The 121,896-nt window shown below is 40.6% G+C and overlaps 4 protein-coding genes across 7 annotated transcripts; 1 reads left to right on the top strand and 3 right to left on the bottom strand.

Moving 5' to 3' along the window:
- Positions 1 to 19,308: 19,308 nt before the first annotated feature.
- Positions 19,309 to 30,667, top strand: si:ch211-247j9.1 (uncharacterized). Its single transcript, XM_061788634.1, has 3 exons — positions 19,309 to 19,373; positions 25,356 to 26,168; positions 30,430 to 30,667. Exons 1-3 carry the CDS (start codon positions 19,309 to 19,311, stop codon positions 30,665 to 30,667), a joined length of 1,116 nt encoding a protein of 371 aa, XP_061644618.1.
- A 19-nt stretch (positions 30,668 to 30,686) lies between these two features.
- Positions 30,687 to 50,071, bottom strand: mapk9 (mitogen-activated protein kinase 9). The gene is made up of 12 exons (XM_061786792.1): positions 49,753 to 50,071; positions 42,153 to 42,299; positions 40,648 to 40,777; positions 40,268 to 40,326; positions 39,563 to 39,701; positions 39,063 to 39,228; positions 37,594 to 37,665; positions 36,030 to 36,212; positions 35,611 to 35,735; positions 35,448 to 35,511; positions 32,776 to 32,847; positions 30,687 to 32,707 (listed from the first exon to the last, which is right to left on the bottom strand). Exons 2-12 carry the CDS (start codon positions 42,266 to 42,268, stop codon positions 32,571 to 32,573), a joined length of 1,263 nt encoding a protein of 420 aa, XP_061642776.1. The 5' UTR covers positions 42,269 to 42,299; positions 49,753 to 50,071; the 3' UTR covers positions 30,687 to 32,570.
- Positions 50,072 to 50,208: 137 nt separating this feature from the next.
- gfpt2 (glutamine-fructose-6-phosphate transaminase 2) lies at positions 50,209 to 77,305 on the bottom strand. The gene is made up of 19 exons (XM_061786787.1): positions 77,053 to 77,305; positions 74,042 to 74,149; positions 70,591 to 70,698; positions 70,334 to 70,459; positions 69,744 to 69,802; positions 69,138 to 69,272; positions 67,096 to 67,157; positions 63,676 to 63,755; positions 61,068 to 61,179; positions 60,747 to 60,910; positions 58,424 to 58,519; positions 58,231 to 58,328; positions 58,013 to 58,133; positions 57,783 to 57,940; positions 57,570 to 57,684; positions 56,162 to 56,289; positions 54,948 to 55,115; positions 52,161 to 52,322; positions 50,209 to 51,934 (listed from the first exon to the last, which is right to left on the bottom strand). The coding sequence occupies exons 1-19, from the start codon at positions 77,288 to 77,290 to the stop codon at positions 51,890 to 51,892; spliced, it is 2,283 nt and encodes a 760-aa protein (XP_061642771.1). The 5' UTR covers positions 77,291 to 77,305; the 3' UTR covers positions 50,209 to 51,889.
- A 14,626-nt stretch (positions 77,306 to 91,931) lies between these two features.
- On the bottom strand, positions 91,932 to 109,782 carry kiaa1191 (KIAA1191 ortholog). 4 transcript variants are annotated; one of them, XM_061788060.1, is made up of 8 exons: positions 109,126 to 109,782; positions 108,209 to 108,345; positions 106,585 to 106,772; positions 105,058 to 105,166; positions 103,211 to 103,338; positions 96,457 to 96,608; positions 96,146 to 96,318; positions 91,932 to 92,884 (listed from the first exon to the last, which is right to left on the bottom strand). In XM_061788060.1, exons 2-8 carry the CDS (start codon positions 108,234 to 108,236, stop codon positions 92,679 to 92,681), a joined length of 984 nt encoding a protein of 327 aa, XP_061644044.1. In that variant the 5' UTR covers positions 108,237 to 108,345; positions 109,126 to 109,782; the 3' UTR covers positions 91,932 to 92,678. The 4 variants fall into 4 exon arrangements, with proteins under 4 accessions (XP_061644044.1, XP_061644047.1, XP_061644045.1 ...); XM_061788063.1 differs by having other exon boundaries at positions 109,302 to 109,782; XM_061788061.1 differs by having other exon boundaries at positions 109,326 to 109,782.
- Positions 109,783 to 121,896: the final 12,114 nt, after the last annotated feature.

Raw genomic sequence — 121,896 nt, 5'->3', positions numbered from 1 at the left:
AAGGATATGGTCTGTGAGTGCTTATTTGAGTGTAATAGATTGGCCCTAATTTAATCTAGTAGTCACTACATGTCTGAATGAGTAGGAGACTGGTGCCATTGCACTTTGAATGCAGCCAGATGGCCTGCACATTTTATGCCAACACTTCGAGCTGCATTTCTAACACAGCTTAAAACATACATTAGATTCACAAATGAGGAGCAAGATAATGTATGGCTATATTTAGTCTGGCATTCTGCTGAAAAAGAAAGAAAAAGGGGGATACATTTGTTTTTCAATAGTCTGCAGCTTCAGGCCTATGAGAGAAGATTTACTCTGTCAAAGAAAATAGATGTTAAAGACCATATGTTGCCTTTTTTGCACTGCGATGTCCACATGCGATGTTGACAGAAAAACCGCAAACACTGACCAGTACTTACTTTTTGACGCACACTATTCTGTGGAACAACACAAACTGGGCGTTCTCCGGACCCGACAACACAGAGCTGATAACGTTCCAAACAGTCCACAGGCCAAAGAGAAAGAGCACAGACACGTGATGGTAGGTCCTCAAACCCTGTGGTTACCCCAGCTGGTCATTTGTGAAAAGTTCATTTGATTCCAGAAGGGACAAGAGCAAGGTGGATGAGAAAGAAAAGAGTAACAGACGCAACAATATTGTCATTCTGTATGTATCAGGTCCGTCTGAGACACTAAGAATCATTCTCAACCAACACAACATTCCAGTACACTTCAAACCTGATAAAACCCTGAGACAAAGGCTGGCACACCGCAAAGAAAGGACACCACATACCCAGGAGAGCAATCTGGCGTACACTTGTGGTCAAATGCAGTGAGGAATGCACCGATACATACATTGGGGAAACCAAGGAACCATCAAGCAGACACGTCACAACACAGACGATGGGCAAACTCCTCAGGTCAAGACTCAGCTGTCTACCTGCACCTCCAAGAGAAACAGCACTCTTTTGATGACAAAAATGTGCATATTGACAGACAGAAGGTTTGAAAGAGGACTGAGAGAGTTCAAGTATGTGAAGGTGGAAAGACCATCCCTTAACAGAGGATGTGGCTTACAACACCACCTATCCCCCACATACAATTCCGTCCTTTCGTTCATGCCAAAGAAACTCAATAATTCTGCCTCTAACAAATAACACAAAAACACAGCCTCCTTGCCTGTAAGGCAGCTCCACTATCACTTTACAACTGAATGGAATATTAATGAGGGCGTTTCCACCGAGTGACTCTTGTGGAGGAACAGTGGCCTCTTTGCCTGGCATCCTAACTACTGCCCCTTTTTGCACTCCAAAAGAATGACACGATCCGTGGTTTTGGGGTGTGCCTCCAACTTGGAGCATAAACAGTGGAGTTTCTTCACACTAACTTAGGCTAAGGCGAAACATCTTCTAAAGCCTGCCGCACGCTGTGCGATGTGGTCGAGCCCGATTGGACCGAACCATCGCGTAAAAATAAGAGTTGCCGACGTGACCTCGCACTATGACCTATTGGATATATGGACGCCCTGAATTGCGAGCCTGTGTAGGCATTTGATGCTGTATAGCCAATATATTGTACTTTATTAGATTTCTTAAACCACAAAAAGAGCGGGTTGCTGAAGATAGTGGGCGTGGGCAGGAATAAAAGGGTGAGGGTGGATATTTTAAAGGAGTCTCGCTGACTGCATTCATTTGAATGTACCCCGCGAGATACGTGCCGTTTGTGTACATTTTGGTCACAAGCTTTCATTAAGATTTCATTGACAAGCACATTATACATTATATATATATATATATATATATATATATATATATAATTATAAATGTGTTGATGTAAAACACAATATTTGATGCTTTATATACGGCAATTATTTGGCTTGGGGCGGTGCTGCGGCCGTTTGGTGTCTCCGTAAACCTGGAAATGTATTTTCGGAGTGAGTGAAAGCTTAGATGCATTTTGATTGGCTGTAAGATGCGACGTTGTGCAAAATAGTGGCCACTCATGGAAACAGTTGCCAAACCACGCACACTGCGCGACAGTTCTCTCGGGTTTGGCCCGTTGTTCAGTGTGTGGCAGCCTTAAGAAAACCAGAACAGTCCAGTTGGGATCGATTCAGTGCCCTGAGATTGGTAAATGGACTCCACTTACAGTATCTAGCGCTTTATCTGCACTATCACAGTGCCCAAAGCGCTTTACAAAACCTCGCATTCACCCATTCACACACACACACACACATTCATACAGCAATGGGCGACTGCTGCCATGCAAGGTGCTGCCAGGCCCACTGGGTGCAAATTCGGGTTCAGTCTCTTGCCCAAGGACACTTCGACATGCAGACAGTTGAAGCCGGGATTCGAACCAGCTACCCTTCGGTCACTGGATGACCTCCTCTAAATGCTGAGGCACGACCGCCCTAACATGAAATAAGAATATTCACAGGCAGTGTACTCAAAGGAAACTAAACTTGCCTGATAATGTAACTTGCTCTCATTAGCCGGGTTTACATACTGACATTTTTGTCATTCCAATTGAAATCATTCCGATGGAAGATTTCCGGTGAACTGTTTACATGTGACATAATCTATTCTGATCTAATCATGGTCTGTTTTTGTTTAGATTATATTTAGTTTTGTCTTGTTTTCCTGTGTCCCATTTTGCAATGTTCCATGGTGGCTTCCTACCAGAGCTAGTCTGTGACAGAGATGTTTTTAACTACTTGTGACTTAAAGTTGTCGGTGCAATAAAAGTGTAAAAACAATCGCAACTGTGGCAAATAGATGACTGACCTCCATCACATGATGTTTACCTTGAGCTGTTGCATTTCACGTCTATAAAACGGCTGCTCCGATTAAATGGTCCACATGTACACACCCGATCGGAATAGATTATCTAAACATTTGACCAGAGATCTTCATTTGGTAGGATTTCAATCAGAATGAGATACAAGTCTGCATGTAAACCCTGCTAGTGCTTGTCAAAATCCGTGTAAAAAATTTGTGGATGGATGGCGCCCTTCTTGGACCATCTCAACACTTGTCAACGTTGTTGCAGGATGTTTGCACAGGAATTTTACGCTACCACTGCACCCAAAAATATAAAACAATACAACGATCTTTGACGATCAATTCTGATCTTAAAAAACTAGAAATGACATCATGTGAAAACCTCGCATACAGATCAGAAAACCTTACACACCAATAAACTTCTCACCCCCCCCAAAAAATCTCACACAAAAACTCTCAACTCACCAAAATACCTCTCACACATCCAAAAAACAACACACACAAAAAATCCCACACACTAAAAGATCTCAAACATATAAACACTCCAAAAACTCTTTCTCTGTGTAAGAACTTTATTTTGACTGTGAGTCAAAAAGGTCTTAAAAAAGAACACAAAAAAATATTTTTTGTCTCAGTATTTTTTTGTTCATGTTGTTTTTTTTTTTTTTTTAAATAGGGTTTCTGGTGAATACGAACACTTAAGTGTGAGAGGGTTTTTTGGTGAGTGTGTTTGGTTTTCTGATGTGTGTGTGTGTGTGTGAGGTTTTGTGGTGAGTGTGATAGGCTTTTGGGTGAATGTTATTATTTCTGTGAGAATAAAATGCTTTTTTTGTGTTTATGAGGTCAATTTTATTTTTGGCCTATATGTCATTGGCATAGACATTTCTTTTCACCTGTCATGCAACATTAACACTGAACGTCTGAGGAAACTGCAAAGTCTATGTGATTGTCACAGCGTGCTCATTGGAGTTTATTTGCACACACTGTTACTTACTTTCTAGAATGTTGATCGCTTTCCTCGTTGAATGTCGTCAGGTATACAAATGGTGTTCTCGCTGTGGTTGCAGCATCTCTGGCTGTGCGAACACAAAGCCTGAAGGAAGTAGCCTGTGAAAACAGCACGGATCAACCCTCTCTATCACAGCTCTACAGCTGCAGCAGACATTTCCCTTTTTTTCTGTTCTATCCACTTACTCTCACTTGCAGATGAACTGTCACTTCCCCTGATCATAGCCGTTCATTTCATTCTGTCTTCATTACAGATGCCTGGGAGGCATCGGGTTATGCTGTGTCAGAGGGAAATGTTCATTTCCAACATGCTCTGCTCTCTCTCCATGTGGTCCCGCATCCACTGGTGGATAACTAGCCCCTGTAGCCTTGTTCTCCGTCTCAATCACCCTAAGTGTGTAAATGCCTCCCGTTAACAAGCTTCTTGGATAGGTGGGGTTCCTCCCTAACAAAAATTGCCAGAAATATGAGGACTGTGAACGTGTTTCCATTGAACGTTATACCCCAACATTAGGCACACTTGGGCAATCAAATGACTATCAAGTGTATCAACTGCAGCTACACAAGGTTACCGTGCTGAAGCCTGCCTCTTCCAACCATGCCGGCATCAGAGAAGTGTTCTTGAGCATGAAGAGCTCTTACCCCTCAAGCAAACTGAACTTTTCGGGCCCTATTTTTGTGAACGGCGATACGTTTTGTGCGTTGTGATCCGCACCTGTGCACTAGAGGCAGGTGAGACCAGTGTTGGTAATGTCGTAGACGAGCGCAAGCCGGCGGATCTGAGGGCGGGCGGGCTGTACCTCTGTGGGAGTGTTAACAGCCGACTTCAGTCATCACCAATCAAAGCGGCTCCTCTCATTCCCTTTAAATGTGCCGCAACTGACAGTCTCAACGGAGACATGGATTCTTTGTGTGGAAGAGGACAATCTGTGCATTGGTGGAGCATTGTTACTGCTCTAGCCATTGTGTGGCAACATACAATGTCACTATCTGTTTGCCTGTGCCCCAATCAAATGCACCAAAATAGACCAGTAGTCTAGCTTGCCCCTGGACTTTGACGTGGTCTGAGCAGGTGTAAGTTTAGATTGACTTTCTGCCACCAATTTGTCACTCCATCAGGCACATCTTCAAGGACACTGCGCGGGAATGCCCAGCTTGGCGCAGACCGGTCTGCCAAATTGCCAAACACGTGCAGCGAGCCTTGCACTTGCATGAAAATCAGGATCGCCATCATTTGGGTCCCGTCACAGATGTGCTAGCTGTCTACGAAAATAGAGCCCTTTGTGTCAAGTAAAATAAATACTTAAACAAATACTTTGCAGTGATATCAAACAGTACTACATCATCTTGAGCGGGGGTTCAATTATCAAATTTATGGTTTACTCAATACATCTCTGCCTGTGTCAATCAAAACTAACCATTATTTAATTTGTAAAGGCAGAATTTGTGACGCAGTGTATGTACCAGAATTGGATATTATTAGCACGCAGTTATACCTAATGTTGCGTCCACTGTGTATGTCGATCATGTTGACAAATCACAGAAATCAGACAAAGGGACGATACGAAGCGGCTTCCACTCCATACAATCAATAGTGTGATCCTCAAGTTCTCAGTTTCCCAAGTTAAACGTCGTAAACCACACTCAAACTGAAGAGACCCCAAGATCTGGCCCTCCACATCATTTTATGCGGACCGTGAAAGTTTCCCTCAATTTTTTCTTGACTTGAGTTCAAAACCAGCCATATGATAATAACCAAAGGCAAGGCCAATTATGTAACAAAACTGGACGATTCTGGGTTTCCCCACACTGAACATGTTAGGTAAGGGACAAAAAAAGTGTAACTGCTTTGCGCTGTAGCCGCACGGCTAGTCTGTAAACAAATACAGGGAAGCTCAGCTTCTGACTAGACTTTTATTTATTTCCTGTACAAATAAAACTTCAAGTGGCATTTAATGAGCCTCTCTGAGGCTCTTCAGTTGCGGCCCAAGCAATAATAAATCCCATCGATGGTGTTTTTATAGCCCAATAGTTCACACTGTTCAAACTTACTATTGAATTGTTTACATTATTCATTTACTAAAAAAGAAGAAAAACTATTAATGTTACACTTTCCTAAAAAGAAAACATTAACGCTATTAATCCTTCAATTTAAATGACATAGTGTTACGATTGACACAAAATAAAGTTTGTTTTGCATTTTATTGTCTTATGTTACTAAATGTGAACCAACCGAACCATGAACTTAAAATCAAGGTACGCACTGAACTGAGATTTTTGGCATATGGTTACACCCCCATGTGGTTTCATTGGCCCCCTGAGGGCAATGGTAAATACGATGTGGCCCGCGATGAAAACAGGTTTGAAACACCTTTCTTAAAAGGTATCACCAAATATTGCTTCCTATGGCATGTACAATGCATTGTACTGTAGCTGGCACTGGCGAGTATTTCACACAAAATGTAAAGTTTATTTTGTACAAGTACTTAGCACTGAGTCAGTTACCCTGCTCCATGGAGACATGCTCACACTGCCCTGCCCAAGTGTTCTTATTCTTGGCATATAAATGAGACACGGCTTGGAACTGCCTCACTTGTCCACCATCGAAAGCTTTTAAGCTTGTGCTTGAATATCAATACAGCTGACATTTCTACAGGCCTTCCAATATTAAATCACAATCCAGCAACATTAGCATTATAATAGTTCTCAGCAGGGGAGGCAGCTTTTATCAGAGAACCTGTGTGACAGTCAGCCCACATGCAAAAAGCTGACACATGCAAATAAATAACCTCTAGTCATCAAGCACTCCGTCACATGGAATTTCACAGACATTAAATGTTTGTTTGAAGTGTTAGAGAAAGTGTTTGTAATCTAGTGTTGGGTGGATATAATATAGTAATTTATTGAGTACACTAATGCACTGTAATAGCTGCACAATAACTTAAGGTTTTGGTTGTATTTCATCCCAATCTTATGAATACCCATGCATGCACCCCAAATGATTCGGTTTTCAGATGCTACAATAAGAAAGTAGAGCACTAAATTACATCAATTTAAAATTTATATGCCTTCTTAGTTATACTGGTAAGTGAAGCTACTTAGTATAAATGGGCTGTTATTATCATCGTGCACCTAACTCACTTCATTTTACTCAAGAGAAAATACATGCTATTGACACATGGACTGAGTAAAAAAATGAATAAAAAATGTGTCCCTCTTAAGCACCATGGACAGTGGTAATGGATTCATGATTCCCTCTTTCGCCTCAAACTCTTGTATCTATTTGTAAACAAGACTATGCCAAGACAAAAGCATCTCCTCATCCAGTGTGCGCTCCAGGCTACCAGGAAATGGTATGAGCGTACTGTATAAAAAGTATGTGGCGATAGTACTGTTATGCAGAATACAGCGCATTAGGGATGTGATTGTTGTGATGCATGTTGCTCTGCAAAGAGGACATAAGGAGGTTGAAGGCTGCTCAGAAGGAATGAGGAAGGATTGCACGTGGGCGTACGGAAGGATCTGTGTATTAGGCGCATGTTCTAATGAGCATTCAGTAAGATTTTATAAGCAAAATAACACATTGTCATACAAAAGTGGGGTGGGGGTGCTTAAAGTTTTATGGATGTATTTTTAGGGAAAATATGCTTTTACTGGGTAAGAAGCGTAAGGATAAGTCGTCATACAGCACGTGAAGGCCCATTCAGTTACTGCTGTACTTACTGATTTTCATTTGATTATTGTATATTTATGGCTGGATAGATTGGCCTACATATATTTTCTGTAACAATGACTTTACTACAGCCTTAGCAGACAATGGGAGGAAAAGTATGTGAACCCTTTGGAATTTGTGAACTCTTTTAATAATTGGTTGACCCTCCTTTGGCAGCAATAACCTCAATCAAACGTTTCCTGTAGTTGAAGACCAGGATGAATTTTAGACTACTTCTCTTCATAAGACTGTTGCAGTTCACAAAGATTCCTGGAATGTCTGGTGTGAGTAGCTCTCTTGGGCTGAGGTCCGGACTTTATATATAAAGTTGTACAAAGCCAGCATTACCACGTTACTGGTAACATTTTATTGTTCAGTGACTCTCCGTACTGTGTTTTTATGTCTCAAAAGTATTTTTTGTCAAATGGCTGTCTGTTGTCGTAATAGAGCGGCTCCAACTAGCGGAGACAAACTTTGCCCGCAAATGCCCTCAATGGTACTGTCACTGTCATGACCATTGAAAAAGGTTTAACTATTTTTAAAAATCCTGTAACGTTAAGACAGATTCTACTTCCATTCTATTTCCATCCATCCATCCATCCATCTTCTTCCACTTATCCGAGGTTGGGTCGTGGGGGACCCTTTCTGCTAGCTTCTGTAGCTGGGGATCGGACCGCCAAGGTCCCCGCCTTCAGTCTCCACCCAGCGCACACTGCACCCGACCCCTTTGGTCCTTCCCACAGGGGGACCCACATTGCGTCTTCGGGCTGTGCCTGGCCAGGCCCGACTGGTGCAGCCTCAGCCAACAAGCGCTTGCCATCGAGCCCCACCCACGGTGACCCTCGTTCGGGCAAGGGAAAACAAAGCTCCAATACTGCTCATCTTCATAGGGGGTCTTTGAGCCGTGCTTAGTTTGGTCCCTCACCAAGGACCTGTTTGTCCTGTGTGACCCTACTAGGGGGACAAATCCCCTGACAACTTAGCTCCTAGGATCATTGGGACACTCAAACCCCTCCGCCACGATAAGGTGATGGTTCAACGGGGGCACTTCTGTTATTTCCTTCAGAGAAAATTGCTTACCGAAGTGTTGTCAAGGGTTAGACATGATGTTAATGATTGATAATTAATGTGAAGTAAAAGATTCAGTCCAGGGGAGGTAAAAAACATTGTATTTGAAGACTGACTCTTCTTTTCCGGTTTAGTGTCATTTGACAGTAAAAGAAAATTGTATCAATCCCCAAATTGATGACCAATAGAGGCCAACAGAAATTTAATGAGATGATAGACCACCAGAGTGACTACATAAGATTTAGCATCAGTCTACAGTACCCACAAATTAATGATTAAATTAATGTCTCTTGAAAAGAAATAGCCCTTACTGGACTGAAAGACATGGCAAAAGTACAGTAGGTCACAGTATATTTCACATACTGTATTGCAGGGGTGTCAATCTCTTTAGTTTGCGGACCACAGTCACCCCGATTTGATCGCAAGTGGGCCAGACCACTACATCAGTAGCCTTATAAGCTATAAATAATGAAGTTTTTTTAATTTTATTTTTTTTTTCCATTTTTTGGGTGCATGCGTGGTAGGGTAATTGAAGTGAATGTGTGGTTGTTTGTTTATATGTGCCCTGCGATTGGCTGGCGACCAGTTCAGGGTGTACCCCGCCTCGTGCCCGAAGATAGCTGGGATAGGCTCCAGCATGCTCGCGACCCTAGTGAGGATAAGAGGTACAGAAAATGGATGGATGGATGGATAATTACAATTACATTTGGGAAAATATTCAGTCATTGATTTTTATCTTGTTGCAAATCGTATGAGCAATCTCAAATGTCATTATGAATCAGTCTTTTCATTTACCCATGCAACTTACAGATCACAGTAGATCTATGAACTGTATGTACCTTTTATGAAACAACTTATTTAGAAATCATTTTAAATGGACAATTTCCACATTCATTTGGAAATCTTGAAAAGCGCCACTAACTCATCACATCTTACAAAATAAGGTGGGAACTTTTTAGAATGAAAGTGCAGTTATCTGCCTTGTAAATGTATACAGGCACATTGACAGAGTGAAAAAAATAAAGACAAAATAAATGTATTAGCTGTCTATTTAGGACACGCATATCCACAGTAAGTGCAAAATAGAAAGCTACATTATCTGCGTATTTAATAGTCAGCCGGCAGCTTGCCATACAAAGCTGAAAACACAAACAATGAATTTATATGAAGTTAGGATTAGTCTGCACAATTAGCAACCCCTCTCCTAACTATTAGCATGGATCAAACTAGCTTGTACACTATATGTCACTAAAGAAGTGACTTTCAGCTGTTCCCTGTCAGGGGTCGTCGCCGCAGCGAGTCACTTGCATGATTTTTCTGACGTACCCCAACCGTTTTAAACCAGCCTTAAATAAAACCATGTCCTAGTTAACGTCACAAAATCGTTTTCACTGCACATGTGCAATTACTGAAAAAATAATACATGATATGCTACACATACAGGCATTGCTTCACATTAAGATGTTTTCTCTCTCTCAGCTTCGTGCATATCACAGCACTTCTGGTTCTAGAATGCTTGTGCCAAAATCAGTTTCAAAATAAGGCTGTATGTATAACTGAACTAACCGATGGGCCGGTTCTAGCCCGCAGGGAGTACGTTTGACACCACTGCTGTATTGTATTCTATTTCTTCTTTATTGAATACTAACTCATTTCTCTTTTTGCATTAGCCCACGATCCATGCATTGTTACCTCTCTTAATGTCATTCTGCCTCTCTGAAAATCCTTTTAACAGAGCAACAACCTTTTCCTCTGAACCTCCAGGCCTCGCGCTGGTGCAGTTAATGGATGGTTGAGAAATGACTAGCAGCAGTGTGTGGATGAAGGAGGGAGGAAAAGTGGCCTGCGTGGGCTTTTCTTTTGCGCAAAAAAAAAAAAAAAAGAAAAGAAATGAGCAAAATCACATCACAGCCCTCTAGAAAAGCGCTGGGCACGTCTTCATCATTCACACTTCGGGAAAAGCTCTTGAAATTACTTTTTGGGCACCATGGATGGTTGTTCAATAGAAATTCAAGCTGTTTAAAATGAATGGCTTACTTTAAAGCAAAATAAATGTAGTCAGTCAAGAGCTTTACATCAGTGTCCTCTTTGGTTTAACCTTTTCTATTGCTGGTGGTAAATTACTAAATACTTTATTTATGAGCTCCATCTCTTTGTCCTCCCATGCACCTCCTCTTTTCTCTCATCCTTTGTCCACTCCACTCTATGGCCACGAAGGAGCTGGCTTCTTGCCTCCTTGCCTGTCTGGAGTTTGATTTAATGGTCAAACAATGACTACGCAGCTCAGCTTTAACTGCCGTCTGAGCAGGGTAGGAAGTCTCCGCAATCTTCCTAATTGATTTCTCCAGTCAGAATAAGATCCCAGGGAATAGTGTGGATGTGCGAGACGGGGTGTTGGCTTTCGTTAATGAGGCTTCTTATGATACAGGGAAAGCAATTAACAGGATTTCTTTTCAGAATGAGATGAAGCATCAGACAGCTATGAGTAAGGGGAAACAAAATAAATGTATTACATGCTGTTCCTGAAATGTTCATTATTAATATTTAATCTCATATATAATTACGTATGTGTATTTACCGTATATTTTCAACTAAGAGTGTACATCAGATTCACGGTATGAAAATCAGAAAGTCAGTCAATATTATTTCTGTTCGATACCAAATAATAACCAACCAACAACTGAATTCATATGAACTCAAAAAGGTGATGAAATCCAAGTTTAACATCTTGGAGTGCTCAATATTTAAGAAAAATATGTTTTCCAAAAAAATTGAAATGTGTCCACTATTTAGTTGCCAAGCAGCAACATTTCTTGAGTGCTCGTGGTTGTGTCAGGTACAAGCTTTGAAGACATTGTAAACTGTTTCATTTGTTCCGTGATCACGCTTGTAACTCAAACACTTATTTCAAATCTTCCTTATCCATTGAAATGGAATTAATCCGTTCCAGGCTCCCCTCAAAACCTAACAAAAATTATTGTAGTCAGTCAGTTTTTAAATCAGATAAGTAGCACTCTATAATATTGTACTTTATACAAACATACAGTAAGAACATGAATTAATTAAATAGAATGTAAACAATTCAGTAGTTTATGCTTTATTTAATTCATGATGAATTAATTGCGGCTCCTTCTGGGGTGTGTGACCTGCTCACTGGGGGTGGAGAATAATAGTTATGCAGACACAAACAAGTTTTACAACTACTATGCCTAAGAAAGCTGCAGTATTATTTCTCATTTTTCGCAGTGGGTTTAGAATATTTGTCAGTCAGTAGTGTTATATTGTCGGTCTACATGTGTTGAGGCCCCATTTGTGTTCAAATATCCATTGCAGAAAGGGTGATAAGACACCGATGCAATTCGTTAGCTCATAAATGACCTTTTGCATTGTTTGTTAGCATTAAGCTAGCTGACTTTCGTATGAGGCAGTTATGTGTTTTTTTTTTAAATACGCAATGTGTAATTCTGTTTGTCTTGTGTTGAGTTTGACAATTAACTTCAACTAGGAGTGAATTTAAACAGCTTGAAGCCTTATTTTGAGAGGTTTGTTCACTATGTGCCAAACTGCTGCTTGTTGTGAAGTGAGTTGAGTGAGTTGCCACCATACAGCAATCGTATCTCAAAATTTTTGTTTGCAAGGCAAAGCAAAAATTGTCCGAACAGCAGCTCGTATCTCGAAAAACGTGTAAGTCGGGTCACTCATATCTGGCACAACTGTTTGAACATAATTGCTGAATGCACATGAAAAGACTGAGAACTATGTAGTACTGAATTGTGGAGACAACATTAAAGTGTATTTTACCATTTCTGTGTTTCTGATTTTTTGGGCTGCCCAGTGACATGGCTGGGCAATTTGCATAAAGCCCCCCTCCCCCACTATATAAAAATTATGTGATAAAGTGACAAAATATGTTTGCCATGTTTATTGCTTTAAGTGGAAAACGTTTGCTTATAGGCGACTAATACATTTGACTAACTTGTAAATGTGAGGGGGAGAAAATTGCATTCTGCTGCAGACTAAACGGAATAAGGTTGATTCTCAGGTAGGCCAGTATCTTCTGGCTCAGAATTGGACTCTGGCTCTGGTGGCTCAAACATGTAGGGACGTGTAGGCAAAAGGAAGTTGCTGAACAAAAGTAGCATCAATTTTCCAGGTCATAGTAGTGCTATTATTTTTTTCATCATTTAAGTTTGGCAGGGTTGTTAAAAACACCCTTCTCTGCGGTGTGCCAAATATACAGGTAGTGTACAAGACAGAATTACCATTGCTAAACAGGGACTTTAAATGTGGTACAAGGAAGAGATAGAGATTCCCAAAATAAAAGCGCCAGATCCAAATAAATTCTACATTATCATTACAGTTAATCTAGTTGGAAAATGGGAACTGTGAGGTGATCATGAAAAGATGAATGACCTGGTATGTACCATTTGGAATGTAACAAAACTGCAGTATCTAAATCCCATTTGTGGAGTACAGTGGTGATACAGTACATGAGAAGAGACTGTAAAAATGTGAGCACCCTCAAGCTATTGTTCCATTTTTACTCTGCAGTGTTATCCCATTCTTTTGTCATCTTTTTTAATTTCCACACTCAAAGTGCAAATGGAGAGATTCTAAAACCGTCCTCCTTTGTAGAAAGAAGCAAATGGATATCCCACCTTTCATCTCAGAAGCAAATAGAAAAAGATAGCTCATTTGTTCTGCCTGACAGGTTTCCTGATAGGAAGCAAATCTCAGTGAAGACGACAGGGGAGCGAGGAGGAGGAGACGAAGCAGAGAGTGACAAGTCGCGTGCGAGGGCGGGAGATAAAGACGCAGCGGTGAAGACATGGAAAGCATTACGTTCCATAATTTGATGCTATGCGGCTATGCTGTAAGCTTGAATGAGCCCGTTTCTTCTCACTGTGAGAGGACATTTAAAGAGTATCTGATGATACTTCAGCAGCGACAAAGCACACACACGCCACCAATTACAGCTTCACTTTCTGGTCTACTTTTTCCATTTATGCTTGGATACGTCCAGCAGAAGGCTTGATGTTGCTCAGGGAATATATGATAGGTGGATTTTTTTATTATATACAGTTGTACCTTGAGATAAGCGTGACCCGACATGAATTTTTTTGAGAATTTTTGCTTTGACTTGCGAGCGCAAACTTGATGGTGGAAGGAAACTCAATTGAAGTCACTTCACAATGAGCACCACTTTAACAAATGGTGAACATTTCATCAAAAAGACACGTTTCAAGCTGTTTAATGCCACTTCTAGTTGAAGTTTATTGTCAAACTAAGCATAAAATAAAGAGAATCTATGTAAAACAACCACAGCTTTGTCTTAGGAAAGTCCGCTAGATTATCCGCTAAATAATAATAACTATCCCAGGGGACAGGGGAGTAAAGAACGGATTATTGGCATTTTCAATGGGGAAAGATGATTTGAGATAAGAGTGTTTGACTAAAGAGCATGGACACGGAAAATATTCAACTCGTATCTTAAGGCACCACTATATTTATGGTGCACCACAAAACACTTCCTTATGGAGAAGCCAGATGGGGTTGCAAACAATTTACACAGTGAATCTTTTGATATTTTCATTTGTAGCCCGGGTTTCTGCAGTTCTAATCAATGATTTTTATAGAGCGCAAGAGTGTGTGTGCATGTGTGTACCTGGAGGTGTGCAGAAGAAGGCAACTGAGTATGTGATCATCAGTCGTCCCACTGAGATATACACGGTTGTGAAATAGAGGCAGAATATGCCTCCAGCTTTTCTTAGAATTACCTTCACCCGGCTTCATCTCTGCTTTCCAGGATCTCTTTTGTAACTACAGCAACAGTGAAGCAGGCTGCTAAAATAGCAAAGCATCAGATTTAAATGCAGGCCATCACACATAGCTCAACTGTAACCGTGGATAACATATTTGGAAAAAGGAATGGACAGTATTTTTGTTTCCTGACAAGTTTCGCTCCTTGGAATGAATTGTGACATTTTGATGACCAGTTTTCTCGGACTCATATGACCACATAAACTGTCATCCAATGCCTTCAAATATTTGTTTTCTGCCCAGGTATATTATTTGCTCTTACACATAAATTCTGTCTGTTAGCTTGTTGAAATAACTATTAACATTCATATTTATACAATATAACATTAATACTGTATACCTTGTCATCCTTTAATTGGTGGATGTCGCTGCCAGGTATGTTTGGCATACCCTGCGATTGGCTGGCGAGCAGTCCAAGGTGCATTTCCCTCTCGCTCAAAGTCAGCTGCGGTAGCAACCCAAATGAGATATAGAAAATTGATGGATGGATTGAATGTTTTGCGTTTTTAGGCCATGTAGCAATGATGTCACTACGAGTGTTGGAAAATGCATGGACTGAAGACAGTTTTTTTTCATAGTTTCGCATGGACATGCGTTACTTTTACTCACACACAATTTTTTTCTTCATGTGCCTTTAGGCACCATACTTTAAAGAATGTATAGATGTCAATGGTCCATATTTCACTAACAAGTCGATTTTATGTATTTTTTGCTCCAGAAAATGAATCTGGCAGTCATTTCCAATAAAAATCAATTTTGGAGTAGTTGGTAAATAACTAATTGCCCCTTTTTCATGGTCATCATATTGTACGTGCTTTCCTGCACCTAGGGTCACAGTTCTGCTTTAAGGTTGTCAAACTAGTCAAACTTGGCCATTGTTGATTAGCGTATTTATTGAAGACAGCGCCCCACTGAAATGGACCCAACTTTTGCACAAATTTACAGACAAATGAAAGTTCCAGAGATTTTAGCACTCCTGTGGAAAAAAACTCTCTTGGGGCCCGTGCCATGTGCATTCTTCAAATTGAACAAATTGAAAATATTATTCATGTCTGTCATAGGCATGTAAATGTAAATGTTTCCACATCTCACTCTATCTTTTTGCTTAACGAGCTGCGGACAAGCATAAAAGCTTGTGCCTATTTTCTGTCTTCCCCAAAACACACTCAGGAGCGTGACGCTTTTTGGGAGGTGCCCTCCACTCCAGAGAGCGCTGCGGCTGGCTGCAGATGCACAGACTGCTGCCTGAAGCCAACTATGTTACTCTCACTCTTAAAAGCCCAAAATGTTACATTGTGTACTATAAATCTAAGCTATTGCTGTTCCATTTGGGAAAATCTTTGTACCCTGGGATTATTTGGTCGCTTTATGATCTTTAAAAATTAAGAAATTGATCACATGATAGGATCGGGACAGCTATAAATTACACTACAGTAAACTGTACATTTGTATGAAAACCACCTCAAGGCCATATCTTTAGCACAATTAAATGAAAAACAGTAAGATAGCGGTAACTGAGTGTGTGTGCCGTGTGACGTCTTATTAATTGGCAGCTGTGCAAACACATTTTGCATTTGGTACCTGGGCCTTCAGTAGGGACTTACTCGACTTAATATCACCACTATCACATCATAATTATAGAAACCATTAATACTTAACAAAAGCCCAATATTACAGCATGCAAATGTGCCACGTACATCATCTGGAGCAGTTCAGAATCAATATTTCCCTAATAACATCACAAAAACATACAACAGTGAAATAAAATTCATCATAACCAAAGATGCTGAATTGCTGATTGCGAAATATATTCATTTGTGCAGATCTCTATCAATATATATTGCAAGTTAAACTTGGCTTTCTCTGACCGACCAATCAGAGGACAGAAAAATGCTGACATCAGCGGCCCAGCTGTCTCGCCCTGTCAGGGCAATCCATCCATCCATCCATCCATCCATCCATCCATCCATTCTCAACATCGCTTATCCTGTTCAGGGTCACGGGTGTCTGGGCAATTTGAAATGAAATTAATTAAATAATCAGAATCCTTGATAATGCACACGGCAACACAGAGTCTGCAATCTGATTAGACAAAAAACAATCCAGCATCCACATGTACAGGTAGCAGTGCAGCCAAGAGAAATGCTAAAAAATGGAGAGAATAGATTGTTGTTTTGGATACAATCCAAATATTAGAATTTAGGTTGCAACTGTAGGTCAGTGCTTTTGATAGTGTTTCAACCAGCGGGAAAAGGCCTTACTTTCCCTGACAGCTGACCACTGATTGGCTAAATGGTCGCCTTTAGTTCTCTCTGTTCAATCCATTGCTTTCTCCTGAAAGAACATTTGGGAGCGGCAGTTTCTATGTGGGCTAGCTTTGCGAAAAAACAACAACTAAAACAGCCAGCATAGTTCCTGTCCATTTACCATGTAAGCAGCCCAAACAGTCTGTTCTCAGAGGGCGATAGGAGCCTGGCAGCACCACCACCACCCACCCACCCACCCACTCACCCACCCACCCACACACACACACACACACACAACAAACTCAGAATGTTTTCTCCATTTTCTGTTAAATCCCTGTCAATAAAAAGTGTGCACCGGTCTCATTGATGTGCTCCCCTGTTTTAATAATCCACAGTTACCGTGAGCTCATCAGTACACACATCTCTGTTCTGCTCTCACTGTCTGTACTCTTGTATAAATAAATATGAGCTACGGCTTCGCTGGGCTTATAAATAGAAAGACGCCAGAGGTAAAACCTGTGCGCTGCATTTAATCAGGTCTAGGCTAACCCGGAACAATAGACTGTATGCACTCATGCGCCGCAGCCTCAGCCTACAAACACGAGCCAGGCATAAGGTGCATTAGTCACTTTGCATGAAGGGATGTTAGCTGTCATTCTCGCGTGTGCAAACCATATCAACGCTGACCCCCACATGAGCTGTTCCCCTCATGCTATTGGCGACCCAGAGACGGCTAATGAGACGTGTGTTCTGTGCAAACTGGACCTGGTTCAAATGTGTGCCCATCACACACACACACAAGCACACACACACACACACACACACACAAGCACACACGCAGACCACATCCACGCACGCACACACATTCGGCAAGCAAACAAGGTGTGTCCAGACTTGAAGGGCGAAGGTGGTACATTCCGTTTGACTCACACAGAATGTGCACTGCATCTGGGACACAAAAGAGTACAGAAATACTAATCGTCACAAACACATCCATCCATCCACCCGTTTTCTGAGCCGCTTATCCTCACAAGGGTCGCGGGAGTGCTGGAGCCTATCCCAGCTATCATCGGGCAGGAGGCGGGGTACACCCTGAACTGGTTGCCAGCCAATCGCAGGGCACATACAAATAAACAACCATTCGCACTCACATTCCCACCTACGGGCAATTTAGAGTATTAGCCGTAATTAATACATTTTCCTTCCACCTTCATTTGTGTATTCTCCAGCATTGTGTTATTTTATAACTTTTCTTCTGTATACTTGTTGCCTTACGTGGGCTCATCGGTATGGAGGAGGTACCCTTACTGAGATCTCCCACAATTCCTCTTACTTCCAGCCAGCCTTTCTCTCTGTTCTCCCTCGCTATCACACCTCCTCCATATCAGTCCGTGGGTCCCTTCCAACAACCTTCAGCTGCACATCCTTGTTCTAACACCCACACACACAGTAAATGCAAAGCAACATCAAACACCACTTTTCAAAGAAACCCCTGGAGGAGAACTCCAAAGAATTCCTGAATAAATCATCAGCATTTCTTCCCATCATTCAGCCAGTGTGATGTTTGTTTTCTACGCTCTTCTGTCGCATTAGCTCCTTCTAAACCATGAGTGTTCCTGAAACTTCTGTTAGATTAGATAAACTTATATGTTAAATATAATATTAAACTAAAGGGAGAGTTTGCAGTTTTCAAAATAAACACTTTTTGTCATATATGTTAAAACTGTCTTATGACCTGATAGTAGAAGCTTATTAAAATCATCGTTTGAAAAACCTAACCCGCTCTGGCCCCATCCAATGCCCCTAATTTAATTCAAATTGTTATTTGACAACTGGGCATGGCGCAACAAGAATAGCCAATCCACTACTGTAGAGACAGGAAGCATGACCGAAAGAGATTATTATTTCTCATGCGCTCCAATTTACTGAAGATGCCATACACAGTGCCTCGCTGAGAGACACCGCAGACCCTTGGAAGCAGACTATTATAGTTCATTGGATGAATTATTTAGCTGTGGTTATCAACTAAGTTCAAAATAAAGAATTGGACAGCCCTTGAACAGCCATCTTTTTTGTTCAGCTGATAGGTCAAGCAGAAAGGAGGATCTATGCCGGAACAGTTTTGCTTTTGAGGCTGCCGCTGTGGTTTCTTAGTATTTGAATGGATATCAGAAGAATCAGAGTCGACCAGTCGAACAGAAAATGGTTTCTAGAGGGGAGTGAGAAAAGAAGACAACAACCTACAAAGCACAGCGCAAGCTGTAACCAAGATGAGGAAAGTAAATAATTATATAAAGAGAACAATGACACATTAGATATGAGTGTTGTATGGTGCAGTAGTGCTACACCCTGTGAGAGAAGGACAGGACAAGACAGGACAGGAGGGCAAGCATGCAGGACAAGCGTCATGAACCTGGCTGTACAAATGAAGTGTGGTGGGAGTGGCTATGTAAATTATAAACGTCTATTGTACACCAGAGGGAGGCAAAGCAGCACAATTACAAGCCAACTCACACAGGACATGGCAATAGTCCAAGATTCGTATGATTCAAATCCAAAAATGTTGATACGGTGATCGCTTTTTCAGGGCCATTTGAATCCCAATTTGAATCACCATCGATTTGTACAGAGCCCTAGTAAAGATATATAACAATGTCGCAGATGTCTGAATATGGACGGCTGCATATTTGGCTGCAAGCGCCAGCGCCAACGTCACTGTTCTCATGGGATGGTCAGGTAAGTTGATCACCCCTCTTGTATTCTTTTAATTGATTGCACATTCCAAAAAAATACAACATCAAACCGATGAAATTTCTTATTTAGCAATACTTTTGGCATGCGCTGCATGGTAATGTTGCGCGCTAGCGGCCTACCGAAGTGCACTCTGAGGCAGCCAGTTTAGTGAGCGGGGGGGGGGTGTTTCTTTGGGCAGAGACGTGAGCGAGCGGAGGTGGGGATTGACGGTAGCGCTACAGTCAAATCTTTGCTAGCAGTTTAGAAACTGTAAACTCACCCTTTAAAAGCCTTTTTGGGGGCATTTGTTACTTTTCTATTATTCACATACGTAACTATATACATTTACTGATGATATACTTTCTAGCGCATAATTTTCTTTGACAATTTTTCTTTGCCACTATTTCTTCTCCTGCCAAAAATCTGAACACTTTCCAAACGTCTCAGCTTAAAGGGAACCCCAGAACAGAACATCTGTTACTCTGGTGCGAGGGCTGCGTACTTACAAAATGGCGGTGACATATGTGTGGCTCTTGCCTCACATAGAGGCAGGTTGGTTGCTAGGTTTTTGCTTCATAGTGCTCTCAGTCAAAGAAATTGTTCCCATGGTAACTTTGCCTCGTGATATAATAACTGTGATGCTCCGATGAGTAAAAAACACACGAGTAATATTAGAAGTGTAAAATTAATCAAGTGATCATATAATAATGAACAATGATGTGAGCATGGACCCATGACGAAGGATGTGTCATAACTACATGCATGCATACATTGTGCAGGGAGAGGCTGTTAAATAAAGGCAACCTAATCTGATTTAGCATGGCAGAAACATGTCCTACCCACAGATGAATCCCACAGATCTCCAGTGTGCTGTTCCTCATCCTCCCATTGTGAGCATCTGTCTGTCTGTCTCTCCAATCATCCATGCTGACAACAAAAGGAACCTCAGAAATAGACACTTGTTTAAAATGGCTGAGCAAGCCATAAATAGATGCTTCATGATGCAAATAAAGCTGCATCGTAAAGTACGTCAGATGCTAAAACTGGTAAAAAAAAATCAAAAATTCAAAAAAAAAAAATCCTTCTTTGCGAGGATGAATATAATGGATCATTTGAGATTAAATGTTCTTAGCCAATGTGTTAAAAGATTTCTGGTTTAAAAGAAAATCCTCTTTAAAGTTCATTCTATGTATCACACGAGCATAATTCAATGGTTTAACTCAAATTGAGGAATCTTGTAATCCAACATGTATCAGAGCTCAGAAATGTAAGTTAAAAGTCAATTCTTTTGACCATCACAGGTCAACCAAAGGCATGTCATTTTTTGTTGTGTTTTAATTTAGGCAGCACAGTGGACGATTGGTTAGCACATCTGTCTCACAGTTCTGAGGACCCAGGTTCAAATCTGGCTTCACCTGTGTGGAGTTTGCATGTTCTCTACGTGCCTGGGTGGGTTTTCTCCTGGTACTCCGGTTTCCTCCCACATCCCCAAAACATGCATGGTAGGTTAATTGAAGACTCTGAATTGCCTGTAGGTGTGAATGTGAGTGCGAATGGTTGTTTATTTATGTGCCCTGCGATTGGCTGGCGACCAGTTCAGGGTGCACCCCGCCTCTCGTCCAGAGTCAGCTGGTATAGGCTCCAGCACAGCCGCGACCCTCGTGAGGATAGGCGGTATGGAAAATGGATGGATGGACGTTTTAATTGAGAAGACAATTTCAGGGGGAAAAGGAACTTATTTTTTCTTGTGATTTAGTTAGATTCGGTACAAAATCTATCAGCATGTATATATTATGGATTACTTACTACTTAAATCTTTGTCTTTTTAGTCAAGTAATGAATGCTAGGAAAATAAAATGTACTAGCACTTTTGATTATTAGATCGAAGTCAGATACTTTGGCATAAAAGCCATATTCACATAAACACATCAATTCAGCACAACCAACAAAGCACGGCTGCACATATTACATATGCCAGAAACCGCTACTGACAGTGAAAACGCCACAAAATCATCCCGATATCGCCTCCATTCCCCAACAACACAGGCAACAGAATCAAAGGCCAGTGCACTCCTTCTTGAAACCACACACACACACACACACAATCCCATTACCGTTATTGCTCAATTGCCACCACTGAGCAGCACAAAGAGATGTGACCTGTGTGTTGCCCCTAGAAGCATCCCCTGATAAATCGTATGAGATACACCACTTCAAGCCCATCCACCTTTATTATTTGGGGTTTCCGTGTCACCAAGGGGTCTGTCATCATAGCTACAAACAATTATGCAGACATACAGGAAGTGGAGAAAGGCCAGAATGATGAGAGCTTTTGGAGATAACGACATCTCTGCGTGAGTGGCGCACCAGCTCTGAAAAGTGACAAGGTCAAAAGGTGAGGAAAGGTAAAGGTCATAAGGTTGTTTGCCATTTTTTTTCTGGAACATCACATAGTAGAGGAACAGTTAAAGTAAATGCCATGTTATATTTGTTCTGTTGCACTTTGAACAGTCCAGGATGAGGTTGATCAGGGCGTGGACCTCTAAATATCATTCAGTGACTCTGCTCTATATGGAAGCGTCCTGACTCCCAACATTGATTGGTTTTATGTATTCACTATCTCGGCTACTCGCAGTAAGATGTTTTCAGACCTTATTCATCTGCTTAAAAAGAATGCACACAGTTGCTAAATGGACAGTTAATAATCCATTCAGTGGCCCATTCGACCATACCATCTGTTTTTATGCAAATTGAGCAACATTAAATGTGTGATCTGTACATAAATGTGCAATAGTCAACACTGCACACAACTGTACTAGTTGTAACCCATGCTAGCACGGGGCGAACATGAAGGTTCCATTTGGGAAGGAGTTCCGACCCCAAATTTCAGAATTGTGAGGCAGACGTGCTAACCGCTACTTCACTGAGCTGCCCTTTTGTATACAGCGTGAGACAAAAGTATGTTCACTTAAAATGTGTTCGGTCTACAACTTTACATACTTTTACTTTTAGACGGAACACTTTTGAAATTGGAAGGAGTGATAGAAGGAAGAATAGAGAGAAGGAAGAAAGGATGAAAAGGATAAGGAAAGAAGGAAGGAAAAAGGACGAGTGAAGGAAGGTGCTTACTCCCCCTTCTAGGGTCAACACAAACACATAGACACAATCTCACACCCCGACTTGAAACCCTAACACTGGCCACGAAGCCCTAATTTGAAACCTTAAACCTTGTTTAAAACCCTAAACCTGGCTTGAACCAATGGTAGAAACCCAAACTTGAAACCGTACTTTGAAACGCTGAACCTCCATGAAACTCTAACCCTTGCTTGATACTCAAATTTAAGCTTTTACACAAATGATGGGAATATGCGCCGACAAAAAAAAATTATGCCAGTGTGGGACTTTAGAGACCTGGTGTGACACTCCAAAAAGACAGGCTAGTTATTGTACATAAAAACGTGTGTTCTAAATTTATTTATGAACAATAAAACGTCACCTCCAAGGAAAAAAAAAAAACGAATCAATCTAACTTTAGCTGAGTGGTTATGGAGTCTTCTTTGGAAGGGAACCTGGCAGAGGCGTTATAAAACTCTGCACCGCCACCTTGTGGACCAGAGATTCAATGGCACAATGCACGATGGGGCAGTTCTGGAACTGACACGATTCCAATTGTATTATCCAGCAAATACCTGAAGATGAATACACTGCCTACCAAATGATTATGCAAATGATATTTTTCTCTGCTTTTCCTAAATAGTCGACGCAAATGACAGTCAGCATAATTTTGAATTCGTCAACTGTTACATCCTAATTGGAATGTTTTTGAACACACCTCCTAGTATCTATTTTTTGACAAATAAAAAAAACTTGAAGACCTATTAAACTGATCCCCAAAAAAATGACTTGTAAATTTGACATACCTGGCGTGGAGCAGCCAAAACAGTCCCGATTGCCGCTGCTGCGCTACGCACCATGCACACAGAAAGAACTCTGCTGCCCAAATAACCATTTTGTGTGTGTGTGTGTGTGTGTGTGTGTGTGTGTGTGTGTGTGTGTGTGTGTGTGTGTGTGTGTGTGTATATATATATATATATATATATATATATATATATATATATATATATATATATATATTTTTTTTTTTTTTTTTTTTTTTTTTTTTTTTTTTTTCAGGTTATGAAATGGCAGACTGCACGCTGTACCGATAGATGCAAAATTATGCCGAATCGCCATAGCTAAAATGAGGGCGCTAAATACTTAAACAGTGGGGCGGGCCGACTCCTGGTGTTTCCTGGTTGCGTCATCGTGCATCTGTTTTAGCCCCCGCCCCCCCAGAAGTGCTAAGTTCTGTGCAAAGTTGTTCTGTCTCTGCATGTTTTCAGCACTTACCTTCAAACGTATTTAATGTAATTAGAATTTTTTTTATGAAAATTAGTTTACTGTGCCTTTAAAATGCACTGTTCCAAATTATTACACACAACAAATTTTAAAAACATTTGATTAAATTAGCTTTTGATTTCAGTAAATGACCTTTCCAAAGCTGCAAATTAAATAAAATAAAAATTAAATAATATGACTATTTCAGTTCTTTAAACTCTATAAAATGTCTTTAAACTCTGCTGTGCATAATAATTTGGAACAGTGCATTTTAAGTTTTTATTTTTTCCCCAAAAATACTGTCATCATTGGGAGGTTTGTTCAGAAATGTTCCAATTATGCTCTGTTGATAACTTCAAAATCACGCTGACTGTCATTTGTGTCGACTATTTAGGAAAATCGAAGAAAAATATTATTTGCATCATAATTTGGAATGCAGTGTACGTATGGAAAACCCCAATTCCATTGTAAAGAAATTAGAATATTACATAATCAAAAAGGTTTTAAATGTAGATGTTTGGTACGAATTGACCTTCTGCAAAGTATTTTCCCGTGATTAATTAATGTATATGAATTGCACTTTTTGAACTGAACAGGAAATAACTTTTCTGATATTAATATTGAGATGTACCTGTATATAAAATTACTGTTAAATATAAAGCTTGTATTTTGTTAAATTAACACATTCACTGCCATTGACGGCTTTAGAAGTCAAATATCCATGTTACCTGGGAAGGCTGGCAGTGAATGAGTTAATGGTGGCTGTAGTTTGCTGTGGTGCTTCTAAGAAAAAAAGGCAAACAAACCAATACAAACAGAAAAAAATATGTCCACTTTTCCATAATTTAAGATATCATTAAAGTCATTAAATTAATCCATCCATCCATCCATTTTCCATACCACTTATCCTCACTAGGGTCATGGGCCCGCTGGAGCCTATCCCAGCTGACACTGGGGGAGATGAGGGGTACTGGTCGCCAGCCAAACGCAGGGCACATAGAAACAAACAACCATTCACACTCACACCTACGGGCAATTTAGAGTCTTCAATCATCCCACAATGCATGTTTTTGGGATGTAGGAGGAAACTGGAATACCCGGAGAAAACCCACACAGGCACGGGGAGAACATGCAACTCCACACAGGCGAGGCCGGATTTGAACCCGGGTCCTCAGAACTGTGAGGCAGATGGCAGACTTCATTTTTAAAGATAATACTTTTAAAAATCAACATTTTGATTGTATGAAACTGGTTAACAAGAAAACGTCTCTATCTATTGTTGAAAATTCAAATAAATTACGGGGTACATTTAAGTGTTTGATATACATACAGTGAACACAGCCACTGTCTATTTCTGAAATCTCAGTTGTGCATGAGTGTCTTCAGGCATGGCTCTTCACTCACTAAGAAGTTGTACTCAAATACAGCTGATATGAGTCATGCACGGTGTGTGGTTACACCCCTAGTACAACAATCTGATGTCCCTTCTGCAAGCAGTGTCAAAGAGTAGGAGGGCTCCGACACCTTCACCCTCTCTTTCTTGACCCCATCAGCAGGAAGACTCCATAACATAGCCACAAGGCTTAACTTATGTTATGTTAATCCAAGGCTCAAATCTCATGTATCAGTACGACAACTGCCCACCTTTTACCCAGCAAGGGAGGGACAGGGAAAGGGAGAGTCAAGTTGTGCACCTCGCTGTAACCAGACCCCTGGCCTCTGCAGCCCTCGGACTGTTCTGGCCCCGGTTGTGGCTGAGGTTCCCATATGGGTCAGTGAAGGAAGAGTGCCTGGCGGCAGGCCAGATCACTCCTGCTATGGTTGGAGAGGAGGTTTGGGAGTACTGGTGCATGATCCAGGAATAAACAGAGCGAGAGGAGGAGAGAAGGGGGACGAGCAGGGGGGATACTGGCGAGAAAAATCTCAACTGTACTACAGCCCCAGCCCGACACCAAGCATAGAACATCGGAGCACTCTGTCGTTTTATGATAACCTTCCTGGACCTGAAACCCTTGACCGCATCGAAGACGTCTTTGAGATGGAATCAAGCTTCAGAGAGCATTTCCAGGAAAACATGCGGGCTCCTGAGATGGTCGGGGGTGAAGCGAGCGACCTTTGGTCAGAAAGTGGTTTAGACAACCAGAGCCAAGATATTGGGCATCAGCAGGAGTCTGTAGCCTGTGGATTGGTATACGGGGACCAGATGCTGCAGCTCCAACAGTCAGACTCACCTCAGCGACATCGCCGGAATCCATGGGCCCAAAGTGAGGTCCAGCAACCAGAGCAGACTCATTGGACTCCTAAGGTGCCTCCTCCTCTACCACTCGCTGACCCCTCTGCCAGTGCACTTCGTAGCCTTCTCACCAACCTCCAGCAGGAAATCGTCAGACAACATAAAGTGTATGAGGCCCGGATTGTCAGGTAATTTGCAATCATTCTTTCAATAAATGCCCAAATCGAAATGTCAACACATTTCCACCAAGTGTAGGATTGGTGCATTTCCTGAGAATTACATTTAAAGTGTGTAAGGGTCCAGTCAACTGTGTCTTACAGGTCACCCCGCATCGTGTCCTACAAACTATTCAACTCCTTAAGTCCAGAATTTCCATTACAAAGCGTGGGAAAAACATTACATTAAAACAGGCGTGGGAAAAGTATGGTCCAAGGGACACTTACCGCCCACTCGGTTCTTTGATGCAGCCCAATGACCATATACAGTAATGGGACAAATATATATTAGCCCACCCTTGTTTCTTCATTTCTTTGGACAAATATAATGGTGACAACAAAAAAATCTCCTAAGAGTTTAACTTGAGAGCTGATATGTAGCCATTTTCCATAGTTTTCTTGATAACCAAACTCACTGGGAAAACAATTGAGCTTAAGCATGTCAAACAGGACAAAGTATTATGGAATGAGCTGCATTTTTGTAGTGGTCCTTGTATTCTTCAGGGAATGAACTCAACATGAATATTTTCCCTTTGTTTTAATGTGAGGCTATACAAGTACACGAGGAAAGTGTTTATATTTAAGGTCATTTATTAAAATGATTTTACAAAGCAACTTCAGATTTCTCAAGAAGAATTGGTTTCAGTTTATCACCGACTATACATGTGTCCATAACAACTGATCACAGTGATTGTATTTTAAAAACCAGAACAACTTTAAAGATGCACCTAGGAGGCCCAAAAAGTATTTTCGCATGCACAAAAAAAAGAAAATCACAATTTATGTAAAATAAGGCTCTGAAATCATGAAAAAATAAGGCCCGCTCTCGAACTGCAGGACCGTGTGGGCAAGGTCTGCTGAAAGCGCCGGAGACAGCCCTTCACCTGTCAATCAAATACATTCGCTCGTACGCTGCGTGCTCAAGTGTCTCATCTGCTTGCTGAATAACGTGTGTCGCTGTGGTTATGGTTAATAAACAGTTAACCTTCTATGTGTCTTATGTGGGGAGACCCACACACAAGCACTCAGAGCGATGAACCCGCTGCAGTTGCGCAAGCAGAATAATTTGTTACACAAACAAGACTTGGTAATGTTGCAGTAACGGATTCTAAATAAATCGGCACCACTTTTCTCACTAAATATACTTCCAAAGGTGCTATTGACCTGAAAATTTCACCATATGTTGGGAACAACCCAAGTAATCCATACAGACAAAGAAAGTAGAACAATAAGATCAGAAATTAAGTTGTGTGTAAACATGTGAAATGATACAGGGAAAAAGTTCTGACAACTAAGGTTTCAGAAACCGTTAGAATCTTTCTGATTACGCAAACCGTTGCAGAGTTATGGAAATTCAAAGTGCAAATGCGTAAATGTGTAGTCAATGACACATTCAGTGTTAGGTTAATATTTTCAAGACCTTTGTTGGATGAAAGTCTGTGGTGGGTTACATATGGAAATAACACATGGCACAAGCAGGGTGTGCTAAATTAAGAGGCCATGCTGCTGCTGACCTTGTCCCAACACATACCTTTTTACTAATATAGATGGAGCACGACTCGGCAAAAGGTCAGCCGACAGCAGGGACTAAACACCAAAAGAACGAACAGAGATGAATGAGCCCCCACCCCCATGGTGAATCCTCCAAATAATGTTACAACTTTGACATCATGTGCCGCCCACATTTAATGTCATCGGTGAAACAGCTTGGAAATTCAGCATCACCCTTCTGTCTAGTACGGATAGGGTTGCCACCTTTCAGAAATGAAAATAAGGGAGGCCCCACCACGGCATCCCAGGACCCCTGTGGGATCGGGCGCCCATGGCAGTGTTATTAAGTTGATCAGTATTTGTCTGCTACTTGTCTTATGACTGAAAAGTCAAGACTTTATTTATAATGATCTTGTCACTGAACACAAATTATAAACTTTTTGACAGAGAATACAGAGATAGATTTATATTTATTTGTTAGCTGTTAATCCATGAGTAACTTGTACCGAAATGGATTTATTTGCTAATACTACTGTATATTATATAGATGATCATTATATTCTAAAACCTCATCGTATAAAATCAATCAAACGACAATAGGTTGCTAAAATGAGCTGTTTCCACACACTGACTTCTTGTGGCGAAAGGACAAACAGATAGGAATCAGAATCAATCACAAAATAACGTGTCATAGCAAGGGTTGAGCATCGTTTGAATTTGAGCGATTCTGATCCCGATTCCGTTTCCTCATGATTCCGGTTCCAAATGATTCTCGATTACGAATATTTTAGGGGGGATGGGTCAAAAAAATGTGCATTGTTTAAATAAAGGGTTTCGAAATTATGAACATCCATTTTCTAAGCATCCCGCAGCACAGACTAAAATGAAGATTTCACTCGGGGTTCTTCATAACCAGTATCAATATGCATCCATCCATTTTCAACACCGCTTAGCCTGGTTAGGGTCACGGGGCGCTGGAGCCTATCCCAGCTGACTTCGGGCCTTAATATTTATTGTTTCAGCTAAAAGTTACATATAGCATTGTTAAAATAGTTATTTGGGACTGTTTTATCACGTCAAATGGTTTACATGTCCAAGTTTAAACTTGACCTCCTGTTTTAAGCATGTAGCCTTTTATTTTGAAGGGTACACGCCGGAAGTCAGCATTTTGGGCCGAAAAGTAACTTCACACGACACCAGTGAATTTTGAAAACGAAAGTAAACCTAGAAGAGAAGAAAAAGAGTAATGAATGGACCCAAATGCTATAAAACATTGATTCCTTCACCTAACCACCGATGAGGAACAAGGTTAGTGTTTGTGATACTGTGAGATGTTTTTGTGAATTTTGTCCCAATTCATTGTGCTGTAAGTTGCTAGTTTGACCTTTGGTGAAGTTTTAGCTCAATGTTAAGCTTCCCCCCCCCTTTGGTGAAAATAATGACTGATCCCCGTTAGCTTGTGTCGGAGCAGTTTGCTCCTCTTCCTGGGCTCTACATAAAATAAACAGTAAAATAATAGTACAGCACATAATATTCCAATACACACATTACTCCACATGACTCAATGATACAGTATTTACTCCAAATACATGATACAGAGTCAAACAAGTAAAGAACATTAACACAAAAGATACAGTAGGATCTCAAATACTGTTAAAATAAAAAAACATATATATATTTTAATCCTCAAGCAACACCTCTCAGATGAAAAGAGTATCAAGTGGATATCACAAAACCAAATAGCAATCATGTCAAAGTCGCAACCCGGGGGCCACATTCACACACATTTTATGTGGCTTTTGAAAGCAAGTCATTTCCGTCAACTTCCATGATTCTTGCTAAAATCTGTACCAAAATTTAACGTCATAATATTTACTAAATAATAATAATGAGATTTTGCAAGCATTTTTGTTGTTGTTACCAAACCCCTTTTTACAGTAATGTGAACAATAGTTGAACAAACTATTATCCTTGACTTCTGATTTAAAAAGTAGTTATCCATCATTTTGTGTGCGTATATATAACTATGATCAGGCGATGAAACATTCATATGGTTTCTCTGGAAGGAAACCGTACTATGTGGCCCACGATAAAACGGAGTTTGACGCCACTGGTCTAGTACAATGATTCCCAACCACTGTGCCGTGGTAGCTCAAACCGTGAGAGATCACCATGCGTGCTGTGGGAAATTCATTCATAGGTCCGAAAATTATTATTGACAAATGTTTTTTTTGGAGTAAATCACCATCGTCATCTATCTATTCCAGTCTGTACAGTGACAGGCAGAACAATTAAATGCTCATCCAGTGAATGGCAGAATTAAGGTCAAATTAACCAGTGTATCTGCTTTTTGCCATTCATATCAGAGAATGGAAGCTTTGTGTTCAGGTAGAGGCCAAGATTTCACACACAGTAAATCTGTGCGTAAATTGAGACAAGGTCATCATTATATCAGTTTATATACTCTTGCTAATGTGCATTAATTGTCCGTCTGCCTGTTTAGTCCTGTTTTGAATTATTGTGTCTTTTTTAGTGCTGATTGCCAAGTCAAAGACTTGTTTTGCTACCTGTTTTATTTGGCGAATAAAGTGATTCTGAAAAGTAATTTCCCACATAGACTGAGGACTGGCAAAAAAAATGCTATCATACCATAACAAACCAAAGCAACCATCAGACAACTGACCTGAGCGTTTTCTTGTCTTTGATCGTGTCTTGTCCTTCTGATGCACGTCTTTACTTTCAGTCTAGAGGAGCGAAACAAGGAGCTGCAGGCGGAGGTGGTTCTGTTGAAAACAAACCTGTCACGGCAGCGTCACTGGTACCAAGTTGTGCAAGCAAAGACCACAGAGTCCGAAAGAGCGCGGACTGCTGCGGAGCTACGCAACTCGGCACTGCAGAAAGACATGGAGCAGTTCTTCGACACCTTTGGTGATCTCAACAATGAAGCAAAGAAAACAGAAAACATCATCAGGAGATTTTGAGAAAGTATACAGTATACAGCACTGTGTAACTGTTTATGAAGAATAAGAACACAATAAGATGTTGTATAGCACATACAGTAGTTTATCTGTCTCTAGACAGAATGCTCCCTTTCCTCTTTTGGGAAGGGTTTCCATGATGTACAGTTAGTTCTTCATGAATAATCTAAAATATACAGAAATGAAACCTAATCATGATCCACAATTGTATGAGCTGCGCTAGCTGAACACGTTATCATGAGAATATAGTTGAAAATCAAAAGGGATTTCACACTCCACCTGCATGGACATTTTCAGTGGTAATTAGGGTTAGGGAATATAAATTTCATAACATTCATTCACAAAATTATTTTTTTCCCTCCTGGTATTTACAGCTTGTGTGAAATCCTTCTAAATTCTCCTGAGAACATGTTCCTGAATGATACTGCAATCAATGCGATTAAACAGGACAAGTAAAATAATGTGCACAGGTGTTCAGAATCGAAGAACACATGATAAATACAAAAAATGTGGAAAAAGTCAATCAAGGCATGGATGAGTGAAAGAAAGGTTGGACTTTGAAAAAGAATAATGTAGTGCAGCATCGCTGAGTCCAGTTGTGTGTAATGCTTCAAAGTCCATATCAAAGGTTTGCCTCCTTGTCTTGTGCCAGGCTTCAGGATTTACTCCACATTTACATCTTCATTCATCACCATGTACTTTTGTTGTTAAACTACATCTTCCAATCACTTCCCACATGAGAAGCCAACTGTGAACTTTACAGTGATGATGTTAGAGGGTGCTACAGAGTAACATTTTAATAGCATGCCAATGAAATGCCCAAAAAAAAAAAACATCTTTCTGTGCATCTTTCAGAACCCAAATCATTAGGCAAGAAATTTACAGGATTTGTCTTCTGAACAAAATGTAATAGCTTAACTGCATCTTCATGCAACATTACTTTGTTTTGTTGGTTCTGTTCATGGGTGATGTTGTCCTGGAATGGTTTTGTAATGGCGTCGAATGTGCGCTGGATGATTCATATATTTGTGAATAGGTGATCGGATGGCCCATAAAGTGCAACATTTTGGAAGAAAGGGAAAAACAAAAAACAAACGCTCTTTACATCCCCTCCAAGTTCACGAGATAATGTTTCTGTTTGATGTCCACAATGATATTGTCTAGAAGAGTATCGTATGTAAAATGTTGGGTGATTACAATAATATACATATCCACAGGCACAAAAAGTCTTCAAAAACACTATTTGCAATGAATGGCTCTACAACCACGTGTGCGCATCTTTACATACAGTATATTACAAGGCGGAATAAAACAATGCAACCACAGCTTTGCCATGCTGTCAGGAGTAAATTCTCTCGACAACTCAGTTCAAATGAATGAATGCACTTTGCAGAGTGCACCAGGAGGAGATTACAAGCCAGCTAAGAATCGAGGGATCAATCTTTGGCTGAGTTGATCACTGTATAAATATTGAGTTTAAGCTTTTTTTTTTCTCCCCCCCCCCCCGTTTTGCTGAAACATGCACGAGAGTACCTGTGGTCTACATTTGCTTCACTTCTGCATTAAGTTGATGACAGAAAATTTCTTGTTTCAACATAATATCTGCTACAAAAATAAAACTATTAAAATACAACAATATCGAACAAACCACAACAGCCCGACATGACGTGCTCCTGGTAAATTAATGCATGCATCATCCACCAAGTTAGAAAGGTAACGAGTCGCATAGCACAAACTTTGACCTCTAAGCAGCGCTCCAAAAATGGTTTGGAAGTGAAGATGATAAAGAAGATCCACAATTTAAAAGAAATGGGGGGGGGGGGGGGGGGGCAGATTCGATTTGAATGAGAAAAGATCTTAAGATTGTGAAGATGAGGGGCGGTAAACAGAGAAAGACACATTGCGTTCACTGACTCTCGTCCAGTGGCCCCGTCAGTGTGTCGATGCTGCTGCTGTCTGTGTCCGAGGCCACTGTGTGCTCCGTAGACATAGATGAGATGTCATTGGCCGAGGACGACTGCGATGCTGAACTGGATACCACATCTGAGATGTGACACATTGATGGAATGAGTATACACACCTTGAAATGAACAGTATACACATGAACATACCTGAGCAATCCTCTTTCATCACACCGTTCTTGTTCCTTTCCTCCCAGTCGATCACCTCTTCATAAATTAGCTCTGAGGACGAAGAGAAAATGTTTGTCTGCACAATTCAAAACTGGAGCCCCTGCAACAGGACAATGATTCAAAACACAGAACCAAACCAATAAAGGAATGGCTTCAGAAGAAAATACTGTATGTTCTATAGTACACAGGAATATACTATAAATACTGTAGTAGTTTATATATGTGTGTGTGTATATCCATCCATCCATTTTCTGAGCCGCTTCTCCTCACTAGGGTCGCGGGCATGCTGGAGCCTATCCCAGCTGTCATCAGGCAGGAGGCGGGGTACACCCTGAACTGGTTGCCAGCCAATCGCAGGGCACCTAGGAACAAACAACCATTCACACTCACAGTCATGCCTACGGGTAATTTAGAGTCTCCAATTCATGCATGTTTTTGGGATGTGGGAGGAAACCGGAGTACCCGGAGAAAACCCACACAGGCACGGGGAGAACATGCAAACTCCACACAGGCGGGGCCGGGGATTGAACCCGGGTCCTCAGAACTGTGAGGCTGACGCTCTAACCTGTCGGCCACTGTGCCGCCTGTGTGTGTATATATATATATATATATATATATATATATATACATATACATATATATACATATACATATATATATATATATACATATATATATATATATATATATATACACATATATATACATATACATATATACACATATATATACATATACATATATATATATATATACATATACATATATATATACACATATACATATATATATATATACACATATACATATATATATACATATATATATACATATATATATATATATATATACATATATATATATATATATATATATATACATATATATATATATACATATATATATATACATATATATATATATATATATATATAGTTCTGAGGACCCGGGTTCAATCCCCGGTCCCGCCTGTGTGGAGTTTGCATGTTCTCCCCGTGCCTGCGTGGGTTTTCTCCGGGCACTCCGGTTTCCTCCCACATCCCAAAAACATGCATTAATTGGAGACTCTAAATTGCCTGTAGGTGTGAGTGTGAATGGTTGTTTGTTTGTATGTGCCCTGCGATTGGCTGGCAAACAGTTCAGGGTGTACCCCGCCTCTTGCCCGATGACAGCTGGGATAGGCTCCAGCACACCCGCGACCCTAGTGAGGAGAAGCGGCTCAAAATGGATATATATATATATATATATATATATATATATATATATAGTATAGTATCGTATCGTATCGTATATATACACTATATTGCCAAAAAGTATTCGCTCACCTGCCTTGACTGAGATATGAATTTAAGTGACATCTTATTCTTAATCCATAGGGTTTAATATGACATTGGCTCACCCTCTCCAGTTATAACAGCTTAAACTCTTCTGGGAAGGTTTTCCACAAGGTATAGGAGTGTGTTTATGGTAATTTATGACAATTTTTCCAGAAGTACATTTGTGAGGTTACACACTGATATTGGACAAGAATTCCTGGCTCTCAGTCGCCGCTCTAATTCATCCAAAACTGTTCCATAGGGTTTAGGTCAGCATTGTGCAGACCAGTCAAGTTCATCCACATCAAACTCTCTCATCTGTGTCTTTATGTACCTTGATTTGTGCACTGATGCCCAGTCATGCTCTACTCTGATACAAGAAAGCGTAAACCCTCCAACAGGGTGTGCATGTGTGCGTGATTTATGGCATCTTCTTACATTGATTGCCTTTGTGCATTAAGAACATAACTCTTGTTATGATGATAATTATTATTATAAGCAGAAGCAGTAGCATCAGGGGTGAAGGTCACTATTAGAGGGGTTATTGAGGGACTGGGTGACCCCATGGTGGCAGTGAGGAGGTGGTGCTGGTCTTGGAGAACAGGAAGATCTGGTGGTCTTATTGGGGGAGAAGGAAGAGAATGGAACAGGAAGCAGTAATAACCAGACCGGTAGAGATGCCGTGTGTAAGGCTGCCATACTCGGTAGGCAATTGTATTATGCATACAGTGTATACAGCAAAACTTATGAGACCTAAAATCATGGTCAGCGCTCATTGGTTAGTATTCGGGGCTTTGTGGCAAGGGAGGAAGAACAAAAACAAATTCAGTCTTTGGTTGTGTGCACAGGGGGGGATCTCCATCTAAATTCCCAGGCTGAATTTTGGACCCAGTACATCCCTGCTCGTGAGTAACTTCTGATTTAGTCTTCTTCAGATTCATTCATTCATCATCTTCCATACCGCTTATCCTCACTGAGGTCGCAGGCGTGCTGGAGCCCATCCCAGTGGACTCCGGACGGGAGACGGGGTACACCCCGAACTGTTCGCCAGCCACTTGCAGGGCACATAAACAAACAACCATTCACACTCACATTCACACCTACGAGCAATTTAGAGTCTTCAATTAACCTACCATGCATGTTTTTGGAACGTGGGAGGAAAACGGAGAAAACCCACACAGCCACAGGGAGAACATGAAAACTCCACACAGGCGAGGCCGGATTTTAGCCTTGCTCCTTAGAACTGTGAGGCAGATGTGCTAACCAGTTGTCCACCTTGCCGCCTGTGTTTGTACCCAATTTCAAACTGGTCCATGAGAAGGTCGTGCATCCTACCTTTCCACTGCTCGATGCTATGCTCTCGCTCTTCTAGCTGCTTGTCGGAAATCTGGGGAGGAGGCTGAGAGACAAGGAGGCAGGCACAAAACACAGAGCGGTCACGTGATCATTGTACTGATGCCGAGCCCAGAATTGAGGGCGGGAGGAGTGCGGGCCTCACCGCGTCTGCCTCAGCAGGGTCATACCACATGTGTATGTAGGGGTGATTGAGAGCTTCCTCCACTGAGATGCGGCACTCGGGGTCGATGACCAGCATTTTGGACAGCAAGTCTCGAGCTTGACTCGCTGTCACGGCGACAGACAAAGAATAGTTACTATGGAAACTATGACATTACTTGTTTTCATGTGAGCTGAGGAGTTCCCCCTAAAGGTGTTGTCATCCCTGGTGATGTCAAGCAAGCATGTCCTGCTTTATCCTTTTGAGGCCCGTTATTTTGTTCGCGAACATTACATTGCATCAATAAAGTAAAGACAGGCAAAACTGAAGCTTCACCATAGATGAAGGCAGCAACCTCCTAAAATGTACAGTCAAACTAACCCAATGGACAAAACATTTTCTCTATTGAGAGTGCGCCTTACTCTTGAGCTTGTCGTGTTCCGAGTCCGAGGGAAAGGCCCAGTCAGGGAAAAGGTCTGCAAAGCTGACACCTGGATACTGTGGCTTGTTCATCACATAGTTTCTCACAGTCTCCATTAGACGGTTCATAAACTCCAGGGTGGGCGTGCCCAGAACCTCAATGACTTTGTTCCACTGGTCGATGTCTGGCCAAAATGCTCGTTAGGGAAAATGGGTAAGTACAGTACTTACAAACAACAACAAGATGATCACTTGCACAATATGATAGCCAATACAAGAGTTGTGTGAAATAAGTAGCTTCTCTTTCAAAGAAAATAACGTTGACATTATCAGAGAGCTACAATTAAAAAAATGCTTATTATTGCGGTTGGAGTTTACTGTACAGCAATGTAATGAGATGTTGGCCTAATATTTTGGTTACCTCAATTAGGGTCAAACAGTACTAGTTCAAGCAGACTGTTTATTCTTGTGATTTAGAAGAAATTCCAAAGGGTTCACATACTTTTTCCTCCCACTGTATATTGTGCATGTGGTCAAAACGCTGTTTCTTGTTGGTATAAACATTATACAAATGAAGGAACAAGGAAAATATATAGTCTTGATCAAACAAACTATATACTGTATAAATACTACATAAGGTGTCCTTAAAGTCTTGTCACAATTTAAAAAACATATGACAAGGAAAATTGATAAAATATCTTACTCAGATTTGTTCTATGTACTAGTTATTAAAGCATTTAATCATATTGCATTTGTGTACAGGCATCCTGCTGGAACAAATTTCTGAGAATGAAAGGTTCATCGCCCAAGTGATGAGGCAACCTTTCATGTTTTAGGTGAACTGAACACACACTGTGCCAATCGGAGCGTTAGAACAGCCCCAAGTGATTGGGCGAGATATTCAAAATGTGAAGGTGCGGTGTGGGATCATGTGAAATTGAATCACTGGTTAATTTTTCTTCGAGACATCAATTACTTTTATCTTAACCTTTTTACTAAAATATGTGGCACTACACCGAGAGGACCTACAAGCATTCATCATTTTCCAGCAAGACGGTGCACATCCATACTGGAGACTACATGGTTGTTGGTGGGTTTCTTTATCAAAGTAGACTGGAAGGGATGGCCCAATTCCCTGGCAACCTCGTTCACCAGGTATCATTCCTCTGGACTTCTTTTTATAGAGTTATATTAAAGCTATCATGTATAGAACAAAGATACTGGACATCACTAAGCTAAAGATCACAAATGCCATTGCGACCACCGACCACTGATGAGGCGATGCTTCGGCGCACAAGAAATTGAGTACCGTCTTGATGTGCTTCATGCAACTAATGGTGCCTTCATAAACATGTATTAAATTAGATCAAAAAACATATGTACAGCTTATTTTGTAAAGATTTGCACATATTTGTTAATTTGCTTTTGTATTTATTTTTTTTTTTTTTTTAAATGTAAAGATTATTTACAGACACCTTTGACATTTTTCAGACAACGAAATGAAAGTACAAGAATTTTGTGCTGGGACAAAGTTATCATGGAATGGTTGCGACGGGTGCAGGATACGGTCAGTGCCTTGGAAGATGACGCTACCTTTTACCATCTCTCCCATGATGCACCCCACAGACCAGATGTCAACTGTAAACATAGCTGATATTAATAACTATTTACATTTAACATCAAGCACATACATTTTTTTCCACATTTAACATGCAGATAGAGGGAGAACTGGTTCAAGCTTTAAAGTTAACACTGACAGTGAAGTGTTGCATGTTTTATTCTGTGATATGAACTATGTTGTGGTCTGTTGCATTCATCATTATGCTCATGCTCAGGCGGGATTGGTTTCGCCTTTCTGGCCTAGGCAACCACACACAGGCTCTGCTTATCACTTCCCACAGCTGCTACCAGTGTCTGCCTCGCAGCGAGGGATGCGGACCCTCCCAATTACTGCCTGTGATGACTTTTTGCTTTTTCAGTCAGTCAAGCTCAAGCTGAAAGTTACAACACATATGAACTATACCTTCAAGTTGGGTTTCATGTTGGCTGCACAACAATGGTATACTGCTACAGTGCCGTGAAAAATATTTGCCCCCTTCTGAAATTATTTTTTTGCTGTAGATCAGATAAAGATAACCCCAGTAAACATAAAATGCAAAATTTAAATGGGACTTTTATTTATTAGAAGACCTAACACTGTGAACACTAACAAATGATGTCTGCAGAAATAACTCCCCCCAAAATAGACTCTTTAGTAATTTTAGGCTTGTTTTCTGATTAAATTTGATTTTCATCCATATTTTGGCCTGGCCATATTTTGGACACGTCAAGTGAGGTGAAGAAGGTGAGGCCATTTCCTCATTGAACTATTTCATATTCTGCACTGTAATTTTTGCCTATATTGAAAGTCTAGATGTTTTTTGTTTTTTTTAAGACAATAACGAGTGAAATTAGTGATAGTGAAAGACTTTAATAGGCTTGTTTAAAAAATAAATAAATCGATCGAGGACCCATCAGCCTCGGGGTCAACTTACAGCTTTAATCAATAAAATCAGCTTTTAAAAACTATTTTACGTTTACTTGGGTTATATTTGCCTGATCTTGAACATTACAGTGGGAAGACTATGCAAAAAATAAGAATTTGAGAAGGGGTCAAATACTTTTTCACAGCACTTTTGGTTCTAGTGGTTCAAATTACTTGCATAGCTCTCTGGAGTGCTAGAATACTACATAAACCACCATCCTTGAATATTCCATAGGAAAGATGCATTCCAATTAATAACATGGGTGAACAAATTTGCCACGGTTTCATGCCTCAAGAGACCCTTAAGGAGTAAATAAAACAAAGCATTACATAACACCTTTTGTTAAAAAAAAAAAAAAAATTAAATTGAGAAGTACTGTACATTGTGTTGAAGCAAACAGGATTAGATGACTTCTTGGTTTTAAGCAGTGCGCATTCATCCTAATTTTATCTTTCAAGGATCCAATGTTTTGAGGTGGAGCATTTCTCTACAACCTGATGTCCTTCTTACCATTCTCCTTATACTTCATCCCCAGAATGACCTCTGGTGCCCGGTAGTATCTGGTCACCACATACGGGGTCATCATGAAGTTGGTGCACGCCGTCCTAGCCAGGCCAAAGTCCAAGATCTTCAGGGTGCAATCTGACTTCACCACAATGTTACTAGGCTTCAAGTCCTGACAGCACACAAAATGTAAAGCTCACATCTTATTTCTACAAAACAGAGTAACTCGTGACTATTATTTCTGTGCAGGCATCCACGGATGGGCAATAATCTATACAGTATGTGTCATGGTCACACTGATTTATAAAAAATGACACCTAATCTTATCAACACAATGGAATCAAATATGTTAAAATAAATGGTTACGTTACATGATTATGCCATTGAAACTTATTTTGAAATGTGATTTAGAATATAAGATTCATTCTTAATATTTAATTGAATGGGTTATATTGGAAATTGTCATAGTGTATAAAATATCCGGAAGGGCAATCCACCGTCCTCACCCTGTGAATGATACCAGCAGAGTGCAGGTGTCTGATGCCACAAAGGATCTGGTAAAGCAGATAAGACATTCTCTCATGGTCCAGATCCATGTGGATCACCTGGCACAGGCTAGCATCCATCAGCTCCATCACCAAATATCTGGAAGAACAAGTAATTGATATAAGCTGGCCAAGGTTCAACACAAATGTAAGATTTGGGAGTTGGGTTAGCTTCAACTAAACAGTAAACTTAAGACCAATGATTCCCAACCACAAGAGTGCCATGAGAGATCGCCATGGGTGCCACCAGAAATTATGCAAGTTTGCTAAATTTCTCTAAAAATTATTTATTAATTACAAATATATCTTTGTTCATTTATCTATGCCAGCGATGTATAGGGACAGGCAGAACAATTAAAGGCACTTGCATTAAATGGAAGAAGGTACATACTGTACAATAAACCTATGTTTCCGCCAGTAGCCATTCATACAACACAATAAGTCATGGCTTCCTGCCTGTATATCAGCTTTGTGTTCAACTAAAGAGGCTCATATCTCAAACTAGGTCAATTTGTGAGCAAACTGAGACGAGATCATCATCATTATTTCAGTATTTATTCTTTTTGCAACATTTTTCTTTGGTGGTGTCCTATGAGATTATTCTAATATAAACTGGGTGTCTTGGTCAATAAAAGTTGGGAAACACTGGTTTAGACAACAACTCACAGATCTTGGAATTCCTCTAGGGACTTCTGAGGCGTGAACACATTGATCAAACGGATAATCTGCAAGAAGAGACACAGCTGGTTCAAAATCATTTTGGATGTTTTGTCATTGCCATGGAAACCCCAGATCGAGGTCTAAAATATTGGTAATTGAGTATGTAAAAATTTTAACATAATCACACAATGTTTATTTTTAAAACAAAATACAACGCTTCCATTTAATTTTAATCACCACTGTGACAAAGTCAATTCCACTTCAAAATGGTAAGGGGAGGAAAAACAATAGGACTCAAGGCTTTTGCAATTATTCTACTGTTACAAATCTATAATCACTATTATATTCAAAAGGGGTAAAAATGGGATGCTGTGAGTAAATCTTACATTTTTGTGGTTGACACATTTTAGCAGCACCAGCTCCCTATATGCACGTTTAGCATGCGTCTGGTTCTGGAAGGGCCGACACAGCTTTTTCACCGCCACAGAGATGCCGAGAACTGTATCTACGGCAGAGCTGGTCATAAAGAAGACAGAACGTGTCAGACCCAACAAAGTTGCTGTTTGACTTGTAGTCAAACAAAGTCTGCAACACTTTTTTGTCATTAAGCTTTTAAAATGAGTAACATGTGCAACTACAAAAATGAAATGTTGAAGTAGGTGACTGTTTTGCAAAGCACAAGACAGTCACATTACTGTATGTGCAAACGAAGAAAGAAGAATGCTAAACGGGTGAGAGCACAACATGGTAACGGCCAAATGAACACGTTAATGTGCACACTTCATTACACAATGATAATGATTCACTTTCATGATGCTGCCACAGGTCGGCAGGCACATACACTTTAAAGGAGCATCCTAATTTGATCATTACCATTCCTGGTCATTAGTCACAGACCATTTTTCAAGAAAGCTACTGTATGCAAACTCTGACAGATGCAGTTTAGAATTCGACAGAGGATGGTCTTTATTTTGCAAATTAAAATGGAACTAAACCCAAGATGTCAAAACTCAATTTAAATGCACATACTGTATCTTCTTCATCAGCTGCTGTTTACATGCATCTACTAAAGAATAATTTTATTGCCATCCACCGTGCCTTCCCGGCACGGTGTATGACTGGTTAGCACATCTGCCTCACAGTTCACAGAAAATCGTTTACAAATTCAGTTTGATAATTCCTTCCGGTGTTTTGGCTTTCGGCCCTGGCTCCACAATTTCGGTTTTGGTAAAGAATTTTCATTTCAGTGCATCACTAATAATTATTTATTATTAGCTTTAAAATTACAGCCGTGCCTAAAGAAACTCACGCAATGTGTTCAATAAGCGGTGAAAATGAAGCAATAATAAAAAAAAGAACTAAGTCACAATCAGCCAAGCACTGTTAGAAGAATTAATCCAGTATATGCGCAACATACTTCTGCAGTCGGCAACACGGGTAAAAGCACTTCCTCCTCGCTTGGGTGAATGGGGAAGGGGACCGTTTCAAACCACCCGTAGAAACAAACCTCTACAATGTCTTTTTTAAACACAAGATGTCACCACACAGCCACCAAAGATGACGACAGACTTGAGAATTTTTGTATTTTAAAGATGGCTTCGTTCATGTTTACATGTATCATATCGTATTTGCATAATTAAATGATACACGTGTTTAATGCTTATTTGAAGACACCAGCCATAAAGAAAACAAAACTTGAGTAAGTTCGGCTTCAAACAATCATCTCATCAAGTTATGGTTGTTATCATAACATACACAGAAAGTCAGCTATCCCGTGTTCCGGGTTGGTCACCTGGCGTTCCACATATAGCGGATCAACTCATCAAATTTCTTGTTTTTGATGCACAGCATCCTTTTGCAAAGGCTTTCCTAGTAAGGCAAAGCTACTCACCAAACGATGCCCTGGGCGCCCGAGCCGATGGCACGGAGCTGCTCGTAGCGATTGAGCACGGTGAAGGTAGAGTCCCCCACCTGAACACTAGAGAACTGACTTTCGGCCTCACTCATCCTGAGGGACAGTCAGGGGCACCAGCGCTGTCTGTGAAGCAACGAGACACAGACACACACACTAACTGCATCACTTGTCTCAACAGTCTTAGGACACACCACTGCATCAACGAGAAAGGTAAGGCCACCTACAAAGCTTCAACAATTAGTGTCCTCAGTTCCCAAACGTTTATTGAATGTTGTTAAAAAAAAGGTGATGTAACACAGTTGTAAATATGACCCTGTCCCAGCTTTTTTAGAACGTGTTGCAGCCAATTCCAAGTTAATGATTTTTTGCTAAAAACAATAAAGTTTATCAGTTTTTATGTTTAACACAACGTCCCAACTTCATTGGAATTGGGGTTGTATATGTCGGGAGGCTTTCCCCGCCGAGTGGACCGCAACTCGGTAATATGTTTGTCATTGTTGGAAAAGAAAACGCTAACTTTGCTTATTATAAAGGAGGAGGAAGTGACGCAGCAGGAAAAAAAGGGAATGGGAATATCCCATACTAATTTCACAGCAGCAACTTGGAAGTCAGTCGTTCGTGAGCTTTCTTGTTCCAGGAAGAGCGCTTCGAGGTGTATTTCAGGCTGAGCAGGGAGCTTTGAAAGGGAGTTTGAAAGCATCATGCAGAGATTTCTCAGAATATAATTTCTTCTATTGGCACACACACACACACACAATGAATGGGGAAAGTTGAGGGTGTCAGACGCTTTGCCAAATGCAGTGTGAAAAGGCCTTTCGAGTGCTCAAGATGGCACCACACTGTAAAAATGTAGGCACATTCACGTTTTTGCTGAATGATGATGAATAGTTAATACAGTATGTGTAGGTCATTTTAATGACTGCATTTAATCGTTTTATTCCCAAACTGTAACAACAGAATATTTACACAAGTAGCAGCTTATCAAAACAATACAATTTATTTCTTCATATAAATATCTTAAATTAATGAACACAATATAGGTTAGCGTGTTAGTGTGGTCCTAGACCAGGGGTGTCAAACGTACGGCCAGGGGGCCAGAGTGGACCCCTTGACGAGACAGTGAAGTTAATTGGGACATGGGTTTATTAAAGCCCGGATAAAAATGGTTGGGTTACGTCAGACAAACGAAATCATGCGACTGACTCGCTGTTGCGACAACCCCCTGACAGGAAAAAACTGAAAGTCACTTCTTTAGTGAGACGAAGTATACAAGCTAATTTGATTCATGCTAACAGTTGGAGAGGGGTTTGCCTATTGTTTGTGCTGACAAATGCTCTCTTCATGTAGATTCATTGTGTTTTCAGCTTTTTGTGGCAAGCTACTGGGTGCCTATTAAATAAGCAGATAAAGTTTCTATATTGCACTTACTGTGGACATGGATGTCTTTAATAGACATAGCTAATACATTAACTTTGTCTTTATTTTTTTTCCACTCTGTCAATCTGCCTGTATACATTTACAAGGCAGGGGATAAAAGCACTTTCATTCTGAAAAGTTCCCAGTTTAGTTTGTAAGGTGTGATGAGTCAATTGAGCTTTTCAAGACTTCCAGATGGATATGAAAATGTATGTAACTTTTAAAAAGATTTCTAAATAAGTTGCTTTATAAAATGTACTGTTTAGAGATCTACTGTGATCTGTAAGCTGCATGTGTAAATGAAAACACTGATTCATATTGTTGAAATTGTACTAATATTTGCTAACATTTGAGATTTCTTACATGATTTGCAACAAGATAAAAATCAATAAATGTGCATATTTTCCAAAATGTAGTTGTAACTATGTGCACCCCAAAAATGGGGAAATAAATGAATTGTTGTTATTGATAGGGTATAAGGCGGATATACTGGTCTGGCCCACTTAGGGCCAAATTGGGGGGAATGTGGCCCGAAAACTAAAGTGAGTTTGACACCCCTGCCCTAGACAATCATTCCAGTTTTTCACATTGGGAAAATGAATTGCCCCCACTTGTACTATGTGTACCCTAAAAGCTGATCAACAAAACGATCAGAAAACAAATAAAAGCGTAACATTAAATGACATTCAATGTATAAAAACAAATAATAAGTTCAGGATTATTTTCACAGTAATTAATTAAACAGTCTCTGCAATTGGCTGGCAACCAGTCCAGGGTGTACCCTGCCTTTGGCCCAAAGTCAGCTGTGATACACCTCCGCTCACCTGCGACCCTGTTCCTAATGGGGATAAGCGGTAGAGAAAATAGTTGAATGGATGGATGTTGGATCAATCAGTTTTGATTTAGTTGCCTGTAAATCTTAATTCTTTAGCATACAAATGCATTTTTGACCATTCCAGGCCACAAACTTTATGAGAACAGTTTGGAGAAGGCCCCTTTCAAGTCCAGCATGACTGTGCCCCCTTCGATAAATTTGATGCCAACTGCAAACACGTATGGCATGGACTATAAGAGAGATTGTAAGCCAGGCCTTTTCTCAGCTCCAGAATGAGTGACCCCTTTACTTAAAAAATGGAGTAATGGATAATAACTCCTACAGATGCACTAAAATCTTGTTAAAATGTTTCCCAGAAGAGTTTGAGACACTGAACAAAAATGACCACTATTTTCAATGGCTTGGTGGAGGATTAACATACTGTAGTTCCAGCTGTCACACTAGCATTCATCTTTCCATTTTCCTGCTGAAACCAAACAATCTACAGTGGCTTCCATGTAAAACTTGCGAAGGTGACACTAGTCTGCTGTAGATGTAGGGAGAAGTACTGACATGTTTGCCGTGGAGAACAGAGGCAGCTGACAGCTTGGGAGTTCCAAAATCCTGGACGGGCACTTCTACACCCTAAACTAACACATTCTTGCTATTTTAACAAAACACATGGAGACGGTGTATGTATGTGTGTGGGCAAGCAGGATGCATAGTTGTGTAACCAATATTCGCTTACACTTTTTTATTATCTAATACCTAAAACATTTCCTCTTATTGCAGTGTTTCATAGCATGGTTGGTTTTCTACTTCTCATCCTCTCTATGCATTGTTTTCTCCTTTCATTGCTGCTTTCAAAATGCTGCATGCAAAACAAAAAGGCTGGTTTAGTGCTGCTCTGCTTCCACACCATTACTCAGGAAAAGGGGAGAAAAATATCCTCATCTCTTTACTCCCTCCCCTGTCTCTGTGGATTTTTCCTCATCCAGCTGGCTCTCTGACTTAATATGAGACAAGAGCTGCTATTGGGCTTTTTCCAAGATTTGAGCGTCCTAACGTTCATCATTCCTCATCAGTTCCTGAATTTGTCTCTCACTAAAAAATATCTTCACTTAAATTGAAAAAAAAAAAAAAAACACACACTTTTGCAGACAAAGGCTTTTCCTCATTAACATAAAAAAGCAGTCCCACAATGAAATGCCATTTTCCATTAGAGATGCTCAGATTATCCTAATGCATTCCACAACAACATATCATACTCCTTGACACATACAAAGAACTGCTGGGACATGCTGGGAATATACCGTATAGTGGACTAAAGAATATCAAGTTGTTGTTATTTTGTATTATTATTTTATATTTTGTTTCATCTCCACTCCCTGCTCACTTCTGCTGTTACAACAGGACTGTAAAGTATAACTTCGTCACATGATGATGATGATTTTTGAGTTTACACACTGTCACGTAATAAATACACCTGTGTAAAGAGTCAAAGCAGATAAGTGTAATTGTTCTGGCAAAGTTGTGATAGTAAAATGAGAAGGAAGCAAGCAAAATTCATCCAAAGCAGTGACAAATCATCAATATGCACCTTGTTTGAGACACTTTGCTGAGGTAAGTCTACTGTGATAAATCTGTCCAATCTTTCACACTTGCGGCTAATAAGTACAGTTGTTTCTTTAACCAAGACCTCCGGCTTTGTGTACTACCTTGGGATGGCACAGAATGGGAGTCTGTTTAAAAAAATGCAGTGGGTTATGATGGGAGAGTATTTGAATACGTTTGTTTTTCTTGTTTACCGATAAGGTCCACATATTGCTCTGTACCGTGTTACTTGTTTTTCTTGAAAACAAAGTTGCTACTGAGTGGCACCATCTGTTATTTTGTCCCTGAAGGGGGAAAAAAATGAAGCATTTGAGGTGAGGCCTCTTTTTTTAAAGGGGACACGTTATGGAAAATTTACTTTTTGATTGCTTGTATACTAGGGTTGCACGGTTTACCAGTACTAAAAAAGTAAAAAACGATACGATAACACGTCTTTTCAGTACTAGTATTTTTAAGACTGATCTCCCTGAATGTGCTGTATGCAGTTTGACAGATAGTGAACAATTCTCCAAATAAGAGCTAAAATGTGCTTGCTTCAAGCTGTTTATTTGTCACTCTCAGTTGACGTTTACTGTAAAACAGACAACTAAAACAAATAAACTGTGCTGGTTTTCAAACATCTACGTTTTGTCATTAAAAATCTTCTGTGTAACAATTTTTGTATTTTAAACAAGACTACAAATCTCGGCAGCTTTGAGAATCATTTTATTTTGTTAAATAGCTGAACAGCTGTTTCTATTTTTTTATTTCATCCTCCATGGCCTAATATTTTTTACTTATAAAAATACAAAGAATTTGAAATTCACCGTTTTGCCATCTCCACTGCTTGTGGTGATGGCTGTAAGGTTTGAGTATTGAAGTACTTTATACACATATAGTATCGAATATGTGTGGGTAAAAATATCGATTCATCAATTTACAACTTCTCTTTTTCAATACAGAGCTGTCATGTGTTTACGTTTGTACTTCCATCCATCTGTTTTCTGTACCGTTTTATCCTCACAAGGGTCGCGGGATATGCACAAATAAGATATTATTGTGGATATTTAAAATTCTTACTTCAATTTCCAAGAGGTAATAAACATTAGGTTTAAATGCAGTTCACCTTTACAGTGTTTATACACAACTCAGTTTTTTTTTTTTTTTTTTTTTACTCTTGTAGTCCATGTGCACAACTAAGTTATGTGCATTTTTTTTGGCTTAAAAAAAAAAGGTGACGTGTGTTTACATGCCATAAAAAATAAAGATTTCAAAACTGTCAAATGTTCTCTGAATTATTTGTGCATTTCTACTTCTTCATCGATATCGGCGCATTTAAAATCAATATTGAATTGAATTGCAACCTACAGAACCGATATCAAATTGAATTGCAACCTGAAGAATTGAAGTCAAATCACGAGATTCCTAACAATGGCCAGCCCTAGTATCAAAGTCATAAATTCTGTATCAAGACAACATTGTTGCATCCAAATAGTTGGATTTCTAGAGTCGTCTAGAGTCAGCTGAGATTGGCGCCAGCACACCCGCGACCCTTGTGAGGAAAAGCGGTACGGAGAATGGATGGATGGATGGATAAGTCTTTCATACTGTATGTATGTGGACTCTGTTCAACAATAATGGGTGGGGGTGAAAAAAACAAAACAATTGAGGATTAAAATTCTAATAAAAATGTCAGTAATAATAATTTACCTAATAACAGCAATATAATGATCTAAATAACTGGCAGTACCAGACAGGATTTACTGTATATCATAAAGAAACTGCCCACATGTCCATATGGACAGCGCACAATCAACCAAATAGTAACATTGACAATGCTGTCCAAGTACAACAGCTCAATATCAATTAGGGGTGCACGATATATTGTTTAAGCATCGTCATCACCATGCACGTCTGCGCAATACTCACATCGCAGGGTCAGCTGCAATATTGGTGTACTGCAATAGACAGTGAATAAAGTGTAATATTAAAAGTGACCAGCAGAGGCACCAGTTTGGACATGCAAATAAGATTAGCACCCATGTTACAGTAAATTATAACGATTCAAACAACACACAGAGAAGCCCAGAGTATTGTATGCTTATCTCCTTGTATGATAACTATGAAAGTGGACATGGTAAATGTACACCTGCTGCATTTCCCATTTTGCACTATAGAATGAAACTACTGTAGGCAGGCATGTAGCAGCTGTGTGAGTGCACGAGGTGCGTTCAGGGACACTGCGTAAACGGGAGGGATGATGTTCCTTGACTCTTTTGTAATACAACACGTAACTGTAAAAATGGATTTCTAATGAACTACTTCATTTTTGGAATGGTTAACTGAACTCTGAACTAGTTTGCGTAGAAAATGAACTTTCCAAACAATTATCCTGTATTATTATTATTAATCAGTTTATTTGAAAGGTATTATTTCACATTGAAGTATATATCGCAGCTTTATTTTTCCCCCCCAATATCGTGCAGCCCTAATATCAATAAAGAAAGAGGGAAATAAATTATGTTATGTCTGATATAAACTCACTGACAAATTTATTAGGTAAACTTGCAGAATACTACAATCAGAGGTTGTGCCTTTACAAATACTGCAACTTTAATTGAACAATGTTTCCCTGATCATGCCCTCATCAGCTGTCACATAATTGCGTTCATTTGAGCTTGAACCCCTTGAGTTTGTGCCTCAATAAATAACCCACAAATGTTTCGGAATATTTTCTTTGTACATTCAAAAACAAGTAGGAATTTGGGCTTGAATGAGGACCATCGATATTAAGATAACACACAATGTGACTGGCTTTTAACAATACATAGAATTTAATTTTTTTTTTTATTGGCAACATAATCTGTTACTTCAATATGGAAAACAACATCTGAAATACACTCTATTGCACATTCGGTTACATAAGCATATGATTTGGTTATGAGGCCAATGATATGATGCTGAGTGACCTTCACAGTGCCAGCCTCCGTTTCTCACGACTACTGTCCACTCAGAGTCCAGGCCTTGGGGTGTAACATGACCACAGCTCAAATTTGGGAGCTGTTTGGGGGTCAGTGAGCTGGGGGGGAATAGACGATTTATGATGATGCCGCACCGGGAGGACTGCTTTCTAAAATGATGGTTGGGGAAGATGACTTGTGTGTGTGTTTTATATATATATATATATATATATATATATATATATATATATATAGTGTGTGTGTGTGCGTCAATCCACACAACACTCACATGCGTTGAGAGGTTCAAACTTGGCTGCGAATGAATCATGTGGAGATGATCCACAGCACCAGTTGTCCTGACCACATATCATGTGACATAACGGGGTGTATACCTGTCCGATTTTAATCCCCGAACGCCGCATACATACTCTAAAATACACACACACACACACACACACACACACACACACGCAAGCAAGCATAGACCGAGTGTGAAGTCACGCGTGGATGACACATCGCAACCGCAGCGCAGCACAGCTGGCCTTAAGCGTGGTTTAGCTCGACTGTAAATCGCCCCAAAAAAACAAACAAAAGGCGCCGGCAGCGTCGGTGTAATAAGCACTGCCTTTATCGAAGTTTTATCGGGGTCAGTAAATTGGTGTGGCCTGAGCTGTTCCGTCAGTGTTTTGAGGGCAATTCGATGCGGTAGTCGCGGGCCGGGGAGCTGAAGTGAAAGCCGGCGGGTTGAGAGAGCCTCACCGGCGAGGGGTCTGTAGCGCCGGCGAACATTTACCTTCTCGCTTCCAGGAAACTCCCGGGCATGGACAAAGCGGGAAAAGGCGCCCTCGAGTCGGAGAAAAAAAGTTAAGCGATAGGCCGGTCGGACTGTCACGACGCGGTTCTTCCAGCGGCTCCTAGCCGAACTCCCAGTGGCTGCGCCGAGTGCGGAGGAAGGCGACGTCACAGCAGGCGGCCGAGCGGTGCGCATGTCGTCACCACGCACGGTGACGTCAACTCCAAGGAACGTGATTGGTGGAATGACTTTTACTGGCTAAAAATGTTTCCATCCTAATTGTCAATGTGCTTCGTAATGTAGCATATAAATCTCACCGGCGACAGTATATTGATTGAACTAAAATATTGAAATCGGAAAAAAAATGCTGCCTCCAAGTACAGTACTGTACTATCTATCAAAACTGAGCAATGTTACATTTTTAAAGGGACGAATGGAAAGACAGACAGACAGATAGATGGGATAAAAATTTAATGCACATTTGTTTACAGGAATGAGCAAATTAATTGCACATTTTGGGTACAATGCGTTACCTAGGTACGGTTATATCTGTTAAAGGTCCCATATTTTGGCTAGTTAGACCTCCATAGAGTGACTCTCTTAACAGAAACTTAGTATAAAGTGTCAATTTCGTTAAAAAAAATTATTTTTTTTTTTAAAAACCTTGGTTTTGTCATACGGGTGTCCATAAAAGGCCCCTCTGACAGCTACTTCTGTTTGACCCAGTTTTGTATCAGCTTTGTCCATATTTGGCTTTCCTCTGATTGGTTGCCATCTTCGCTAGTTACACAGATAAGCTTGAGAAATTCAAATGACCTGATTTCAGGCCTCTCGGCAGAAAAACGTCTGGAACTCAGGAATGGGTGGACAATTTGAATTCATATTTCACAGGCACTATATACCCAATATAACATCCCAAATACCTGTACTAGAAAAAGTTGGTTTGGTAAAATACGGGACCTTTAAAACACAAGGTAAGAAAAGAAAAAAAAACAAGGAAACATCTGTTACAAATATAAATGAAACCCTTTTTATGTTTAGAAAATATCAGTCAGATAAATACAGAATATCTTCATTTGTTATAAAGCCATACAAATATCCCAAAAGCTGAAAAATAAACACTGGTAAAAGTAATGGCATATAGTTATTCAATGGCTTGGATTGAATGATGACTGCATACGTGTGTCATGACAATTGTGCATTTAGCAGAATAAATTGAAAGTGATGCAATTAGAATTCTAACATGCTCCGATCATAGCATGAAACTAATCTTTGCAAATGATCCTGTTTGTGTAAACAGATGCAACAAAATCTTCATTTTAAATTAAACTACAACAACAATAAACATGAAGCAGAATATGACACAAATGTAAAATCAAGTCAGAATGTGAAAAGTACTTTACAGGAATTTCCTTTTGGGAGGTCCTGCAAAAACGAAAATCAAATGGTTTTTCTATTTTTAATATCTGTCTCCAATCGTTATATCCAATGACCAAAAGAGACACGGACCGACTATGTACATTACAACATACAGAAGGTATGCATCAGACTTCCATACCTGCAGAACTCTTCGGAATTAAGTTCTGTAACTCTTCAATTTCATTGGATGCCGGATAAGCAAGTGTCAGTATTAAAACCAGAAAAATCAGCTCAGTCACAACTGTGTACATTCATAATGCACATTTAGTCCCCATATTGCACAACTGTAATTTAATCTATACGGCATTCAAAGATCTTATTATATTAAGCCCGTTAAAAGTATTTTTGGCTCATCTAGTGAAAAGGCACAGAATGTTGTGATCCATGCAAGGCCTGCAGCCTCAATGGCACTAGACTGGTGCTCCCTCATCAGTGTATTGGTCAAACTTCACATTTGTTTTAATGAAAAAACAAAAACAAACAAAAAATGTTTTTCAAAGTTCCTCGTACCTTGTCCTTTCCATTTGTTTCGTTCGCACATCGCGAATGCACACTCACTTTCCATGTAGATGCAGACAGACAGACAGACAGACACACACACACACACACACACACACACACAAAGCCATAAAAACAATTATTCTTAAAGTTGAATTGCACATTTGGGCTGCAAAGCTATCAGCATTCTTTCTGCTCTCTTGTGCTTTGTGACGTGTGTTCATTCCACTGTCACAGACTTGGCTAGGTTTCTGGGACAGTCAACCTACAGAGAAGCCAAATAATCTATGATCATAAACAGTTCAGTTTGTCAATATGAAAACACTTTAGGACATCCGGTAGTGTGCAGTCCGGTTCAGATGTATCATGATTACCTTAAGTTTTAGATATTATAAGCATTTGTTTAATGTTCAGTTTTCTCTTAAATTGAAATTAAAAGAGGCATTAGAAATGTTGTGGTTGGTAAGTGTATGTCACCCACACGTACTTACATCATATCCTCGCAGCACGGCCAAGTGGAAGGACAGTAGCTGCAGTGGGATGACACTGAGGATGCCCTGCAGACAGTCAACAGTACGTGGCAGCTCGATGGTCCGATAAGCATTCGTGGTCACCTCAGTATCATCCTGGCAACACAGGATGATGGGCCTGCCCTGAATGGGGGGAAGTGCGTGTGAGGGGAGTCATAGCCAGACATCATTAATGACAGTATGTGCTGGTTGTAGGGATTAGTGTCCCTCTGAAATCATGCAATGTAATGCTCTTTCACATGATCAGTCTTTTTTGTTACTGGATTAAGATAATTGGATTTAGTTAAATCATTGCTGGTCCATTAGAATCCGATTTTATTCAGCCATCCTGCTTTGAATATGATTTTTGGGTGAATTTTCCACTCACCCACTGTTAATACAGCACAGTAATCCCTGCCAATTTGCGGTTTGCCATTTTCCAATTCACCTTTTTTCTTTTAACCTATCCTTTGTTACTTGCAAAGGAACTCACCTTTTTGCAGTTTTTGTGCTCTTTCTATATTGCTTTAAAGGGGAAGTTTGTAGTTTAAAAAAATAAACGCATTCTTTTCTATTGTATATTGCTGGCGTCGGGCTGGAACCTCCGATGTCCAAATTTGGTAAATTTAATATTTTTTACAAATCTATACTACTGGTCAATCCTAAATGTGTGTGTTAGTAGTACAAATTATTGAGCAATCTCAACTGTTGAAAAAGGCTTGCTCTCTTTGTTAATGCAATGTTAATGACTCAACAAACGTGTTTTTTTGTCATCTGTCAGCCTATCCATCACCACTGCAAACAGGAAGGGGCTCAGGTCTGATCCCTCATGCAGTCCCACCTCCACCTTAAATTCCTCTGCCACACCTACAGCACACCCCACCACTGTTCTGCTGCCCTCATAAATGTCCTGTACTATTCTCACATACTTCTCTGCCACTCCAGACTTCCGCATGCAGAGAATATAGTTGATCTCTGGGTACCCTGTCATAGGATTTCTCTAGATTTTCAAAGACACACTAACTCCTTCTGACCTTCTCTGTATTTCTCCATCAGCACCCTTAAGGCAAATAATGTATCTGTGGGACTCTCTCTGGGCATGAAACCATAATGCTGATCGCATATACTCACTTCTATCCTGAGTCTAGCCTCCACTACTCTTTCCCATAACTTCATTGTGTGGCTCATCAACTTTATTCCTCTATGGTTCCCACAGCTCTGCACATCACCCATGTCATCAGGACCAAGTGCCTTTCCATTTTCCATCCTCTTTAGTGCCTTTCTAACTTCCCCCTTACTAATCATTGCTACATCCTGGTCCACCACACTTGCCTCTTCTACTCTTCCTTCTCTCTCATTTTCCACAATCATCAACTCCTCAAAGTATTCTTTCCATCTATCCAGCACACTACTGACACCAGTCAACACATTTCAATTTCTGCAGTGGTTCAGTCTTCTGGAAGCTCCTCCTGTCCACCGAGAGACTGTCTCAGCTCTTCTCGAAAAGCCACACAACACTCTTCCTTTCTCAACTTCCAACGCAAGGTTCTCTGCTCTGTCTTTGTCGTCTTAATCTTCCTCCCCACCTTCAGAGTCATTTTACACACCACTATCCTATGCTGTCTCGGTACACTTTCCCCTACCACAACCTTAAATTAGTAACCTCCTTCAGATTACATCATCTACACATGATGTAATCCACCTGCATGCTTCTACTTCCGCTCTTGTAGGTCACCCTATGTTCCTACCTCTTCTGGAAGAAAGTGTTAACTAATGCCATTTCCATCCTTTTTCCAAAGTCGACCACCATCTTACCCTCCAAGTTCCTTTCCTGGATGCCAAACTTACCCATCACTTCTTCATCACCCCTATTTCCTTCACCAACATGTCCATTACAATCTGCACCAATCACGACTCTCTCTCTGTCTGGGATGCTCAGAACTACTTCGTCTAGCTCCTTCCAGAATTTCTCTTTCACCTCTAGGTTACATCCTACCTGTGGGGCATAGCCACTAATTACATTATACGTACTAACATCCTCAATTTCAGGTTTCAGCCTCATCACTTGATTCTGACACTCTATTTACCTCCAAGACATTCTTAGCTAATTCTTCATTTAAAATAACGCCTACTCCATTTCTATTCCCATTCACACCATGGTAATATAATTTGAACCTTACCCCTAACTTCTAGCCTTACTGCCTTTCCACCTGCCCTCCTGGGCACACAATATAGCAATCTTTCTTCTAAGCGTCATGTCAACCAACTCCCAAGATTTTCCTGTCATAGTCCCAACATTCAAAGTCCCCACATTCACTTCTAGGCTCTGTGCTTGCCTCTTTGCTTTCTGCCTAAGAACCTGCTTTCCACCTCTCCTTCGTCTTGTACTCGCAGTAGCTGAATTTCCACCGACGCCCTGTAAGTCACTGACGCCGATGTCAGACGTTATTAACCCGGGCCACAACCATTCCGGTAAGGAATTCTTTGGATGAACGCTCATATTTGTTTTATATTTTTTAAGTCGGATGCCCTTTCTGATGCAACCCTCTGCATTTATCCAGCCTTGGGACCAGTCTACAGAAGAAGAAGGAATTAGACAGCTATCAAAACAAAACAAGTGTAAACATACATACTGCATGGTCCAAGCAGACATAGTCCAGCCACTACTGGGTTTCCACACGCAACACAAACACATGCCTATTTGGTATGCGCTGCTTGAACAACGTGAACAGCAGCCAATGCGGACACAGTGTCTACCGATCTACCTACCGATCTAGCAGTGACTTGTTGTAGGGCGTTTTGACACTTGGTGTAGCAGGCATCCTTCATGATGATCATGATGACTGGCATATGTTTGTCAATGAGGGCCAGAGGCCCGTGCTTCAGCTCGCCTGCCAGGATGCCCTCTGAGTGCATGTAGGTGATTTCCTTTATTTTCTGCATGAGATAAGTTCAGAATAAAGCCAACTTAACAGAAAGAGGAAAACTGCAGGAGGTACATTACAGTACAGTAGGTGCTTTACTAAGGGATTCCACATGATCACCATAGTTTATGTAATACTGAGATGGTAACTAATGGTGCTTTTCCATTACAAGTTCCAGAACGGCCTGGCCCAGGTCTACCCTGGCCTTGCTTGGCCTGGCCTGGCCTCCGTTGCTTTTCCATTAAAACAGGCACCAATCAAAAGTGGGAGGGATTGGGGCGGGATCAAGAAGAAGGTGACTACCAGCCCATTCATCATTTCCCACATTCTTGCTACGACAATGGACGTTGCGGAGACAGTGATTTATTTCTTCCTTTTTCTTTGGCCTTTCAACAGGCGCAAGCATGAAGAGAGGCAAAAAAAGCAAATAATTTTACGAGCAGCGTGGCGGAATACTGCTGAAAAGCATCGAAGATTGTTTGAGGTCATGGAGCAGTATGCTGCTGAAGATGAAATGGGGCTTCGAAGGAGACAACACATCTGGGTAAGCTTGTACCGGTTAATTCGCTGTAAAGAAAAACACGTTGGGCAATTTATTTGAAGTCAAGTAATCGAAACAAAATATGGTAATATTTTACTCGGTTACAACTTTTAAAATCTGCACAAATATTTACTTCCCGTAAGTACTAAATTGCGGTAAATTCACGATGAAGTGAATTCCTGCCAACCTTCTGTGAAATCGTATCATTAATCTTCGCTTATTCACTAAAAAAGCCATGATTGTGAAAGTGACAAGTTCTCTGTTTAATTTTTTTCAGTAGATGAAAACGGCGCTCAGAAGCACAAAAAGCCACTGGACTACATCTGTAGGGCAATCAGATGACAGTGACGTTACGGCCCTCCTCGCCCTGCGTTTTAGAACCAGGTCGGAGGAGGTTCTGAGGAAAGGTGCCATTGTCACTGCCTGCCTAGAAAAGTGTAATGGAAAAGCGACCACACAGGGCGGAACCAGATTGGTTGGTGATAGAACCGGTATTATGGAAAAGGGGCTTAACTTACCAGTGCCCCCTCCAGGCATGTGGCATAATTGAAACCACGGCCCATGACCAGAAGAGACCTCTGCTGGTATAGCTCTTCAGCAATGATCTTTATCTTCTCATCCAGAGACAACACCTTTTTTATCAGATCTAGGACACACAAATTACAATTTTCATGATGATGTTAAATGCTCCTATTTTCTTTTTTTTAATGAAAAAATTAAGGCATATAGGCCCTACAGGAGGTGGGTTTCAGGTTTTAGTTTTATCAGTGGTGGGTCGTCAGCAGGCCTACACATTATCAGAACCACTGACCCACATTTACAACTTAAATCACAAAAAATGTTAAATGACATTGCTTCAAGTACACGAATGTGGATGTTAAATTTATTGTCCAATCAGATTTCAGCCTCTATATGCTGCCATTTACAGCTAATCGGTCCAGGGTTTTTGGAATTTATGAACTGATCCAGATGTTGCGTACTGTTATATTGCATTTTTGTATGGTATAGGCACTGCAGGAGTGTTTCAATGTTATCAACTGGTTTGTTTTGAAGAGATATTTTTAAAAAGGAATATTTTAATTATTATTATTATTATCCATCTAACCATCCATTTTCCATACCGCTTATCCTCACTAGGGTCACGGGCGTGCTGGAGCCTATCCAAGCTGACTCTGGGCGAGAGGTGGGGTACACCATGATCTGGTCGCCAGCCAATCGTAGGGCACATAGAAACAACGAACCATTTCCACTCTGATTCACACCTATGGACAATTTAGAGTCTTCAATTAACCTACCATGCATATTTTTGGAATGTGGGAGGTAACCAGAGTACCCGGAAAAAAACAGGCACGGGGAGAACATGCAAAGTCCACACAGGCGAGGCCGGATTTGAACCCGGGTACTCAGAACTGTGAGGCAGATGTGCTAACTAGTCGTCCACCGTGCTGCCCATTATTATTATTATTAATAATGTGTTTTATGCTATATAAGTAAAGGTTAGTTGAAAATGCTCTATAAATAAAGTTGAGTTGACTATTAAGAGGTGGAGTAAGTCAGGTTAGGTACCAGGTACCAAATGCATGGTTTGCAAGTAGTTTCAATAAAGGTGTACAATGTGGTGCTGGTTCTAAATTGCATGTAAATGTGAATGGTTGTCTAGACGTTTACGCCTGGGAATAACTGTCAGGTGATGAGTCCAGTTGTGAACCCTGTCTGTTATATTTGTCTCATTTGTCTCAACGTATGCATTGCTGAGTGCAGAAACTACCCTCTCCACAAAATGGTCAGAGGAATAAAACCAAATGTCACCTCATATTATTTTGTATTTAGTTTTTTTTTTAAACAGCAGTTAACAGTTCAACCTCAGTAGAGGTACCGGTATGCACTCTAAGTGACTACTACTCTAGCTGCGTGTTGTGTTGTTACCAGGTAGATCCCTGAGACTGCTGATGATCTCCAGTCTTCTCTTCTGTAGGGACAGCCTGTCCTCACTCATCATAAGCCCAAACATGGTGAGTGCCACAAATTGACTGGTATATGCCTGGACCACACACAGAGCAGGGGAAAACTCAATTTATATTGCCAAGTCCAAAGTTTCATCTTAGGAAGAAGGTTTGAACAATGCGATAGTAGTTTTACCTTGGTGCTAGCGACTCCAATCTCAGGCCCAGCATTAATGTGGACACCACAGACCGTTTCTCTGCAAATTGAGCTTCCCACAGTGTTGGTTATGCCCACTGTTAAGGCACCTCTGTCCTTACAGTAACGCAAAGCCATTAAGGTGTCTGCTGTCTCTCCTGATGGTGAGTGCAAAGAGTTATGAAATGTCTTTGAGACAGGAAGCATAGAGTGCAGGGTGTTGTTGGCACCTGACTGGCTGATGAAGAAGCTGACATCGTCTCTGAAAACAGGCGTGTTGCGGTCCAGGAAGTCACTCGCCAACTCCACCATGACAGGCAGCTCTGTTAGTTCCTCCAGTATTTGTCTGGTCTGAAAATGTTTGAGAGGAAGGCAGCTGATGACCAATTTTACAATAAAGATGCAAACTTCCTCAACAATGTTTGACAATCGATCAACCTAAACTTACAGCGACTGCAGCATGGAAACTCGTGCCACAGCCAATCACGATTAGCCGTCTACAGCGTTTGATTTCTTTTAGGTGGTCTTTCAGTCCTCCGAGAACCACTGAGGAAGAGTTGAATAAAACAGTTGCATTACACATATTCTCTCTATTATGTGTGAAAATAACAGGTGGGATATAAATAATGCATGATGGTTACCAGTATTGGAGTCAAAACAAATGCGACCTCTCATTGTGTTAACCACCGACTCTGGCTGCTCAAAGATCTCTTTCTGCATGAACGAATCAAAGTTTCCTGTAGAGGAAAGATAATTAAATTAAAATGTACTAATTACAAGTATATTTTCTAGCACCGAACAGACAAATGCGGACATATAATATTGTATTGTGGCCATTCTAGCATAGGCATGTCATACTATTTCTGCACATCATTGTGCTGCAGTTGTTGATTACAGCCGTTTTATTGTTGTTAATTTCGGCTTGTCCGATTAGGGGTCACCACAGCGAGTTGCTTACAGCTCGTACGATTTGTTCGGCAGTTTTTAACGCTGGATTCCCTTCCTGGTGCAACCCACCTTTTTTTTATTTTTTTTATATGAGTTTGGGATTGGCTGTGGCTGCGTATTTAGTCACTGGCTAGGAATCAAACCCATACTCATGAAAGGCAGCATCATTTACCACTACCCCACCAGTTCAATAGTTGCCTACAGTATATGGCATATATATTTGCAAACCTTTTGTACCATGATTCTCAGTGTGGTACAAGTATCACTAGTGGTACGCTGGCTCCCTCTAGTGGTAAGTGAAATAATCACTGCCTAAGTACAGTTCAGTTGCATTTAACTTTTAAGTTCACGGTGGACAACTTGTTAGCACATCTACCTCACAGTTCTGAGGACCGGAGGTTCAAATCCCGGCCTGCCTGTGTGGAGTTTGCATGTTCTCCCTGTTCCTGGATGCTGTTTTCTCCGGGCACTCCGGTTTCCTCCCACATCCCAAAAACATGTATGGTAAGTTGATTGAAGTCTCTAAATTCCCCGTTGGTGTGAATGTGAGTGCGAATGGTTGTTTGTTTCTATGTGCCCTGCGATTGGCTGGCGACCGGTTCAGGGTGTACCCCGCCTCTCACCTGAAGATAGCTGGGATAGGCTCCAGCATGCCCATGACCCTCGTGAGATAAGTGGTCCAGAAAATGGATGGATGGATTATTAAGTACAGATTTGTTTTATTTATTTATTTTTTATACTGATTAGGCTCCAGCTCATCCGTGACCCTAGTGAGGATAAGCACCCATCCTTCCATCCATTCTCAATACCGCTTATTCTGTCCAGGGTTGCGGTGTGTTGGAACCTATCCCATCAGGTGAATGTACCACTACACCATCAGTGATTTGAGGATAAGCAGTAAAAAAAAAAAAAAAAAAAAAGAAACGTGAGTACTTGTGTAAGTGGAGTGTTAATGGCCAGACTGCAAAATGTTACAGTAGATTACAATAATATTACACATACTTTTTAGGAATAAAACATCGGTCTCATTTTTTAATCAACACTTAAGGCTTCTTTATACTCGAGTGGACGGCGACCGCGCTGACTGCGGCTGTCGATGGTATGTAGAACCAAGGGGCACGCTGAGTAAGTCATCACAGCATGTGACTAAAACGGACCAATCACGAGAGATGATCTCCACGGCGTTCTACGCGCAGCAAAAATTTTTGCCGTGTGCGGGTCAAGCTACGCAGAGGGGCCGCGCGGGCCAATTCGTCAGTCACGTGATGCAATGCGGGCGTTGTCGGCTGCGCAAGCTCGGGAGTATAAAGAGGCCTTTAGGGCTACTACGCTGCTGTATTTTACTGTTGATCATTATGATGGTACTTTGAGGGGTAAGTACGAAGAAGTTTGAGAAGCACTACTCTAGTATAACCATTTGCCTTCATTAGGGTCGCGAGGGTGTGGGAGAGAAGTGCAGTACAAAATGGACTGGTTACCAGCCAATTGCAGAGCACAATGACAAACAACCATTCACACTTGCATTCACACCTACGGGCAATTTAGAGTCTTCAATTAACTTATTATGCATGTTTTTAGAATGTAGGAGGGCCTGAGCTGGGATTCAAATCTGTGAGGCAGACATGAAAACATCTTGGGCACTGTGCTGTCCACTCTAATATCTTTGTTAAATTTGTAATTTTATATGTTAGATTTCATTAACTGTTGTAGGATACTGCTTTTTACTGTTTTTAAATGCTATAATTTTGTGATGAATAAATAATTGTTGCAGTGGCATTATTGTATTGTATTGTATTATTGTATTGTATTGTATTATTGTATTGTACTGTATTGTCATTCCATCCATTATCTCTTCCGCTTACCCTCACTAGATTTTAGTCTATTCTATACACTATAAAAACCGTTTATGTATTCACTGTCTTCAACCAGCAGAGGGAGTGCAAGTATAGAGGAAAAAAGAATTTCTACTTTAATTCAAGCAGACAATTTCAAATCTCTCGTTTTCAAATGTCTGACCTTTCATGATCTGTTGCAGCTCAATTTTTAGAGTTTGGATGGCCCGCACAGGATCTTCACCGGCCTGCCGGTTCATCCTGTGGATGGAAAGTTTCCCTCCTCTCACCACGGCAATGTCATCATCCTCCAGGTATAACACCTTGTTAGTGTGTTCAATAATGGCACTGTGAGTCAGATAAAATATTGGTGTTTGCAAAAGGCAAGAAACAAAAATAGGTGATTCCATTTACACACAGTACATTTTACAAATGAGGAAGCAAGACAAGAGGTCAGATTTTCATAGGTTTGTGTGAGGTTTATTACAGATTGGGGAGTTCTCACCTGGCGTCAGAGGCAAAGAAATACTCCACCGGCCTGCCATCCCCTACAGAGTTAACAGTGCCACCAGGGCGGTTGTGGTTGTTCTTTTCCAGAATGTCCTCCTTTAAGAGAGCTGTGGGGTCAAAAATCAGAGGTCAAACGGAGTCCCTAAAAGGAGTCCCTAAAACAATATGTAGACGTGACAAATTCTTTCGCTGAGCTTCCTGCTGAAAATGTTTTGCAACATTGTTATTTTATGATCAGATTAGCATAGCTGCTTTGGTAACAAATCAGAATGATGTAAAAATGAACCTTGATTCTGTCTTGATTTTTGGGGGCGAGGGTCATTACAAAGAATGGTCAAGGAAGTTGCAAAAAAAAAAAATGGTTTAGGTGTGTGATAACTGGTAGTAGTCTGTTTAGTTATTCATCTATACAGGTCAAAGACATTTTAAATAGAAGGCAAGAGGCACTAAGCCATTAAATTGACACACCCCGGCTTGTTCTGTCCTCACTCATGGCAACAACAGTAACCTTGCATTGCACTTTCGACTGGTGTCACTCCCTTTAAAAAAAAAAAAAAAACCCGAATCGTTCACGGGAAGACAAATCAAACAAATCAAATAGGGAGGGAAATGCAAAATAACCAAACTTTCTTTAGTCTACTGTATATACAATCATTTTCAGCTTTTGCTTGATGGATTTCCACTTTTCATGGAAAGCTTCTCAATTTTTTTTCGAAGGAGAAGCTTCCTTGAAATGCTTGGCAGCTTGCAACTGTTAAGAAGAAGGCGTTTTTCTAAGGCTTTACAATGCATTACTGTACAATTGCACCCCAAATTCAAAGCAGTTAAGACATTCATTTCAACATAGCTAAGGTGCATTTGGCATACAGGGGCTGACACAAACAATGTAAGTGAAATTTACTGGGAATGTGATTCATGACGTTCAGCAATACCCTAGATCCTGTACAGAGGGTGTCAGTCACAAGACATACAACCACTCACATTCATATAGACAGCGAATTTAGAGTTGTCAATTAATTGGACAATCAAACCGCAAATTCAAAGTTGTGTAAAAATGTAAATAAAAACAGAATACATCCATCCATCCATTTTCCATACCGCTTATCCTCACTAGGGTCACGGACATGCTGGAGTCTATCCCAGCTGACTCTGGGCGAGAGGCGGGCTACACCCTGAACTGGCCAGCAGTCAATCGCAGGGTACACATAAACAACCATTCCCACATCTGCGGACAGAATATAATGACTTCCAAATCCTTTCCAACCTACAGGATATTCAATTGTATACACTAAAAAGATGTGATGTGAGCGGCTACAAACTTTTTTTTTTTCAAATATTCACTCACTTTTGAAATTGATGCCTGCAACCCATTCCAAAAAAAACTGTGATAGGGGCAACCAACATTGAACGCTTGTGTCCTTTAATCCCTCAGGCAGATTGAAAACATTAAAGCATTAAAAACTGGGATCATTTTGGAAAGGATATTACCATATGGGCTCAGGAACACTTCAGAAAACCAGTTAGTTAACACAGTTTGTCGCTACATCTACAAAAGCAAGTTAAAACTCCCACCTACAAACCTTCAAAAATGAGTGTCCTCAGTTCCCAAATGCTTATTGAGTGTTGTTTAAAGGAAAGGTGATCACAGGTGCCCCTGTCCCAGGTTTTTTGGAATGTGTACCAAGGCATCAAACTTTAAATGAGTGAATATGTGCAAAAAACAAAGTATCAGTTTGAACATGAAATACTGTATCTTGTCTTTGTAGTGTATTCAATTGGATATAGGTTGAATAATGTATGAAGGATTTTCCAAATCATTGTATTCTGTTTTTATTCCCATTTTACAACATATCCCGACTTCATTGGAATTGGGGTTTGTACATGTTTTTGCATAGTGTGGGTAAAGTGTCACAGAAAAGCCTGATCAGCAGTTGAAGCAAATGTCTGTTATTAGTTATTCCTCCATATTATGCTGGTCCAATCAACAATATGTACTTGTTTTTGTTAACCGTATTAGGTCTTAAAACTCATAGTTGGCTGTGGTATTTCGACTGCACATTATATTCAAAGTCAGATAATGTAATTACTGTACATTATACAACATGTATTATATACTGTAAGAAATGTCAAACCGTCGTTAACTCAGTCTCTGAAATAAACTCCGTGATTTATAGCTTGTATGCAAAAACAATGTGAAATATTCAAAATATTTAGGATTTATATATACGTACAGCTCACATACAGCACATTGATGGTGAAAGCTGTTCAACAGAAAGACATTTTTTTGTGTGTCATATTCCATATATTATAATTAATATTTCACTAAAGTCTAGGCTCACGTTTCAGGTGTATATATAGAGTACATAGTATGTTACATATGTGATCTGTGTGTATTGTGGCTGTAGCGGTTGTGGTTTGTGAGTCAATAATACCAAGAGGTATTTCTTAGTTTTTCACCTCTCAACATTTTTTATAACAAAGATTCAATTAGTGCAGGGGTACTTAATGAAATGTCCAGTGAGAGTACATGTGTGAGTGGGGGTCAGCGAAGCAGATTTTGATTGCAATGAGGCAGGCAAAGTGAGGAAGAGTACCGTACTTACCGCCCTTGTATTGGACAGGGATGTGTTCAGTTGACAGCTCGTGTTCGCTTCGTACGCCAATGAGCAACGGACTTCCTCTTCTGATTATAGGTGAGGAGGTGGGAAAAATAATAAGTTTACTGTTAAATTAACAACAATTTAAGTTACTGTACACACTGCTTGTGTATGGATGCTGATGCACTCTCGAAACGTTGTTAAATTTGTATTCATATGAGGTTTGTATGAATTTCTTATGTTTACATCATACTTCCTCTCATTAATTCCTAAAATCTTTCAAGTATTTAAATTGGAAATGTTTTCAACAGATTCAACATTTCACCCCATCCCCGTAAGGGTTTGTTTCCAGTTCTTGAACACTGTCAGACTAATTTTACTGGCTGTTAATTCAGTCGAGTTTCTGATTGGCTGTTGAGGTGACAAAGGCAAAGGTCCAGCTACATTTGACAGGTGTGACTGACCTAAGAGCAAACAAAAGATCTTAATCAAACCTCTTCATGCCAAGTTGGTTATTAAGCCAGAAACACTTAAGGCCTCTCCTTAGCACGTACGTTATTTGTATGGCTGAATCTATCTTTTCTTTCCAGTTCGGATTTCTCTAGGGGCTCGGCTCCACTGACGCAAGCCTGGTGGTTGTTTTAAGGGGCGTGGGGCTTGAAGTGAGGCTTGCAAACAGAAACGTGTGGTCGCTATCCAGTACAATATTTACCCTGAGGGAGGGAAAAGACAGGAAAAAGAGGGGAAGCAAATGGATGATAGAAAAGTGAGATGTGTTGGTGGAAAGAGAGACAGAGGGAAAACAATTGAGGAAGATAAAGTCTCAACAGGAACAACTCAAAAGTCATGTCTGGAACCAGATCCTTGTAGACTATAACAAGAGATGCCAAGTATCAGTCTACAAACATTCCTTCATACACACTCACTGTTGAACATATTTGTGAAAACTATGCCCTCTTTTTGGCAAAATACTTTTGGAAACTTGAAGTAGTATTGTATTTCTCTTACGTGTGAATGGTGAGAAATGCCAAATGAAGAAATGAATTGAAGAATAAACACTATTACCACATCATTGCCCATTCCCCTGACACCATGCAAACATCAGGATGACATGACATCATTGCTGCTTAGCTGCTTTTTTTTGCCAACTCCAATATTAAGAAAGAACTGCTGTGTTTGGGATATAAGCAAAGGCTTACACTGCTCAGACTGGTTGAACATGTTGCACATCATTCCAGTGATTGAAAACTACAAAGCATTTTTGAATAATAATAATAATAATAATAAGGTAATTTAGACTTATATAGTGCCTTTCAAGGGACCCAATGGCGCTTGAACGCTATTGTTGTGCTGTAATGCTGATAAAAGCCTTTATTTATTTATTTATTTGGGGGGGGGGGGGGGGGAATTAATTGCAAACTCCCCTTTAAGGATTGGAAATGCTGGATACGTCGCAGCACATCATATCACTACCTAGATACTGTGCAAATCCCCCTTACGAGGGTTAGCATAAGAATGAAATAGAGCAAAGTGATTGAAAAATTAGTAGCACAGCTACAGAAAGGCTATAAAATAACAGGATGTTAAGCGATTGTGTTGCAGGTTCAGGGATCAGGGTCACATCCACAGTGGCTACTACCCACTTGTCTTGAATCATTTTTATATTTTATTTTTATAGGGTTTGCACCCTCTTTCTTTCGAATTCCCCTTTGCTCACGCAGTCATTTGCCTCGCCCTGATCTTGATGATGGATAACTGGAGCAGGAAATATATCAACTGAAATAAAACTTAGGGAGTGATAAAACAGGTGTCATTCTGCCAAGGTATGAAACAGGAAACGGTCCGACAAGGAGTCACAGAGACACAGGCAGAGGGCCAGCTACAAAGAGGCCTCCAAAGAGAGAAGGACGTCAGGCCCAGGAAAGCGAAGCAGACCAAAGGAGAGCCCCATGGGAGAGAACGGTACAAAGCCCAGGAGAAAGATTGTCAAGCCAAGGCAAGGAGGTATAAACCAATGCGCCCTATCTGTCTGGGTCTTGTAGAATGACACAAGCATTCGGATGTGACTTTACAAACTTTTACACAATTGGAAAATTGACACTAAAAACATGTAATACGCACGCAGCATTCTTCTCACATCGTGCTAAAACAATGGCCAATGAGTGAAAGAAAGGGGAACAATGAATCACATTGACGTTTGCTTCTGAAGGCTGGCTCATCTTGAACTACCACAGGTTCATGACCACACAGTGACGTGTGTGAGTGTATGGTAATGTGAAAACTAGGCTTTACACGATCAGGATTATTGGGGCCGATCACAGAGTTAAAAAAAAAAAACGATAACCGATCCGATCACAAGATGGAGGAATGTGTCTATTTAAATGACCTGTTCATTTACTGTATATACTTGTGTACTTAATTGCTCAAAAAAAATATATTTACAATAAATAATGTATCTTTGTTCCTCTATTTATGCCAGTGAGGCATAGTGACAGACAGAACAAATGAATGGTCTTCTATTAGATGGCAGGAAGTAAATACAGTCATGAATGTATTCACTTTTGTGACATTTTTGTTTGTTGGTGTGCTGTGAGATCTTTCAATTGTAAAATATGTTGTCCATAAAGGTTGGAAAATCACTGCTCTCCTCAGATCGTGTATTCTAATCAGTCAGGTCAAACCAACATTATAGCATGACAGAAATAATGGGTACTAACTTACTGTCATTAAATTACTTTATTTTTAATTAAATTACTTCACCCACACCAAAACTTTAGAGCATGATTCGACAGAACGCCGGCATGTTTACGTCCAACCATTCGTGCTAGCAGTAGCTTGCTATGCTACATAACGTTTTGTTGCCTGCTTGCGAGCCGTATCGTATTAAAAGTATGTGAGCATACCTCAAGCAAGCCTTAAACGAACGTCCTCCCCTGTCCTGACCACCGGTGACCACCAACACACGTTTTTCCCCATTTTGTTTTTATAATACAGTCGGCGCGAGCCACTCTTGTTGGCGTCGCCACTGTAACGAGTGTATCCAGTCGCATTTGAGTTGACAAGATAAAGCCCACTGATCGTAAAAAACGGAATGCGGTGGTATCGGAATACAAGATTTTATTGCAGTAGTCTGTCATAGTGCAATCGTGAAAGAGCAAATTTGTCTTGTAGTCTGATCCGGCATTGCCTGTCTCAGACGCGTTGTCTGTTCTACGTCAAAACACACGCGACAAGGCTAAAAATAAACTAGCTTTTGGATTCAAATATACTGTGCATGATGGCGACGCGGAGTAAAATGTCTTTTGCGGAGCCGATCAATGTCGGCGAATTATGACATTAAAGCTGATCACCATAAAATGCTAATTATCGACCGATACCGATAAGGCCGATAAAATCGGTGTAAAGTCTAGTGAAAATTTAACTAACCTGGCAACCACGGCCTCTCCTGCGAAATGGCGACTTTTGAACACCAGAGCAAAGGCTCCTTCCTGAGACAAAAAAAAGAAAAAAAACTCAAAGTTCACATTTAAGACCAAGAGTTTTCATTAATAATGAAGATAGACGTTAGACATGTATTCCTAAATGAGACACAGTGACCCAAGAATGCTTCCCCAAAAGAGTTCTGGTGGGGGTGGGGCCTGTGTTGGAGGTACGGTAAATAACAACTGGGACTTCTATTGTGTAACATCTGCCGTGTTTCGAAAGCACTGTGGTGGATAGAAGTATAATTGGCTGAGTTTGTGTGGTTTTGAGAGCAAGGGGCGGGAATGTTTTGTTGTGGTCATACAGCGCACTGTGGGGTCTAACTGTCTGGTTCCCATTACTACGAAGAACACAGTTGCTCAGAGGACACACAACCAGCTCACACCCAAAATCCACGCAGTGGAAAATAGCCTCTTGATCTATGAAATCCTCTACAGCAAGTGAAGTTAGCCGGGATGCTTTCAGAGCGGTCGCCACAGAGACCGTTTTGTGATGGTCCTCTGTGTTTTAAACAGGCAGGAAAACGAAACATACGGTATACTGAATAATGTGTGGAACCAAACAAAAACACGCTTAACGAAACCTAGCGACACTACGACATCACTTACGAGGGCCATTATTCAGGATTCAAATTCTCTCATACACACTACTGAAACACTCACACAGGCAACTGAATTATTTTTTTTACTCACATATACAACTACTAGTGAAACATTCTTACACACTACTAAATTGTTCTCATACACCATACTGAAATGGTTTCATACACAACTGATCTTGCTTGCTCACAGTGAAATGCTCTCTCTCTCTCACACACACACACATACACACACTACTGAAAAAGTGTCACACACACTACAAAATATTTTTTTCACTCAAATAAGCTAGTGTAAAGCTCTCACACACTATTAAAATGATACTATACACACTACTAAAACAGTCTCACACTTGTTTTCACTCACATACACTAGTGAAATACACACGCTATTAAAATGCTCTCATACGCTACTGAAAGACATTCTCATACACTAGTGAAATGCTCACTCGAGGAACACTTGGATACATTAGTGAAATACACACAACTGAAACGCGTATTTCAGGTTATTACAGGTTATTAGAGCGTCGAGCGCATTTGAGTAGGGCGTGAAAGGATTCCAGCCTGCTGGAAAAAGAAAGGCTTCCATTTCAACGGAATGGTAGCCTCCAAAGATGCACAAGTGAAATGTTCTTATAGACACAAATGAATCACTCTTCCATTTGGGCGTGAAATATTTTTACATACACTACTGAAATCCTTTCACATATTGTATGGAAATACTCTCATGGTATTCATGAAATACGCGTTTCCGTAGTGTACATGAGTATTACATGTCTCTATCGAAGAGCTTTTCACTAGTAGTGTGACTGCATTCCACTAGTGTTTGTGAACGTTTCTGTAGTGTGTATGAGAGCACTTTCCTAGTGTGTGTGTGTGAGTGTTTTACTCCCGTATCTGAGCAAACCAAAATTCCGTTGTGTGTGAGACCGTTTCAGTAGTGTGTATGAGAGTGTTTCACCTTTGTATGTAAATGATAAATGGAGTGCACTTACAGTATTTAGCACTTTATCTATGCCATCATGGTGCCCAAAGTGCACACATTATCCCATTCATACACCAATGGGCAGCTGCTGCCATGCAAGATGTTGCCAGGCCCACTGGGAGCAAATTAGGGTTCAGGGTCTTGCCCAAGGACACTTCAACAGCGGAGAGCGCGGGGATTCGAACCACTGACCCTTCGGTCATTGGACGACCCGCTCAATTAACTGGACCACAGCTGCCTCGTGAGTGAAGGGGCAAGTGGGCGGGGGTCAGTAGTGTGTATGAGGTCGTCATGAATTACGTCCCAGACGGCCCTTTGTCATCACTCGTGGGTGTGCGACCAGAACAGCTAATACAAAATGTCCACCTCACAACACAATAATAAAAGAATGCGCATGCCACTCACCAGCTGCTGAATGACCCTCTTCACCAGCGTGGAGAAGCTGATGCTGTCATCTTCCCGGTTGTCGTAAACATATTTGATCAACTTTGGGATCACCTCTGTGTCTGTTTCAGATTCAAACTCATATCCCTTGGTGATCTGAGGATGTTAAGAGACATAATATTTCATCTTTTTTTTTTTTTTTTGCTATTGGCTAAAGGTCCTAAAATTGGAGATTTTTTGGGACGTAAAGTACACCTAGTATTGACTAGGCACCTTAAAACTGATATGAAGTCTTTTAACGTACCACGACAGGACAACCATTGAACTAAATGATACTAAACCAAGCAAATGCCAGTTACAATACATTATAGGTACTTGGAAGAAAATACATTTAAGCCGCTCATATTTGACTATATAAACTCATTGTGAATTTCATAAAGTTCACCTGTAACCAATGACATCCATCAACTTTTTTTACGACCGGAAACATTTTTTATTTACTGTTGCTGGAATTCTGCATCAGTGGAGTGGAGCTTGGATCAAATTGAAATGATGTAGTAATGTGGAAACATGGGAGATTTTTTATTTTTTATTTCCTAGTTATGCCACCATGCATTTTTTACTTACCAGATAGGCCTTCAGCTCCTTGTAGTTGGTGATGATGCCGTTGTGGATGACGACAAACTCTAGCAGAGAGATTGAAGAGATTAGCGACCGTGGCGAAAGGTTTCGAGACGAGTGAGACGAGCTGTGATAAGACCAACTTGCGTTTCTTCAAATGGAAATGCCATTCATATTTCTAACCACCAAAACACACACCCTGCACAATTTAATGAGCTCTAATACAAGAGATGCAACATTTATTTATTTATTTTTTGCATTTGCAAACACTGCAATGCACAGTTTTGACTGACACTCTTATGGTTGTGGTTTACAGAGGTGTACGACCACTTTTGTCTACCTTACTGAGCTAAATGTCAGTGGTATTATGAGGTTAAAGGTGTCATTTAAAAGCAATTTAAAATAAATGTTAAAAACGAATTAACCACCCACTTTTTGATGGATACGTAAAAAAATAAATGCACCATAAGACTATTACACCGTTACATGACTATCTCACTGAATGTGGGGTACAGTAAACACTACACCATGAATACAATAGAGGGTGCGGTAGCATATGTGACGTTACATGAAAGCGTCTTTCTTCGCCAGTTTACCATTATCGCTGTCAGAGCGATGAGGGTGGCTATTGAGAGCGCTCGGCTCTCCGTGTGTCGCCCAGCGAGTGTGAGCGAGGCCCAAGTGCGTACACAGTTCCTCTTCCAGGTCCAGAAAGTCTTTCTCTGGGGAACCAAACAGACAACAAAGTCTCTCATACTGACGTGGACAACAGTGTCAAATGGGGACATGATGCTTTAACACTTGGAATAAATGATTTAAGAGATTAATATTAATCCAAGGTGAATAAACATACTATGAAGCTCTTCTTCCAAAGCCTTGACCTTTCCTTTCTTCTTGATTAAACAGATGGTTTTGCCATTGATGTCAGAGCGTTCCCTGTTTTTTCCATCCACAGCAATGCCTGTGAACAAACAGTAGACAACATCAAATGTTTGGCAGGCGGTACAGAAAAGAACACTCAAGATTCAATTTTGATCATTGCGAGGGAGCAAACTTCAAATCACAATATCCTGCAAAGTAAGTGATGCGCGCAGTTAATTAGGGAGGGGATGTGAACAAATCATTTTCATAAGGATGGACAAAGGCTTAGTCAATGAAAGTACAGACTATATTCAATTACATATACATATAATACATTATAGAAACTGACTGACTGACTAATCAATCCATCCATCAATGCGTGTGTGAATACAAGTAAAACAGCTGTAAGACGACCTCGGCTTCATCCTGCTCAAATAGGATGAGCAAACACCAAGCACACATTTGCATTGGCATGTTTTCCCTAGCATTTGTGTGTCTTAATGAAATAATAATGACAATCACTACCCAGATGACAAGAGGTTGGTGCTTTGCTTTCAAGTGTCACTGTAATCATACAAAGGACTGGCTGCAGGGCAATGAGAGAGTCAGGTGAATTTTTTTTGCATTGAATATTTGTGGACAATAAGGATACATGGACAGACAGCAGCACTCCCAGGCTGAATGATATGAATAACCTTGATTATGAATACCAGAGGTGTTCCTCTAAAGAAGCCTTGTAGATTAGAGATGAAAGTAGTATCAACAACGAATTCCACCATTCAACAATTAATTTCCTTTTATCTGCATAAGTGTTTTTGAACTGCTGGAGTAAGCACAAGTAACAGAAGAGAGTTCATGCAACATCAAGAAGAACACGTAATCTCCGCACAGAAATCCCAAATTCTAAATTCCAAATGCTATCTGATGCATGCAGTGGATCAGTGTCTTAGGAAGCACCATTTTCTGATTGCAGGATGGCCACAATTCTCCTAAACCTTCAACATTTTAGTGACAGTAGTGCCTTGAGATACACGTTTAATTCATTCAGTAAACATGCTTGTAATCAAAAAACTTGTATCTCAAATCGTCTTTCCTCATTGAAATGAATGGAAATGCCATTATTCCATTCCAGCTTTGCCCAAAACAACCCTGCATTTAATGTAATATGTTTTTTTTAATAAAAGAAATGGCCAGAGGTGGGTAGAGAAGCCAAATATTGTGCTCAAGTAAGAGTACTGTTACTTTAGAATAATATGACACAAGTAAAAGTAAAAAGCATTCATCGAAATATTTACTTGAGTAAGAGTAAGAAAGTACTCAATGAAAAAACTACTCAAGAGTAATCTGTGAGTAACTTCTGATTTTTTAATTTTTTTTTTTTATATCAGAGCATGAACATCAAATTTATATATATATATATATATATATATATATATATATATATATATATATATATATATATATGGGAGTTGACACACACCTGCCACCATTTAAATGTTTAACTGCCAAAAAAACAACCACACATGCATTGGGCCCTACGGTAACATTATTTGCTTTATTCACTTCAATGACTTCATGAAGAAGCTGTTTGCTGACCAGACTTAGTGATTGTGTGTGTGTGCGTGTGTGTGTGTGTGTGTGTGTGTGCGCGCGCGCTAATTTTGCCATATCCACTGCCAAGACAACAACAAAAACATCTGCTGCTTACTGCAAGGTGTTTTCTCAAATTAGAAGTGGGCTGAAATATCCAAGTTTGGAAAGTCACAATTTAAGAGCTGCATGACAAAGCTGTTGTTTTTTGGTCTGTAAACACACTCACGCGGCTGTTTTTTCTCTCCAAAATGAGTCATTTTGTTTGGCTCGCGATGCCTAGGTGCGCTGTCTTGTGACTGTCTTGTGTCGTCTCATTGGTGAATTGGGAGTCAAATGACATTAGTGTTCACGTTTGATTGGCGCAATGGGCGCCCTATGCGGAAGTCGAAGATGGGAGTCTAAAAATAGAGGCGCACAAGCATAAATGGATAAATAAAAGTAGCGAACGGCATGTCAATCATTGTAACTGAGTAAAGGTATCGAGCCTTCTTCACATAAATACTCAAGTAAAAGTAAAAAGTACAGTGCATTTAAAGTACTCTGACAAGTACAGTTTATCGAGAATGTTACTTAAGTAAATGTAACGGAGGAAATGTAGTGCCTTACTACCCACCTCTGGAAATGGCACACTATAATATCATATGCTAACATATGCTAAAGACGTAATTAATTAGAATGTAAACAAACCCTTTTTGTCATTTTTATTTATTCAATGGACATCGTACTGATGTTTCTCGTGTGTGCACCTATGTGCACCTACACCACCTGGGAGCAGTATAGTATAGAGACACATGTACCGAATCAGTAAGTTGCAGAAATTAGTCGTTCTTTGTAGAGGATAAAGAATATATGCCTGTGACTATTGTTATATTACCTGTCTACATGTGTTGCTCCAACACTTGTGTTTACCTATCCATTGCTTAAAGGGTATAAAAATAAATTTCAAAACTGCGACACTGATGCTTTTGTTATACAGTCTATGGCGTTTTGCATTGGTCGTTAGCATTAAGATAAATGGTCATATCTAAACCAATGCTATGTGGTTGTTTTACAGCATACCCGACATATAATTTATCTTTGTTGTAAGTGTAGTTTGGCAGTAAACTTCAACTGGGCGTGGCAATAAACAGCCTGAGGTCTGCTTTTAAATAATTGTTCACCATCTACTTAATTCCTTGTTGTTGTGAAGTGATTTGCCTTGAGGTCACTGTCACCAGAGAGCACAAGTTGTCACTCATATCTCAAGGCACCACTGTACTCTTAGAGCACTCACACTTGGCCACTGATTCCCAACCACTGTGTTCCGGGTGAGATCATCAGGTATGGGAAATCATCCAATTTTTCTTAATTGGTAAAAAAAATTTAATTATTATTTTTTTTACTACGAACAATGTATCTTTGTTCAACTATATGCCAGCTATGTATCGTGGTGGATGGTTGCTAGATGACTATGAATTTTTCATGGTCCTCTCAGTAAAAAATATCATTGTACCTTAGCTTGTTACTGGGATGGTACCCTTAAATTGCTTTTGTATCCTACCCTTGACACTTGGCTTGTACTGCTTGGCAAACATACCTGGGCGTTTTTGACCCTGAAAAGTTAGTTACCTTAAAGTCTAACAAAAAGCCTTCTGTGGTTCAGTAGGTTAAATTTCTTCATGGAGGGACAGACCTTGACCGCTCCTTTATGTCTATTTCTGATTAATTTATTATCTTCTGTTGCCTCACTCTGCTATTCCCTAGTTCCTGATGACATTTGTTTGAATATAGGAATAGCTAAAATACCTCAAATTTGTGTGTGTGCGTGTGTGTGTGTGGAAGGGGGGGGGGGGGGGGGGTACCTGTCTTACCTGCTGAATCGTAGCCTCTGTACTCAAGTCTCTGCAGTCCCTTCACTAGTGTCTCAAATATCTCCTTCCTGGTCCGAGGCACTTGATGGTTTAGGTAAGCAAAAATCCCTTTAGGACACAGAGTGGCAAGTTTAACCCGAAATGCCAACTATTTTGGATCTTAATGTCAATAATTCCATTTCAAGAACAGTCACATGATAGAGACAGGGTATGTTTTATATTTAGGCAAACACAGTCAATTGCCTGGGAGGTGAGAATTCCAGGGTGCCCCAATGTCTCATGAAGACTGATGAATAAAATCTTTAATGTAAAGTTATTTTTTTTTAGTCTTCAATTCTTAATCATTAATGATTGTTTATATGCTTCCACCTCCCTTTTGATACAATAGACTACTCAATCCTACTGCGTGTGTGCAGACTAGATTCAGGTCGCCGAGAGCAAAATAAAGTTGTTGGCGCGGTGGTGAGTATGAAGCGGAGTTTACCCCAGTGGAGCGGAAAAGAGTAGAAGCCCAGAGGAAGGCAAACAATTTTACAAAACTACTAAATGTGTCAACCTTTTAATGTTGGCATATGTGCGTAACTTACAGTGACAACAGAAGATACAGAGGTGTTATTATATACTGTAGGCCTATAGCACTGCTGCCAGTGTCATTATCAGAGGAGAATGTGGTTAAAAATTGGAGTTACACTTTTAATCGCAAGGACGTGCGTATTAAAGTAGTCGAAAAGGTAAACTATATTACATGTTGATTATTGTTGTTATCAAAAAAGTGCTCATGAATGAAGTGTTAGACAAGAATCCTCAAAAAGGATTTTACAGACTGTCTAACTTGGGAAATGTTCTCAAATTATTTTAGTTGATGATAGACATTCATATTCACAATCTTTGGTAGTAAGTTTTCATTGGCCAGTAGGAAGGGGAACTTATAAAAACACGTGTGTAACTAATAATAAAGCTGTCAGATAATTGTAACAGATTTGTGTTGAGGTAAAAATGCAACTTTGTCAGTGCAGTACACTGTTTGAGGCCCCCATGACTGGGTTTGCTTTGGGACTACAAAATGTCTATACTGTATCTATGCCTCTGGATACCGCATGCGTCAGAATGAATGCATAGAGGCTTGTGGACACTTGCTTGGTGAATTTCCACACTCAATGGTCCCTTCACAATCTAATGAGATGAGATCAAAAGCAAGAGCTGTAAGAGCCATTGCCAAGATTAGATTTTTTTGTGGTCAGTTTTGACACACACTATCACAGAGGTGTTAAACAATTTATCTCTGCCAGAAATAGTCCTTGTTAGGTAGCGGGATTAAAAACAACTTGCCTTGTTTGTATGAACTTTGTGGAGACTTAGACGGATAGAGATAAAAATACGAATCCAGGAATCTTTTTTTTTTTACATTGGTAAATTGTGCCTTTTTGAACTCTGATTCTCTGTGAAATAAAATTCCAAGTGTATGTATACAAAAAGCAGGTACCTGCAAAGCTGTAAACACTGTTGAACACTGATGGAGGCACTGCCCTACTAGTGGTCTATCAAATGCATGAGGTCAAACAAATTTCTGTCACTGGCCTCATCACAGTTATGGTTTCCTTCTGATGGCCATCCATCCATCCATCCATCGATTTTCTGAGTTGCTTATCTTCACTAGGGTCGCGGGAGTGCTGGAGCCTATCCCAGCTATCGTCGGTTCAGGAGGCGGGGTACACCCTGAACTGGTTGCCAGCCAGTCGCAGGGCACACATAAACAAACCATTCACACTCACATTCACACCGACGGGCAATTTTAGAGTCTTCAATCAACCTACCACGCATGTTTTTTGGGATGTGGGAGGAAACCGGAGTGCCCGGAGAAAACCTACCCAGGCACGGGGAGAACATGCAAACTCCACACAGGCGGGGCCGGAGATTGAACCCCAGTCCTCAGAACTGTGAGGCAGACGCTCTAACCAGTCGGCCACGGTGCCGCTGATATATTTGAATTCCTTGGTCATGGGGAAAAAAAATCCATGATTTGTAGCAAAGATGAAGTAGACCCACTTTATTAGCTTTTGTGGGCCACATAAAATAATGCGTTGGCTCTCATGTGGTAAATGAAGCAACCAAAATATTAGGAACAGCTTGGTGCAACGCAATTCTCCAGCACTGAAAACTACAACCACATGAATAAACATACTGAAAGATTAAAACCTATCTGGTGGCCTCAATCAAAATTTAGTTGTTTTATTTTATTTGAAATTTGTTTATTTTATTTTTTTTATCTTTCAGCATTTGTTTCGGGTCTCATTAAAACACTGTAATATTGTCATAATGATACAAATAATATTGACATTTTACAAAACAGTAATATGAGCCTAATAATAATAACTTATTATATTGTTGATATTATTATTCTAAAATCTGTCATTTGTTGGGGGAAAAAAACATTTACAAATGCTTGTTGATAAGTAGGGCCGTGTGAACGTGTGCGTGTCCTGCAGGAATGTTATATTTTCACGCAGACAGCTGCTAATGGAAGGGGGACATAGCCCGCAGTGTTTCGGCAGCCAGTTAAGTTGTGTTGAGGTGGGGGCTGGCTGGCTGGCTGGCTGGTGGGGGGTGAATTGACGTCGGGTTGTAAACGTCGCGTACAACCGACCCGAAGTTACCCAGCACACTTGAGGTTGTCACAATGAGTTAGGTTACTTTCCAATATGAACGTCGCTCTATTGCATCTGAAATGAGGCTGTCATGACTGGCATAAAAATCCTGGTGGTGGTGGTGGGGAACACGGACACGTAGCAGTTGAGCGTAAAAGCCACAAGGGCTAGCTAGGGTGGACATTTTTTGTTTTAACGATCAACACTTTCCTCGATGTGAACGTCTGGTGGGAAAAGACTGAATTGGCTTCACGTACACACGTTTATGCGAACTTTTAAGCCTCTCAAGTCGACACTGTGCGCGTAAGGCGCATAAACGATCCGGCACGAACGCGGACAATGAAATGAAAAATGACAAAGACTTACCACACATGGCTTTACGCTGTGCTGGGTAAAAGTTCGGCTTGTCAACGGAAAGTAAAAAGGGAGCTGTTTTGTCAGTGGGAGTGACGACGACGACGACGACGACGATGATGATGCTTCTCTGTGCATGGAGTGTGCGCACAGAAGGCTGGCGTGGAGCATTTAAATGGTGTTTCCCGGAGAGGCAGGGACTCCACCTCCCCCCCCCGTTGACGCCTTCCTTGTCCTCTCGAATCCACATCTGTCACATCACGGGACACACGTACCTGCACAGCCAGGACGCCCGTCACATGACACACTCTCAGCGCCATGTGAACTGCTTCGCATTTACTACTAGATGCATCCAGGTAGCACAGTGACCAACAATGGTGAGCGGTCAGAGAAGAGAAGAGTCTTCAAGAGATTTCTCTTCTCTGTGTGCTTCCGTGTCATCTTCATCCTCCGGGGCTTTCACAATCAGTAGTGCTGGCAGATGTCATTGAACTATGTCAGCAATTTGTTTCTTGAATCAGATTTCAAATTTGCCTCAGAGGGTCAGCTAAATACAAGGCAAAACAAAAGGTCTTGGAACAAGATTTTAAATATATAGACATATATATATATATAATTAACAATCAAGGGATTAACAGTCGTACAACTGCACTGTGTCCTACAAGTTTTGTAACATTTGTGTGAATATGAGCACAGTATGGCAATCTACCTCACAGTCATCTGTCCAAAGCTTTTAATTCCGAATATTGCGGAAGACTTTTATTTAGATACATTATTTTCTAGTCCTACAACTAGTCCTACTGTCCTTGAATGTTTCCATTTGCGTTCATAAAGATGCTCTTGATTGTAGATGTTTACAGTGAGACTTAATCTTCTCCAGAGTAGGGTTGACTTCTATGGAATTTGTGAAGGGGTTTAATTGGTGATAGACAAAAGACCTTCTAACTACCTTAACGATCACCCATGAGGACTTGGGTGGTGTAACTGACTCCCTCCCCCGTTTGTTGGGCCACACACACACACACACACACACACACACACACACACACACCACAAGCCTGTCAAACTATATGAGTGAAACATGCTGACCCAGCAACAAATCTGTACTCACCATATATCACCCTTGAAATGTGGTCTTTTAACACTCCCAACAGTGAGGGTGAGATGCTGGGGTTTTAAAGAGTCACTAAAGTCACACAAAAACCTCTTATAAATTTGACACACCACAGAGAAGAGTATTGTTAACAAGCAACAACAATTTAAATTAAAAAAAAAAAAATTTGCAAAGTATGTGTAATCAGGCTATATTCATTCATTCATATTGCACACTGCTTATCCTCACTTGTGGGCGTGCTGGAGCGGGGTCCCCACCCAATCGCAATATATAAATATAAATATGGCAAACATGAGTTGGTCAACATAGCCTACTCCCCTTCAAGGGTTCGCTCTGCTCTGATGAAGAATAAAATAACAAAAACGCAGCACTTTGTATTTCAAGGTGCTTGCACTCAGTGGGAGTTTAACAATCCTCCATCATGGTGACAGGTGATTTAATAGGGTGAAATGAAAATACTCCTCACATTTTTGCACTTCCAACACCAAACAAAACACCAAAATTAAGAATGACAAAGTAATTTATTTAAGCATGCTACTGGGTTTTACATAAAAAAATTGATGTTTCTTTTCTTATCTGAAGGAGTCCAGTTTTCCTCTCCTGTTTTATTGAGATTGTTGCCTTATCATCTATGACTATTAACTGGACTCTGGAATATGTGTGCCCACGGAGCATGTCTTATTGAATAATGATTCATAAGTCCCACATGACAACAGGTAAACCCACATGAGTCCAGAGATGAAACCACATCATTATGGCTAAACTAATCTGACTCAGACCAGTAGCTATCACTTTCGAAACTACAAAATAAAAGTTGTATGACCTCTTGAATTATGTTCCATAACCACATAAATAAAACAGTTCTCGTGGAATACAACAGTTTCCCATCACGGAGTGAAGTGTGTGCCTTATCACATTGATAACTGCTACTCCTTCTGGATTTTCATGTTTAAAAGTCTTACTGGGGATCATTAACCAAGGCAGAATTTGTCACTGTATGCGACAGAGAAACTGACTTTGACGTTTACATGCTTTGATGGCTTTATGGCACATTGCTCCATTTACAGTGGTTGAATCAGTTCCCTTTTAAGTTTATTGGCCACAACATAAGATAGACCTGAATGATCTGATGAGAGCCAATACGAAAACAATGAAATGTTGTTTTCCCTCTAATGTAACAAAATAACTCAAATATTAGAAACAGCTCTCATTATGATACAGTGCAGTTCTACTGCAATATTGCTAGATTAATATGTCTTTAGAGAGCCAATGGCGGAATTCCATATTATAGACAACTTTATACAAAACATAAGACGATGTCAAGGGCAATGAGACTGATCCAAAAGGAAGACAAATATGTTTCCAGTGTCCACATTTTGAGGAATGTTGGCTCAGTCACATGGCTCCCCTCACACTGCCCAAACCACATTCGCCTTAATGAAATGTAAGTGATAATTTCAGTGATCAAAGATATGTGTTGTTAACAGAGGATTACAATAAGTAGGCTACTCTTTCACAAATCCACTAGCATTGCAAAGTATCTGAGCATTACTATTAGTATTTACCTGAGGGTGCAGTCGAGCCACTTATATAACAAAGGTCTTCCTGTGAACATTTAACTGATGTTTGAGGTTTGCGTGAGTTAGAGCCAGGAAAGATAAGGCTGCGCAACTGCATTCCTCCCCAGGCTTAAAGGCTTAATACAGCACAGTATAATGATGTTTGCAATGTGACTTTGCTATCCACTAAGATCCATTGTAAATGACATGTCCTCTTGGGGAATCATCTCCATGTCACAAAGCTTTATTAGCAAACATCTTTCCAGGTGTTGTCACATAGAATCGGGCGCAACTCAACTTTATTTATAGAGCACTTTTAAAAAGAACTGCACCTGTAATGAAGTCCTGGACATAACTTCAAAGATAAAACATGAAAAAGTTTAAGTTCTAGTTTAAATAAGACTTCACTTCACATTGGCACAAAGGAGGTCCAGAGTTTTATTCCCTGTCATCTCACAGTCTGATATGTTCTGTTAAGTTCTTAGTAGATGAAAAACAGGGACATAATTGAAGTAGCCACTGAATAGTACAGGGCACAGAGATGTGCAAATTCGAATCTTGTGAGCGCAGCGTGCGTGACGTCACTCGCGTTGGCTGCAGGACCTGAAGTTTGAATGTAATCAACTTCAGTTTTCTAACAGCCATTAATGTTTTCATTGAGGAGTAACCTCACATTCTCCATTATTATCATTGGAAGGAATGGTTCAAATCGGCGGCACGGTGGGCGACTGGTCACAGCTCACAGTTCTGAGGAGCGGGGTTCAATCCCTGTGTGGAGTTTGCATGTTCTCCCCGTGCCTGCGTTGGTTTTCTCCAGGCACTCCGATTTCCTCCCACATCCCAAAAACATGCATGGTAGGTTGATTGAAGACTCTAAAATTGCCCGTAGCTGTGAATGTGTGTGCAAATGGTTGTTTGTTTGTATGTATGTGCCCTGCGATTGGCTGGCAACCAGTTCAGAGTGTACCCCGCCTCCTGCCTGATGATAGCTGGGATAGGTTCCAGCACGCCCGCGAACCTAGTGAGGAGAAGCGGTGGATGGATGGATGGATGGAATGGTTCAAATCTCCTGTCCCATTTAGTCCTCTCTCTCGCTTCACTTGTCTTCATTTTAGCACTGGCTCTCTTCCCACTCCCTATGTCCTCCAGAATGTACTCCTTACCGAGGGGATGCCTGCTGGCTTTATGTTGGGGGCAAAGCTCCTTTCGGTTATCGCATTGCAAACAAATGGAAAAAAAGCATGATATTCTCCCCCCCCAAAATATTTCGGCTAAAATGCTGTAATTCTGCAAATGGTTTAGCGCGACGCAAAAAGAATACAAAATGGTAATAAAGGGTGGAAAGTATGGGTAAAGGAGAAAGTTAATGGAGCTCTTGTGACAGGCTGCTAACTCACAGGCACACAGAACAACAAGCGCCGATATCCATCCATCCATTTTCTGAGCCGCTTCTCCTCACTAGGGTCGCGGGAGTGCTGGAACCTATCCCAGCTATCATCGGGCAGGAGGCGGGGTACACTCTGAACTGGTTGGCAACCAATCGCAGGGCACATACAAACAAACAACCATTCGCACTCACTTTCACACCTACGGGCAATCTAGAGTTGTGAATCAACCTACCATGCATGTTTTTGGGATGTGGGAGGAAACCGGACTGCCCGGAGAAAACCCACGCAGGCACGGGGAGAACATGCAAACTCCACATGGGCGGGGCCGGTGATTGAACCCGGGTCCTCAGAACTGTGAGGCAGAAGCGCCGATATATTCCGCCAAAAAATGCCCCGACTAAAATGCTGAAAATAGTGCAAATGGTTAAGCACAATGTAAAACGAAATGTTCTGTAAAGTGTGGAAAAGTATAAATAAAGGACAAAGTTAGCAGAGCTCTTGTAATAGGCTGCTGACCCACAGGTGCCTCTTCTATCCTCAACTGTCAAACTGTACAGTCTGCCGCCGTGCTCTACATCACAGTAGCGTGTGCGTCATGACAAACTATTTCTACTCACAAGAAAAGGTAATTTTTTTTGTGCTTACAGTGTATATATAAATAAGCAGTTGTACGCTTCACTGTATTATGTCCTTAACTTGGAGCTTATGCTTCATTTGTTTTTTCATGGTTTTTAAAGGTCCCATATTTTGGCTATTTAGACCTCCATATAGTGACTCCTGAACATAAACTTAGTATGAAAGTGTCTTTTTCATTTTAAAAAAAACAAACAAAAAAAACACCTTGGTTTTGTCATACTAGTGTCCAAAAAAGACTCCTTCTGTTGGACCCAGTTTTGTATCTGCTTTGTCCACATTTGGCTAAGACCGCCCCCTTTCCTCTGATTGGTTGCCTCCGTGTAGAAGACCCACTTGTTAGAGCACACGTGTTCTCAAGGCAGAAAACGTCTTGAACTCATGAGTGTGTGGAGGATTTTAATTCACGTTTCACATTTTTACTGAGGCACCATAGAGCCAATATAACATCCCAAATACTAGAAAAAGTTGGTTTGGTAAAATCTGGGACCTTGAATGACTGCACATACTGTCTGGTGGTACCAATCAGCAAATCAAGTGAAGCACCCATCTGAAAACGTCTCACTTGTTCGTTGAGCTAAGGGACTTCTATCATAAACAATCAATTTTAAAAAATACAGTAACTCTATGTGTGACTTCAGTCAAAATCCCACGATGGAGTGGAAATTACAGTTAATTACTGTATAATCCCTTTTTTTTTCTGTATGGTATGTGGTCAAATTTACAGGAATGGCTAACAGTGTGCATCAGCAGGATGTGGTTCAGTGATTTGAACATATCCAGCTCAGTGGTCAGATCTTGCTGTGGGGGGGGGGGGGGATTACCTCACTGTCCACATCTGTTTCACGTTAGGCAATGGGGGGCGTACACACGAGGGCCTAAACATACTTCTGCACTTCCCACTTAGTGGGAGACAACAGGACAGTGCCAGATGAACAGCACAAAGAAAGACGTCGCTAATCACTGAAAACATACACATTAATAGGCTTATTGGCTGCGCACTGAGATACCTGTATACAGTAGGATGTAACCTTTAATCCTGATTGACAGGAGAGATGTACAGCAAACAGGCATTTAATAGCAGTCAAGGGTCTATATGATTTGTGATAATTATTGTTATTGCAGCACACCCCATTCACTTCACATTATAGTCAAACATGAATTAAATCAGTTTTGGCTTACTAGTGTTGTGCTCAAGACTAGACTTTACACCGATTTTATCGGCCTTATTGGTATCGGACGATAATTAGCATTTTATGCTGATCGGCTTTAATGTTGTAATTCGCCGATCCAATCAATGACGTCATTGATCGTCTCTGCAAAAGACATTGACTCCGCGTCACCATCGTGTACAGTATATTTGAATCCAAAACCTAGTTGTTTTTTTTTAGCCTTGTTGCATGTCTTTTGGTGTAGTCCTGTAAATATCTGACGGCCAATAAAGTTATTAAAAAAAACAACAACGTGTTGGCGGTGTGGAACAGACAACACGTCTGAGACAGACAACACGTAATGCCGGATCAGACTACAAGACAAATTTGCTCTTTCAAGATTGCACTATGTCAGACTACTGCAATATAATCTTGTATTCCGATACCACCGCCTCCCGTTTTTTACGATCATTGGGCTTTATCTTGTCAACTCAAATGCGACCGGATACACTCGTTACCCTGGCGACGACAACAAAAGTAGATCGCGCAGACTATATTATGAGGACAAAATGGGGAAAAATGTGTGTTGGTGGTCACCGGTGCTCAGTACAGGAGAGGATGTTCGTTTAAGGCTTGCTTGAGGTATGTTCACGTACTTTTAATACGATACGGCTCGCAAGCAGGCAACAAAACGTTATGTAGCCTAACAAGCGAGTGGTAGCACGAACGGTTGGACGTAAACATGCCGCCGTTCTGTCGAATCATGCTCTAAAGTTTCGGTGTGGGTGAAGTAATTTAATTAAAAATAAAGTAATTTAATTACAGTAAGTTAGCACCCATTATTTCTGTCAAGTAATGTCGTTTTGACCTGACTGATTAGAAAACATGACCTGACTAGAGCAGTGATTTCCAACGTTTATGGAGCCAAGGAACATATTTTCCAATTGAAAAATCTCACGGCACACCAACAAACAAAAATGTCACAAAAAGTGAATACATGAATTACTGTATTTACTTCCTGCCATCTAATAGAAGACCATTCATTTGTTCGGTCTGTCACAATGCCTCACTGGCATAAATAGAGGAACAAAGATACATTATTTATTGTAAATATAAGTTTTTGAGCAATTAAGTACACAAGTACATACAGTAAATAAACAGGTCATTTAAATAGACACATTCCTCCATCTTGTGATCGGATTGGTGATCGGTTATCGTTTTTTTTAAACTCGCTGATCGGCCCCAAAATCCTTGATCGTGTAAAGCCTACTCGAGACCACACTGTCCGGGAACAAGACTTGACCAAGACCAGAAATCACCGAGACCCAGACAAGACCAAGACCTTTGGGAGTTGACACCGAGTCAAGTCCAAGACCCAGGCAGCCCGAGACTGAGACAAGCTGAGAACTTTACAATACAAGGACCATAAAAATGAATTAAAAAAAAAAACAGGACAAGTTTGAAGAGTTTAAGAACATTCTCGCTTTTATTTTAATTTTCGTTTGTCTTTTAAATACATTTGATAGCCAAATACACAGTGTCTGCAACTCCTACATAGGGCAACATGCAAAAATCTCAAATCATAACCATTTTTTTCAACTAAATTCTTGCGAAAGTAGAAATCCTTGTATGGATTTAAAAATAAAATGCGAGTGTAAAACTAGTTCACGACTGCAGCTAATGATAAAAAAGTGAAAAAATAGCCAATGTAGTTGATTTGGCATAAGCTACAGCCAAAGTATCCATCCATCCATTTTCTGAGCCGCTTCTCCTCACTAGGGTCGCGGGCGTGCTGGAGCCTATCCCAGCTGTCATCGGGCAGGAGGCGGGGTACACCCTGAACTGGTTGCCAGCCAATCGGAGGGCACATACAAACAAACAACATTCGCACTCACATTCACACCTACGGGCAATTGTTAAATCAAAAGAATTTGAGGTGAAAGTAAAAACTCTATCCAGAAATATTCATCTCAGGAAGACAACATTAGATTTGTTGCTGTTACTTACAGTTAATGTTAGTTTAAATGCGTTTATGTTTTCTTTTGAGACAAGACCAAGAATTTTGGGAGTGGAGTCCAAGATAAAGACCTTCAAAATGTGACTGGTCTTGGTCTTGAGACCGGACTCGAGTGTTACAACACTATGGCTTACATCCATCCATTTTGTATTGGCCTATTGCTTGATGAGCTGGAGTCTATCCTAGCTGGACTGGTTGCCAGTCAATCACAGGGCTATAGCCATATTCTGTTGATAGTGTGGAAAAGAATGATTTGGTCCTCTGCTGAATTTGTAAGTTTGCTTGCTTACAAAGAAGTCCAATTTTATGATTGTTTATTAAAATATTGCAAGAGACAGAATACAGTCAAAATTGTGTAAAACGCACAATATAAAAGTTATGAAATGTGAATTTTCTTGAGTGAAATAATCTAACAACGCAGCCAGAATTTTGGCTCCCACATCTTATCTGGTGCCCATGTGACACACAAAGCTGTGCACAATGAACCATTCTCCTGATCTCAACTCATCATACTGTATGTATTAAGCATGGCTTTTCAGGGAGTCAGTCACCAAGGATGGACTGATTGTAGACCTGAACAAGGCTGAAATGTATTACAAAACCATCAGCAAAAGGCTTGATGAGAAGGTGAAGAGGAACTATTATTATTAAAAAGTGGAAGACAAAAAAGGACAATAAAACGCCCTTGGTCGGGAGCTCCATGCAAGATCTCTCCCCATGGCGTGAGGAAGGGGTTAGGAAGGAGCCTCAAAGTACACATCAAGAACTTGTTGATGCTCTGAAGGTAATTTCAATCTTAGTCACCAAGAAAACGTTTGGTAATACACTGCACCATAATGGACTGAAATCTTGCAGTACATACAATGCCTCTCTGCTCAAGAAGACATGTACTAGCCCATCTTAAGTTTGCCAGTGAACATCTAAATGACTCTGTAGGCTTGGGAGAAAGTGCTGTCATTGATGAAACTAAGTTTAGCTATTTGGCATCAATTTGAACTGCTGTCTTTGGACGATGACATAATCAGCCAACATCCATGACCCAAAGAACACCAGCCCAACAGTCAAACATGGAGGTGGAAACATGTTTTGGGGCTACTTTTCTGCAAAAGGCACAGGGCTATTTAACTACATTGAGGAACCAATGAACACAGCCATGCATTGTATAATCTTGGATGAAAATCTCCTTTCTGCAGCAAGAACACTGACGATGATGATGCTGGTAGATGACAATGACCCAAAACATATTGCTCGGACAACACGCAGCAGTGACTCAAGAAGAAGCATATTAAGGTCATGGGTTACCGACTCAATCTCTAGACCACAAACCAATTAAAAAAAAACCTGTGGATGGAGCTTTAAGGATTTAGAGAACTTCTGAACAATAAAGAACATGTAGCCTCTGTATAAGCAGGTTGCTGTTATACTGTATAACATAAGAACACTGATTGATTTGTGAGGAACCTACAGTATATTTCCTTACAGCACTAACACTGTAACCCCATCCCCCATCCAGCTAGTAGGCATGTATAAATTAAAAACATGAAAGACAACACAATTTTACTCTCACACAAAAAAGGAACCTCCAGTCAGTTTGGCGAGTTCACCTCCGGGCCAGCTCACAGTGAATCAGGCCCAGATGTGGATCTGTAGCTCGGATGGCGCAGTACGCACGCCGAGACACAACCCACCCAACTGCAGACGTCAGAAGGGACCACCTCAAATTCCCTCAAGTTATGTCACTTCATGGGAAAGGCTATATAACTCCCGGAAAAGGGTACATTTGTCATTGGTGTGCATGGAGATTTCGCAAAAACAAAACTTCTGATGTGGATATGCCTATGAAATGTCCTATTAAATATCTATTTCATAAATATAGCCCTGTTACAGTATGTTTGTGTACCTTCTCAGTCATGCATGTCATGGTAATCCGTAAAGGTTGAGTCATGGCAACTGGGTTGTTGAAGATATTTCACCTGCAACAAGACGTGTGAATGACAGATTAGTATGCACAACAGCGGTTTTACACACCACAAAGGACAACAACAATACCTATTGTTGATCACCCCCAAGGAACACACCTACTGAGGCATAAATAAGGAGACTCCACACCTAAAATATTAGAACTGAAGAAGCCTTTTGGATAAAGGTGAAACAGCTTCAACAAACAAGAACAGTTGAATCAACCTTTGCAGAATATCCTGTTACAGTATTTAACATTTAGTAATTCGAGGAAACCTTCAGCAAATTAGCATGTCTTTATCATTTTTACTGCTTACCCATAAGCATTGTACGAAAATACTGTATATGGACAACTTGTGCAAGACACAAATAAGAGACAGTCCTGTAGAAGTGTTTCTTCCTGTGTGATGATTTCCTGACAGTAAACTACTGAACGTACTCATTTAAGAGGATTTCCTGTGCAAAGAGCTTCTACCACTCCTATAAGCTTTGGATGAAAGTTCACTTGTTCTGCTAAAAGCTGACCTTTACACACATAAACTTCTTTTAGACAATCCCTGGTGTTACTTCCCTTGTGTTACTGAGATAGCTATTTGCCCAGATTTGCTTTAACTTAGTGTTTCCGTATAATGTCATAGTGGCGCGTCATATGGGTGTGAGAAATGAAATGTAATATAAAATTGTTCTGTGGTTGTGAAGGAAAGAACCACATGACTCAGATTGCAGATGACAGACGTGGGTCACCCCGGTAGGGTAGTGCTTACCATCAGACATCTGTGAGTGAGCAGAGAGGGCGTTTCGAGGCCGTGTCATGTCGGGCCCAGAGAAAGAAAGCCATCTGTATTATGTCATGACTGCCAGCACACTCCACCCTCTATTTCCCTTTTTTTCCCCCTTCTTCCAGACACAACCCACCCGCTTATGCTTTACTGCTAATGTATTTGGTTACTCTACCTTTTTTATGTGGAACATGCATGCGATTGCAGTTTTAGCTAACGTTTACGCCAAAATACATCTTGCTTCCTCCAATCCAATCCTTTCTGTCTCCTCTTTCATGTCATGTTCCCATCTATGTATCACTTTATCTGCAACTAATGACCGTCCACCTCCAGCCTCTGATGGACAAGCTATGCTGTCTGCACTTGCTGGTCCCATTTGACGATCACCTTCACTCATGTAACACCAGCTGAAAACCAGACATGGACATGTTGCCTGTAATTTAGTAAATATGTGTTCCCTTCTGCAAATTCGCATTAATGTAAGTGAGTGTCAAAGTTCAAAAGCTGTGAAGCATAGCTCATTAGCTAAACTGACTCAGTTGTTTGCAGGAGGTTGGCGGGTGGGTGCAGTAGGTAGGTGGTTAGGTATGTAGATATGTTGAAGGTAGGTAGTGGGTAAATGGTTTCATACGTAGGAGGTACAGTAAGCAGGTAGGTTAAGTAGGTAAGTAGGTAGGTACCGTATTTTCACGACCACAGGGCGCACGTAAAAGTCTTAAATTTTCTCCAAAATGGACCGGGCGGCTTAGAATGCGGCGCGCCTTGTGTGTGCACCGAGTTCCAAAATCTGTAAATGTTGTTGTGTGACTTTGATGAGCGCTCCACTTGACTGGGAGCATTTCCTGCCGACACGCTGCTTATATAGAGGAAAGGCGGACATGACTGAGGACAGCGTGCGGACGTAAAGGGGGAAGGGTGCGCGTGACAGAGGACGCTAAAGACACACCACCAGTTGGTATATAGTTCCGGTATGTGCATCGGTTTGGCTAAGGACCCCCGAAAATGGCACCTACGAAGAGACACGCTTACGAAGCAGTTTAAACTGCAAGCTATTAGTTACGCGGAGGAACATGGGAATCGAGCAGCCGCGAGGGGAATTCAAGATCAACAAATCCATGGTTCAAATCCAAGTGGAGGAAGCAGGAAAACGAGCTGTGCCAAGTCAAGAAGACGAAGCTGAGTTTCCGCGGAAACAAAGTGAGGTGGCCCGGGTTGGAAGACCAACTCGAGCAATGGATTAATGATCAAAGAACAGCCGGGAGAAGCGTCTCTACAGTCACCATTCGACTGAGTGCAATAACTCGGAGCTTGCCATCATTCCTGGAGGCTTCACGAACAGCTGGACATCCGTGTAAACAGGGTGTTCAAAGTGAAGTGAGCGGCGTGGGAGTCATGGATGACAGATGGCGAACACAGCTTTACTAAGACTGGGAGGCAGCGCCGGGCGAGTTACGGCACAATTTGTGAATGGATTGCGGATGCTTGGGCTAACGTGTCTGCTTGCACTGTTGTTCGAGCTTTTGTAAAAGCCGGGATCATTTCTGAGGAGCCGTACGGCAACGATACTGACTCCAACAATGACGAGAAGGAACCTGGCGTGTTTGATTGAGAACTTCATTTCAAATACAGAAGATGAGAACTTTGATGGATTTGTGGATGAGGATTGATAAAAAAATAACGTGAGTACATTGTTAAATACTTCAATAAAGTACACCCATACTCAGTTTTTCTCCCGCTGCCTTTTTAAAAACATTGTTTTAGCGTGCATGCATGCTACCGTATGTTTTAAGCTAGCATATGTTTTACCATGCCTGCGCCCAATAATACGGTCCGGTGCGCCTTATGTATGTGTTAAATACAGAAATAGACCCCGTAGCTGAGACTGCGCCTTTTAATACAGTGAGCCTTATGGTCGTGAAAATAGGCTAGGTAGGTAAGTAGGTAGGTAGTAGGTGAATACTGTTGGTGGGTGGATGATAGGTCAGTCGGTAGTCGGTAAGTAATTAGGTAGGTAGGTAATAGGTATTTCACCACTTTGATATACACGCGCACACAAACACATAACACAATAATTGCTGAGATCTTAACAAGGCTGTAAAACCCTTCAGCTCATGGCTGAGCCTTTGGGGAAAAAAACGGGCTGTTGCTCCTTGGCTCACCTTCTCATGGCCGGGGGTGGTGTTTGGGTTCATGTGGCAAAATAATTGTTTACCTAAAACATTATAGGATGACAAAATGTTACAAATCTAAATGTGGGTTTAAATGAGTGTGTAGAGCTAAATGTAACCCGTTGGGACTTCGACCCTGCCGATACTTCCTTATTGTTGCAATCTCAGCAACCAGTGTCCTGTTTGGTGAGATCAATTTCCTGTCTTCTGGCTTAATGACTTAATGCATAACACTTTCACACAATTTCATTATATTTAGTTTTGATGATACGTAGCACGGACACGTCTGCATTACAACCAAATTTCTGTGTTGAAATCTCGGCTTAGCCCTTGTTGTGTGAATTTTACGTTGTCCTCAGGTTTCTGCCTCATTCCAAAAACATGCATATTAAGTTAATATAGTCCATAAATGTAAATCGTTTTTTGTGTGTAGCCTATGTTTTGTTTGGCGACCAGTCCGAGGTGCACTCCGCCACTTGCCAAAACTCAGTTGGGACAAGCTCCAGTTTACCCTCGACCCTAATCAGGACAAGCGCGATCGAAAATAGATGGATGCCTATGTTGCATTTGGATCTGTGGGGTAAAAGGCAAAGCAAGGCTCAAATGACCCCAAAATAAATAGACAACGTTTTCCCTCGCACGGACGTAGGTCAGTGGGCGTGGGGCCCCCCTCTGAAGTCAGGCCTGGAGGTGGGGCTCGATGGCGAGCACCTGGTGGCCGGGCCTGCACCCATGGGGCCCGGCTGAGCACAGCCTGAAAGGGTAACTTGGCTCCACCTTCCCATGGGCTCACCGCCTGTAGGGAGGGGCCAAGGGGGCAGGTGAAAAATGAGCTGCGTAGCAGCCGATGGCGGGGACCTTGGCGGTTTGATCCCTGGCTAAAGAAACTTGTCTCTCAAGATGTGGAATGTCACCTCTCTGGCAAGGAGGGAGCCTGAGCTGGTGTGTGAGGTTGAGAAGTTCCGACTAGACATAGTTGGCCTCGCCCCCACATATAGCTTGGGCTGTGGTACCAGTCCTCTCCAGTGGGGTTGGGCTCTTCCATTCTGGAGTTGCCCCCGGTGAGAGGCGCGGAGCAGGTGCGGGAATACTTATTGGCCCCGGCTCGAAGGCTGTACGTTGGGGTTCACCCCGGTGGACGAGAGGGCAGCCTACCTCGGCCTTTGGGTGGGGGGCTCGGTCCGAGCTGTAGTTTGTGCCTCTGCACCAAACAGCAATTCAGATTATCCACCCTCCACCCCCCCAAAGACTCCAGTCTCAGATGTGCTAACCAGTCATCCACCGTGCCACCTGAATGCTTAATTTATTATAATAAATCATACCTGAATATGGTTAATTTATTAAATTATAATAAATCATTATACTGTGTAGACGGCACGGTAGAAGACTGGTTAGCACATCAGCCTCACAGTTCTGAGGTCTGGAGTTCAATCCCCGACCCCGCCTGTGTGGAGTTTGCATGTTCTCCCCGTGCCTGCGTGGGTTTTCTCCGGGCACTCCGGTTTCCACCCACATCCCAAAAACATGCATGGTCGGTTGATTGAAGACTAAATTTTCTGTAGGTGTGAATGTGAGTGCCAACGGTTGACTGTTTATATGTGCCCTGCGATTGGCTGGCGACCAGTTCAGGGTGTACCCCGCCTCTCGCCTAAAGATAGCTGGGATAGGCTCCGGCATGCCAGTGACCCTAGTGAGGATAAGCGGTACCAAAAAAAATGGATGGATGGATTATAGTGTATTTTTTTTCTGTTAGGAAGAATGAATGTTTTGCTAAGGAGACAACATTGCATCTCAAATAGTGATTTATTGTATAATGCGTGTCAAACAAGAATGTGAGCCCATGCTGCTATCTTCTGGCCAAGGACTGTAATTAAACAATGCATTCCCTCAGCATGTACCTCCCAATACATAATTTCACATCTCTACAGTATACTGTATTTATCCCCTGTAACTTGTGTTTATAGGTTCAGAAGAAGTTGACTGTAACCACACATTTTGCTGGCCCACATTTTACTAAAAAAATAGCCAAACAATGTTTGGGAATAGGTCTCTTCACTTGCATAAAACATGTTTTACAATGTTACTTGAAAAGAATGCCACAAGTACTTAATAATAACGAAGTGTATGTTTTTATGTAGATTTATTTACACGTGCAAGTGGGAGTTACAATCTCCCTTGTGCAATTACATAAAGTAACTGATCAACATTTTCAAAAACAACTTCAAGGACCAGATTGTTTTGACAATTAAAAAAAACATGAAAAACAAGCACTGCAATCTTTATAGCTCAACATAAGAGTTATATTGTGATTCTACAGAGAAAAAAAAAATCCACAGAACTATGGGAAGAGTGAAGACAATTAACATACACTGTGATCTTAATTATACGTTTGTTCAGGTAAGCAGTTGCACTTGACGTGTAAACAAAGCCAAATATTTAGAAAGGAAAAACACTACTGCAGGCTTAGGCACCAAGCCCTACCACAAATCTGTGATGTCTTAACAAAATAGAACTTTAAGAACTTTGTATGAGAGGGTGTGCTTGACAACTTCAATCTCATCCCATGATGGAAACACTGCATCACTTACTAAAATAATAAGTCATTGTATATACAGTATATGGCATATATGGCAATTAGCTCTTAAGGGATATTGAACATTTTTCCCCACATATTTGGACCTACTACTTGGAAGAAATGGAGTGGATTACAAGATTGCAGTCCACTGAAGTAGTAACAGTGCAGTCACTTAATACTATCAGGAGGGGGAAGGGACTGATAGTACACAGGGGTGGGTGGTCTGCCTAGGGGACGAAGGAAGGCAGGGAAGCACATGACTGAGGGGACAGAGATATAATCACTGTGCGTCTGGTCAGAAGCTTGAAGGTGTTAAGACATTCATGTCCCGGGGTTTGAGTTTGTGTGGCCGTGGGGGCACCTGCTTGGGGTCCAAGCCTGAAATTTCAATCTTGGGGGGCATGAAGGTGGTAGCGTCCCCCACCGTGAGGCTGTCTTGGCCACCGGTGCCTGCAATGGTGGAGGACTTCTGCAGGCCAAAGTAGGACTGAAGTGAAAAGCCTGTAAGGAAGGCACAGAGGTAAAACGGGGTTCTGATTCCCCAAATGTACTGTAGATCTAGTTGCTTTAATAGCAGTGATTCTCAAACCTTTTACCACCTACAAGAAATCTCAGCTCTCCAAGTACCACCATAATGACCAACATTAAAATACAATAGCAGAGTAGGCCTAAGTGTTGATCGAAAACAAGGCAGGATTTATGCCTACTGTGCATAGTTTGAACATGAACATTGCGCTTGAATGTAGGTAAATAAAACTACTTAATGATTTAATTAAACTGTAATGCACAACATTTAAATAATTGTACCTTAAAAATGTTTCAAAAAAGTTAAACATTAAATGCAACTGTATTGTACTTTAAAGTCATATACATCTGAACAGTAATTAACAAAAGGTACTGTACTGGATTAAAGAGTTCAAGCCACTACAACATTATGCGGCTTTGAGAATCACTGCCTTAAAGGGTCCATCTTTAAAATCATTATGACAAGGAGTCATTATTTTATATTGCTAGATCTCAAACTGGATTTCCTTCTGGAGTCTTGTTGAATGTAGTTGACTATGCATACATTAATGGAGTCATAAGAAAAAAACAAAATTACCCCCCCAAAGAAATGTTGATGACCAGAGGAATAATGATCTGGCTAAAGCGACAATAAGATGACATTAATGAGAAGAGGAAGAAAAAAAAAAAGATTGTACAACAGGGTGAGCTGCCTTTCATCTTACACCTGTTACACTCTTAAATATCTGCTACAGACCGCAAACAAAGATTTAAAAAAATAAATAAAAAAATAAAATAAACCAGGCATTGAACAGTTTTGGTCGTCATGTGTGTGTTGTGCTCCGAGAATTTCAATACTGCTGACCGCACACAAAGATTCTAGTGCACCGGCGATCTTCAAATCTCACGTGATCACACGTAATTTCACAAACCCAAACAAGACGACGATGTTTCCCCGAGTGTTCTAAAAGGTTGCCGGAGCCGTGAGCCTTATAAAATGGCGATGTTGTCAAAAAATGAGTTGCTTTGTCTGATTACCCACTTTTATACATTAAAAAAACGACCGGGTAAGACATTTTTGTTTTCATTTACGGTCACTTCTGTGTTCGTCAGTCTTGGGTGTGTCTTTGATTGCCCACATTTTGTTCCACGTCACCGTTCTCGGTGTCATGACTGGAGAGAAGTCATTTTGGTCATATTTATTGAACATGTTCATTATTTAAGATTGTCGGCCGCGACCTGTTTCGGACCCTAAATTCGGACCCTAAATTCGGGACGAATCCACTCTTAACACACATCAGACCTAAGGAATAGGATAATCTTAAAAGACAAATTTGACGTGCTTGGTCAGGAAGGGACAAAATTGCCACAAAACAGCCCGATTGTCTTTATGTGTGTACCAGGCCTTATAAGCAAATTTATTTATATAGCGCATTTCATACACAAGGTAACTCAATGTGCTGTTTTAGTAATTTATTTCATATGACTGTTGAAAGTCAGGTCGGAATCAGTACACCAAGGTTTCGGACTTTGACCTCAGGTATTTATTAACCACAATCCTCCTCTCTTTACTGCCAAAACAATTCTCAGTTTTGTTGTGGTTTAATTGAAGAAGGTTTTGGCATATCCAGTTATTTATCTGTTTTAGAGAGTGACACAACCCCTCAATTGAACTGTAGTCATCTGGAGACACTGCTAGATATACCAGAACTGTGTGTCATCTGCATATCTATGATAGTCAACGTTATGGTTCTGAAGAATTTGACCCAAGAGTAGCAGATACAGGCTGAACAGGAGGGGTCCAAGGACACACATTTGAGGGTTCAAACTCCACACAGGCGAGGCCGGATTTGAACAAAGTTCCTCAGAACTGTGAGGCAGATGTGCTAACCCATTGGCCACAATTGATTATTTGCTGCAAATCAGCTAGCACAGAATTTGTAATAGTTTTGAAAATGTCAGATGATGTTGAGTTAAGACCGCTCATTTATGCTGCTGAACCGTTTTCTTTACAGTTTTTTGATCAACTATCAAATTCTGAAATGGTAACAGGGTTTTTCCTTTGTGGCTTCAAATGTAGCATCACTTTATCCTTTAGTTGATTTGTGCTGATATTTAACCACCCGTACAACTGTGCATATGCAGTAAGTAAAAATGGTGGCCTAAAAACAAAGGAAGAAACTACGGCGGGGCGACATCTTGTCGTAGTATGTTAATCTTTGATTTGTTTTTTATTCAAATTCAAAAATTCTGACTCGGCGTTAGTTCCCCCCCAGTCACGAGTTGACTCGACTTACACTAAATAATAATAATAATACAAAATACACAAGACAAACTGATTTAAGATTCAACAAAACTGTCACCACAAAACTGTGGATTTTGTGAACTGCTCCAACCCTAGAAAATTCCTTGGTCGTCATCGCTACGCAAAGAATTTGGTCTCCAGTTCTGTCACAGACATCACACCAAGACATTGCGGCATACTGATTTTGACAATGTAAAAGGGGCGTTCCCTGAGTTATGTACTGATTGCTCCAAAATGTATTGATATTATTGTAAATGACTGGCGGTTTCATTTTCCTGTGCAAAACATACATAGAAGAGAACTTATTTGCATTTCAAATTCATTTTCCTCATTGATATGGCCTGAAATGCCGTTATTTTATTATTTAAAAATGTATTTTTGTTACATCATTATAAATAAGAAAAACAGCACTGTTTGTTGCATTGACAGTATTTTTTTTTTTTTAAACTCCACTTTCACGGAACTTAATCGTCTTAACTCGACCCATGGTTAGGAAAAGGACATTTTGCAATATTAACTGCAGGAAAAAAACTGAAAACGTGAGCACAAAACAGCAGAGATACTTTTACTGCAAGTTAACCATCTGATCTGAATGACTGATTTAACGAGAGGCTGGATTCTGGCCTAACGGCAGTGTATTTGAAGCTTGCTTGTCACTGATGGCTCAAAACTGTTATGTTGGGCCACAATTATATTACAATAACGACACCAATAATAATAATAGTAATAATAAAAAAATGGCATGCACATACTTTCACGTTTAACCTAACCAAACAATGCATAATTGATTTTCCTAAGAGTCAATGTGTACCGAACCAAAAACCGTGACCACAAAACCAAGATATGAACCAAACCGTGGATTTTGTGAACTGTTGCATCCCTAGTAGCTAGGATGTTCAATATAGTTGTGTTAAAAGGTTAATATTACTTATGCACCCACACGAGTCCCTCACCTGTGTTGGGTTCAGACCCTGGGTGAGTGGGGGACTTCTGTACCACAGAGCGAGTTCCGAAAAAGCTCCACCTGTCCTCTCCTCCCTGGTTTCCTCCCATGTCTTCCGTGTGGTTAGGACTACTGGACTCTAACGGTTTGAGAAGGGGCACAGGATTCTGCTGGAACCAGCTCCTGCAATCCCACCAAAGAGGCAGCGTGAGTTGTGAACATGCCAGATGCCAGGTGACTAATCATTGAAGCTGAGCGCCAGTTTTAGACATGAAGCATGTGGGCCATCAACGGTACGCAATGTGAACGTGTGCTGCCTACCTGCGACCAACAGCAGGTGATGAGAGGGGACTGACGCAGGGGGTGACAGATGGTGTGACGGAGGGGGTGACACAAGGGGTGCCACTTGGGGTGGATTGTGCTGATGTTGTAAGCCTGTCGTCCTTGAAGTCCCCGATTGACATTCTCAGCTTCTGCAAGACAGAAAATGCAATAGAAAAATGAAACTAATCCCAATCAGCATGAAAATCATTTAAATCATCAAGGAAACTTATTTATTAAACCAAGAATTTTCTTAGATATTTTCTTTTAATCAAGAGTGTCGGATTACAGATTCTTTGAATCAAGCTCTGACAAGCAACAAGTCCAATATTTGGGACATAATTGTTAGTAACGCAAATCATGGATCAAACACTGAACAAATACTCATGAATACACAATGGAAAAGGGTCATCAAGTTTTCTGGAACCTGTAGACAAGCTGATAACCAAAGGGCTTCAAAATTCCTCAGGCCCAATCCTCTGTTCAGTGAAGTCGGCGGAATGTTGACAAGCATGTTGCCTTTGAAAATGAAAACGAGGAGCAACTTCGCAAGGCTAAAGAGGTCGCCTATCGTAGTGGGGATAGAACCCTGTATAATTGCGTTAGAAACCAGCAGACAAAAGAAATTAACATTGCAAAGACAAATTATGCACAAAAACTAGAAAAACAGTTTACCGCTAACAAATCAAAGTCAGTCTGGCAGGGATTACAATCGCTAACCAACTACAAGTGACCATCCACCCAAGCAGAGAACAATAAAGGACTAGCTTGACGACTTGAACACCTTCTACTGCAGATTTGAAAAGGACACTTTCACACCCCACACCCACCCAGCCTCATCACCGACCACCATCACACCTCTGACTCCCCCTCCTGCGTTGACCATCCACAAACAGGATGTGAGACACATCTTCAAACAACAAAAGATCAACAAAGCGGCGGGCCCAGACCTTGTGTCCCCATCCTGCCTCAAACTCTGTGCGGACCAACTCGCTCCAGTCTTCACACAGATCTTCAATAGGTCTCTATAACTGTGTAAAGTACCATACTGTTTCAAACGCTCCACCATCATCTCGGTCCCCAAGAAACCTTCAATCTCGGGTCTGAATGACTACAGGCCTGTCGCCCTGACATCTGTGGTTATGAAGTCCTTTGAACGCCTCATGATGGCCCACCTCAAGAGCGTCACAAGTCCCCTGCTGGACTCCCTGCAGTTTGCCTACCAAGCAAACAGGTCTGTGGACGACGCAGTTAACATGGGACTGCACTTCATCCTAGAACACCTCAACGGCGCGGGGACCTATGCAGGGATCCTGTCCGTGGACTTCAGCTCTGCGTTCAACACCATCATCCCCGAACTCCTCTCCTCCAAGCTTCTCCAGCTCAGCGTCTCGCCTGCCATATGCCAATGGATTTACAGCTTCCTGACGGGCAGGACACAGTAGGTGAGGCTGGGAGACACCACCCCATCTAGACGCACCACCAGCACCGGGTTGCCCCAAGGGATGTCTCCTCTCTCCACTGCTCTTCTCTCTCTACACCAACGACTGCACCTCAACGCACCCGGTTGTCAAACTCCTGAAGTTTGCAAACACCGCAGTAATCAGCCTCATCAAAGCCGGTGACGAGTCTGCGTACAATTATACATTATTCGTGCACTCGCTGTCATCGTCTCGCACCTCTGCACTATTTGCTTATCTGTTTTTGACCAATACTGGTCAATCATGTGCTGGAGAAGTATCTGCACCATTTGCACAATTGACACTGTTCCAGATTATCGCACTACTAGTCACTTTAAAGTGCTTAATTTCTTGAAGTGTCTGCAGCATTTGCACAATGGTCACTGTACCAGACTACTGCTCTATTAGTCATTTCAAAATGCTCTAAATTGTTAGTGGACTCTGCATCATTTGCACAATTGCCCAAAAGACAAAAAAAATGCATAGGCATTACCACATTACTGGTAACCTTTCATTGCTCAGTGACTCTCCGTAGTGTTTTTATGTCTCAAAAAGTATTTTCTGTCTGTTGTCGTACTAGATCGGCTCCAACTACCGGAGACAAATTACTTGTGTTTTTTGGACATACTTGGCAAATAAAGATGATTCTGATTCTGATTAAATTCAGATACTTGCTTCACTCATGTACGTTGATGTAGTCCATATCCCACTCATTATACGTAATTTCACATTCTGAATATTTAAGTGATAACGGAATGGCAAGTGAGTTTTATTTTTATTTTTAAAAATATGTTATAGATTGTCGTAAGAAGCGGTTGGCATCAGAATAAAACATCGACATTTCATTACGGCACCACAAGCGAAGTACCTGAAATGCTGTAGTGGGGTAATGTTGTCATTTTGACAGGAACAACTATCTTTATTTTACATAAACAAAAAACAAAGGGTATTTACGCTAGCTGTATTTGCCGTAGAGCAGCTAGCTAATAGGTACAAAGCAAACGAATTGAGATCCATGTCGACTGTACTGTCCAATATTTTCCAAACTGCCAGACTAAGTTCACGTCAGTATGTCTCAGGCTGACTACCGAATGATCAAAAAATTGGCATATTCGGACAAATATGTGGTTTAGACGCAGTGTAGCCTCCATGCTAACGTTTGTTAGTTAGCACCGAAGACCACAGTGCGGCCTGCTTCCGACGTCCAAGACAACAAATTATAGCATTTAAAAACGTGTTTTGTACCTACCTTTTTATAATGATGTTTCTTTGACGTTCCCTGACGTTCGCGTTCTTTAATTTTTCCATAATTAAGAAGCGCAACGACACAAATGCAACGGGCCTCTGACAGTTGATGTCGCGATGTGAGCTCATAAAGGGATTGTGCCACTCATATCGAGGGTTGCATAGCAACGTGCCTGGGACAACTGTTACGTAACGTTTACCAAAAAAACTCTACTGCCTGTTTTTCTATTTCTTTTCTTTTTTTTCGCCTGCTGTTACTCCATCCTTTCCAGTGAAACAATCTTTTATATTCTCATTGTACATACATATTAATGAATGACAGCGATAATTTAAGTGATGGTGTGTACAATAGGCATCATGGTGCACATTAGATCTGTTAGGTCAATATGTCCCAAAAGTCGCTATACACCTCATTTTTTTCTATTTTCAGGTATCATTTGGACAGATGTGAGGCCATCAGCATCTGACACCTTAGATTTGCATATTTTTGGTAAGCATATCATTCCCTGTCCAATGGCACGCCAATCAACATTCGAGTCGTGTTCCAAAATTACCACCTGGCAATAATTTTTTTTGTCCCCAACTGTTGTTCAGTGCCAGTTTAAAAATGTTATGGCATTCACACTATTCCAACGTATACGCTATCCATGGCAAGTGTCTCGAAACAGGATCTGTTCTTAACAAACCACACAGAGGAAAAGCTGCTATTACTACCACTGATGAAAACATGGAGCTAAGTATGCCAAAATAAGCCCTCAAGAAAAAGAACAAATTGTCCAAGAATTAAAAGGCAAACTGTGATCGCAGCAGAACGTGTTCGTGAAAGCCACAATAAAAAACTGTGATAGTGAAAGCTAGGTTTATTGTGGCTGAAGAAATCAACCAAGCTTCAATCTTTTTCACAGGGTGTGTTAAGCAGTCCATGCTGAAGGTCTGTGAGTAGGTACAGTAGAAGGAAGTATGTGAACCCTTTGGCATTACTTAAATTTCTGCATAAATTGGACATAAAATGTACTCTGACCTTCATCTAAATCACAAGAATAAACAGTCTGCTTAAACCCATGCCACACAAAATGTTTTTCCATATTTTATTGAAAATAACGTAGAACAGGGAGGAAAACGTAAGTGGGCTGCGGATTGTCCGTAGGCTACGGATTCTCCAAGAGATAATCAGAAATCAGGTGTGAGCCAACCTGGAGTCCAATCAATTAGAAAAGACTGAAGGTGTGGCTTGAAGCTGCTCTAGCCACTCAAAAACACACCAGTTTAGAATTGTCTCGTCAAGAACTTTACACTTAAGAATTGTTGACTTTTATAAAGCTGGAAAAGGTTACAAACGTATCTGTAAATGCCTTGATGGTCATCAGTTCACGGTTAGACAAAATGTCTATAAATGGAGAAAGTTCAGCACTGTTTCTTCTCTTCCAAGGAGTGGCCCTCCCTTAAAGATGACTGCAAGAGTGTAGCACAGAATGCTCAATGGGGTAAAAAAAACAATCCTAGAGTGTCATCTGAAGACTGAGAGAAATTACTGGCACATGCCAACATCACTGCTGACAAATATACTATATGTAAAACAAAAACAGGAATGGGGTTCATGGGAGAACACCTGTCTAAAAACAAAAACAAAAACAAAAAACAAAAACAAAAAAACATTGCTGCACCTTTGAAGTTTGCTAAAGAGCACCTTGATGTTCCACAGCACTACAGGCAAAATATTCTGTGGACAGATGAAACCAAAGTTGAATTGTTTGGGAGGAAAACAAAGGCATGTGTGGAGGAAAATTGGCACAGCAAAAATTGGCACAGCACACCAACATCAAAACCTTCTAACTGTGAAGCATGGTGGAGGGAGTATCATGGTATTGGTGTGTGAACCCTTTGGCATTTACCCTTTGGCTCTACTTTTATTAAGGAAAAAAAAAATCTATTCAAAGTTACCTGGCCCTGTGTGAAAAATTAATTACATTAAATCATCAATGAATTGTGGCTAATCACAATTTTTGGTTCATTTTCACTGATCACACCCATGCCTGATTACCTCCAGACCTGTTCAAGCAATCACTTAAAATCACTTAAACAGAATATGTCCTGACAAAATCAAGTCAGAAAAAATATCTAAAAAAACTGCAATAAAATGACACAATCCAAAGAAATTCCCAAACAGTCAAGAGATAAAGTAGTTGACATCGATCAGTCTGGAAAGGGTTACAAAACCCATTTCTAAAGCTTTAGGATTCCAGCAAACCATAGAGAGAGCCATTATCCTCACATGGAGAAAACATGGAAGCATGGTGTACCTTCCCAGGAGTGGCTGGCCTACAAAGATTACACCAAGAGAACAGCAATGACTCATCTAGGAGGCTACAAAGAAACTCAGGACAAATTCTAAAGAACTGCAGGCCTCCCTTGCCTTAGTTAAGGTCAGTGTTCATGACACAACAATAAGGAAGAGACTGGGCAAAAATGGGATGCCAGAGTTCCAAGGTGAAAACCACTGCTGGCCAAAAAGAACATACAGGCTCATCTTACTTTTACCCCCCTCCCAAAAAACACCTGAATGATTCCCAAGATTTTTGTGAAAATATTATATGGACTGACGAAATGAAAGTTGAGCTTTTTGGAAGGTGTGTGTCTCGTTACATTTGGCCTAAATGTAGCACAGCAATACAGAAACAGAACATCATACCGACAGTCAAACATGATGGTGGTAGTATAATGATCTTGGGCTGCTTTCTCCTTCAGGGCCTGGACAACTTGCTGTGATTGATGGATCCATGAATTCTGCTCTTTAACAGAAAATCCTGAAGGAGAATGTTCAACCATCAGTTTAAAAAAAACAGAATGAAGGTTTTGGAATGGCCTACTCAAAGTTCAGACTTGAATCCAATTGAAATGCAGTGGCATGACCTTAAAAAGGCTATTCATGCTCAAAACCCTCAATTTTTGCTGAATTAAACTATTTTGCAAGGACGAGTAGGCCAAAATATCTCCACAGAGATGTGAAAGATTCATTCCCAGTTATAGAAAACGCTTGATTTCAGTTGTTGCTGCTGAGGATGGCCCAACCAGTTATTGGGATTAGGGGGCCATTACGTTTTTACACAGGGCCAGGTAACTGAATAGTTTTTTTTCTTCCTTAATAAATGAAATCACCATTTAAAAACAGCATTTTATGTTCACTTTGGTTATATTTGTCTGATATTTACATTTGTTTGATGATCTTAAACATTAAAGTGGGGAAACTTTGCAAAAATATAAGAATTTGAGAACTGGGCCAATACGCTTTCACGGCACTGGCTCATTCTTTCACATTGATTTTACTGGTTAATATCATTTAGTAACACTTTACTACTTTCAGTGTTCTGCTCAGAGGGAGCACTCTGCGATGGGAGCTGTGGTGGGCCGTGGCCATGTTGCTGCCTTGTGGGGTCCCTGGTCGCTGTGTGTGCAGGTACTGTATTTGCTGCTCCACTCGACTGGGGGCTCCATGCTGGTGGCACGTGTCTGTGGCCTATGGTAGGGTCCTGGTGCAGAGGGCTCCTTGAGAAGGTGTTTCCACACCTGGATGCTCTGTACCCAGCTTCGCGTTTCTTAGGTCATTTCAGTATTGATTTTAATTAGTATGTGTGTGAACGTGTATGTCTTAGGTCATTATGAGTTCTTCCCCTGCATGTGTGTGTCTGTGTCCTTGTGGACAAGTGGTGGGGGGTTGATTTTAATTCTTGTAAAGCACTTTGGGTTGCATTGTATGTATGAAAAGTGCTATACTAATAAAGTTTGATTTATAGTACATTGCAGTGCATTTCTTCATCAAAACAGCAGACTACAACATGACTGGTTGCTAGTCAACCACAGGGCACATATAGAGGTAGCAACTACTCACACTGACATTCACACCGTCACTGAGTGGGAAATTAACCCACAATAGAGGTCAGGCAGGTGAACCACTACACCAGTGACTAATACTAGTGTATTTCAATTCTACTGTAACTTAATATTACCATTGATGGTTGTTAGCACCTTTTAGTATTGAGTTCCAAACTCACAGGTTGTGTGCCATCAGCCAGACGGCGAAAGCGTGTCTCCTCAGCAGAAAGGCCCTTGTGGGGGGTATAGCCAGTGTCGGTCAGCCCTGCCTGGTGCTCAAAACTTTGGAGGTTCTCTTGGGTCTGCTCTGCGAGAAGGGGGATATATATGACATCTTAATTGCCTGTATGTGCCCATTCATAGACTTAGACAAGTGCACTGGCCTGCCACAACATTATGAACACTTATCTAATGGCATCTACTATACTGTAAGAGCTGTGTAATCCGGTATATGTGCAACCAACCCAAGATGTCACCACAGAGCCACCAAAAATGACAATATTAATCCATCGTTCAACCATTCGCACTCACATTCACACCCAGTAAGGTATCTTTTCCTGCAAATTAAAAGAGGCTACTTGTCCTTATGTGAGTCATTTCTGACAGCTTGCCACGTTATAGTCAATTGGCTACTAATATTAACTTAACCAAAGATGTGCTGGAGAGTAACTGCACTATACTGATTGTTAAAAAAAAATAAAAAATCTGTGTTGCACTGAATCCGCAATAAGTGAACTGCGATATACTGTAGTAAGGGATTACTGTATTCAATGTTTCGGCTTCGTTCGCGTTTAAATATACTGTATCATTTGTATGAATAAACGATATGTATTAAATTTTTGTCCGAAGACACCAGCCATAAAAAAAAAAAAATTTTAGCAAAGTCGGCTTCAAACAATCATGTCATCAAACCGTAGTCATGCCCAATAGTGTAGCAAACACAGTTAGCCCCTAAACCTGTTTTTCATATATTTTCCATATACAGGGTGACTGAAAAGTAACTCCCTATTTTAAAATACTTATAATCTATTCATATGTTGTAATATTTTTCAAAATTTTTGTGTGTATGTACCGTGATTAAAGGAGCAAGTCTATTCTACCAAACCAACGACTTTGGAAGAACTTTAAGAGCGAATACGAGAAGTTATGTCTTCCATCCGACAAGAGTTCCTTGTGAAATCAGTTAATGCGGTTCCCAGGCGGCTTGAGAAACTGGTAGCTAATGCTGGCGCCCATATCGAATTTTAAATAAAACTCCATGCAATACACTCTCTTCTCATCTTCATTTCATGTAAGAATTATAGTTCAGAAATAAATTACAAGTACTTAAAAATAGGGAGTTACTTTTCAATCACCCTGTGTGTGTGTGTGTGTATATATATATATATATATATATATATATATATATGCATTTACATGATTATTATATAGAGGTCAGCAATTTAAGGTGCCAAACAGCAACCATTATACGTCATTAATCCCACAATGCTTTGCGCATGCAAAAACGGCGGTCACAATAAAAATAAAACTTTTTATAACTTAAAAGAATAATTTATAAATATATAACACTCTATTTCAAAAGTAGAGGGCTGCACAATTATGGTCAAAATAATAATCATGATTATTTTGACCAATATTGTAATCATGAATATTCATCACAATAATTCCTCATTCGGGAAAAATCTTTATTTTTATTGCACTACTTTTCAACAAACAATACGTTCGCCCCCTGGTGGCTGGCTGACTAGGTTGGGGGCACTGCTCCAAATGAAGCACTTCTCATATGCTGCAGTCCCCGCATTTGAAATGTAAAAAATACCAGACGGCCATTTATCATTTAATTGTGGCAGCCAAAATCGCGATCACAATTAAAATTCGATCAATTGTGCAGCCTTAGGTCAGTGGTTGTATTTTCAGAAGTATTTGTCATTACAATCAGGGTTTCCTTTAATGTTTGTAAACATAGCAAATACATATTTACAATGGAGGTTGAACAGTAGGTCCAAGAAAAAAAACTGTCACTTACTAAAAGTGAGAGATCTCATGAAAGAGCTGGCTTTGGCTTTCACATGGACAGGGGATTTGGCTGGCTCCAATCTCTCTGCAGTCATCATCAAGCCACTCTTTTCACTTTCCTAGTTGCAGTTACATAAGCAAATCAAATGTACACAGCACACACAAAACCTTTGAGATGAGCTCGCAGTAGTTTCAAAGTAAAGTGGTGCATTGAGATACGAGGTCCGTGATCATGCTGGTAACTCATACCACTCATATCTATAATCATCTTTTCCTGTAGAAATCCATGCAAATCCCATGAATCCTCACCAAAAATCCCAATATGTTTTAATAATGAAAGTAGCACTCTATAATATTGTATGTAATAAAAACATGTAATATTGACATAATTAAAAACAACGTAAAAACAATTAACAATTTGTGCATCAGGAGAAATGCATTGCTGCTCCTTCTGATGTGCATATAATACAGCCATGCAGACACAAACGAAGAAGAGTTTCACGACTACTGTAAGGGACTCAGTAAACTGCAGCAATATTAGATGTAGTCGTTTTTTAAAGAGCAGATATCTGTGAGTATTGTCTGTACATGTGTTGCTGCAGCGTTAGCGTTTAAGTATCGTTCAAGTATCCATTGCGAAAAGCGGTGTAACACCGCCACATCGATGCTATTCATTAGCCCATTTGTGACATTTTCCATCATGAGTTAGCATTAAGATAGTAGACTGTAAGGCAAAGTTATGTGGTTGCTTTAAATATGCAACACATAATTCTTTTTTTTTTTTTTTTTTTTTTTACAGTAAACTTAAACTGGGAGTGGCACAGCTTCTATCCCGAGGCCATGTCCATATTCATTTCATTCATTCATTCATTTCCGGTACCGCTTATCCCCACGAGGGTCACGTGGAGGGTGCTGGAGCCCTCTCTCAGCTAACTCTGGGCGAGAGGCGGGGTACACCCTGAACTGGTCACCAGCCAATCGCAGGGCACATACAAACAAACAACCATTTGCACTCACATTCTCACCTACGGGCAATTCAGAGTCCTCAATTAACCTACCATGTATGTTTTTGAGATGTGGGAGGAAACCGGAGTACCTGGATAAAACCCACGCAGGCACGGGGTGAACATGCAAACTTCCTTTATTAGGGTGTAAATGTGGTGAGCAAAATGTGGGTGGAATGTGAATTGAACTGAATGACTGGAACTGCTTCTTAGTTATTATCTTTCATACTGATTTGATGTATGTCCAGTTCTTGAGTGCACCTGAATTTTGTTGTATGTCTTGTCCAATGGCAATCATGAACTTTTTGAAGAATTGTTCACGATCTGGCCAATTACTGCTTGTCGTGTTCATTGCCAACATGCAGCGCTCGTATGTCAAATTTTTGCTCGCAAGGCAAAGTAAAAAAGCTTCTGAACCACACCTTGTATCTTGAAAAACTCGTAAGCCGGGTAACGTGTATCTCAAGGCACCACTAATACATCCATAGCAAACATTGCTTGGGTCGGGAAGGGCAAACATAATTGTAGAGCACCTGTGCAGTCTTCCTAAAGCTGTGCTTTGGGATGACGGGGTCTCTCCATAAGGTGTTAATTGCAAAGTCCGCAGGCGGGGAATGCATTGGGACATCCATTTGCTCGTCGTAGCTCATATTGTGCCGGGTGAGTCCAATGGGAGACGACAGTGCACCAGAGAGTACGGACGACGGTCCAGATTCTAGAGCTGATACATAGAATAAAATATTGCGATCCACTTTAGTATGCATTGAATAATATTTCTGGACATGGTTCAAACATTTCATAAGGCACATCATGGAGAACTAATTGATAAGCATATGTGTTTGCCAAGTTCAAAAGCAAAGACAAATTGTAAAACATTTTGTATCCAATCATGAGCAACATCATACATAAAGAATTCATCCATCCATTTTTACAGCACTTGTCCTCATTTCGGTTGTGGGTGAGCTTCAGGCTATCCCATCTGACTATGGGTGAGAGACAGTGTAAACCCTGGACTGGTCGCCAGCCAATGGCAGGGTACATACAGTGCAACCTCAATAAAACGGACCCCGATATAACTAATATTGGAGTAAACGGACCGTCGGGACTGAACAATGTGTCCAAAAATAGTTTCCATTTATCATTAAATTTGTCACTTAAACTGCTGTTAACAAAGTCTGTTAGTTCCAGAATTGGCCGCTGTTGTTTATTGGCGCTGTGGCAGAATGAAGGCAGAGAATGGGATTGATGTATTTCCAGGTCACAGATATACAATTATACTAGATCCCCCCACGCCTACCTGGCGGCCATGTTGAATGAGAGGCATTGACATGGGATGACATGACATGGTGTCATGATGATTATATATATTGTCTATTGTGCATAGACTCGCATCACAGAGAGAGAGAGTGGCTTGGCGGCAGTGTTAACTCTGAGGAATACAAAACAAAAGTTTATGGAGTCTGGAATGTGCTATTTTTTGTACAGTAACAATTTTTGTCGAGTCGTTCGCCTTTGGCTATGGATTCGGAACTAGTAAGCACACTAATTCCTCGCCTTGCCTTGAGTACTGTACGTCAACAATGTCACCATGACCAAGCACATCAGCATGGTAAGTTTGGATAAAATGTGAAACTTTATTATTATTTACAAAAACTTTGTACTGTACTGGGCGTTTTAGGCCACACAAAAAACACTATACAACAATAATTTTGTGCTGTACAGTAATATGGGTGCATATTTGCCTTAAAAAAATCGGCGATATCGGACGACCCTGCACCCCTATTAGTCCGTTCTATCGAAGTTCCACTGTGTAGACAAACAACCATTCATACGCACGTTCATATCTGGACAATTTTGAGTCTTAAATTAACATGTTTTTGGAATGTGAGAGGAAACTGGAGTACCCGCAGTAAACCCAAAACCCAAACCCAAAAACCCCAAGCACGAGGACAACATGCAAATTCTACACAGGAAGGCTGGAGCCAAGAGTCAAACATCGCACCTGAGAACTGTGAGGCAGACGTGCTCATAACTAGTCCAGCATGCTCCCTCTGCTCACGTCAGTAAATACAAATTGTCTGACATTTTGTCTCTAATCATTCATTCTTACACTACACAATAAATCCTATATAAATAAATCAATAAATCCTGATATACCTGGCACGTCTCCCTGTCTTGAGGCCATTCTGACACCGGGTCAAAGGAGTTCACCACCGCTCACTCTGCTGAGTCCACTTTTCTTTCAGTCCAAATTTGTGTCCACTCGTCCCACAGATAAACTTCGTCTCGATGGTCTGCCCACGGTCACACATACACAGTTGGTATGAATACTAAAACAGCTTTCATTGACTTTACTGTAGAGGTCATTGAAGAAACACTCCAAAAAGGCCTGCTTGTCTTTACTGCAGACTGTGTATGGTGTCCGGTTTCTGACCAGCCCCAAATAGACCCAGAGCCAGAGAGAGAGACAGAGAGAGAGAGAGAGAGAGAGAGAGAGAGAGAGAGTCTGGTGACGATCGAGGTCATTCCCAATTTCACATCTTGGAAATTCTAGAGTGCACCGCATGATCAAGCCTGCTACCAGATGGCACAGAAGGAAAAGATGCAATTTCAACAAAGAATGTCATTATGGAAATCCACCTTATCTTGTAATTTGCTATATCTATGTAAATTATGTCATAAATTATTTACTGTACATGTCAATTTAAGATTTTCTCCCCCAACATTTTATTAACAAATCAATACACAAGGAAAATGTATTGCTGGAAAAAAAATAAACACATGACGAGAGAAAAGTAAGAAGAATTAAAATTAAAGTAATACATGTAATAATAATCATCATCATATGTATCAAATACTGTACGTGATGTAATGTAATATTTCTCCAGGATATACAGTACTGCAGTTTTCAGTGCCTTCTAATTTTCTGACCCATTGTCGTAAATTAGTTAAATCGACATTTTATCCAATATATATTGGATAATATGACGATTTAAGATTGTCTGTATTGCTAAACAGGCATGTGACATGTCAACTGACAAAGTGACTGGAAGACAACAGAAGTCAAGACTTACCTTAATATTAATGTGATGTCCTAAGAGCTATAATTAACACAAATATTCAATCGGAATACTTTGAGTGAGCCTTGTCAAAAGCGGGACCACTCAGCTTCGTCTTCTGCGTGCATGTCATCCCCATCACTAATTTCCATTCAACAATGTAGCGTGTACAGTATAATGCAGTCACTCACCCCAGACTGCCAGTAATCGCTCACCTCTTGGAATATAATCTCACTCCTTCGTGTCACATTTGACCAAGCGAGAGAACAAACAGTGCAGTATGTTTGCTCGTCCATGACTTTTGGCCATGCGAAACGAGGGCACGGAGTTCGCCGTGACGCGGTGTCATTGAACGCAACACTCGAAAGGGACAATGGCAAAATGTTAGCCTATACACTCGCTCCCGCGTTATGAGGATTCCCACTTAGTTTCCAGGAAAGACAATATTACTGGCTCCAGGACACGTCCGCTGTACTATGATTGGATGCTGCATCCCGGTAGAACACAACCTATTGCTTCCAGACGGGAAACGATGTGACAAGAGTGTGGCGGCGTTAATATGTTCCCCACTAACCCTAACTCCGAAACGTAACACCTCCTTAACCACCTAAAGACCCAACCCTTGCCTAAACCGAACCACAACTATCGTCTTTGTTTTAACGTCGTACAAATGTGACACATGTTTGGGACGGTCATCTCGTTCCCTCTGCGTAGCCGCCCCTTCCCTCGACGCAGGAGCCAATCATGTTGCAGGGGGGCGTGTCCTGCTTCGAAACTGTGTGGGAATCCTCGTAACGCCTACCCCGATAGGGAATGGATGAGCTGACAGCGAAGCTTGGAAACAAACAACTTAATAAGTCGAACAGTTTTTGAGTTAAGAGTGGCGTTAGAGACATCGTCTAATTTTATAATTTAATCGTTGTAACTTTACTTCACCGTGTTGACATTTTTATGTTTGGGAATTCTGGTGCATTTGTTCCCTTACAATTTATCCCTTGACAAATTAATGAAATCCAAATTCTGGAGAGTGCACTATAAATAACAGAACTAAAATACTACAATAACCCAAGGCTCCATGACGTCAAGTGATTAGTGTTTGTTTGTTTGCTTATTTATTTATTTATTTATTTTGCCTTGAACCACCAGGCGGTACTGTTGCAAGAGAAACGATTTGATCTGAAGAGGGGGGGAAAAATATGACTTAATTATTATTTCTCATCAATCAATCACTCTCTGTCCGCTATTGTGAGTTCACAATTTTGTTGTGGTTCAAATGTGTAGTGACTGAGACTCAATATGTTCCACAATGCAGCTTGAAAGGTAGTCAACGCGGCACAGAAGAAGAATATAGAAGGCCTCTCGAAGGCACGGGGGAACATCCAAACCTCTCTCTCGGTTCAGTTCCCACTTAGTGATGATGTGTATGTGAGTGAGGTGTGCTTGTCCCTCTATGTGCCCTGCGACACTAATGAGGTAATTAACCCAAGTAGTGTTTGAAAGCTATTTTTAATTTCACTGATGAGTGAACTGTACTACTACAATACTACTACAGTCCACTACTGTATTTAGAAATCCCAATACTGTTAGGGAGTAGGGTATAAGTGAAAATCCTTAACAAAGTCTTCATTTTATTTTATTTTTTATTAAAAAAAGTAAAAAAGAATATTCAGTGTATTATAATACATAACGATATCATGTTTCTTTCAGAATACAACATACATGTAATAAAAAATGGCACTGAAGCAATTCACATTTGTGGTACATTTGTTTAAGGTCAGCAGTCATCTGGTGTTTTTACTGTAGCTTTTCAGATGCGGGTGGTATTGCTGCTGCTTGGTGTGGCAATGGTACTGACCACAGTGGCATCTAAGCTGGAGGTTGCCTTATTCCTCCTGAACACATGACACAAAGGACAGAAATTGACATTTCAACAAATGGAAGAAAGTAGTCACTTTTTATGTCTAACTTTGCTGCGATGATTCCTTGGAGTACTCACAGGAGGTTTGCGAGGACACGGTTCACGGCTTTAGGCTTCAAGCAGAAATAGGAGCCATTTTTTGTGCTGACACTGAAAATGTACAGTTCATGTGAGAAACCAACATTTTCAACAAAGTGCATCTGTTTGTAATACTATGACTGCATGCCATCTTGGATCCTTTTCTCATCATTTTTAAATATACTGTATACAGTATTTTGCATTTAAAACAAAGTCATTCTAAAACAGTTGCACATAATACCCCATTCCAAACTCTGATGATATCTTACATTATTTCCACTTTGTTGCAGAAGGTGGTAGCCGGGTATATTGTGACATCTTTTATTCCAAACCTTGAGGCAAATGACTTATTGTCATCTTGACACAGACAACTCTGTGATTTATTAACTAGAAGGGGGAGACAAGAAAAGCATTTTAGCCATTCATTATGCTTTTACTTAAACTGCTGGAATGATTGAATTTTTATTTAAACATGATTAAACGAAACAATGAATAAAAAGACAGCAATGACAAATATACACATCACTGTTTGAAAAAAGGTGTAGGAAGAAACCAAAGCTGATCATGCCCTACCCCTATCTGTCTTGCTTCACAAGTGTTCTCATAAAACCACCAATAGATTGTACAAGTGCGACAATTTGAAATAACGACCAAGAAAAAAATAAGCGTTGGAACTTACGTTGAGCTGCACAGACGTAAATGGTGACAGTCAAGAGAAAAATAACTTTGATAGTGCCGCACATAGCTGGTCCTCTGCTGGGTCAAGGATATGCGAGGAAAAAGATGATGATGAGGATAAAACACTGCTACTGTGAGCCTCCTTATATACTTGCACACACCACAGCCTTCCTGTGTTCAAGGGGGATTTTGGGTATGGAAAGTGAAACTTCCAAACCACAAGGGACAAAAGAATACTTCCACCCACATCTATCTATCTATCTATCTATCTATCTATCTATCTATCTATCTATCTATCTATCTATCTATCTATCTATCTATCTATCTATCTATCTATCTATCTATCTATCTATCTATCTATCTATCTATCTATCTATCTATCTATCTATCTATCTATCTATCTATCTATCTATCTATCTATCTATCTATCTATCTATCTATCTATCTATCTATCTATCTATCTATCTATCTATCTATCTATCTATCTATCTATCTATCTATCTATCTATCTATCTATCTATCTATCTATCTATCTATCTATCTATCTATCTATCTATCTATCTATCTATCTATCTATCTATCTATCTATCTATCTATCTATCTATCTATCTATCTATCTATCTATCTATCTATCTATCTATCTATCTATCTATCTATCTATCTATCTATCTATCTATCTATCTATCTATCTATCTATCTATCTATCTATCTAATCTGATAAAGGCCAACACGGCTGTTGTGATGTTGTTTTAATGTTGTTTTTTTCTCTCTCAGCAGTCATTTCGATTTACAGTGGACCCCCACTATTCAGGATAGGGACTGAACCCCACTGCGAATAACTTTCCGCGATTGATGCTCCTCTTAAAGTGATTATAATTGCCTATATTAATAGTTTGAATCGTAAATATACCCAAAACTATGATCCCCAAAACACTGCTGACAAACATCTTCAAACATTAGGGGTGTTCCCCCCACACGAACTTCCCTAGCTACCATGGTAGCTTGAATTCCCCCCATTTCCATCCATCCATCCATCCATTTTCTGAGCCACTTCTCCTCACAAGGGTCGCGGGCGTGCTGGAGCCTATCCCAGCTATCATGGGGCAGGAGACGGGGTACACCCTGAACTGGTTGCCAGCCAATCGCAGGGCACATATTAACAAACAAACATGCGCACTCACATTCACACCTACGGGCAATTTAGAGTCTTCAATCAACCTACCCTGCATGTTTTTGGGATGTGGGAGGAAACCGGAGTGCCCGGAGAAAACCCACGCAGGCACGTGGAGAACATGCAAACTCCACACAGGGATGGCTGGATTTAAACCCGGGTCCTCAGAACTGTGAGGCAGATGTCCTAACCAGTCGGTCACTGTGCCGGCTACATAAAAATTTAATAATGAAAATCAAAAATAAACATTATATTGGAATACATATATGTGTACCGGTATCTATTTTTAGATGAGCAGGATGAATTGTATATATATTTAAGGATGAGTCAAGTTGTTTCGGCGGCAGAGGAACATATATCCTATATATATATATATATATATATATATATATATATATATATATATATATATAAATACATACAAACAGCCGCCAACTCAGTGGAAGTGGTGGAGATGAGTTAGGTTAGAAGTGGGGGATGTGAGAGTGTGTGTTGGCAGAACGACCACCCTCCACTTTCCACCAAGGAAGTTTGGTTGCATGGCCAACTTGTTTGCTGTTGACACCTTTATGGCCGAGAGTGACTATTCATTGTCTCCATTAAAGAGATGCTAAAATACATTAAGTATACATACTGGAGACATTTTTTCACCACACACACACGCAAAAATATTTTGACTTTTTTGCTTTGTCACAGGAAATTGTGAGTAGACAAGTTTTTCCACGAATAACAGAGGATAGGTCCCCCCCAAAAATCTGAGAATATATAGGGCTCCACTTCACAGTATGCAGTAAAGATCAACATAAATGCATTAAGAGTAATATTTGGATTTCATTCATTTTAGGGTTTAAGCATGTATTTGAAAATTTGCACTCAATTTTACATTTTGTCTGAAAAGTGCTGAGACATTTGTTAACTTTGCAATGCAGTCTTGCGAAGGAATGCTTCCACCATGGTGTGGAAATATGAATGTGACAAAAGCTTAGTGCAAATGGAGTTTAGGTTTGTAAAATAGTTTTTTGTGCCTTTATTTTTAAAAGAATAATACTGATTTTGGTCATCGGGGCTGAGGACATTTGAACAGTGCTGCTTATTTTAATACTATTTGAATCATATTTTTTAAAAGAGTCATGCTAACAGGTTCTCATAGTTTTTGCCACACTCGTGACTCAATGTCAATTATATTGCAGATGATGTCATAGTGTTTCTCTGCTATTCTGCTGTAACATTGTTCACATGGCTCATTCGCTTCTCTTTCAGGCGTTTGTGTACCACACTGCTGTCAAGAAGATCTGATGGTGCATCCTCAAGTCTCCTACTGGCACAAACAATTCAAAAGTGCCGGCCAGGATCTGGAAGTGGTGTCGAAAATGGATGGATGGATGGTTTAAGAAACAGTCCCTTTGCTGATGTACTGTAGTTTAAGTTACAACCCCAATTCCAATGAAGTTGGGACGTTGTGTTAAACATAAATAAAAACAGAATACAATGATTTGAAAATCATGTTCAACCTATATTTAATTGAATACAATATATTTAATGTTCAAACTGAAAAACTTTATTGTTTTTAGCAAATAATCATAAACTTAGAATTTTATGGCGGCAACACGAGGCGGCACGGTGAACGACTGATTAGAGCGTCTGCCTCACAGTTTTGAGGACCGGGGTTCGATTCCCAGCCACGCCTGTGTGCAGTTTGCATGTTCTCCCCATGCCTGCGTGGGTTTTCTCTGGGCACTCCGGTTTCCTCCCACATCCCAAAAACATGCATGGTAGGTTAATTGAAGAATCTAAATTGCCCGTAGGTGTGAACGTGAGTGCTAATGGTTGTTTGTTTATCTGTGACCTGCGATTGGCTGGCAACCAGTTCAGGGTGTACCCCGCCCCTTGCCCGATCATAGCTGGGATAGGCTCCAGCACTCCCGCGACCCTTGTGAGGATAAGCGGCTCAGAAAATGGATGGATGGATGGATGGATGGCTGCAACACGTTATAAAAAAGTTGGGACAGGTGGCAAAAAAAACGGAGAAAGTTGAGGAATGCTCATCAATCACCTGTTTGGAACATCCCACAGGTGAACAGGCTAATTGAGAACAGGTGGGTGCCAAGATTGGGTATAAAAGGAGCTTCCCTGAATTGCTCAGTCATTCACAAGCAAAGATGGGGCGAGGTTCACCTCTTTGTGAACAAGTGCGTGAGAAAATAGTCGAACAGTTTAAGGACAATGTTCCTCAACGTACAATTGCAAGGAATTTAGGGATTTCATCATCTACGGTCCATAATATCATCAAAAGGTTCAGAGAATCTGGAGAAATCACTGCATGTAAGCGGCAAGGCCGAAAACCAACATTGAATGCCTGTGACCTTTGATCCCTCAGGCGGCACTGCATAAAAAACCGACAACAATGTGTAAAGGATATCACCACATGGGCTCAGGAACACTTCAGAAAACCAATGTCAGTAAATACAGTTCGGCGCGACATCCATAAGTGCAACTTGAAACTCTAGTATGCAAAGCAAAAGCCATTTATCAACAACACCCAGAAACGCGGCCAGTTTCTCTGGGCCTGAGCTCATCTAAGATGGACTGATGCAAAGTAGAAAAGTGTTCTGTGGTCCGACGAGCCCACATTTCAAATTGTTTTGGGAAATTGTGGACGTCGTGTCCTCCGGGCCAAAGAGGAAAAGAACCATCCAGACTGTTATGGATGCAAAGTTCAAAAGCCAGTCTCTGTGATGGTATGGGGCTGTGTTAGTGCCAATGGCATGGGTAAATTACACATCTGTGAAGGCACCATTAATGCTGAAAGGTACATACAGGTTTTGGAGAAACAAATGCTGCCATCCAAGCAACGTCTTTTTCATGGACGCCCCTGCTTATTTCAGCAAGACAATGCCAAAGCACATTCTGCACGTGTTACAACAGCGTGGCTTCGTAGTAAAAGAGCACGGGTACTTGACTGGCCTGCCTGCAGTCCAGACCCGTCTCCCATTGAAAATGTGTGGTTCATTATGAAGCGTAACATACGACAACGGAGACCCCGGACTGTTGAACAGCTGAAGCTGTACATCAAGCAAAAATGGGAAAGAATTCCACCTACAAAGCTTCACCAATTAGTGTCCTCAGTTCCCAAACGTTTATTGAATGTTGTTAAAAGGTGATGTAACACAGTGGTAAACATGACCCTATCCCATCTTTTTTGGAACGTGTTGCAGCCATAAAATTCAATGATTATTTGCTAAAAACAATAAAGTTTATCGGTTTGAACATTAAATATCTTGTCTTTGTAGTGTATTCAATTACATATAGGTTGAACATGCCTCGCTGGACCTGATGATCCACCACTGGCGAATAAGAGCAGAGGAGCTTGATCACAGGGAGTCAGTGCTGACCATCTTCTTGTAAGAGCCAGAGATGCAGAAGGTGTGCATCAGCATCATGGTGCCCAAGCTTTTGTTGCACGACAAAGGGAGGACAAAGACATGAGAAGATTTGCCTTGTTTAAAAAAAAAAAAAAAAAAAAAAAAAAAGCGTGGCATCAAGTAACATCAACAGTTTCACTTTGATGTCCGTTTTCTGACTCTTCTGGATAAACGGGAAATCCCCCTCAGTACTACTTTTGTTTTGTCATCCACTTAGTCTCGTTCTCCTTCCCTTTTTACTCAGGGGAAGCAGCGGAGAAGAAAGTGATGGATGAAAAGGCATTAAAACGTGATCGCTGCACACTTCAAAGACAACAAATGATTAATATTACCATTACATCTGGCAAGCATTAACGCACAAGGGTGAGATGTATTGTTTTGATCACCATTTGATGGATTGTTAGGGAATTAGCAGACTACATTTCAAATTGGTTTCATTGGCACTTTGTGGAGAGGTGACACGAGTTGAGGAGGAGTGCATCAAATATTGGTGAGGATCCAGATAAAGGAGGGGATACAATAATTTATATTCACTTTTCAAATTCAAGTCCGTTTGCATTGCGTCCAAGTGGGAGGATGATTGATTTTTATTTTGTATAATTTTCTCATATAAATGTTAGTTTAAAATCAGGAATATAATTCTGCCTGATCAAAATCACAATGTGCATGCAATTATAAAACATATGTTTTTTCTACAGCTTTGAAATTGAGTAGAAAAGCTCTTCAGATGAATTTTATTGGGTGTATTTTTTGAAACTCTCCCATGTGCAGAAGGAGACTGTTGTCCCCTCGGAAGAACTGCTTTTCTGACATCCAGACTGCAGTCATTTTGACTGAATATTTCATGTTTATGAATATTCCAGGCTTGAACTTTTGTTCGAGACGTCAGCTCCATTGTAGCACAGAAACCAACACAGCTCGACTTCTGCTCACATACTGGGTGGGAGTTGTTTGACAATTACAGTTATTGGAAAACTCTTTGTCGCGTGGGTAGGTGAGGGGAATGTTAAAAATGACATTGATATTTCCACTTTCTCACACAGAGGGGTTGTTTGGAATTCTTGAGAAGCATAATACCAAAAATTGGGACGCCCCCCCGCTAGAAATGAAACCATAGGAACTAATGGCGTCAGCAGAATCTTCCTCTGCAGACCAGCTTTGTGCGGTTGCACTTCTCATTTGTCTTGAAAAGTGATCTGTCAGTTCACAGAAATGCTTTGGTTTTGGTGTAAATTGAAATGAGGTTTTCCTTTAATGTGCGGAAACAGTTAATGTGGCTTCACTGTCACACTCTCCTTATTCAACTAAGCAAATAAACAGCATACTTACGATAGAAGCAAGACATTTTATATTGTAATTGTCTACACATGCTTTGCTATGATTTGTTACCATGGCACCAACACGTTTCAGGGTCTCAGGTGCGGACGTCTTGGTGGCCCCTGAATCTCGACACCATATATCATGTGGGACTAAAATTTCAATTTTTCTATTACAGACCACATTCCCTCCAAAAGTATTGCAACATTTTCTTTATTTTCACTAGAGATTAAAACCATTTTGGTTTGACATAAGAAAAATCTGGGACCTTGGGTATCAAATTTCATATCAAGGTTTGTGCCATACCATGCGTAAATGTGTGTTACTATGACAATTCAACTCGAAAGACAACAGAACAACAGTTGAGTTCTGATTTCCTGGAAGCTATTTGAGGATCTGATATACATCTTAAATTTTTAGGTCAGCAAAAGTCCTGAAACAGACTTCAAATAGACCAAAATGGATAAAATGTATTTATTTATTTAAAACCTGTCCTGCTCGGCGACTTGGTCATTCAAAATGGAGGATTTGTTTACCTCTTTATGCTGGAGCAGGTTTTCGGTGCAACAGGGGAGTTTTATATACTGCCTGTGGTGTTACAATTGATATTTATTAAAAATTGCAGTCATACAGAACAAAAAAGAGAGGACAGAGAAAAAAATGTGATGAGAAAATCCAAATGTTCAATATATTTCTAAATGTGAAGTACATTTCTAAATGTTAAATGTTAAATCTAAATGTTAAAAATGTATCTAAATGTTAAATATATACACAAATGTTTAATCTATATCTAAATGTTACATCGCAATGTTAAATTAATATCCATCCATCCATTTTCAACACTGCTTCTCCTGGTTAGGGCCATGGGGCGCTGGAGCCTATCCCAGCTGACTTCGGGCGAAAACTGGACTACAGCCTGAACTGGTCGCCAGTCAGTCGCAGGGCACAAAATCTATATATAGTATACATAACATTTTTATACAGTATATATATATATATAAATCTTAAAGCTAAGACTCTTAGACACAGATTATAGTTACAATAACTACATGAAATAAACACATTTGGAGAAACTTTTAGTGTTTAGCTGTGACTTTTAAGAACAGCTGGAGGATTTCAGACCCGTGAGAGCTTTGGCTGTCCACCTCCACCTCCAATGTTGCTGTTTTTTCAGAGCGAGTCACTTTACAAACAGCACCCCATAAGTTCTTGGCTCGAATGAACTCCTTTGTTTTTTGGGCAGCGTGCTTTGCTACACGATGTAGCATATTCCAATCTGTTTGATTGTATCTTTCTTTAAATTTGAATTTAAAATGTTTATGTTGACGGTTCATTTTGCTGCTGCCATCATTTGTTGCATCAAAGAAGAATAATGAACCCTTGCAAGCCGGAGGAATGGCATTACCTTCATTGTGTTTCACAGATAAGCTTGCATGTGCAGTATGATGAGCAGATTCTTTTGCCAGTCTTTTGATTTTCATCATCTCAATAAGTCAATGAAACTCTGTCCCAGAACGTTTGAGGCCCGTCATTTTTGTAAAATTCCAACCTAGCCTTCCGATTCTTACTAATGAGCACTTTGCATCTTCTGATGTAGCACGGGTTTAGTTTGGATTTTGTTCTTCCAAGTGTTCTGTGGTTGCTCTTCACTCCTGCCCTCTAGAGGTTGTTTCTGACATTGCTCACATTTGTTTTGGGGTCTTTCTTTACATCGCTCAGTTTCTGCCCTTATACTTCTGTTGTTTTTCTTTCCTTATGATGTTTAGCAGGTCAGTGGTCTCTTTCGTCTTTAGTACATTCCAAATGCGCTGTAGTTGAATTGGCAATGACTATTGTCTATGAAATTGTTCTGATTGATTTTCCATCTTCTCTCAGCTCTACTTTAACTTGTTTTCCTACTCTTTTACAGCTATTGTTTTGTCGGTAACACCACTAACAAGTATAAACATAGTCTTTGGGGGCAAAACCTAAATCTGAAACTATGAGCCTCTTCGGATTCTCGTTTTTGCTAAGGAACCTTGCATTCCTATCCCATCAGAGCGAGATGTTCCGGAAGTACTTGGAGGATAGGTCGTTTGAATTCTAAAAATACTTAGGAAAGGTGCCTCGATAAAACCATGAAGCCACCCGTAGCAAAGGTTACTCCTGATCAACCTTTCCCAAAGGAAATAAGATATCTTATATTAAAATATTTCAATATTGAAAGCAACAGACCACCAACGAAGTTTACAGACTACACAGAGACACTCGAGAGTTTCACACTAGAGACTTTGAAGATAAAAAAAATGAAACTTTTATTTTAATACAAAAACTAATACATAACAGTATATATGAACAAACATGCAAACTTAGTGAAAAATAGCAATGTGATTATCCCATTACAAAAATACACACAGATCCAAGGTTTTAATGGCTTGCACAGTGTCTAATGATCCTAATATATGGTTTGACTTCATTTGAGTATCTATATATTTTTTTAATCGTTGTAGGAACACTTTACATGGGTAGACTGTGAATTGTTGTAAAAGATACGTCTTTCATTTTACGTTTAAGCAAATATCCATCCATCCATTTTCTGTGCTGCTTGTCCTCACCAAGGTCACGGGTGTGCAAATATTTGACAGGTAAAGTCTGCAAGCTACAACCTTACGTCAGGAATACTCGCCATTGCGCGATGACGTCAGTTAGGAAAAGTGGAACCGAATTAATGTGAAACAGTGCTGTCCTTTCCTATGTCAAAAGGACATACCTTTTCATCTCTCTTTGACCCCATGACGTATTCTGACCAAGGTTAAGGAGAGGAGAGTAAGAGAGACTGGACTTTCAGGAGAGGACCTGAGTGTAGACATTGCAGGCCGGGTACACACAAAGACTTTTCAAATAAAAAAAGATTATCTATGAAAAACGCCACACGTAAAGATAACAAAATCTGGCATTTAACAGTTTTGGTCGTGTTGTGCGCCGAGAATATCAACACAGTACACCACACTCATAAAGAAAGGGGTAAAATTGGCACAAAACAGGCCGATTGTCTCTGTGTGTGTACCGTGCATAAGGTAACTCGACCAGCTGGATGCGATTTTCACGGACTAGTACTACAGAATATAAATCTGTCTCTATATGATTTAGTACCCAGCGATGTTTTGTTATAATTCTTTATGTAAATGGTTGGCCTTTAATTTCCAGTGTTTTTTCACACTTTGTTCTGTTTTTACCGGACCGTGTGTCAACACCAAACAATAGCACCGGCTGTGAGTTTGACGCATGGTTCAAATGATAACACTTAGATAATGGTGTGAGATATCGAAGAGATCATGTACTCACTAGTTTATTTTCCACCTTCTGCAGGCTGCCAGAGGAGGAATCGGATGCTGATTTTGCTGTTATTGATGTTCATTAATTGTTATTCATTGTATTTCAATGTGTCACGTACGTGGTTAGGGCGAAGGAGAGTAACGCAAGGCAAGAACATGGTGGACCCAATTGCAGGGAAGCAGGGAGGCAAGGCAGGAGTGCGGGAGTCTCAAAATAATAATATTTAATCTTCAAAAAGGGAAAACTGAACGAAGTCCCACAACAGATAATCAAATCAAAGTAACAAAGAAACACTCAAATATCTAAAACTGGAAACAAACTATGACCTGTGAGGAAGACGTGGAATAGAAAGGGAAAATGACACCTGACAATGACATACCACAATGATAAAGACAACTGGCGACTATGACATGGCAAAGACATGTGACGACGACAACGAACCGACAAGAACTGAAAGAAACCAGGGAACTAAATACAAACAAATTGACGAGACAACGAGGAACACCTGGACAAGACACGAGTGGCTGGAGAGAGCTGATTGGTCGACACAAAGTAGACGAGAACAGGTGGACACAACAACCTAATGAGCACACGACAAACATGGAACACAGGAAAACATGGAACAAAACTAAACACAACCCAAACCAAAACACAGACCATGGCATGATGTTGATTTTGCTCGAGATCTCTATAAATAAAGTGTCATAACCTGAATTCTGGGTCATTACAACCACAAAATTAGGTTGTTATTTTTAAAAGTTAGTATTGTTTTTCACATTCGATAGTAAATCCCCCAGTCACGGATAAATCCCCGAAAAAATAAAATAAAAATTGGTAGGAGAGCACGCTTTGACAAGAGACTGCGTGATATCCGGAGATGAAAACAT

The sequence above is a fragment of the Phyllopteryx taeniolatus genome, chromosome 10 (assembly GCF_024500385.1).
Source record: "Phyllopteryx taeniolatus isolate TA_2022b chromosome 10, UOR_Ptae_1.2, whole genome shotgun sequence".
Taxonomy (NCBI): Eukaryota; Metazoa; Chordata; class Actinopteri; order Syngnathiformes; family Syngnathidae; genus Phyllopteryx; species Phyllopteryx taeniolatus.
This window is presented reverse-complemented; position numbering and strand designations above follow the sequence as displayed.

What these genes read in the sequence shown, in the direction of transcription:
- si:ch211-247j9.1 (XM_061788634.1), top strand. Translation starts at nt 19,309, where the DNA reads ATGGACGGCTGCATATTTGGCTGCAAGCGCCAGCGCCAACGTCACTGT. An exon ending in TGTTCTCATGGGATGGTCAG is followed by an intron (nt 19,374 to 25,355) that starts GTAAGTTGATCA and finishes TGTTAATCCAAG; the next exon opens with GCTCAAATCTCATGTATCAG. An exon ending in TATGAGGCCCGGATTGTCAG is followed by an intron (nt 26,169 to 30,429) that starts GTAATTTGCAAT and finishes CTTTACTTTCAG; the next exon opens with TCTAGAGGAGCGAAACAAGG.
- mapk9 (XM_061786792.1), bottom strand. Translation starts at nt 42,268, where the DNA reads ATGAGTGAGGCCGAAAGTCAGTTCTCTAGTGTTCAGGTGGGGGACTCT. An exon ending in CTGCTGGTATCATTCACAGG is followed by an intron (nt 39,229 to 39,562) that starts GTGAGGACGGTG and finishes GTGTGCTGTCAG; the next exon opens with GACTTGAAGCCTAGTAACAT. An exon ending in GATGAAAGAGGATTGCTCAG is followed by an intron (nt 32,708 to 32,775) that starts GTATGTTCATGT and finishes GTCACATCTCAG; the next exon opens with ATGTGGTATCCAGTTCAGCA.
- gfpt2 (XM_061786787.1), bottom strand. Translation starts at nt 77,290, where the DNA reads ATGTGGATTCGAGAGGACAAGGAAGGCGTCAACGGGGGGGGGAGGTGG. An exon ending in ACAGCGTAAAGCCATGTGTG is followed by an intron (nt 74,150 to 77,052) that starts GTAAGTCTTTGT and finishes TGTGTCCTAAAG; the next exon opens with GGATTTTTGCTTACCTAAAC. An exon ending in CAGTCTCAGGGATCTACCTG is followed by an intron (nt 56,290 to 57,569) that starts GTAACAACACAA and finishes TGTGTGTCCTAG; the next exon opens with ATCTGATAAAAAAGGTGTTG.
- kiaa1191 (XM_061788060.1), bottom strand. Translation starts at nt 108,236, where the DNA reads ATGGCCTCAAGACAGGGAGACGTGCCAG. An exon ending in TCACCTGCTGTTGGTCGCAG is followed by an intron (nt 96,319 to 96,456) that starts GTAGGCAGCACA and finishes GTGGGATTGCAG; the next exon opens with GAGCTGGTTCCAGCAGAATC. An exon ending in AGGGTCTGAACCCAACACAG is followed by an intron (nt 92,885 to 96,145) that starts GTGAGGGACTCG and finishes CCTTCCTTACAG; the next exon opens with GCTTTTCACTTCAGTCCTAC.